The following is a 124,742-nucleotide window of genomic DNA, read 5'->3' as shown; positions in this document are numbered from 1 at the left end:
ATGCAGCCCCACTGTGTGCCCCAGGCCAGAGGACTGGACGGGTGTTGACCAGGCCAGGTGGCTGGGTGCAGAGGGCCCATGGGCTCAAAAGTCGTCAGCACATCAGAAGTGAGTTCAAATCCTAATTTTGCCACTTCATATTTCTGTGAAGAAGTTAGTCTCTCTGGTTTTCCATTTCCTTATTTGTCAGAGAGGAAAAAGCAAGATAGTTGAGGAAAAAAGAAAACAAGCTTTTCATGTACCAAATGTTCAGGAAACGGTGGTGAGCGCCCACACACACACCTCTCCTGGTGGAGGGCAGGGTGGGGGGCTTTTGATGGGGGTGTGGAAAGGGAGGTCAGAGGTTCAACCCTGGGGGATATTTAGGGGCCTGGGGGTGGGGAGGATGAGGCTGGGAAGGCTCCTAGGTGAGGGTGCCGCTGAACCAAGAGGCCCCACCCCAAGTCTGGCTCTGCCTGCCACACTGGGGAGGTGAGTTGGGAAGGCCAGCCAGGCAGGGAGCAAAGGGGTGGACACCAATCCAAACATCAAAGTCAGTCCTGAGGTTTTTGGCCAAATGAAGAGCCACAGGAAACAAACAGAGAGGCCCGAGAAACCCCATGTGTCTGAGCTCCCTGGGGTTTCAGAGACCTGAGCTGAGTGTCTGGGAGCCTTCTGGATTCTTTCCAGACCCCTGGCTAGCCCTGCTCAACAGTCTCCTTGACTCATGTCAGGAGAAGAGAAGAGAGAACCCAGAGGCAGGGAGGGGAAGCCATGCAGCTGTTCCTGAGCTGGGGCCTCGGAAATTCGAGCCGAGCCACAGGCTGCCGGCAGGCAGGAGAGGGCCTCTTGGAAGCCCACTTCTGAGGAGCTGGCCCAGTCTCGCCAGCAGCCCTGGGATTAGTTCAGCAGCCTTCTCTGAGCTCTGAACATCTGCAGCTTGGCGGCCACTTCCCTCTCTCCCAGCCCCACGGGGCAGCCCCCTGAGATGGGGGTAAGGGGAGCAGACAGCTGTGACCTGGGAGGGGAGGTGGAGTGGCCCCCGACTGGCCTGAGACTCAGGGAGCACGGCAATGGTATAGGAGCCGCCTGGGGCCTTATTCCAAAAATGCCTTCTCCTCCCCCAGCTCTGTGAGCCTGAAAGACAGGGTTTAGGAGGAAAAGGGAGGAAATGACATCTGTACAGGCCCACTAGATACCAGGGAAGAGCTGGGTGCTTGACTGATACCGCTATCTCAAGGTTGGTCTTATCATTTACATCCTTTGTTTTGAAAACAGGCTCAGAGAGGTTAAGTAACTTGCCCACAATAACTCAGTAAGTTAGTAGCAGAGCCAAGATATAAATCCAGGTCACTCTAATTCTAAATCCTAAGTTCTGTCTTTAGCCAGGGCCCAACGGCTTCCTGGGTGACACAGTGATAAAGAATCTGCCTGCCAAGCAGGAGATGTCAGTTCAATCCCTGGGTCAGGAAGATCCCCCAGAGAGGGAAATGGCAACCCACTCCAGTATTCTTGCCTGGGAAATCCCATGGACAAGGAGCCTGGTGGGCTACAGTCCATGGGGTCATAAAGAGTCAGAGACGACTTAGTGACTAAACCACTGCCACCAAAGAATTGGAAACAGGCAGCTCAGAATGGAGCCCAGGGACAAGGCGAGCCTTATTTGCCTGCCTAAAGCGCAGTATGGAGAAGGCGATGGCACCCCACTCCAGTACTCTTGCCTGGAAAATCCCATGGACAGAGGAGCCTGGAAGGCTGCAGTCCGTGGGGTCGCTGAGGGTCAGACCCAACTGAGCGACTTCACTTTCACTTTTCACTTTCATGCATTGGAGAAGGAAATGGCAACCCACTCTGGTGTTCTTGCCTGGAGAATCCTAGGGATGGCGGAGCCTGGTGGGCTGCCGTCTAAGGGGTCACACAGAGTTGGACACGACTGAAGTGACTTAGCAGCAGCAGCAAAGCTCAATATAATCACTGCAAGGCTGAGGCTGAGGGCTGAGGAGGCGGGGAGAGGTAATGGGCTTTGCCGTTTGCCCCTGGACTCGTTCTCACATTGCAGTCTGTCCAGAAGAAAAGAGCAGGTGACAAGTCAACAAACTGAGTCCCAAGAGGCTCAATTGAAAAGACTGGAGTGGGTAGCTTGGAGAAGGCTTAGAGGAGGCTGGGTTGTTGCTGGCTTGGAGCATAGTGACTTACTCTGTGGGACCAAGTAAGTTAGGACAGGCTAGGTTTGGCTGTGATGATGAACAATCCCCAAATCTCAGTGGCTTACACACACAAGGCTCATTTCTTGCTCATGTCCCAGTACGGGACAAGAGGGACTCCGCACATCCTAGTCATTTAGGAATCCAACCCAAGAGGGCTTTCCTTCAGACATGATTCCCCATCCTCCTTCCCCTACCCTCAGTTCACTTCAGTTCAGTCATTCAGTTGGGTCTAACTCTTTTCAACCCCATGGACTTCAGCATGCCAGGCTTCCCTGTCCATCACCAACTCCTAGAGCCTGCTCAAATTAAACTCGTCCATCGAGTTGGTGATGCTATCCAACCATCTAATCCTCTGTCATCCCCTTCTCCTCCTGCCTTCAATCTTTCCCAGCATCAAGGTCTTTTCAAATGAGTCAGTTCTTCACATCAGGTGGCCAGAATATTGGAGCTTCAGCTTCAGCATCATTCCTTCCGATGAATATTCAGGACTGATTTCCTTTAGGATTGACTGGTTTGATCTCCTTGCGGTCACCATCTGCAATGTATTTTGCAGCCCCCACTTTATTTTTGGGCCACAAAATCACTGCAGATGGTATTGCAGCCATGAAATTAAAAGACGCTTACTCCTTGGAAGGAAAGTTATGACCAGCCTAGATAGCATATTGAAAAGCAGAGACATTACTTTGCCAACAAAGGTCCGTCTAGTCAAGGCTATGACTTTTCAGTGGTCATGTATGTATGTGAGAGTTGGACTGTGAAGAAAGCTGAGCACCGAAGAATTGATGCTTTTGAACTGTGGTGTTGGAGAAGACTCTTGAGAGTCCCTTGGACTGCAAGGAGATCCAACCAGTCCATCCTAAAGGAGATCAGTCCTGGGTGTTCTTTGGAAGGAATGATGCTAAAGCTGAAACTCCAGTACTATGGCCACCTCATGCAAAGAGTTGACTCATTGGAAAAGATTCTGATGCTGGGAGGGATTGGGGGCAGGAGGAGAAGGGGATGACAGAGGATTAGATGGTTGGATAGCATCACCGACTCGATGGACATGAGTTTGGGTGAACTCCGGGAGTTGGTGATGGACAGGGAGGCCTGGCGTGCTGCAATTCATGGGGTCGCAAAGAGTCAGACACGACTGAGCGACTGAACTGAACTGAACTGAAAATAAAGTCTCTCACTGTTTCCATTGTTTCCTCATCTATTTGCCATGAAGTGATGGGACCAGATGCCATGATCTTAGTTTTTTGAATGTTGAGTTTTAAGTCAACTTTTTCACTCTCCTCTTTCACTTTCATCAAGAGGCTCTTTAGTTCTTTACTTTCTGCCATAAGTGTGGTGTCATCTGCATATCTGAAGCTATTAATATTTCTCCCTGCAATCCTGATTCCAGCTTGTGTTTCTTCCAACCCAGCATTTCTCATGATGTACTCTGCATGTACGTTCAATAAGCAGGGTGACTATATACAGCCTTGATGTACTCCTTTCCCGATTTGGAACCAGTTTGTTGTTCCATGTCCAGTTCTAACTGTTACTTCTTGAACTGCATGCAAATTTCTCAGAAGGCAGGTCAGGTGGTCTGGTATTCCCATCTCTTGAAGAATTTTCCAGTTTGTTGTGATCCACACAGTTAAAGGCTTTGCCATAGTCAATAAAACAGAAGTAGATGTTTTTCTGGAATTATCTTGCTTTTTCTATGACCCTACACATGTTGGCAATTTGATCTCTGGTTCCTCTGCCTTTTCTAAATTCAGCTTGAACATCTGAAAGTTCTCCACTCACCTACTCTAGAAGCCTCACTTGGAGAATTTTGAGCATTAGTTTGCTAGCATGTGAGATGAGTGCAAGTGTGCGATAGTTTGAACATTCTTTGGTATTGCCTTTCTTAGGGATCGGAATGAAAACTGACCTTTTCCAGTCCTGTGGCCACTGCTGAGTTTTCCAAATTTGCTGGCATATTGAGTGCAGCACTTTTCACAGCATCATCTTTTAGAATTTGAAACAGTTCAGGTAGAGCCCCCCTCTCCCTCCCCTACCCTCAACACTGTAGCAAGAGGTGATCTGCACACTAGCTTCTAAAACTTCTCATTTTATTGGTCGAAGGAAGTCACGTGGAAGCATGTAGTTTCAGGGGGCTAGAAATGCAAACCCACCCAGTGCCCAGGAGGTGATGGAAATGTTTGATGGGTAGCATTAAGCACTCAGGACTGGAAGGAGTAACTGGGTTATGGGTAAATGCATTGAGGTCAATTTCAAGTCCATTGTGGCGTGACCTTCCCTGGGAAATAGTGAGTACCCACTAACAGAAGTATGCCAGCCAAGGCAGGATGGACACATGGCAGGAAGGTGGCAGAAGAGACTCTGCCATCACTTGGGTGATGGGATATGGCCTGCATGGTGGTGGGTAAGGGCAAGGGCACTGGAGCCAGAGATGCCTGTGTTCAAATCCTCTTCTCTCTTTTTAGCTGTTACTTTGTGCAGACTACCTATCATCTCTGGGCTCCAGCAGTTTCCTGTGTTACATGGGGATAATAATGATGCTGGGAAAGACGGAAGGCAGGAGGAGAAGGGGGCGACAGAGGATGAAATGGTTGGATAGTGTCACCTACTCAATGAACATGAGTTTAAGCAAACTCTGGGAGATAGTGAAAGACAGGAAAGCCTGGTGTGCTGCAGTCCATGGGGTTACAAAGAGTCGGACACAACTTAGAGACAGAACAACAGCCACATGATGCCAAAACCACTTGTGAGGATTAGATGTCTATAGCACACCATGCCTGGCACATGGGAAGCTTGAATCAAGTCCTGCATGTCCAACTCTTTGCGACCCTAGGGACTGTAGTCTGCCAGGCTTCTCTGTCCATGGGATTCTCTAGGCAAGAATACTGGAGTGGGTTGCCATGCCCTCCTCCAGGGGATCTTCCTGATGCAGGGACCAAACCTGTGTCTCTTATGTCTCCTGCATTGGAAGGCAAGTTCATCTGTTGCTCTTGTTGTTGTTCTCACTCCTACGCAAGATCCTGTGACCTTCCCCTCTTGAAATCCTTGGCAGCGTCTCTTCCTGGGCCTCTCACATCCCTAAGACATTAGTTAGCTGCCAGGGCAGAGATGGGAGAGTACTGTGCATAGCCCAACAGGTTTCTCCCCCACCATTATGGCATGGCCTAAGAGGTAGAACGCTTTCTGGGACTTTCTCTAGCCTGCTTCTGCCCCCCCCCCCCAATATATTTTCCTCTCTTCCTGCCTCCAAGTCTGATTACAAAGCATTTACCTTCTCCAGCGTATCCCCAAATCTTCCCTAACAACCATTGATCCAACTTATGTCTACAGGATTTTGCCTTTTCCACACTGTCATAGAAATGGAGAGTCAGAGTATGCAACCTTTCTGCTGTATCCTAATTGATCTACTCTCTTGAGGTTCGGTTGTATTAGATGAGAGATTACTCTATCTTCCTTCTCCCTTTCTCCCTGTCCAGCTGCATCGCTGTATTTATTCCTTGGTTGCTATCTTCATAACTCTAAGTACTATATGCATATCTCCAGCTAAAAAGGTATCCCCAAGGCTTTCTGAGATAAAGCTTTTTACATCCCCACAAGCATGAAAATAACCATTTCAGAGACATCAGCAGGAGGCTTGGTAGAGAGAGGTGGTATGTTTCAGAAGTGAGGGCTTTAGGAGAACAGATGAGAGAATGAAGTTAAGAGAAGTTTTCTGGAAGAGGCAAGACTTGAGCTGAACTTTGTCCACTTACCTTTCCCAGGGCAGCTGCTCATCCATCGCTCTCTGTCTGTGAGCCTTGACTTGCAGTATCTCATTCAGACACCAGGGGGAGGACAAGGGGCTTTACTGGGATGTCCTCTCCTCTGATAGAAAGAAGACAGCTCCGCTTTCCCCGCTCCCATTCCTCCGAGCCGGGAAGGAGTTGCCGCTAGGTTCTCAGCTCCTAACCCTCAATCTGATCAGAGGTTTGAGTCTATGCATGATATCCGTAGCTTCCGGGCCTTCTGTTCGTGGACATGTCTCATCTGCACTCCACGTTCTCAAGGTGTGGTCCTTAGAGCCCTCACATGGGCACCAGTCTGTAGACACGCACATTTCTGGGCCCGCTCCAGACCTCTCATCAGGAGCTGGGGCCCAGGAATATGCATGTTTCATACTCAGCCCAGGTTCCTCTCATACACAGGCGGCACCGAAAACTAATGTTGAAGGCTTTCCATGATCTTACCCCATCAACCCCCTTCATCATTTCCTCCCCTGTTTTCCATAGTCATTTCTCTGTAATAGGTTCATGATTTGAGGAAACAGCATATTTGATTCTTGGAGGTTGAGCCTCTCACATGGAATTGATGCATCTTAAAAAAGTCTTTCAGGTGGCTCAGTAGTAAAGAATCTGCCTGCCAAACATAAGACGTGGGTCAGGAAGATCCCCTGGAGGGAGGCATAGCAACCCACTCCAGTATTCTTGCTTGGAGAATCCTCATGGACAGAGGAGCCTGGCGGGCTACAGTCCATGGGGTTGAAAAGAGTCGGACAGGACTGAACAGGGCCTGTAAGCAACATCTACCCCACGCAGTCTGCAATTTGGAAGACTACATAAGACTCCCCACATTTTAGTTTCCAAGAAGTCCATTTAAAATATGATCTGATCTGCACTTCAGTTTTCCTGAAATGTAGTTCCTGGAACCTTTGAGTGGGAATCACTCATCATTTTATAAAACAGTTTTAATACACATTTTAATATCGATACTTTTTATTTTAATACCAAAATAAGGAAGAAGAACAGAGTGTCCAAATAAAGAAAAGTCCTCTACCTTAATAAGTTTAACTTTATGGAACTTTCATTCTTTCGCCCTCTGTTTTTCTGTTTTGTGCAAACAAATGAAAAATTCAGCACAGACCAGCTTGTGTTCTTGGGCTGGAGTTTGGGGAGCAAGCTGATGTGAGGACTTTTTTGAGAACAACTCCATGCTGGGCGGCTGTGTTGTGACTGCAGTACTAAGGTAGAGTATCAATACTGGACTTTTGGTACGTATTTTGTGTATTATCAATATGTGACATTTTAAATGAAAGAGAGAGGTGGTGGTTTTCTATATTTGGTTCTCATGATGTTTTAAGGGTTGAGAGTTTAAGAAAATGATGCCATTTATATATCTACTGTCTGCTGTGAGGACTCAGCTGGGCCTAGAATCTGTGGACAGTTGTAGGTGCTGCCCTTTGGGCAGCAAGGTCAGGCAAGTGAAGGGTGGAAAGTTGTGTGGTGGGGTGACGAAGGAAGGAGCTGGGAGTATATTCTACACACGAGCACCAAGAAGGTCGTGATGTGGCTGTCCAAGGACTGGTCCATGAGGAAGTGAGCTGCCCTACACTCTGAGACACTAGAAAGAAGAGCTAGACCCAATAGCAAGAACTTTCAGAGGGGAAAATGTAAACTTGATAGAGAAAAGATGTTCTAGGAATCAGAGATGTCTAAATATGGAAAGCGAGCCTCTCGTTACCGCACACGGAGTTTGAAAAAGTCATTCATCTGGGAGGTGATGGAGAAGTTTACTGCATTTAAACATCAACAATACAATTAAATAGAAATAACGGAAATAATAGTTTTACATTGATAGTAATTGACATTTATAAAGTTGTTTGGGCACAACTGCAGTTTTAAAATAGTCTTAAGAGGTAGATTGAAAGCTATTCTGACTTCAAGTTCAAGATGGCAGATTGAGGATACACAGCAGTGCCCAAAGAGAGGAAAATAAATGCCAGCTCCTGAGGCACTTATAATCTAGAAATTCTGTAGATTCCATATTATCTTTGAGACACTGGAAAAACTTAGGGACAGGGCAAAATAAGACAATATAAGGAAAAAAGAAAGGCAGTTATAAGCTCCAAGGGAAAAAAGAAAAAAAAAATAGAGACAATGTAATTATAGTTTCCGTAGTGTAGTGGTTATCACATTTGCCTCACAGTGTAATTATAGCATCCTATTGATTACATAGGAAACCATATGTAGTCATAAGAATATAAACACTATTTTTGATTTTTAGAAACAATTTACAGACAGAGCATAGAAACTTAGTGACGACTGAAGACAGAATGCCAATGTTAAAAATTTTGACAATATAAAAATAAATGTATAGTCAGTGGAATACTTGTGTTAGAGATGGGGAAATGAAATAAAAAGTAGGTGTGTCAATAGCTTCATTCTCATTCAAGATTGTTGAGTTATTGACTAGAGTTGATAAAACAAGGGATAGAAGTGTAAGTACATTCTTTAAGTGTTCAAAGGTAAACAGAAGACGTAGACTAGATAGATTCACAGGCAGGCAAGCGAAACGGAGGAAGAGAAAAAGGAGGATGTTTTGTGAACTAAATTTTTGTTTTTCAAACCGGGGAAATCAATAGATTACCTAGAGTCTGCAAATCAATAAATGGAACCTCCCTGGTGATCCAGTGGCTAAAACTCTGCATTCCCAATGCAGAGGGCCTGGGTTCTAGGTCCCAGGTCAGGGAACATGCTGGCCAAGAGTTCGCACATTACAGCTAAAGATCCCATATGCCACAACTGCAGGTTGAAGATCCCATGTTCTTGCTGCAGGTAAGGCCCGGCACAGCCAAATAAATAAGATAAACATATATTTTAAAAAATAAATGGAACCATCAGCATTTTATTTAGTGTTTCAGAGGCTTATCACCTAAATAATACGATAAATGGTTAAAAAAGGTTTCCTTGAGGAAGTGAGTCGGGGTAGAAAGGACTGCAGCAAGAAACTTGTTTTCCATGACACACATGGGCATAACATTTTTTTAATTAAAAATCCTACAATGTATTATTTTCATGTTGTTAAAAAAAATCAAAGTATACCATCCCCGTTATAATATAGGAAGAAACTGAGGCTCAGAGAGGCAAGATGACTTTGTTTAGGTCACAGCACAAGGAAGGAGAGCGACCAGGAATGAATGCCATATCTCAGGACACCAGCTCCTCCGAGCTCCATGGGGCTGCTCCAAGGAGCCTTGCGAGCGCCTCTCACTGTGCTTCTGTGATTCAGCATCCATTCAAGCTGCTACGCTTTTGCACCTGCTCTTTTCCCGGCCTGGGGGCCCCTCCCTACTTCTTTTGCTGGCATGCGTCTGTTCATTTATCACGACCCAGCCCTATGTCAGTTCCTCCGTAACAAGGCCTCCTCTTTTGTCTTCTTCCTGTACTCTGTCCCTGTAATGTTTATTTATGATCCCACTGGATCATAAATATTTGGCTATCCATCTGTACATGTTTCTGTCTCATTTGCTAGTCTATGAACCTTTCAAGGCAGAGGTCTGTGTCTGATTCAACACCATACCCTCGCTCCCACCTCACTGCCTGCCCCTGGGTCTTCAGAAGTGTTTCCGGAATTTGTGAATGGGTGGAGCGCATGTGTCTCTAACTCTGAGACTCTGGGCTGGTGGCCGAGCCCCAAAGCCTGGCCATGGGCCTGACAGCTGTGGAGGAGCTGCTCTCTGAGGCTCACACGCATCCCTAAGTGACTGCCCTTCTCCCAGCCTTCATATTCCATCCCCTCCTATTTGCTTGTTCTCCACTCGCATCCCAAGGCTTATCTGCAAATCAGTGTTCCCAAAAGGCACGCTTTCAGAGCCAAGTGGAACCTTCCATCTGGATTGTATCAAATCACTGACACAGTTCTGTCCCCAAGTCAGCAGAGGCTGGAGGAAGGCTTTGGGGGGGAAGACCTTCTCTCCTTAGAAGAACTAACCCAGAGAAAAAGATAATGACAATAATGTGCTGGGAGGAGCTGCTCAAAGTGGTGGAAACAGAGGAATGAACGGATTGAACAGCCCTTAGACGTGTGTCCCCAGGCGGGCTCTTGGCGTCTCTGGGCCTCTGTTTCCTCCTCTGGATCATAGGGGAGTGATAGATGCCTTTGCATCAGGCAGGATTCACATGAGCCAAAGCATGAGAACAGGTCTGGAGCAACACTGACTCCGAGTTGGTGCTCATTCTATAGGTGCATCTTCCTTTCTCTACAGTCATTTTTTCTTTAATTTTTATTTTTTTAATTTTTATCACAGTGAGCCACTAACACGGCTGAAGAGGCAAATTCTTCTTTCATTACAACAAAAACTAATTTTTCACCCCATCCTCACTATTTATTTTTCCCCAGAGGCAACCACTTTCAACTCTTTAAACAATTCTTCTGGTATTTACTTGCATATTTCAAAGTAACTTGCTTGTGTTGGTATTTTTTGTGTTGTTTTCAGGTTTCATCTTTTTAATCATCCTGGTGAAGGACAGCCTAAATGTGATGTGAGACACAACAGAACATTTTTTATTTCCAATATTAAGAAAAAAATGAGGGAGTTTCCCGGCAGCCTAGGGATTACGAATTCTGTCTCTCACTGCTGTGGCCCAGGTTCAATCCCGGGTCAGGGAACTAAAATCCTGCAATCCATGCAGCACAGCCAAGCAAACAAACAAGAAAAGAAATGACATAACAAATATTTTTAGAAAACTATATAATCAGACAGAGTGCTAGAGTGAAAAAACATCTAAGTAATCATGTTCTTGGCCTTCCCTGGTAGCTCAGATGGTGAAGAATCTGCCTGCAATGAGGAGACCTAGGTTCGATCCCTGGATTGGGAAGATCCCCTGGAGAAGAGAATGGCAACCCACTCCAGTATTCTTGCCTGGAGAACTCCAAGCACAGAGGAGCCTAGCAGGCTATAGTCCATGGGGTCGCAAAGCATCTGACACAACTGAGCAACTAATACTTCACTTCCCATTTCAATCACGTTCTTGATTTCTTATAGTTAACCGTTGGAAATTATTTCCCAACCATGATTAAACATTGTGTACAGGTTTTTAAAAAAACATCCCTAGATGTACTTTATTTAAAACAATTTGTCTAGTTAAACTTTTTTTTTGGTCAGAACCAATAATCCTGGGAGCCTGAACTGAAAAACTGGTAAAAAAGGAAAAAATACTCAGACTCTACAAATGTCTCAGAATTTTTCTTTAAATGGGAGAAAAAAATTTTAAAAACACATGGAGCTTTCTGAAAGGTCTTTAACAAGCTACCTTGGGAGCTCAATTGAAAAAAAGAGGTAGATGTACTAAAAACAGATGTTTCCGTGCAGCTCCAAAAATCTTTGTAAATACAGCCATTTGGAAGGATGGTCCTGGATCAGAAGCTTTATTCCTTGTGTATCTACGTGGGACGTGCATGCATCTCAGTTGTCATAACTGTCCCTGTAATTTCCTCCTAAATAGTGGTCATAACCACCCTGACTTCTGCCACCGTAGTCTCGGGACCTTCCATGTCCATATCCATATCCTCCAGGTCGATTGTCATACCTGTCACTTCCACAGTCCCGGTCCCCACCTCTTCTAGAGTAACTGTGACCACACCCACAGGCTCAAAGTCACCTCCTCTTGTTCCCCGGGGCCGACCTGCCCAAGTGGTCTACATGGATCTGACAATTATCCAAGACTTTCCATTCAAGGCTCTCGTAGCGTCCGAGGCACACTCTGGACTGTTGAAGGCGATGAAACCAAAACCCTGGGATAGCTGTGTCTTCCAGTCTTTGACAATGACCACCCCAGAAACAGGTCAGAAGCTGCTGAAATGGTCTTCCAGAGCTCGCCCATCAGGGCTGAAGTTGAGTCCTCCCACAAAGAGCTTCCCTTCTTCAGAGGGCATGGCAGTAAAGCCAAGTCCTGGAAATGAAGACGTAAAAAGGCCAAAGAGACAGCGACTGCGAAGGAGCCAAGAGACTGGGCAGCAATGATACTTTTACATTCATCTACTGAAGGGCATCTTGGTTGATGCTGCTGCTGCTGCTGCTGCTGCTGCTGAGTTGCTTCAGTCGTGTCTGACTCTGTGAGACCCCTTTTGGCAACTCTGAATAAAGTTGCTGTAAACCTCTGTGGTAGGTTTTTGTGTGGACTTCGGTTTTCAACTCATTTAAGTGAATAGCAAGGAGCACCATCTCTGGATTGTATGGTAAATCTATACTCAGGTTTGTAAGAAATTTCAGACTGTCTTCCAAAGTGGCGGTGCCTTTATGCATTCCCACCAGCAATAAATAAGAGTTCCTGTCATTCTACGCCTTCACCAGCATTTGGTGTGATCGAGCTTTCAGATATTCTAATAGGCGTACAGTGAAAGATAAGTGAAAGTGAAGTCACTCAGTCATGTCCTACTCTTTGCAACCCCATGGACTGTAGCCCACCAGGTTCCTCCATCCATGGGATTTTCCAAGTGAGAATACTGGAGTGGGGTGCCATTGCCTTCTCCAAGGTGTATAGTGGTATCTCACTATTTTAATTTGTAAGTCACTGACATATAATTTTGAGCATCTTTTTATATGTTTATTTGCCATCAATATTATCTTCTTTGAGGACGTATCTGTTCACATCTTTTGCCTAGTTTTTAGTTGGTTGGTTTTCTTATTGTTTAGTTTTAAGAATTCTTTGTACATTTTAGACATAAGCCTCTGTCAGACTGTATTTTGCAAATATTTTCTCCCAATCTTTGGCGTGTCTTTTCATTTTATTAATGTACTGAGCTTTTATTATTATTATATGTTTAACTTCTAAGAGTTCCTTTTTGTTCTCTAGATGTTCTTTTTAATAGTTTCTTCTTTTTGTTTCATGTATAGAAAAATTCTTCTCATCTCTCTGAAGATATTCATGACAATCTTTTCCTGAAGTGTTCCTCTCCCTGCAAGCCTCTGTTTTTTTCCAAAGTGCTTTTATTTCTTAGTAGAGGCTCTCCCCTAACAACAGGGGATTCTTGTTTGCCTTCTTGTCCGAGGAAGACACCAAAATCTGACTGTACACTCTGTGTTTGTGTTTGGGGATGTGGGGGAGGGGAGGGTGTGCTTCTTTCTAGGGCAATTGGGCCAACATTTTTGAGGGGAGACTTCTTTTCCAGTCCTTGCTGGACCTCGTAAACATGGCTACTAGTAGTTTGGGGTTCGAGTGGGAGAAGAAGCCTAGAAGCTCAACATCTAATAAGTAAATTTCCATTTCATCCCTATTTTAAATACTCCATACGCATCTATGTCTGCTGTCTTCCTGTCTGGAAATCCTTATTTTATCTTCTCCAGATAGTGAAGCTTCAGGTTTCGGCTGAGGTGCAGGACAGACAGTTTACCACCTGTGTGGTGAGGGAGGGAATGGGTCTGGGATTAAACTGCTTTTTAGACTTTTGGGGGCATAAACCATTTTGAGTTTATTCCATGAGGAAATTTTCATTTTCCCCCAGTGTTTTAATACTCAACAAGAATAACATCTAATGCCTTTTCATATTATTTGTAGGCTTAAATTTTGTAACTAGAAGTGGTGATACTAGATAAGATATAATTCACACTAGTTTCTAATCATCTTCTTTTAATAAGAATTTGATGAGATTATTTTGTCACTCTAAAGATTTTACAAAAATGTGTACTTTTCTATCATCTGTTCATCCAGAGATCCAGCTTCATTACCCTCAGTCTGTATTTATGATGAATGAATTTGAATGAAAAATTCCTATCAGAAAGTATTTCTATACACTTTATTTGAACTAATTTCTATTGGAATATAGTTGATTTACAAGGTTGTGTTAGTTCCTGCTATACAGCAAAGTGAGTCAGTTATGCATATACATATATTGACCCTTTTTAAGATTCTATTCCAATGTATGTCTTTACAGAGTACTGAGTCGAGTTCCTAGTGCCTACAGTAGGTTCTTATTAGTTATCCATTTTATGGTAGTCTGTATATGTCAATCCCAATTCCCAGTTTATCCCTCCTCTCTATATGAGTAGGTTTGAGTAGATTCTTCAAGCTCTTCTGTGTTCCAGCTAGCATTATCTAACATTTATTGTTCCCATGGATTTAAAAAATAAACTTTCTATCTAGTAGTCATGTCTCCTTAGGCTCCTCTTAGCTATGACAATTTCTCGAACTTTTCGGGTGTTTTATTACTATCTTCACAATTTTGAGAAATACTTTCCAGGTATTTCGTAAAATGGCTTTCAGCTGGGATTCCTCTGGCACTTCTTTAGTGATGACACTGGGGTTACGTGTTTTGGAGAGAAAGACCACAGAAACACAGCGCCATTCTCATCATACTGTATCCGAAGGACATGATATCAACATGGCTTATCACCGACGATATTAACGTTGATTACCTGACTGAGACACCACCGATTGTCAGGTTTCTCTCTTCTAAAGTGAATCTTTCCATCCACTCCCAACCCTGTAATCTTTGTAAGGAAGTCACTACGCACAGCCCATATTTAAGGACTGGGTGTTATGCTCTACTTCTTGAGGGCAGACTATGTGCATAAATTATTTGGAATTCTTCTGTACAGGATATTTGACTAGTCTCCTCTGATTATTTATTTAATCCTTATTTGTATCAGTGTCAATTCAGGAGCATTTATTTTATACTTTGAATTTTAATCCAATGTTACTTTAGTTGCTCAAATAGTCCCAACTTCAGCTGTTAGGAGATTTCCCAGTTGCCATCTTTGCTCTTGGACATGCCCTCACCATTGCGTGTGCCTCGTGGATGTGTGAGCACTTTCCTACTTTTTGATCCCAGGCTTATTTGTATATTTCCTGCCCCAACTCTAGAACCATCCATTTTTCCAAGGAGTCCTGGTTCCTTTTGTTGGAGAGGGGTATTGGAAACCAAGATCTGGGTGCTGGATATGCTCATTGATATTGGGATGGTGTAGTTTCTAGGCCTGCTCAGCTGACAGAAGAAAAATTGTGTGTGTGTATACTAAACCACACACACACACACACACACACACACACACACACATCTATAAATAGTTCTATATGTAACCATCTATATGGTATGTATATTAAGTTAAACATAAATTCATCCCATTTCCTTCCCCTTCCACTCTATTCATTAAGAAGTGGATCGTCCTAGCCTCTTACTCATTTGTATCCTCCCACTCCAACAGTGAGAAACCATGACCATTTACCTATTCATTTACCTAATCACTCACTTCCACTACACATGCATAGATCATCAGAACCGTTCATCTGTGAAGTCATGGGAAAGAATTAGCGTACAACTAGAACATAGTGATTCTGTACAGTTTCTTTTGCCTCTACTCTTATTTCATTTCCAAAGTTACTTAGGCCAGGAACTTTTCCCCCGTCTCCTTCAATCAGGCTCATTCATACATTTGCAATAAAGTTAGATCATTTCATCATATTATACATTCCATCCTGGGGTAGATATCCCATCCTAGATAAAAATCACCTAACTGATTTTTTAAATTTGCATATGTTAAATTTCATTGTGCTATAAAGTTCTATGGATTTTGACAAATGCACCATTACAATAACATGTAGAATGGTTTCATAGTCTTTAAAAATTCCCAAATGATCTACCAATTCAGTCCCCCCTATTTCCTGGCAATCACTGGCAATTAAACTTTCTCTACAGATTTTCCTTCTCCAGAATGTCACATATTAATATTTGGAATCACACAGTATGTAGCCTTTTCAAACTGGCCTCTTTCCGTTAGCAATATGTGTTTAAGATTCATGTTTTTCCTCAGCTTCATAGCTCATTTCTTTTTATCACTGAATAATATATAATTGTATGTATATGAAATTTTGTGTGTTTGTTTATTCACCTGTTGAAGGACATCTTGGTTGCTTTGTTTGGGGGATTCATGAATGAAGCTGCTATAAATATTTGCCTGAGGGCTTTTGTGTTGGCGTAAGTGTTTAAATCAGTTGGATAATTAAACAGACTTTTGACTAATCATTCCTCATTTTGGCTTCCCCTTCATACCCACTTCCAGAGAAGGGATGTTTTTTATTTCCAAGCCTTTGAGGGGTTCTGCAATGTAGATCAGCTTGCTTCATGTCTTCCTACCTGCCCGCTTGTGGTTCAGCTCTCTCTGGTCTGCTAAATCAGTTACACTCTTCCATCAGCTTTCCAGCCTGGAAAAGTATGTCGCATAATCCCCTCTCATAGTCCAGTTAGTTCTGTGGGTTTATATCTTGACCCTTTCACGGTCATTTTGGTGGGATGGAGTGAATGCTAATGTCAGTGTTCCACCTACCAGTTTCAACCAGAAATACCAACTCCTCCAACCCTTACCCCTGCTTTTCTCAGGGATGGAGATTCAATCTCCTTGGGGATGTGAAGTCAGGGCTGCTGTGACTCCAGTCGTGTGTGAAAAGACCCTTTGCTCCCAGTCTTTCTCGCAGTGCCTGCGGGTCTGGATCTCAGTTCCAACCCCCTGACGTTAACAATCTAGACCTTAGGGCTTTGAAGGCTGGAACCTGTCAGGAAGGGAGGGGAACTGGCTCAACATTCTGAGCTGGAGGCCTCAGAGCAAGGTCATGCGTGGCTATGGCTTACCCTGGGAAAATGATGTAAATGGCGAGATAGGAGGAAGGGGCAAAGAGAGCAAGACTCCAGGAAGAGATTTGAGCCAAGTATTTCTCGAGTCCCTGTTTGGTACCTCCATGCTCACCTTCCTAACAAACAATGTCTTGTAGAAAACCTTCTGGGGGGCAGGGGCGTGATAGCGATAGAGAAACCAAGAAAGAAGGTGAAGTCAGGGATGCAATGAAGAAATTAGATAATCGGTCATTGAACAGAATCACCTCTGTCTGCCGAACCTCTGATCTCCTTTACCGTGATCTCTTTTTACTCTACCCAGAGTAAAAAGATGGGTGATTCCATCCTGAATTGCTCTCACGGTCAGTAGGGATCCGAAGGCCTCCCCAAGTCATAGCTCCAGCCCCGGTCCCCTTCCTGAACTCTAGCTGAGTTGTGATGGCTTGCTGGATGTACCATACCTATCACAGCCACCGGTACCCTGTGCCATGCTTTCCCTCCTCCCATCAGAGCCCATCATCTGTGTTGGGTTTCCTAAAGATTCTTCCAAGTTCCTGATTCACTTATATATCGTTTTATCTCTGTGAAGTGTGATGTATTTATTGCGTAGCTTTAAAATATCTTTGCAATAACTTTTAGGTCTTTGGGTGAAGGGCTATGTGACATGAAACTTGAAAGAACAGTTATCTCCTTTGCTGGGGTTCTTTTTTTTTTTTTTTGCCATGCTGCAAGGCGTGTTGGATCTTATTAATAGCTCCCCAACCAGGGATCGAACCTGCATCCCTGGCACTAGAAGAGTGGAGTCTTAACAATTGGACCTCCAGAGAAGTCCCTGCTAGGGTTCATTTTGGAAGGGTCTTGTGGTACCTCTTCAGCCCCAAAACCATCCTAAGACTGGTGAAAGTTTGCCTTCTTTGGAAAAGGATGTTTCCCAACCTCTTAGGAGAGCACAGTTTAGGGTCTCACAAGCACTTGGAAGTTTTTCTTACTTTATCTTTCATTCTTTCTCTTACATCATCTCTTATCTCCCCCTGGGGTTAAGAACAGCTTCCCAGGTCCCTGGTTTCCCTTTTGGAAAATGCACTGGAGGTTTTGTTCCCATGGGATGGATGGGATGAAAATCTGGTTCCAGGGATGACTCAGGAACTGTTTAAACAATTAGCAGGGGTTTGTGCGATGCTCTTAGTGTCCCTGGGCCTGTGCGAGTAGGGCTTTACTGCCTATGAGTAGAGCCCAGATGCCTCGTCCTGTTATCAAAGCCACTCAGCATCTGTAGCATTTCCCTTATCTTGGGGCTGAAAAGAGTCAATGGAGCATTGAGGTTAGGAGTGTGGGCTCTGTATTCAGACAACTTGGCTTCCCAACCAACTCTGCCACATACTGTGTGACCTTGGGAAAGTTACTCAACCTCTCTGTGCCTCAGTTTCCTTCTCTGTAAAGTGGTGAGTGATGGTAATAATAGTATGTGCTTCATGGAGTTTTGAATAAGGCTGAATGAATTTCTAAGTGAAAAGGGCTCAGAACAGTGCCTGATGCTGAGAAAGTGCTGTCAGCTACTCCTTGCCTCCCAAAATAGTACCTCTCCAATCAGCCTGGACCATTTCCTATTCCCCTGTCTAATTCTGAATTTCTGTTAACTAGGCACAAAATAAATTCTCTTTCTCTCTTTATCCTTCTTCTTTTCCTTCTATTATCAATGATAACTATCATTTATTGACCATTTGCTACAGGCTAGTTATTTTTCAAGTGTTTTGTTGTTTTTTTTTTTTTTTTTTTCAAAACTCACAACCCTGAGAGACTGGGAACATCACTCATTTTATGGATAAGAAAACTGTGCCTTAGAGAGGGAAAGTCAGTGTTTGATCCAGTAGAATGCTAAGTGGCAGATCTTCAAGTTTAACTATTTCCATCTCCTCTGTCTCCCATAGCAGGCTACCTCTCCCTGTCTCACTACCAAACCTTCACTGCCTATCACCCCAAATGCAAGGCTATGCTTCAGGTTCTGCACGTTGTGAATCACATCACTCTCTATGCTTTTGGTTGCAAGTAGCGGAAAATCAACTGCAGCCAATTGACTAAACTAGAAAGGGAATTTGATCACAAAAATGCAATGTCTAGAAGGAAGGCAGACTTCAAGCACTGGTGGATCCAGCAGCTTATCAATGTCCCCAAGGTCCCACTTTTCACTGTCCCGTGTTGCCTTCTCCCATGTCTTGGTCTCAGCCTAACCCTGGTTCCCATGTAGCCTTGGGATGGCTGTCAGCAACAATCTAGCTGCCTTCATCTAGAGCTCCACCTCCTGCCCCAGATCCTGGGATGAGGATGTGAGAATAAGCAATATATTTGGGACGATATCCCACAAAACACTCATAGGAAAATGGGAAACCGAGATAGAAAAGACAAACAGTCCATAAAGAGTTATTGAGAAAATTATCTTTGGAAAACTAGAGTGCAATCTCACCGAGGAATTTTGGGAAGCATGACCCTGCACCACAGTTATCCCACCAAGTGGCCCAGCTACTTCTGGACTCTCCTAGGATCAGGCAGAGTGGGCTCCAGCAGCCAGAAAAAGCCTCAGGCTGGAAAAAAAAGAAATCAAATGCTGCCAACTGGAGACGGGACAGTGAACACGGGGAGGGCACAGAATGTACCTGTTACAGTGTGTGTGCTTCCTCAGCCATGCCCACGGGGGACAGGGAGTCCTTCCCACAGCCATCATGTCACAGTCCTTGACTGCACTCCGGTTTATCCTGCTGAGGTCCCGTGCCCACCCCACACCTGAACCAAAACCTGTGTCTGGGGAATACTCTGCCCTGGTGTTTTCTTATTTGTGTCAGTTTTCCTGTTTGTCTTCAGTTCCTGCCCGCCCAGCAACCCATCCTTGTGGCAGCATGGGGTCATGCTGATTGGCTCAGGCCAACCAGGGCCTCTCCTGTGCCGGGGGTGGGGTCAGTCTCATCAGAACTGCATGGCAGCTGTTCTGGAATGCTGGGAGAGTGGGAAGGATGCTGAGAAGCAACCGGTAATATTCATCACAGAAGTATTTCCTAGAACAAAAGAAATGGAATGAAAATAAAGCTTGGAAAAGGAGGCATACAGAAACCATGAAGTCAGCCTGGAAGAGGACTTTAAAAGTCACCTAGCCTAGTCCACCAAAGCGACTGCAGTCCACTCCTGGTCTGTCCTCCACAGAGACATTCAGGCTTAACTGGCACACCTCTAACGACAGGGAGCCCACTCAATCTCAGAGTGACCCACATTTGTTCCAGAGACATCTCCAACCACTAGAAGACTCTCATCATTTCGGGTGGGAATCTTCCTTTCTCTGTCATCTCTGAGGTTTGCAGGACACATCTGCCCTAAAGCTGAGCCCTACAGGGACATGTAAACAGTGATAGCATTTCCCTCAGGACTTCCCTAGAACAAACTGACCACTTCCAGGCCTGTCACCTCAGAGCTGGTGACCACAGAAGGGCCCACATCCGGAGTCGGGGGCTAGGGGAGGCCCAGGGGGCAGGCATCTCGGAGCTGGTAGAGCATCCGCCGAGATTCTTTCCTGGAAGCATCTGCCAGTCTCCAGGTCAGCCACAGTTTACTGCTCAGAAACAAATGGCCACAGTCACAGGGAGGTGCCCCAGTTCGCTCACAGATGTGTTTATTTGGAGGATGTGACCTCCCAGACACACAAATACTCCGCCTGCCTCCCGCCCCAGCGGCTCCCACAGGGGGCTTCAAGCAGCCTAGCTATGGCTGCATGTTCTGTAATGGGAGTTCCTGAGGTCTGGGCTGCTCCCATCTGGCTGCACACATTCAGGCCCCACACCCAGCCCCAGCCGTGACCCCTCCCACCATCCCAGAGGTCTGCAAGGGGTGAGGCAGGACAGGACAATGTGCGGAGTTTCAGATGGAGTCGGAGACCCTCCAGTGAACCCTCCTCCACCGGGATGGGTAAGACTTTGCCTTTCAGAACCTTGGTTTCCCTTATCTAAAAAACAAGGAGAGGAACTCATTTGTGGAGGTGCTCTTGGATATGGAAGTACTGAGCATGTGCTAGGTTCTTACCAGGCACGTGTATTAGGGTGCTTTATTGGTGAAGGCTTCCCTAGAGGCTGCCCTGATTATCAGAATCTGTTGAGATGGTTCCTAAGGCCTTGTTCTAGTGACATCACAGCTTTCAAGGCACCTGATGGTAATCTTCCATCACGGAAAGACCCCTCAACTCCTGCCTTCCTCTAAGGTGCCCTGACATATTGATCAGATAGGCAGGAGGTCCTATCCTCTCCCCACCTCCAACTTTCACAAACCCTAAGGAAGATCCTGTAATTCTGGAGCCCACCCTCTTCCTGGAAGCCATCCCTACCCCATTCACACATCTATGGAGGGAGCACCTTGCTGAATTCTCGCCCATCCTCTGGGTCTCCACTGACCTCAGGACCCTCCCATGACCTAAACTGGACTAGACAGAAATCTTCTCTGGGATCTTCAGGTTGGAAGCAGACCAATCTTTCCTTCTCTGAGGTGTGGAGCTGCTGGCAGCCACACGGAAAACACCAGCTTGTAGCAAGGGGACAAAGCCGACCCACATAGAGAAGAGAAAAGGGAGCTGCAGACCTGCCTGTCCCACCCCCAGCAGAGGCTCTTCTGAGCTTCAAGTGATCAGACTGTGGGTGAATATGACCTGGGGGAATCAATCCAGAAGCTGGATTCGGTCCAATCATATTGTCTCCTAGAATTGGAGCATGGCGTGTCAGCCTCCGCTACTAGCTGGTGTGGAGCTCTTCAGGGATAGAGCCTTCTCCGGCAGTCATGAGGGTTCGCACAGAAATAGAGACAGAGAGCAGCGCCCCCCACTTGTGGGGCAGAGGAGCAAGGAGCAGACCGGAAGGAAGCGGGGAGAGAGGCTGCCTTGGTTCCAGACAACTTTCCCTTCCTGTTTCCACTCCTTGAGCCCTTCATTGCCTGCCCTCAGGCCTCACGAGCCAGTCCCGCATCTGCCCGGCAAACCTTCCCCTTTCGGCTCTGGCTACTTGGAGAGGGCTCCTGCTCCACGCCACCAGCTGTCCACTCTCTCGACTCAGACCAAGACGGAGGCAGCAAACCAGAGTCTGTTCACCCATAGGGGGCGCTGGAGAGCGACCCCCACCCCGCCCCCGGCAACGCCACGCCCTACCCCCAGCCCCGCAGAGCCTGGGCGTTTACACTGTCTTTTTAAAACATTGAGGTGTAATTCACATACACAAATTCATCCTTTTAAAGTATACAATTCAGTGTTTCTTAGTGTATTCATAGAGTTGTGCAACCATCACCATGCTCTATTCCAGATCATTTTCACCACCACCAACAGAAATCCCATACCCATTAGCAACCATTCTTCCTTCTTCCCTCTTTCTCCCTAGCCCTTGCTGCTGCTGGGGCTGCGAAGTCGCTTCAGTTGTGTCCGACTCTGTGCGATCCCACAGACCTTGGCAACCCCTAAACTGCTCTCTCCCTATATATAGAATTTCGTCTTCTGGACATTTCATATAAAATGGAATCTTACAAAATGAATTATTTTGTGTCTGACTTTTTTCACTTAGCAGAGTGTTTTCAAGGTTTATGTTATAGCATATATCAGTACTTCATTCTTTTTTATGGCTGAATAATACCACCTTTCATTTACCCTTTCGTCAGTGGAGGGACATTTTGGTTGTTTCCACCTTTGTTTTTTCCTGAGCCAGGAGGTATGTTAGTTCCCCCGGAAGGGATCAAACCTGTGCAGCCTGCATCGGGAGCCTGGAGTCTTAACCACCGGACCACCAGAAGTCCCTGTTGTTTCTAACTTTTGCCCCTTGCGAGTAGTGCCGCTGTTAACCTGTGTGCACAAGTATTTGTTCAAGTACCTGTTTTCAACTCTTTGGAATATATACTTAGGAGTGGAATTTCTGGGTCACGTGGTAATACATTTGATTTTTTGAGACACTGTTTTCTCCAGCAGCTGCACCATTGTATTTTCCCACCACCAATTTCTCCATATCCTCAGCAACATTTGTTATTTTCCTTTAAAAAAAAAAAAAAGTAGCCATCCTAGTGGCTATAAAATGGTATTTCCTTGTGGATTTAATTTGCATTTCCCTAATGACTTCCCTGTTGGCTCAGTAGTAAAGAATCTGCCTGCTAATGCAGGAGACGAAGTTTTGATCCCTGGGTTGGGAAGATCCCAAGAGAAGGATGTGTCCAGTATTCTTGCCTGGGAAATCCCATGAACAGAGGCGCTTAGCGGGCACGAGGTCGCAGAGTCAGACATGACTTAGCACCTAAACAACTAATGATAGTGAATGTCTTCTCATGTGCTTAATGGCCATTTGTATATCTTCTTTGGAGAAATATGTATTCAGATCCCTTGCCGAATTTCTAAAAGAATGGGTTGTCGTTTTATTAATGAGTTGTAATAGTTCTTTATATATCCTGAGTACAAATTTTTTATCAGATATATGACTTGCAAGTATTTTCTCCCATTCTGTTTTTTGCCCTTTTACTTTATTACCTATTAAAATTTTTTTATTTTGTGCCCTTTCAACCACAAAAAGATTTAATTTTGATGAAGTCCAATTTAACTATTTTTTTCCTTTGTTGCTTATATGTTTGGTGGCATATCTAAGATATACTCAGTGCCTTTATCTCAGAGTCTGTCCATCCGTGGAGTTCTGAATTCTGCATAAGACTGGTGAAGACTTTTCTATCACTCGTATCTTGAACAAGTCTATCTGTCTCAGATTACAAATTCCTGGGGTGGTGACCAACTCTGAAAAACAAGTCCACTCTGTGCAATTAATTAAAGCTTTAATGATGATCATGATAGTGACCCAGGGATTAGTGAGTCCTCCCTGGAGTCTAACCTCATATTCCAGAACAAATCCATTTCCCCTTTACAGGTTCTAAGGAGGACTAATGTGAAGGCTCCAGAGAAAGGGGAGACTCCTGGACCCAACAGACAGAACAGTCAGGAATGGCTGACCTGCTTGGAGCCTGCTCACCCGAGCCAGAGTTTCCGATAAGCCTGGCTTTCCACCAAACCAAGGGCAGGGCTTGTGCTGGGACAATGGTAGGGGCTGGGAGTTGGCTGGGCCTCTCTCGCTGCAAGAGAGAAAACTGTGCTGCCTGGACAAGATCAAGTGTCCAGCCCTGTGAGCCCTGGCTAAGGGGAGTCAAGGGTGAGACAGGCAGACGCAGGGACCCACAGAGGGTGGCGGCTCGGCCCGGGGTCTGCAGGGGCATCTCCGTGGGCTGTAGCTGCTTTAGGTCGGCCGACCTGGAGCCGACCCCGGTGGGAAGCTTGTATCTGGGAATCTTCCTAGGCTGCGCCCGGCAAGCCAGCCCTGAACACGGCATGCTCTGCCAGAGGACGGGGACTACAGCTGACCCGCCTCAGATTCTGGGTTGCGCACAGCTGTGGACTTTGGCAGAACTCACTAGCACATTGTGATCCGGAGTCATCTAGAGGGTTCCTACTGTGTGCTCAGGCCAGGACCTCAGCACGGGGCCTAGCACACTGCCTGTGGGTGTTTGAGTTGACAGTCCAATATCCCTGCTAAGCTCAGAGGCCCTAGAAAGAGCCACCATCGTCTCTTGCCTGGATCACTATGGTGGTTTCCAATCAGTGTCTCTGCTTCCATGCTCACTTGCTTCTAGTGAAAGTCAGATCTTGTCATTCCGCTTAGAACCCTCCAGTGCCTCTGCATGTCACACCCAGTAAAAGCCACAATCCTTGCAATGACCCTCAAGGCTCTGCAATGGGACCCCACTTCCTCTCTAAGCCTTATCGCTATCTATACTTCCTCTTGCTCTCTGTGTCCCTTGAATGTGGCCACCCTAGTCCCACCTTGAAGCCTTTGAACTTCGTGATTCTTCTCCCTGGAATGCATTTCCTTCTAATATCCCAAAGTTCTACCTCCGCATTTTATTCATGTCCTCACTGGTCGCCTCCTCAGAGAGGCTGACCCTGATTCCCCCCATCAAAAACAACTGCTAACTTTTCTTGTCTTTCTTCCCTGCTTTGTTTTTTTCTCCTTAGTACTTACATTTTCTAACATGCTGTTTTAGTTACCTACATATGGTGATGGTTTATTTGGTCAATTTGACTTTGTGCCCAAATACTTGAAAGTGAAAGTCTCTCAGTCTTTTCCAACTCTTTGTGACTCCATGGACTATACAGTCCATGGAATTCTCCAGGCCAGAATACTGGAGTAGGTAGCCTTTCCGTTCTCCAGGGGATCATCTTCCCAACCCAGGGATCGAACCTAGGTCTCCGGCATTGCAGGTGGACTCTTTACCAGCTGAGTCACAAGGGAAGCCCCAGAATACTGGAGTGGGTAGCCTATCCCTTCTCCAGCAGATCTTTGTGACCCAGGAATCCAACTGGGGTCTTCTGCATTGCAGGTGGAATCTTTACCAACTGAGCTATCAGGGAAGCCCACCCAGATACTTGGTCAAACAGTATTCTGGGTGTGTCGGTGAGGGTGTTTTGGATGAAATGACCGTTTGAATTAAGATTGTCCAATCCGTTGAAGGCTTCAGTAGTATAAAAGGTGGAGTTAGAAAGAATTCTCTCTCTCATCTGACCATCTTTGAGCTGGAACGTTGGTCTTTTCCTGCCTTCGGACTCAGATTGTGACCAGACCTTTAATCATAGGATCTGTTTGTTCTCAGATCTTTGTATTTAGACTAGAATTAGGCCACCAACTCTCCTGGGTTGCCATATGGATTAGGGGACTTTTCAGTCTCCGTAACCAGAGGAGTCGATTACTTACAATAAGCTTCTCTCTATATGTAAATATATATGCTATAGATACAGATCATATAGATCATATATATCTCCCATTGGTTCTGTTAGTGTAACACAGGTTAATACACTTATCTACTGTCTAAATCCTTCCACTAAACTGTTAGTTTGCTGAGAGCAAAGATTTGCGTATGTTTTGTTTACGGTTTATCTCCAGCGCCTCTCGCAGAGCAGGTGCTTAGTAAACTCTTGGTGAACGAACAGCTTCTCTCTAGTCTCCTGCTTGCTGGCACCCCCCTCCCCACCCCAGTGTAATCTGCTTGCCAAAGCGTCTTGTCAGGAGCATGTATTCAATGATGCAATATCTTTGATTGAGAATTTATGGCTTCAGATTGTGTGATCGTGTGAGGTTCTCCAGCATCTTTTGACAGTCCAGGGCAGTTCAGAGAAGGCTGATGATGGATGAATCTACCCTGGAAAATTTCTGGTGAGTGAGATACCAGGCCAATGGAACCAGTGGGAAGCTGACCTGCGGGATTGACAAGATGCACCAAGACATGTAAGGCAGATGGGGGAAAAGAGAAAAAAAGAGTAAGAGAAGCTGTGTAGAAGGAGAGGGGTTATGGTCAAAGAGAGATGCTTGCATTTTCCATGTCAGATGTAGGAAGGCTTTAGTGGCATGGCCAGAATATGGGAAAGCATGGGTACAGCAGTGCAGTGGGGTGTGACGGTCCCTGGAGATGAGGCAGACAGGGAGCTGAGAAGGCAGGGTAGGGATGGGTCACAGATCATTTATTGTCCACTTTTGAAAGTGAAAGGAGTATTATTAATTTACAGTCCCACATAGGAATGATGGATAAGAGCCTGGACTTTCATGAGCAAACCAACACATAGGGCCATCCCAGTGTTTAGCCTCTTGGGTTGATGGCAGGTCCCAGGATGGAGAAAAAAATCAGTGTCCTGGTGAGATGTCAATGGCGACTGATGGGACGTTCAGACAGATGAGGACAGAGTGGAGGCATGGTTTGTGCCAAGAAGATCCCTGAGTGGGGGCTTTACAGAGATGGGTAAGCTCAGGTGGGAAGCTTGGCTGGGGAGGGTGGAGGACACAGGCCCCACCTCCAGACCTGGTGGGGTGTTTTAAGCTTGAGAATGAGATTTTCTCAATCTTGTACACAAGTCACACTTTGGAGGGACTTTCCGAAGCATTTTTTTCTTTTAGTCTCATAACTTTCTTGAGAGCTATCTACTGTGCTTCCTGTTTTCAGAAAGTGAACCAAGGCAGAGTGTGATCTAGGTTATTGACCCAAGACAAATTGAGGAAACCCCTAAAGTGAGGTTGCCAGATAAGATACAAAAGGATGCTGTGCTGTGCTTTGCTTAGTTGCTTAGTCATGTCAGTCTTTGCAACCCCAAGGACTGTAGCTTGCCAGGTGCCTCTGTCCATAGGATTCTCCAGGCAAGAATACTGGACTGGGTTGCCATGCCCTCCTCCAGGGGATCTTCCTAACCCAGGGATCAAATCCAGGTCTCCTGCATTGTGGATGGAATTCTTTACTGTCTGAGCCACCAGGAAAGCCCAAGAATACTGGAGTGGGTAGTCTATCCCTTCTCCAGGGTATCTTCCCAACCCAGGAATCGAAGTGGGGTCACCTGCATTGCAGGCAGATTCTTTACCAGCTGAGCTACCAGGGAAGCCCAAGATACAAGAGGATACTGAGTTAAATTTGAATTTCAGATAAACAACGAATATTTCTTTGAGTTGCTTCCTTGGTGGCTCAGACGGTAAAGCATCTGCCTGCAACGTGAGAGACCTGGGTTTAGTACCTGGATCAGGAAGATTCCCCTGAAAAAGGAAATGGCAACCCGCTCCAGTACTCTTGCCTGGAAAATTCCATGTATGGAGGAGCCTGGTAGGCTACAGTCCACGGGATCGCAAAGAGTCGGACATGACTGAGCAACTTCACATACACAAAAAAGATGTCCTAAATATTGCACAGGACATACTTAGACAAAAAAAAAATTAAATTCTGGGCAACCTTGCTTGCTTGTTATTTATTTTGCTAAGTCTGGCAATCTAGGAGGAAGGAGAATAAGTCTGAGTAGCTGTATGCATCAGAGAGCCCTGTTATTGGCCCAGGAGGCTGGGAGGGCAGAGCCAGGTCTGAGCCAGGCTGAGAGAAGCATGCCAGTTAGAGGAGGCAGACAGTGTGCAGAAAGGGCCCAAAACTGGCCAAGTCAGCCTCTGAATGGAAAGGCCAATGGTCTAAGTGAGAAAGACTTCCTGCTCATAACTACAGAAACATGCTTGAGATCAGATAGAACCTTAGGGCCCAGAAAGGATGCTCACAACTTTAATTGGATCCTCTCAGCCCTGGCGCATAGGCATAGCACAGACCCTTAAGCCCAAAGCACTGATAAGGAAACTGAGGTTCAGGGAAATTTCATTAAGATTCTAGAGTCAGAGCCCACAAAGGAAGGGGCCTTAGGGAAGGGCACTAGCTCATGCAGGGTGAATGAGGCAGGCCCTAAAATCCACCCAGCAGGCCCTGGGGAGCATTGAATCTTCCTCCCAGTAAGGGGACAGGTGGGGCACAGCAGGAAGGGAATCGGCCTGCGAGAGCCAGCAGTGAGGAGGAAGGGAGAGGCAGGGAGAAGAAAAATGACCAAAGCTCAGGATCCACTAGTAAATCATTAGCCTTCACTGGAACACAAGAACTGTGGACCATTATTAGAAAGTGATGACATGAAATAAAATACCGAAAAAATAAAATAGAAGAAAGCAAGACAAAGCAATCAAACAAAAAGGAATAAAGGTGCCAAACCCTCTGGTAAAGGTCCAGAAGAGTCAGAATTACTACAGGTCCAGACCTGAGATAGGCTCTAGGACAGAGCCTTTGGCTGCAGACTGGATTGCCCAGGGCAGCAGAGGACAGTGGTGTCAGGACCCCAGGGATGCATAACCCTGCTCATTCCCTCAGTAACCTGATGGCATCTCTTATCTTTCGGGTCTCACTTTCTGCTGACGAGCTTAGGGAGAACTTCAAACTAGTTTCCAGTTGTTAGACGTGGAGTGATGACCCCATGTGCTGGCATCAGTGCATTCATTCACCAACATGAACTGGTGCCCTAATGTGTGCCAGGTAGCATGCCGTGTCGTGGGCAAAGTTCTTGTCTTATATCCTGGTGCGTGTGGGAATGGGGACAGAGCGGGTGAGACACACAATAAGTGAACAAGTAGGTGAATAGTGAGGCAGCATTTGAGTTGAAATCTGAATGGTCTGTGCAGCCAAGTAAACATTTGGAGCCGAGCAGTCCAGGCAGTGGAGACAGCTAGCACAAAGACCTTAGTGGCAAGGGAGCTGAGGGTCATGGGAGAGCAAGAAGGCCAGCGGCCAGAAGGATTGTGGGTGAAGCGAGAGAGAGGGCAGATTCTGCAGGGCTTGTGGACAGGATCAGGCCTCTGGCCTTTTTCCGAGTATGGTGGAAGCTATTGGAGGATTTTCAGCAGCAGCCTAATAGCAGCTGATAGATGTTAAACAGTGGCTTAAGAAATACATCTGAGGACATTGTGCTAAGTAAAATGACCCAAACTTGGGAGGACAGATGCTACGTGCTACCACTTACAAGAGGCAGCTAACATAGATTCATTAAAGCAGAGAGTGGAATGGTGGGTTCCAGGGGCTGGGAGGGGTATGGGTTAAAGGGTACTAAGTTTCTGGGGTACAAGATATGTCCTAGAGATGTACTGTACAGCTTAGTGCCTATAGTCAACAATACTGTATTGTTTACTCAAAAATGTGCCAAGAGAGTAGATCTTATGTGAAGTGTTCTTATTACAAAAAAAGGAAAAAGAAAAAGCTACATGTTTTATCACCATCAGGTACACCAGGTATGTATACAAGTGTATGTTTTCTGTGAATGGAACAAAAGTGTCACAAAACAGTATTTTGTGTAGTGTTTTTAATAATAGCAGAAGGTGATGAAATAATTAGGATGTGATGTCATTACCTGTGCTTTTATTATAAGTTATTTAATTGTAATACTATAGAATTTAATTTTTAATAATGACTGTGTTTAACAACAGGCTTACAGAATCTGGAAACATTGAGCAGTTTTCTCTGGTGAGCCAATGTAAGCCAATTCCTGCACGCCACTGCCTAGGAGCCTCTGGCAATCCGAAGGTCCAAGGTTAGAAGAGGTACGGAAGGTGGGCTCTGAGCCCACCCCCTGCTCATCAGCCCACAAGGCATCTTGGCTTGGATCACAGTCTCTGGGAGGAGAGAGAGGAAGGAGCACAGGAGAAAGGGCTCCAACCAGGAAGGCAAGGGGCAGGAAGGACTGGCGGCGTCAGTATCATGGGAGTTGTTTTTCTCTGTTTTATCAATGGCAGAGACCAGGGAGAACAATACCCCTGACTTAATATCACTTCATGAGCCAACAGGAAAACCCCCTAAGTGTGGGTTGGATGAGTTGGCTAATCTGGGTGGACCTGGAATCCTTTCCCAGCTCTGAGCTCTCAGGGTCTGCCCGCTCCTACTTTCCGCATCCCAGCATGCTGTGCACACGCTGAGTCTCAGCCTCTTGTATTTTGAAATGGAGAGAATGGGCAGGAGACTTGGGAGGGAGTAGCTAGCTGCCTGTCCCTCGCTGTGCAGACCACAGCAGAGCAAGGCCAGCCTTCCTGCTCCCTGGCTTCCTGTGACCTGCGTGAACAGCACCCACTTTCCCTGTCGGCTTCACTTTGGGAGCCACACGTGTGTGTGTGCGTGCTAAGTTGTTTTAGTCATGTCCAACTCTTCGTGTCCCTGTGGACTGTAGCCCACCAGGCTCCTCAGTCCATGGGATTTTCCAGGCGAGAATACTGGAGTGGGTTGCCATGCCCTCCTCCAGGGAATCTTCCCAACCCAGGGACCGAAACTGTGTCTCTTACGTCTCTTGCATTGGTAGGCGAGTTCTTTACCACTAACACCACCTGGGAAGCCCTTGGCAGCCAGCCGTATAGGCACTGAGAATATCACCTCCTTTCAGAGGATTTGGAAATTGAGGTCAGGGAGGTCAGGGAGCCTACCACAGTGTCAAGAGAACTGCACATACTTTGTAAAACTAAAAAAGTCTAAAATCAAGAGTTGGGAAGGGTGTGGACCCATGGGACCTCTTCTGCTGGACAACAGTTAGCTGTATCTTGCAAAGGTGAACATTGATGGATCTTACAGTGCAGCAAATGCAGATACTCCAGAAATACTCTTGCAAACATAGGTCAGGAAAAGCCCCAGCTGCACTGTTGCAAGAGCCATCAACAGAGCACGGCTGAGGAGGCTGTGCTGTAGTCACACAGTGAAATAGAATTACAGCCATTGGAACGAAGGGTGATGCCGGCATTTCTCAATAAGATTGCAGTTTAGCAGTACTATACAAGTGAAATAAGTCAAAGATTTCACAGTGTGATACTCTTTAAAAAGTTAAACAAGTCAAATGTATACATTTTTAGAATATGTGTACAAATATGAGACAAAACTCTAAAAATAGGAAAGCAAGGGAATGATTCTGGAGGCTGGGGAGACCTCGGAGATTGGCTAAGGGTTAGCCTCATAGGTAGATATAAGGTATTGTCAAGGTCTGAGTTTTTGCTTTGACTGACTTGTTCATAGAGACTTATATTAATAAACAAATAATAAAATAAAACTGCAGAGCGAGGATCATGGTTCATGCCTTCTGCTGCCCAGGCCGAGGAGGAGGGGGAAGGTTGGCATTGCAGATCAGAAGACTTGGCTACTTTTACCAGGTAGTCCTCAGGGCAACAGTTCAAAAATCACAGAACCAGAAGCCACGTGATTTTCCTCTTCTAGGTGGCAGTTTTCTTTTTTTTTGGCCACACTGTGTGGCATATGGGATCTTAGTACTCAGAGCAGGGATAAAACCCACGCCCCTTGCATTGGAAATGTGGTGTTTTAGCCACTGGACTAGCAGAGAAGTTCATATTTCTTGTGTGTGTGTGTGTGTGTGTGTGTGTGTGTATTTTGGCCACACATACAGCTTGTACGAGGCTTGTGGAATCTTAGTTCCTTGACCAGGGATTGAACCTGGGTCCATGGCAGTAAAGCACAAGCCCTAACCACTGGACCACACAGGAAACTCCTTAAGTGGCAGTTTTCATATCAATAAAATGAGGTTTGGGGGCCATATCATCTTTGCGCCCCCACCATTTGCTGAGTTGGCTTCCCTAGTAGCTCAGTGGTAAAGAACTCACCCTGCCAACGCAGGAGACAAGAGTTTGATCCCTGGGTCAGGAAGATCCCCTGGAGAAGGAAGTGGCTACCCACTCCAATATCCTTGCCGGGGAAATCCCATGGACAGGGGGAGCCTGGTGGGCTGCAGTCCATGGGGATGAAGGAGTCAGACACTCAGTGAGTAAAACAACAACAACAATTAGCAGGGCTAGAGCAAGTTCGGAGAAGGCAATGGCACCCCACTCCAGTACTCTTGCCTGGAAAATCCCATGGACGGAGAAGCCTAGTAGGCTGCAGTCCATGAGGTCGCTAAGAGTCGGACACGACTGAGCAGCTTCACTTTCACTTTTCACTTTCATGCATTGGAGAAGGAAATGGCAGCCCACTCCAGTGTTCTTGCCTGGAGAATCCCAGGGACGGGGAGCCTGGTGGGCTGCCATCTATGGGGTCGCACACAGTCGGACAGACATGACTGAAGTGACTTAGCAGCAGAGCAAGTTCTGTTGCTGTAACAAAGAATCCTCTCACCTCCACCTCCATCTCAGAAGCTGAACACGAGAGTTTCGTTCCAGTTCCCACTACAGTCTAAGAGGCCCTCCTTGTCAGCTCTCCTGAAATGCTGACTTAGGTATCCGGCCTTTTCTGCCTTGGAATTTTTCACTCTCCACCAGCAAAATGGGAGAGAGAAAATGTGGAGAAGCCCCAACAACGCTTGCTGCCTCACCAGAGACACACTGCTTCTTCTCACCTCCCTGTCACTGAGAACGAGTCCCATGGGCCCAGCCCAATTGCAGAGGATGCTGGGAAAAGGAGGGAGGGCATGGATGTTCAGAGAATGGGGACTCTCCCTGCCAGAGCCCCCTGCATGTCTGCAATCCTTTGAGCCTCTGAGTCGTTCCAGACCAGATTTGACAGTCTCCTGTCTCTGAGTCTACAAACCACAAAGCCTTTCTGAGTTTATTCGTTCATTCCTTAAGTAAACAGAGGACGTGCTCTGATCCAGCACTGTGTCAGGCAGAGGAGCTCATAGTCCAGTCAGCAGCGGTGCTGGGTGGAAGGGAGTGAGAAGGGGGAAATAACAGTTTTACAGATATCATGATACCATGCAAACACTGATGCGTGCATGGCCAGTCAATTCAGTCATGTGTGACTCTTTGCGATCCTATGGACTATATGTAGCCTGCCAGGCTCCTCTCTCCAGGGGATTCTCCAGGCAAGAATACTGGAGTGGATTGCCACGCCTTCCTCCAGGGCATCTTCCTGACCCAGGAATCGAGCCCGAGTCTCCTGCATTGCAGGCAGATTCTTTACCACTGAGCCACTGGAGTTAAGAGTAAAAGAAAAAATATCTACTGGGTGACAGTGGAGCTGGGGGTTGTGATTACTAAAGTCTTCTTTGGGAAAGTCATTTTTTCAGTTGGATCTTGAAGGGTAAGAGTAGCCTTCTGGGAGAACTGAAAGAGGGGGCTCTTGCTGGTAGGAGAACAGCATGTGCAAAAGCGTGGAGGCCAAGAAGGCCTCTCGTGAGTGGGGAAAGGCCAGTGTTTTCACTTTATTGGAAGGCAAGGCACATGTGGTGTAGGGGTTGAAGGGTAGACTGTAAGAGCAATTCTTTTTTTTAAATTTGGCTGTGTCAAGTCCTTGTTGCATCATACTGGCTCTCTAGTTGTGGCTCGTGGGCTTAGTTGCTCCGAGGCATGTGGGATCCTCTGGACCAGGGATCGAACCCATGTCCCCTACATTGCAAGGAGGATTTTTAACCACTGGACTATCAGAGAAGTCCCCTGTAACAGCAGTTAAAGTAGAAAGGTGGTCAACAATCAGAGATCAAAAGGGCCTTGAATGTCATGCCCAGTGGATGTTTGGACTTTATCCATTGGGCAGCCATGGAAAGATTCTGAGGAGGCAAGGAAGGCCAAGGGTCACTGGAAGGGCCATTTCAGCCACTCCCAAAGTCTCCATTAACCAGTTTCCCTTCCCTCCTTTGATTCCCCAATATATGTACACAGTTCTGCACACTCAACGCTGGGTGAGTGTCAGTCCCCATCTTCCAAACAGATGCCCCACAAGCCTAAATACACACAAATTCCGGAGCCCTTTGTGCCCCACACATTCCCATCACTGATTCACAGTCACCAAGCATCTTCTTTCCAATCCTGAAGGTCTGGGGTCTCTCCATGGGGTTGAGGTGGTTGAGACTATTGGTAAAATTTATATGGCTGTTTTGTTGAAAGAAAAGTGGATGGGAAATTAGAAGGAGGGGAGGAAAGTCGCTGCTGCCACAGTCCCTGTGTGGAAGGCCCCATCTCTGCCCCATCATTCTTTTGAAGGCCGTTCTTTGGGGAGCGCAGGGTCTGCTAGGGCTGTCCCTGTGACTTCTGGGATCAGAGGTGAAGGGGCTTTTGTCATCTTGCCCTAGGTCACGTCCGGAGGGCTGGGCTGAGAACCCTTGGAGGTATCCAAGCTGGTGCCCCTCACATCCATTTCACAGAATCTAGCCTTGAAACTGGGCAAGCACTGAGGGCCTTCCAAGGGCCAGCGCCATCAGGTGTCCAAGTCCTTCCTGTGTCTTGGAATTCAAGAAGTGGAAAGATTTTACACGTGAAGAGAGGATATTCAGCTTTCCACTGTCACACAGTGGGGAACGGGGTGGACTCCAAAGGCTCTGGCACTATTGCACAGCTCTGAACCTGTGTGCAATGGCCAGCTGAGTTTAAGGTTCACGGCTCTGCCCACTTTGTATGGTTCCCTTCTGGACAAGTTTGTAAGCAGGGCCTGGAGTGATGAGGCTGCCCCTCTGGTTTTCTCATCAGAGAAACTGCATAACCATATCTGGGATTGGTGGGCACCAAACTCTAGCTGGCATTTACCAAGTCTTGGGCCCTGGCAACAAGGGAGCTGCATCCATGGGAAGAAGGATTACCTTTTGTGTGTCTGTACAAAAGTGACTTGTATACAAGATTTGAGCCCACTGGAATTGAGGGCAGCCTCTTTCTAATTCTGCACAAAGTCCCCATATATGTCAGAGGGTTCTTTGGGATTGTGGATTTGCATCAGGGATAGCAAATAGTTTTCATCTTGTGGACCAGCTCCACTCTTGGCGGCAAATCCAGAGTGCTGTGCGGAGATGGAGCCTGGAGCCCTGTCTGGGAAGGAGTGCTGCACGAAGTAACTTCTGCCCTCAGTGGGGGATGGGGCAGTGGAGTGTGCAGGGAGAGTATTTGCCATTTTGCTATCACTGCTGTAAACTGACACCTTCTGTGTCAACACACAGCCCAAAGGAGCCCAGTGCACAGCCCCGGCCCAGAGGAAAGGCAAACGTCAGCCTTCCCGGTGTGTATCAGCTGTTTAATTCCTGACACATGGAGTGCAGGTGGGTTCAAGAGGGTTAGGGGTTTCTTTGCATTACAAATCACCACGAGATGTTTTCTACTGACATAAGCAGCATCAATTTGCACAGGACTGTGAAGTCCCTTCTTCTTCCTCTGTTCATCTCTGCCAGCCTTTCAAGCCCAAATTAAAGGCTGATTCCCATCTCTCTTCCCCTTCCCCTGCCCAAGACACCCGCCCCAGATCCTTGCTTGCTCTTCTGTCCAAAGTTTCTCCTGCTCAGAGCCCAAAGCTCTTGGTTTGAAATGCCACCAAGGACTATCAAATCTGTTGCCTGGGCAACTTTAGGGGCAGACACTTCCCTACATGGGTCCTCCTCCTCCAAACACCATGCCAGGAAAGTTGAATATCACTCTTATTGAAATTATTAATACCACACTTCCTTCCCACATGATTGCTTATTTCCAGCTAGCAAAGCACCTTCCTGTTTGCCTCTTCGTTTGACCCTGTCAAGCACTAACTGAGAAAATTGAGGTTTACAGAGTGGACAGAGACTTGCCCAAAGCCACTCAGCCAGGTTTCTTTCCTCCAAATCCTGTCTTCTCTCTGTTGTCTCATCCTGGAGACCACAGGGTGGATGGAGTCACCAGAGAGGGAATGGGACATGGATCCAACCCTCATCTGAGAGTTCCCTGTGGTCCTGAGGACAGTGTAGGGGCTAGAGCGGGCATGCAGGAGACTACCGGACCAGGGCCAAAGAAGAGAGTTAGATGTGGACTGGATTAGGAGCAGGTGGCTCAGCCCTCAGGCTTCCTGGGTGACCCTGGGCCAGTCCCTTTCCTTCTCTGGGTCAGGGTGCTTCCTTCTGTGTAACCTGAAGGCTTGAGATAGGACCTCTGACTTTTTTTTTTTAAGTTATTTATTTTAGTTTGGCTGTGCCGGGTCTTTGCTGCTTTGCGTGGGCTTTTTCTAGTCACTGCAAGCAGGGCTATTCTTCTCTGTGGTGCTCAGGCTTCTCACTGTGGTGGCCTCTCTCTGCAGAGCACAGGCTCTGAGGTGCGTGGACTTCAGTAGTCGCGGCTCACGGGTTTAGTTGCTCCTCAGCATGTGGGATCTTCCCAGACCAGGGGTCGAACCCATGTCCCCTGCACTGGCAGGCAGATTCTTATCCACCGCACCACCAGGGAAGTCCCCTCTGACATTTTGAATGCAAGGCTTCCTAATGTGTACATGATGGGGGCTGGGGAAGCACCGAGTTTGGGCTTGGACCAGTCTTCTTATCTTGGGACCTAGGCCTCTGATACTTATCTTGTCGCTCTTACCCATCACCCTCCATCCCATGGGAAGGGTTGTCTTGGGGATATGAGGGGCCCAGTCAGCTGCTATCCAGGCAAACTGCCTGTCAGTTGCTCAAATTTATTGATCACTGACTGGGTACAGAGCCCACGTGTTGAGCAGGTGTGTTGTGGGCAAGGGGAGGGAGAAAAGTACAAAGCAAAGAAGCCATTCAGGCTTCAAAGGGGAGCATAATCTGGCTCCTATAATCCCTCCATCCAACCATTGACCTAGCAAACATTTTTGGATCATCTTCTATCTACGTACAGGCCCTGGGTAGGAACTATGGAGTGGGGGGTGGTGGTGGAGAGGGCAGAGGCCCTCAGTGTGGTCACCAGGCAGGACCAGTAACCCTTGCAGCATCACATCATTCTCAGGCACAGGGGATCCCAGACCAGGTGCCTGAGACTCAAAGTCTCTCTGAGGCTGAGAACCACAGCAGTAGGGTTTTGTGTGGCTAGTACTTTGGTTCTCCACATGCCCCATCATTACCTGTTTATTGCCTGGTACCTGCCTGGTCTCTAAGGCAATTTGAATTTGCAACCCATACTAGGGAAAAAATATGCACTTCAAGATAACAGGACTATCCTTGACCAGAAGAAGAGTGGTGGGTGGAGACAGAGTTCTGGGCTAGTGCTGGGAACCCTGGGGTCTCCTTTAGGCTCCCCAACTGCCTGCTTTTGGAACTGGAAGATGTACAATTGGAAGATGTCCCCTCTCTGACTAGCAATTTTCTCTGTAAAACTTAGGGAGAGTTTAGATCGGTGGCTACAAATCCTATCCAGCCCCTCCCCTTGGAACCTTAAAGATAGTATCAGAGTTCCAGTTCAGTTCAGTTCAGTTCAGTCGCTCAGTTGTGTCCAACTCTTTGCGACCCCATGAACATCAGCACGCCAGGCCTCCCTGTCCATCACCAACTCCCGGAGTTCACTCACACTCACGTCCATCGAGTCAGTGATGCCATCCAGCCATCTCATCCTCTGTTGTCCCCTTCTCCTCCTGCCTCCAATCCCTCCTGGCATCAGAGTCTTTTCCAATGAGTCGGGTCTTCACATGAGGTGGCCAAAGTACTGGAGTTTCAGCTTTAGTATCATTCCTTCCAAAGAAATCCCAGGGCTGATCTCCTTCAGAATGGACTGGTTGGATCTCCTTGCAGTCCAAGGGACTCTCAAGAGTCTTCTCCAACACCACAGTTCCAGAGATGACCCCAAATGTTTCCAAAAGTAAGTGGTTATAACATTTATTCCCAACAAATGTGTACTTTCTCTTTCAAGGAATAGGTTTAAAATATAAAGGGTACTATATATATGTGTCTCTGATGATGAAAAATATTGATTGGCATGTGTGCTATCATTTGTATTAATAACCCCGAACTGATAGACAAAATCTTTGAAAACATAATCAAATGAGACAAAAAAAAAAAAAAAATCCAAGGGGTTCTTGGTTGGTGACATGGTTGGGAAGAGTGGCATTTGATCACCACTGAAGTCCTTTCACTTCCAAGCATCCACAGATGTGTGCCCATGCAGGTGGTGGGAGAAAACCTGTTGGAGGGGGTAGCAGAGAGCTGAGCTTCATGGAATATCTTCTGATTTTCAAGCTCAAACTGGTAAGTTCGCAAATATCCCTAGAGGTAGGACAGTGACCCTCCCCATCTTACAGAAGAGAGAGGTTCATCAGCACAGGTTAGGCGCAACGCCAAGGCCACTCATCTGGAAGGTGGCCAAGCTGACACTTGAACCCCAGGCTGAATGGCTCCAGAACCACTGGAGGTTGGAGAGGTGACTAGCGTCCCCCTCTAGGCGCCTTGTCGCTAGGTTCCTGGCGCTGGCGCAGCGCAGGCGCCGGAAGATTACCTAAATCTGAGAGGGTGAAGGCCTCGGGGCTTCAGAGTGTGTCGGGCGGGGCGAGACGAGGGATGGTTGTGGACCCACCCCCCCACCACCGCCCCTGGCCGCCACCCCGCGGCATACTTGAACTAGCTGGGCTGCCCTGGGGAGCAGAGTGACAGATGTCTTCCTCAGTTCCCCAAACTCATCTAGAGTCCTGGCGACCCACAGAGGCATTGGGGTGGGCTGGGACCGGGGGTTTGGGCGGAGGAAAAGTGCAAGAAGTGAGGCGGCCACAGAGCAGAAATAGGAGAAGAGACAGGGTTGAGGGGGAGGAGGAAGGCGAGGGAAGGGGGCGGGGAGTCCTTCCTGGGGCAGGAACCCAGGCCCCCCTTGGCTAAGCAGACCCGAAAAACGATTCTGCAGATGGAAGGAATTAAGTGGGAGGGGGAGGGTCCTTTGGTGATAGCGAGAGGAGGGAGGGAGATGTGTGTGTGAGTATGTGTGTGTCTGTGCGCGCGCACGTGTGTCTGGGTCTGAGAGGGTAAGGGGAGAGGCAGAGACACACCAGACTAGACGAAAGTAGAAAAGACGAGACTGAAACAGATCCGCCAAGAAAGACGACAGACAGACGATGGACACAGGAGATGTTAGTCTGAGAGAAAGAAGAGTATGTGGAAGCTAAGAAAATAGGGGGAAAAAACAAGTGAAAATGAAATCATTGTAAAGGAGTTGGAAAGAGAGACAGCAGTGAGCCGAAAGCAGAGAGAGCCTGGACAGATCAGGCCCGGGGAGCAGAGAGCTCCTGCGGAGCTGGGGAGCTGGGCCGGCCGCGCACAGAGGGCGGGGACTGCAAGGGGGCCGCCCATGGGCGGACCCTCCCCGTGCTACCTATGTAGATGAGCTCCCTTTCCTCTCACCCCGCCCCTGCTACTCTATATTCAATCATACAGCCAATGGAAGGCGAGGATGGTTCCACAAGGGGCGGGGCCTCATAGAACCCCACCCCAGGAGCGGCCGCTGAAGGGGTCAGCCCAGAGGCAGATAGCGGATCGCGGGGCGGGGCGGGGCGGGCGGCTCGGAGGGGGCGGGCCCAAAAGTTTCCTGCCCAACTTTCGCTGCCTCCTTCCTCCGCCCGCGCGCGTTGCTGCTGCAGTTGGGGGGAGGCGGCGGCGGCGGCTGCGGGCTGAGCGCGGGGTGCAGGCGATCGCCGTCCGGGCTCAGGCGGCGGCAGTGGGCGCAGGCTCCCCGGTGCCCGCCCCTCCGCTGGAGGGGGGGGCGCGAGCGGGCGGCCGGGGTGGGGGGCGGGGAGCCGGCACCGCCGCCGCAAAATGAGCCTGCTGTCGGCCATCGACACGAGCGCCGCCTCGGTGTACCAGCCGACCCAGCTGCTCAACTGGGTCTACCTGTCGCTGCAGGACACGCACCAGGCGAGCGCCTTCGATGCCTTCCGGCCAGAGCCGCCCGCCGGCGCCGCGCCCCCAGAGCTGGCCTTCGGCAAGGGCCGCCCAGAACAGCTGGGCTCGCCCCTGCACTCCAGCTATCTCAACAGCTTCTTCCAGCTGCAGCGCGGAGAGGTGGGTGCCCCCGCGCGCCCCCGCCCTCCGGCGACCGCGCAAGGCCTTTTCCTATCTGCCCAGCTCTTCCTGGCTTGGCCCCGGCCCGGCTCCGTATTGCCCGGCCCTGCTTGGCTTGACTTCGCTCAGCTCTGCCAAACTCGCCTCCCGAAGTCCCCGGGGCGCCGGGAGCGCGTCACCTCCCCGCTGAGCCCGGCCCGGAGTAGCTCTGGGGCGGGTGGAGCCCTCCTTCCCTCTCTCCAGCCTGGGGCGCCCTGCTCCAAGGGGGCTGGGGAGCCCGACCGGGTGGGTGGGTTCCGGATTGTCTCCAGACAGCCGGGGCGCGGCTTGTGCGGGGAGCCCCATCCAAGTGTCCTTCCCACGCCCAACCCCATCCCCCTCTTGGCCACCGCTCGCTGGGACGGAGAGTGTGGATTTGCTCCGAGTTCCTTCGGAGGGCCCTGAAATCTTTTCTCCTCCGACTTCGGTGGTTCCCGACCTGAAGGGCACTCTGGAGAGCAACTCACTCGCAGAATTTTTCTGCTGTTCTCACGCGGGGACCCCCAGATAAACTCTTCAGCCACTCGCCCTCCCCCAGCCACATAGGAAGTGGTTTTTGAGGGCTTGACCCCACAGACTGTGCTGTCCCCCGCCCTTCCAGCCTGGAAGGAAATGAAAGGGAAATCTCTTGAGCTCCTGGGAGGGGGCTCGATAGGGGGAGAGGTTCCAGCTGCCCAGTGCCTTCTCCAGAAACCTGGGCCGGCTGCCGTTGCAAAGTCTGCCTGTTGGAGGGATTCAGTTACAAAGTCAGACGGGCAGCTAGATAAATACCCAGACTGCATCTTTCCCCAGCTAGATAAATACCCAGATTGCCAGGACCTCCCAGCCCCTTGGAGAGCTCTTCAGAGCCTTCCTGGATACCATCCTCTCTCCCTTCAGCTGAATTCCTCCTGGGCCCCGCTCCCACTTACTCCTGCCTCATGTGAGAACCGCAGACACCCTCTGTGGCCTTCCCTCGCTCTGCTTCTGGCAGCTCTCTCTGCAAAAGTGCAGAGGGAGGGGCCCGGTAAGAGGACCCACGGGAGGGGCACTTGCCTTCTAGACCGGGGCACACGGGTTAGCTTCAGGAGAGTCAGAGTCCCTTACCAGTTTGCGGGAGAAGACCTGTGTATACACCAGAGTGCTGGTGATGTGGGAAAGACAGAGGGTCGCCCTTTGTGACCCCATAATGTGTTTGCCTCTGCCATTATTGACTAGGGAAGACGTGGCCATGTGAATTGCTGGCCTGAGGCCTAGAGATGGGCCAACGGCAGGCCAGCAGAAAGAAGGGATGGTTGACCTGTATTGGACTGTCAGGCATAGCTGGGGGAGATGAATCTAGAAAGCACCCTTTGGTGCCAGGCGACAGCATTCATATTCCAGAACTCTTTGTAAACTGTAAAGCACTCTCTCCACCTGAGGAATTGTTCTTGGCTGGAAATCTTTCTTTCTTACAAGGGACTTTGCCTTCTCTTCGGGGAACTGGCTTCTGTGACCAGGGGCTTTGGAGGACAGTGCCTGGGTCTTGTCAGTTGTTTGCTCTCTTACCAAACATTTCTGAGCTCCGTGTGGCCCCCTGGGGATTCCACCAGAGTCCCATGGGGGCCCCAGATTAGAAGACAGATAAGATGATATCGTGTGAATGGTGGGTGATTTCATGGGGATCCTGTAGGAGCCCAAAGGCAGAAGGGAGACCATGGTTCACAGATCAAGTGGGGGTCCCTAAGCAGCCTGTGCTAGCTGCTTACCTCGGTGTCCCCACTGAAGGGGCACATTCCTTTGCTAGGGCCAGTGTAGGAGGAACTGGTAAAAGTTATCTAGAGCAATGGTGGAAAAAACTCTCTCATGATCTGACTTTGGAAGAACCCTCATCTCTATCGGGGCCTCAGTTTACCTATCTGTAACTTGTAGTCTCTGCTGTCCTCCAGGGTGATATGTGTGGGATTTGAGAGCTGTGCAGGAGAGAATGCGCCTACAGACAGGCTGAGTTGGGAGAGTAAGGAGGGGCTTCTTCTATGCTCATGGGCCAGTGGCTTCCATGCAGGGGCTGGAAGGCTGTGCCTGCTGACTTCCGGAAGAGTCTCTTGGCTTCAGACTCACCCGCTCTCACCACCTCCCCCCTACCAGTTTCGCCTCCTAAACCCTCTTGAAGCCCCAGCTGTGCTTCTAGGGACAGGCCTTTCCTGCATCCAGGGCTTAGCTGGTGACCTAATATGGCTCCAAAATAGCAACTGGTTGAGAAGGCAAGAAAAAATACCCCCCACCTGAATGCCACCAAGGGGCTTGTCCGACAGGAAGCAAGTTGTGTGTGGGCCTGCAGGGACTCTGCGAAGGGCCCCAGGGCCCCAGGAGCGTTGCCATTCCATGCAGAGCCTGGCAGGCCCGGTGGCAGCGCCTGCGGATGTGACTTGCATGCTGACCACTGACCACGGCCTGTCTGCGCCGGTCCCTGTGCCAGGAGCCCACCCCCTCCTGCACCACCCCCAGGCTGCTCCCACCACAATAGCAGAACACCATGAATGCAGCTGGGGTTTGGGTGGGGGTGGGGGCTGAGGACATGGGGGCACAGAAGCCCATTGTGCCCCTAGAACCTCCGCTCTGGAAGCTGAAGATAAGCCAAGGGTTCTGAGTGGAACGCTGGCCCTGCGAGCAGAGAGGGAGATGGTGGAGTTCATGGGCAAGTGCAGAAACTGGCACCAGGGGGTGACTGGTCGCTTGTGGGGGTTTTCTTGGCTTCTTAGTGTGTGGTAAGCCTGCCAGGCCAAAGCACACACGGGTACTTGGTGAGGTTTTTAAAAAGGCCTCTGGGCATAGAAACTAGACCCTGTGAACGAGCCCCTGTTTCAACCCCCGATCTGTGGCAACAACTATTAATGTATGTCTTTGGAGGGAAATTTGTGAGGCCCTTGGCTATACCCTTCCTCTCTTTCTCTGGTACCCAAGGAATGCAGGTCTTAGAGGTAGTCTTAGAGGTGGCATGAGAGTGGGGGTCTTCCCTGCTATCTTGCTAGTGCTATCTTCGTAGCACTAGGTTTTGTTTGGGAATTTAAATTCACAGCAGTGTGGAGGCTGTGGGACTCCACCTCCAGACAAGTAGAGTTACCCTCATGTTGAGAATTAGTGCTCAAGCACCTCCGAGTGATGCCAAGAGCCCCTCCTGGGTAGCTCCTGCACCCCCTTAGGGAGACGGAGCTGTCCCATTCCAGGTCAGATGTTTAGGGCAGCTGTTTTCTTTTCCTCTTCCTCCAGGGCCAGATGTGGCTTGAAGATGCGGCTCTGCTGTCAACTGATGCTTTGTGGAGGTTGCGGGGGAGGGCTTTGGAGTCAAATACATTTGGGGAACACAGCCTAGTATCCTTCCCTTGGAGACACACATTGCCCACTAACACAGTAAAGGCTCTGAGAAGTCCTGCAGGACAGAACCTGCTAACCTTTCTTCAACCCGACATTCTTCTGAATACCTCAAGTTCAGGGCATGCTCCATGAAAGCAGACCTCTTCCTCGTTGGATATATTTTCAATATATTTTCAACCCGTAGGAGGCTCTGCCTGCAGCTGTTAAACCAGATGCCCTCCTGGGTCCTAGTGCTATCTTCATAGCACCAAGGTCACCCTCCTCTTTGCTTCTCTGGACTCACTGGAGATTTGAGAACAGCAGTAAGGGTCTCATGAGGCTTACCAGATAGGGCTCGAGGCTCCCACACACACCTTTTGAGGGGGTAACCGCAGTGTCCTGGTTTAAGAGGTCCTAGAGATTGGCAGTCTTCTGAAGGTTTGGATATATCACTTTTGCTCTCCGTTTGGTGCTGCTGAGCCAAGGGGCTGCCTGACTGGCATGGATGGGTAGAACAAAGCCACCTGTCTGATGAAGGTGGGAGTTTGCCTCACTGGGGTTGAATGGGCTTCAGGAGCTGAGGTTTGTTCCCAGCAGCCTTTGTGGTCTGTGTGAAGTGGTGGGGGACAGCCCCAGGACCTGGGAGGAACAACCGTTCCAGCCCAGCTGGGAGCTTGGGAAGATGCCCGGCTCCCTCTGGCCAGCCCTGGAAAGCTGAGCTCTGACTCAGGCAAGGGAGACCGTCGTTCAAGGGCCTGTTGGCTGAGGTGGCCTGACCCTCCCTCCATCAAATTCAGTTGATGGGGCGGGCCTAGACTCGGAGGGAGACCACGCCTCATGGACCTTCTGAGTCAGGTGGAAGGGAGGAAAGCAGGCAGCGTTAGTAATGGGGAATTAGCAGTGATAGAAAGTCAGGCGCTGTCAGCACCAAGAGAAAGACCCTGCGGAGAAGCGTCCCTTACTTTGGTGGTGCTTTCTTCTAGGCATCTTTTCTTCATGGCCCCAGAAGAGGAAAATAGAGGCCTGGCTAGTAACTCAGCAAGTCAGTGGCAGAGCTCGACCTAGAAGTCTCCTCCATCCCGACTACGGCTGTCCCATTGGCTCGCCCCGCTGGTGCGGGTGGCACTCACCTGGATGGTGCCCTGGGTGCCAGTGTGGCGCATGCATTAGCCAGGGTGCTCTGTCAGGCTTTAGTGCCTCACTTGATCTGTCCCCGATCCGAAACCTTCTGAGGAGTGGCAGGCATTGCTCATGGGTCCTGGGTTTTCTGTCATGTCCTTGCTCGAGCCTGGGACTCTGTGGGGCATGAGTCCAAGGGTGGCCTGGCTTGGGGGAGGCAGAGGAGACGGACACCGAGGACTTCCTAGCACTCCTGTCTCATAGCACACACTGGGTGCAGCATCCCCATTATGCGGATGGGGAAACTAAGGCTCTTCAAGAGGAGGAAGATAAAGTCAGGGAATCAGTTGAGGATCAGGGCTCCAGGGTGTGTCTCAGAGTGCTTGGTCCCTTGTGTGTATGTGTGTGGGTGGAGGTGGCTGGGATGTATGTATAATCTTTATTCTGCCCTCCTCTGGCCATATAGATTCAGTTGAGGTTTCTGAAAACACTACGCACCAACCTTTCACTCTAAGCTTCTGCACTTGCTGTTGTTTCCACTGCGTCTAATGCTGCGGACTGTCCTTGTATAACTGATAGATTCCAACTTACTTCTTTACGGCCCCAGTGGATGTCTCTTCTCTGAAGGCTTTACCTGGCTGCCATGGGGAACACACCTCCCTCCTTCCACGTCCTGTGACAGAGAAATGGTACATGCTTCTGGTAAAGCATGTCTGAACGGTCGGTATTGCTGTGAAATATTACCATATGTGTCAGTACTCTGAGAATAGGAACCCTGTCATCCTGTCACTTGGTAATCCCAGCATCCCATGCTTGGTCAGTGTCTGGGACAGACTAGGTGCTCAGTTGACATTCACTAGGTGGATGGGTGGATGGATGACTTGGACTCTCTCCTCCTCTTCCTTCCCCAGACTTGTGACTAGGGAACACTTTCCTCAGCCTCTTAGCCTTTTGTTTTATCTCACGGAAGAAGTGTTTATGAATTGCTTGATAAATTTTAAAGAGCTGATGTGGGGGTCATGAAACCCTATGCGTAGAGGTGTCCCAGCAGAAGTTTAGGTGTGTGAAGGGTTCTTGACCTTCTTTGGCTGTGGGCCTCTTTGAGAATCTGAAAGCAGCTCAAGTTCCTCTCCTCAGTGCAATGCACACAGCACGCTTGTCCATGCACACACAGAACTTGCATTTGCACATGATTTCAGGGGGATCGTGTGGACAGTGGGCCTCAAATCCAGGCCCCTTGCTGTGGAGGTTGCAAGCCTTGATGGTGCCCCAGACTGTCTTACTATTACAGACCGTCTAGTCCTCGGATTCTCAGATCCATGCTTTCTGCTTTCATTCAATGCATTTGGTCTAGAAGCAAGAGGCAGCCCACTCCCCAGTGCCTGTGCTCGAGCTGGGGAGCTGGGCAGTAGGCTCGTGGCTATGATATGTGAACCCCTGCCAGGTGAGTGGTGACCTGCAGGGGAGCAGGAGAAACTAACTGGGGAGGGGGAGCCTCCCCTGGGTCTGTTCCACTCCATCTTGCTGCCACTGTGTTCCTCCATCTCTTGGCCCTTTCTTTTCCCATTTCTCTTTCCCAACTCCCCTTACCAAGAACACAGCCTGCTTATTGAAATCTGAATCTCCCATCAAGTTCTGGCTGTGTTTTGCACACCCCCGCTGAATGGACTTCCAGGAGGCAACAGTGCCCTTGGCCCACAGGTCATCTTCAGACCTTGGAAATAGGAGCAGAACTGGGGTCTAACCACAGCTGGGGAAACCCTTGGTCTGACTTCACTTTCCCTTTGGCCCGCTCCATCCTTGGCCATGGCTGTCTCCTATCCCTGAGCCCAGCCCACATCCACCCCTGCTTTTTGTATAGAATGTATGTGTGTTTGTGCGCATGTGTATGCGTCTGACCCCAGGGGCTGGAGCCCCAGATAGACCCTAGGGGTGAAGAAGTGCAGATCTCCTTGGAGAAGGGGTGGAGTCATTTGTGAGATGAATGGTTTCTTGTTCCAAAGAGAGGAGTGTGGGCGTGCATGTGTGTGTGTGTATAGCAGTGTGGACACGGATGGCTTTTGGGGATAAGGAAGGGGTTGTTCAGCTGATGGAAGAATGGAGGAACCCCCACAGAGCTGGGAACTAGGACCAGAGGATTCCTCCTCTCAGGCCTTCTCAGGCCCCGGGGGCAGCAGACTCTGCATTTGCTCTGCACAGACCTTACCCAGGGTGCTGCGCCCACCTCTGCCAACTGCTCCCTCTTCTCTTCTTGCACCCATTTCTTCTTCTTCTTGGCTGCCCTCAGAAGCTCCTGCCCACCTGCCTGGACTCCCTCCTTCCTCTCCCACTGTTCCCTCTTTCTGTCCTGGGGACGGTGGCCAAAAGGAAGCACAGTTGGTCAGGTTGACTTGGCCTTGGAAATCTCTCCTCGTGTACCCTCAGCAGAATCACAAACCCTGGGGCCCGAGCCCCTCACACAACCCAGAGAAGGTGGTACCCTGTCTTACCAGGCCTGAGGGGCTTGGCAGTGTGGAGTCACAAGGCCTCTGTGCCAAGGAAGATGGTCCTTGCCAGGTGGCTCCCCTTCCTGTAGGGAAAGACAAGCCTTGGAGGCCATTCGGGAGCTGAAATGTAACAGACTAGCAGATCGGGCTGTGAATCTCCTCTCAGACACGTGCTGGTTGGGTTTCCTCGGGCAAGTTACTCAGCCTCTCTGAGCCTCAGTTTCCAGGTCTATAAAACCGGCCCAGCAAGGACCATCTGAACAGTGTTCTTGGCAGGTATGTGTCTCAAGAAAGGGAAAGGATCCAGTCGAGTTTGTGACACAAGTGGGCTCGGAATAAACTATAGTTCTTCCCATCTAACTTTCCCCAACAGCCGAGCCAGAACCTTGGAGAAGTTCCAGCCCTGGACAGGAATCTGCTGCTTTGTTCCCTGCATGTGGCATAAGGATCCCACGCTTCCTGCTCGCTGCTGGGGTCACCGACCCGGGGAGGAAGGAGGTGGTCTCCTCCCCAAGGCTGTTCATTTGGGCCTAGATGACCCAGAGCCATACTCTGGGGGGCTATCCTCACCCCCCAGCCAGCGCAGCAGACTCTGGGGTGAGAGCACCCTCCGAGTTAGTCCATGGGAACTCAGAGACCCTGAGCTAAATCCTTCAAGGCATTAGGGCATCTGCACCCCCATCTGTCAAGTGGAGCCCCCTTCTTGCCTGTGACTGTCTACATGCAGGACTATCATGGGCTTAAAGAGCACTGGAGTCTGGTCTCTGGGGCAGTGGAGGGTGTTAGGATCTTTGCCTTCGGGGATGTTCAGCCCTGTGGAGAGACGAAGAGGTATCTCTGTATAAAGAGATGAAAGACAGACTTCAGAGCTCCTTCAGGCCAGGGCAGGGGAGTCCCCATCCCAGCCTGCAGCACAGGGCTATGGCCAGGAGGTCTGGAAGACCTCTGGAGGGGGCTGGGGCCTCTGTAGCCAGAGGGACCTCAGGAGCACCTGAACCTATGCTTTTCACACCTTCCCTTGGAGCCCAGGCCTGAGTAAGAAGGGGTGGCTTCATGCCGTATCACTGGAGTCAGAACCAGGTCAAAAACCAGATCCTGGAGGGTTTGGATCCAGGGTGGGCATCCCAGGGGTGGACAGCAAGTGCAGGCCTGGAGGGAGAAAAGCAGTGGCCAGTAAGACGCCAAGGGGAGTAGCCTCGCTGTTGTAGAATTAGGGGCTGACTGATGAAGGGAAGCCCTGCCCAGCCTTGCCCTCCAGGCACGAGCGGCAGGACTTGGGAGAGGTGGTACCCTTGTGAATGAAGGGCCCTCTTGTGTACCATGCTCTGGGGGCATCTTTCAGTACCTGAGTGTCTGGACCTTAAAAAAGCAGGCCTGCAGAGATCATAAAGTTTGCCCTCCTTGCCTGCTCCCTGTTACATGTGGGGAATCCAAAAGCTTGGGGCCAGGCTCCATGGGCAGAGGGGAGGGAGTTCTGTGTGTCCTGGCCTCTGCTCCGGTCAGTCCCCACAGGCCGTGGAAATGGCGGAGAGACCGGCTCGCCTTTTACCTCCATGGGCTGAGCTCCTCAGGGCTTCAGAGAGGAAACAGCTTGCCGCCCCACCCGCCCATCCAGCCAGCCGGCAAGCAGAACTCCTGGCCCTTAGGCCTGGCTGCGTGCCCTGGTCTGTGCCCCTGGCCTCACTTTCTCTATCATAACTTCAGAGTGAGTTTGGGTCGGCTGACTGCCCCTTCCTTTCGTCTTTTCCTGGTGTCGTCTTGAACTGGGGCTGGGGAAGGCAGTTGGAGCAGCTGTGAGGGCCAGGCCAGTGTACACTGGGTGGGGAGAAGCGGCAGGGAGGGGAGCCCTGGCCCCGCTCCTCTGACCCACAGCTGCCTGTGTGACCCTCCTGAGGAACAAAGCCATGACCTTCCTGAGGCGGTGGGAGGGGTGTCAAGCTGCCAGGGGGAGGACAGCCTGGATGCTCGGAGGCCCCTGCCTGCCCAGGGAGACCCGCAGGGCTGCCCAGGGGCAGGGGTGTGTGGCCACAAGATGGGGGAGAGGTTTTTCAGGGTATAATTAGTGCAGTTTCTGGCACCCACCAAACTTCCCCTTCCTCTTGACAATTTGCTGCCAAAACAGCCCTGATTCCTGTGGACTTGCTTAAATCTTATCCAGAAAAAAAAAAGAAAAAAGGAAAGAAAGAAAAAAAAAAAAAGAGGGTTGTTATTTGTGAAATTGCATTTCCCAGTCATGAGAATGAGTCACACCATTTGGAACTTCAAGTTTCTTGTTTGGATGAACTTTTCTCTGGGAGGCTGGGGTGACACTGCCCTCCCCCAGACCAGTTTGGATGGGGAGAGGCCTAGGGACAAGCTAAGGAGAAACCTTGATGGTTGGAAAGTCCAGGTGCTCCCAAGGCCAGGGAGGACTAGGAAGGTTGTACCTTCCAAGGGAGATTGAAAATGCTGACTTGGGCTTAGGGGTGAAGGGGGTGTGGCGAGTTAGTGTTTAATGGGGACAGAGTTTCAATTTGGAATGATGAAAGATTCCTGGAGATGGATGGTGGTGATGTTTGCACTATAAATAATGTGAATGTGCTTAGTGCCATTGAGCTGCACGCTTAAACATCGTTAAAAAAGATAGGTTTTTACGTAACGTATTTTCTACCACAGTGAAGCAAAGCAGATTCTGGGCCCTCAGTCCCTGGTGGCTGCTTTGATAGGTCTCAAGTGGGACCCAGAAAAACTGTATTGGTTAAAAGTTTCCCGGGTCATTCAATACAAGTTTGGACACACTGATCTAATCTGTAAAATGGGGACAGTGACTCATAGAGCTGTGGTGAGCTTTAGTTATCTTAACACACATAAAGCTTCCAGCACCAGGGACACTAAAGTGCTCAGTTCGTGTTACCAACATCATCTAATCCCACTTCCGCTGGGACTCTCCCCACATCCCTTAAGGTTTTCCTGTCTTGGCTCGCATACCACTCCCCCAAGGATGGGGGACCCTGTGCCTTTCAGGATGGACCATCTGGGGCCACCTGGGAGCTGGAAAGTTGCCCTCAGACTGGATGCAGGTTTGTGCGGGATCTTCCACAGTGGCCCTGTGCAGTGGTAGAGCAGAGATTTGTGACCCCATGAATTATATAATCCACGGAATTCTCCAGGCCAGAATACTGGAGTGGGTAGCCTTTCCCTTCTCCAGGGGATCTTCCCAATCCTGGGATCGAACCCAGGTCTCCCGCATGGCAGGTGGATTCTTTCCCAGCTGAGCCACCAGGGAAGCCCAAGATGGCATCAGGAGCCTTTAAGTTTCAATGCACAGTCACTGAGGACTGACTGTGTGTTGGGCCTGAGCTGCCCTGATTGTCGTGTCTCTGTCTTTCCTTCCAGATCCCAGGCTTTGGTCCAAGCCTACACGAGAGAGAAAAGAGGCCCAGAGAGGGAAAGGGCTGGCCCAGAGTCACAGAGCAGGGTGTCCAGGGAGCCAAGAAGAGTGAGGGCTGTGTCCTCCAGGGAGGAGTGCCGGACCTCCAGAGGCATACATGTGTGAGGTGTGGGCTCTGTCCTGGTTGGAGGAGGGGTGTCTTGATTCCCTGGGACCAGCTCTCAGCTTACTACTCTCCCTTCCTACACTGAGGGGACACAGAAAAAGAACTGGTATGCCCAAGAACTGGAGCCAAGTAACCTGAGCCCCGTGCCCAGGTTTGTCATCAGCCCCTGGGAAGCTACCTCTTTCTAGCCTTGGCCTGGCCCCAGGAGAAGGGTCTCATGGCCAGCCTCACTGCAGGCCCCACCTTTGCTGAATTCCAGTGTGCCTGGCTGCCCAGAGCCCGTGACTCCTATAAATAGAGGCTGTATACACCAGGAGGGGGCCTGGGCCACGTCTGCTTTGAAGCCAGGCAAGACATCTGGTTCCTGTCAACTGGAGGTGGGAGAGGTGAGAGAGGTGGGCCGTTTCCTCCCCGGGCTTCCAGAGAGCTGGCCCAGGCTGGGCTGAGGGCTCCCCGGACCCACTGTGCACAGGCGTCGGCCTGCAGGAGGCCAGGCAAAGTGCCGAACTTCAGTGTCCTCTTCTGTACAGTGGAAACGAGGCTGCGAGCTGGTCACCCCACCAGCACACGGCAGAGATGCGGCTCTGGCAGGTGGCTTTCTGCTGCTTGTCTTACCTCCTGACAGCGTGTAAAGAACTAATGATCACCACCGTCACCATCATCATGTACTGAGCACTTCACCAGTGCCAGGCAGGAAATAAAGGGCTATGTTAGCCTCCTAGAAACCCCTGGAGGTAGCTGTCATTAATCCTGTTTACTGGATGGGGTCACTGGGGTCCCAAGTGGTTCACTGGCTTGTCCATGGATGCACAACTCGAGCTGGGATTTGAACATGGGCTCCAGGAAGCCAGAGCCCACAGGTGACTAAAGAGTCGGTATGAAACTAGGAATGAAACCACCATATGACCCAGTAATCCCACTCCTAGGCATATACCCTGAGGAAACGAAAATTGAAAAAGACACACGTATCCCATTGTTCATTGCAACACTATTTGAACTATAGAACATGGAAGCAACCTAGATGTCCGTCGACAGATGAATGAATAAAAAGTTGTGTATATATACACAATGGAATATTATCAGCCATAAAAAGAAACACATTTGAGTCAGTTCTAATGAGGTGGATGAACTTAGAACCTATTATACAGGGTGAAGTGAGTCAGAAAGAGAAAAATAAACATCATATGCTAACGCATATATACGGAATCTAGAAGAATGGTGCTGAAGAATTTATTTGCAGGGTAGCAATGGAGAAACAGACTTAGGGAATAGACTTATGGACAGGGGAGGGGGAGGAGAGGGTGAGATGTATGGAAAGAGTAACACGGAAACTTACATTACCATATGTAAAATAGATAGCCAACGGGAATTTGTTGTATGGCTCAGGAAACTCAAATGGGGTCTGTATCAACCTGGAGGGGTGGGATGGGGAGGGAGCTGGGAGGGGGGTTCAGAAGGGAGGGGATATATGTATACCTATGGCTGATTCGTGTTGAGGTTTGACAGAAAGCAACAAAATTCTGTAAAGCAATTATCCTTCAATAAAAAAGAAAAAAGAAAAGATCAGGGAAGACAAAAAACAAAGAATCGGTATGAATGTGTGTGTGTAGGAGCCCGTGGAAGCATGGCTGCACCTTTGGCCGGGCCTCCGGGCCTCACAGCCTCTGTCCCCCTCAGGCGCTGAGCAGCAGCGTGTACAAGAGTGCCTCACCCTACGGCTCCCTCAACAACATCGCCGACGGCCTCAGCTCCCTCACCGAGCACTTCTCCGACCTGACCCTCGCCTCCGAGACCCGCAAGCCCAGCAAGCGGCCCCCACCCAACTACCTGTGCCACCTGTGCTTCAACAAAGGGCACTACATCAAGGACTGCCCCCAGGTAAGGCAGCCCGGCCCCGGCGGCGGCTCGCGGCCGGGCGGGCCTGCGGACCAGCCTCTGTGCGCGGAGGAGGCGCAGCAGCTCGCCGGGGCCCCTTCCTGCAGCGCCTCGCCCCGTGGCCACTGGCCGCCACCTCTTTGTCCCCTCTGGTTTTCCTGAGGCGGGCTAGCTGGTGTGGATGGGACAGAGCCCCAGCTTGGGCCTGCACTGGCCAGTCAGCAGTCTGGGAGGGGCACCCCAGAGAGAGATTCTGAGCCTCCGAGTCTCCCCTCACCCCACCCCAGTCTTCCTGCCAAGGTGGGTCCTGTTACCATCGGGCAGGAGGGGCCAACGGCTTCCTCACGGTTCTCCTGAGAGCCCATCACCTCCCACTCACAGGGAAGGAATGTGGGCTCCAGGCCAGGAACCCAGATGTGCGCCCCCTCCCCCAGACCCCACCTCTGCCTGCTCTGCAGCCTGCAGCCTATGAGGGGGAGGGGTGCCCCCAGGATAGGTCTGGGTGAAGGCCTCAGGCAGGGGCTTCCCAGGTGGCTCAGTGGGAAAGAATCTGTCTGCATTGCAGGAGATGCAGGAGACACTGGTTCGATCCCTGGGTCAGGAAGATCCTCTGGAGGAGGAAATGGCAACCCACTCCAGTATTCTTGCCGGGAAAATCCCATGGACAGAGAATCCCATGGGACAGATGGACAAAATCCCACGGGCTACAGTCCGTGGGGTCACAAAGAGTCGGATGCAACTGAGCACGCACACACGAAAATCTCAGGCATGGGGGGCTGGGCATTGCTCCCTTGGGGTGGGAAAGGGGTGAGGAACAGCCCCCATCTCTCCCTTAGTGTTTCGCTGCAACAAGGTGGGGCTCTGGGGGCAGACCCCACTCACCGGATGACCCCTGACTCTGACCGGATGACCCCTGACTCTGACAGATGTGGTTTTGGAATCCTGGAGAGAGAGGTTAACAGTTGTGTTCCATATAGTATGAGATTATCAGCGATTTTTTTTCCTATTATTTTTTCATACTTTCCACTGTTTTTATAGCATGGTACTACTTTTATTTTATACGTGTAATGGAAATGGAATCCTGGAAACTCAGAAAATCCGTGTAGTCTTGCCCTCCAGATGTTGGCAGCTGAGGGTGTGGTCAGGCAGGGCTGGGTCCCTCCAAGACCAGTGAGGGTGCCGAGATGCCAATCACCACTCTTCTCAGGAATGGCCATGCCACGCTTTAGGTCCCTGCTCCTTCAAGTACAGCCAGCCATCTCCACATCAGAGTCGCCCCAGAGCTTGTTAGAAATGCAGAACCTCAAACCCAACCCAGAACTATGATCCCTGGTGATTCAGCCGGTGATCTCAGCCTCCCCCCGCCCCTGGCCAAGAGAGGCCCACCCACCCTGGACCCACTGCTGGCTGCCCTCCAGATCCACACCCCCTGGGCAGATGTGTGCAGTGAGCAAGGGATCCTTGGCATGAGGGCACCCTGGCAAAGGGTCAGGCCCCTAGCCCCCAGGGTTCTAGGGATGGGACAAGAGGCCACCAGGTGGCTGAGGATCTGGTTGGTGCTAAAGGATGTGCCTGGGCCTACCCAGTGAGCAGCCCCCCATGCCTTCCCTGACTGAACCCCCCACGCCGCCCCACACACAGAGCCTGTCAGGTCTCAGTCACCCTGCCTTCAGGGTGGAACAGGACTCCACCCTGTTTAAGGAGGAGATGGACACTGTGTTAAGTGCTCTCCAAGCATTTCCTTTAACACTCACATCTGCCCAGTGTGCTGAGTACTTTTAATAACCTCCTGTTACGGGTGCATGAGCGCAACTTCTCAGAGCCCCCTGAGAGTGTCTACTGGGTGGGCAGCCCAGGAAAGCTTCCAGGAGAGGGGCTTGAGTGGGGCTGGCAGGTTGATGAGTGAGGGGTGACCAGTATCCAAAGGCAACGGATGATGAATCCGAGGCAAAGGGACAGTGAAGAGGTGTGTGTGTAAGTTTTGTGCACTTGCTGCTCTTCCCCAGATGGGGCCAGAGTCGTGCCAACGTGCGGGATAGAGGGTGCCTCTCCTCAGTACCTCTTGCTTCCTAGCATGGTGCATATGTTACACAGTATGTTCACTAATCTTGTGTAGGGCTCTCAACTCTGTAGCCGAAGTAGGAATGATAGCTCCATTTTACAGCGGAAGAAGCAGAGTCTCAGGAGAGGACGGCTGCAGAGAGGGCTGAACCCTGCTCTTGGGACCTCGGTGCTCTCTGCTTCCTTGAGCATCCGTGCTGCTCCAAGCTGAGCAGCCATAGCCTGTGGAGCCTCACGTCCTCCCTAGAGGTCCTTTTCTAGCCCCATCTCAAACCTGACTCTGTGTAGGATGCCTGCAGGCCCGAGGACCTCCCTTTACACTTCACAAGGGTCACCATTTGTAAAATGAGGCTGTCGACACTAACATCGTGGATTGCCGTGGGGACTCAATGAAGTAATGCTTGAAAAGTGCTTAGCACGGTGCCTGGCGCCCAGTAAGTGCTCAGTAACTGTTGGCCAGCATTATTTTTGTCTCCCTTATGTCACAATGTGGAGTGCACATGCCTGGCTAAGGATTTTAGCAGGCTGGAAAAGGGTTGGATGCTCCCCACTTCTCTGCTGACCACAAGCCCCAGGTGCTGGACTGAATTCATCTCTGTACACCTCTGCCTGCCCAGGTACCACACAATGCAACAGGTGTTCAGTATGTCTCCCTGAATGAAGGAACAGGTGGAAACCCTTGTTTCAAATGAACTATTATGTAAGAGCTCAGCATTTTTAATATTGAAAAGTGGAATGCTTATTTTGGGGAACAGCTTTAATGAGATGTAATTCAACTGTTTATAATAGATAAGTCGATGGTTTTTAGTATATTCAGAGTTGTGCAGCCATCACCACAGTCAATTAAAGAACTTTTCTTTTCACCTTGAGAAGAAACCTCATACTCTTTAGCTATGACCTTCTGGTCCCCTATCTCCTAATAATCACTAATCTACCTTCTATGTCTGTAGATTTCCCTATTCTGGACATTTCATATAAATAGATTCATATAATATGTGGCCTTTTGTCACTGGATTCTTTTACTTAGCATATTGTTTTCAAGGTTTGTGCATGTAATAGTGTTTATTAGTTCCATGATTTGGGAAGGGTTCCATCCGCTTTTACTTTCTGGAAGAGTCTGTGGGGAATTGATATTAATTCTTCTTTAAATGGTTGGTGGAATTCACCTGTGAAGCCATCCAAGTGTGAGTCTTCTTTTGTGGGTAGATTCCTTTAAATTACCAGTTGGATCTCTTTATTTGTTATGGGTCTATTCAGCTTTTTCATTTCTTCTTGAATCAATTTCTGTAGTTTCTGTATTTCTAGAATTTTACCATGTCATCTAAGTTATCTAATTTCATGGCATGAAGTTTGTTCATAATATTCTCTTATAATCCTTTTTATTTTATTTTATAATGTCCCCCTCTACCATGTCTGATTTTTGTAATTTGAGTCTTCTCTCTGTTTTTCTTGGTCATTCTAGCTGAAGGTTTGTTAACTTTGTTGAGCTTTTCAAAGAACCAACTTTTGGTTTGGTTGATTTCTTCTATTTTTTTCCTACTCTCATTTCATTACTTTCTTTGCTAATCTTTTTTAAAAATTGTGGAAAAAATACATATAACATAAAATGTACTATTTTAACCATTTTTCAGTGCACACAGTTCAGTGGCATTAAGTCCATTCACATTATTGTGTAACATCCCCAGAACCCTTTTTATCTTGCATAACTGAAACTCTGTACCCATTAAGCAATAATTTTCTCCCCTCCCCTGACCCACCCCCTGGAAACTATTATTATACTTTCTGTCTCTAAGAATTTCACTACGCTAAGTACCACGTATCAGTGGAATCATACAGTATTTATCCTTTTGTGATTGGCTTATTTCGCTTAGTACAATGTCCTCGAGGTTCATTCGTATTATAGCATGTGTCAAAATTTCCTTCCTTTTTTTTTCTTTGCCTTGTGATATATTTTTATTAAAAACATCCTTCCCTTTTAAAGGCTAAATAATATTCCATTGTGTGTGTGTGTGTCCGTGTGCCTGTGTGTCTACCACATTTTATTTGTTCACGTATTCATCAGTGGAAAGCCGGATTGTTTCTGCCTTTTGGCTGTTGGGAATAATGCTGCTTTGAACCTGCTTTCAGTTCTTCACGCTAATCTTTATTATTTCCCTTCTTCAGCTTGCTTTATGTTTAGTTGTTCTTTTTCTCATTTCTTGAGGTTGAAGGTTAGAATACTGATTGTACATTTTTTTAAATTAAATGGAGGTGTTTTTAGCTATAAATTTTCCTCTGAGCTGCATCCCATAAGTTTCAGTATGTTGTATTTTTGTTTATCACAAGATATTTTCTCATTTCCTTTGTGATTTCTTCTTGGAGCCACCAGTTATTTAGGAGTGTGTTATTTAATATACATATATTTGTGAGTTTCTCAAGTATCCTTTTTTTTTTTTAATGATTTCTAATTTTATCCAATTGTGGTTGGAAAACATACTTTATATTATTTCAGTGCTGTTAAATTTATTGTGGTTTGTTTCATAGCCTAAAATTTGGTCTGTCCTAGAGACTCGCTCATGTGCGCCTGAGAAGTATACAGCTGGGTGGAGTATTCTGCAGATGCCTATTAGGTCTAGTAGGTTTATAGTGTTGTTCATGTCTTCTGACTCCTTGTCGACATTCAACCGAGTTGTATTGTAAATTATTGTAAATAGGGGTATTGAAATCTCGATTATTGTTGAGCTGACAATTTTTCTTCAGTTCTGTTGCTTTTCGATGCATGTATTTTGATGCTCTGCCATTAGGTACATCTGTGTTTCTGATGGGCTTTCCATGTGGTGCTGGTGGTAAAGAATCTGCCTGGCAATCCAGGAGGCACAAGACGTGGGTTTGATCTCTGGGTCAGAAAGATCCCCTGGAGGAGGGCATGGCAACCCACTCCAGTATTCTTACTTGGAGAATCTGATGGACAGAGGAGCCTGGTGGGCTATAGTCCATAGCGTTGCAAAGAGTCAGACACAAATGAAGCAATTGAGGACGAACACATGCTTGTTTATAATTGCTGTATTTTCCTGATGGAGTAATCCTTTTGTCATTAGAAAATGTCCCTCTTTATCTAGCAATATTTTTTGTTTTAAAGTCCATTTAGCCTGGTATTAGGGCTTCCCTGGGGGCTCAGAGGGTAGAGCGTCTGCCTGCAGTGCAGGAGCCCTGGGTTCGATCCCTGGGTCAGGAAGAGCCCCTGGAGAAGAAAATGGCCCCCCACCCCAGTACTCTTGCCTGGAAATCCCATGGACAGAGAAGCCTGGTAGCCTACAGTCCATGGGGTCGCAAAGAGTTGGACACAACTGAGCGACTTCACTTTCTTTCACTTAGCCTGATTGTAGTGTAGCCTGCCTTCTTATGGTTATTGTTTACCTGATATATCTTTTCCCATCCTTTCAGTTTCAATCCGTTCATATCTTTGGATCTAGAGTGTGTCTCCTGTAGACAGCATATAGTTAGATCTTGGTTTACTTTTTATTCAACCTGACAATCCTTGCTTTTTACTTGGGTTGCTTAATCCATTTACATTATTGATAATGCTATTGTTAATGCACTTTTTATATATGCTCTTATTGATCTAGTTGGACTTAGATCTGCCATTTTACTTTGTTTTTGAAATTGCTCATGTCCTTTTTGTTCCTTTGTTCCTCCTTCACTGCTTCCTTTTGCATTAAGTGATAATTTTCTAATGTAACATTCTGATTTCTTTAAGTATTTTTTCACCATTTTTTACTTATTTCCTTAGTGGTTGCTCCAGGTCGTATACCCCTTAACTCATCAAAATATGCTTCAGATTTATATTAACTTAACTCCAAAATAGAAATGTTATTCCCTTATGGTTCTATTCTTTGTTCCTTGTTCTTATGGCATTCTTGTTATACATATTACATCTATGTATATTACAAACTCAACAATACTTGATACAGTTATTACTTTATTTAACTTTATATGTTTTAGAGAGGCTGCAAGAAGAAATGAGACCAATTATATACCTATTGCTTTTTTCATGCTAGCCTTCTTATTTCACATGTTGAATTCTCATCATTTATTCCTGTGAATTCAAATTACCACTTGGTGTCATTTCCTTAGCTCAAGACACATTTTCTCCCACCCACCTTCTTTGTGCTATTATTGGAAAAGGTACTATATTTCTCTATGTTATAGGACAAATATTTTGAATTAGCTAAGAGAAAAGAAGTAAATACTTATACTGTCTTTTACAATTACATAATCACCTCAGTGCTTCTTGCTTTTTCCTGTGTCTTTTCACTAGTCTTCGGGGTCACTTGTTTTCAGCCTGAAGAACTTCCTTTAGTATTTCTTGAAAGATTGGTGTGCTAGCAATGGGGAATTATCTGGAAATGTCTTTATCTCACTTTCATTATTTTAAGGATCGCTTTGTTGGGTATAAAATTCTTGGCCGACAGATATTTTTTAATTTGAGCACTTTGAATATGTTATCCCCCACTCGCTGGCCTCCACTGTTTCTGATAAGGAGTCAGTTATTATTATTAGAAATCAGTTCTAAATGTCATGCCATTTTTCTCTCACTGCTCTCGAGATTTTTCTCTTTGGCTTTCAGCAGTTTTACTGTGATGTGTCTCTTTGTGAATCTCTTCATCTTTATGCTGCTTGGGGTCTGTTGAGCTACTTGGATGTGTTGATTAAAGTTTTAAATCAGATTCGGGAAGTTTTCAGCCATCATTTCTTTCAATGACTTTGCTACTCCTTTCTCTCCTCCCTTTTTGTGGAAAGACTTTTAAATGGTTTAAATGCTGTTAAAATCTTAAATGGTCCAACTAGAGGTGGAACGTGCAGAACCCTAGGCCAGCCCTCCCTGGGTCCTGAAGCTGCCGTGGAGCCCCAGCCTCAGAGAAAGGGAGCAGTGAAAGCGTGGTTAAAGCATTCGCTGCCAACAGCCTGGGGCGTGGGGTACAGGCGCCAGAAGATGGTGACCTGTTAATTGATTCTTTTCCACCTTAAGGGGAGAGAGAGGTGTCCAGAGTTCAGCTCCTTAGACTGGTGAGGCTTCTCATAGCTGCCAGGTGCAGTGCAAGAGGACTGGGCACTGTATGAAGAGGAACCCCAGAAGCAGAGGCAGAAAGTGCCGGAGATAAATTTCCAGTGTTGGTGGAAGGCGACCCCTCTTTGTGGGGTGAGGCTGTGCCTGGCCAGGATTTCTCTCCAGCCAACGTCAGCACTGGCCCAATGAAACTAGGATTCAAGAATGTTTATCATTGGCCTCTTTAAAAAATCTGTCCCTGTAGCTGTCCGTGTATAGTGTGCCAGGTTTCAATTCAAGGGTAATAGTAATAGTATGGGCAGCAACAATAGTGTTCTCTAAGCGTTGAGTTTACCTCTGAGCTTAGTGTGTAGTATGTGCCAGTTCCTTTAATTGTCTCAAAAACTCTATCAGGTCAATTGCCAGATGATAAAACTAAGACCCACAGAAGTTGGGTGGCTCGCCTAAGGTCATACAGCTAACGAACAGCAAAGCAGGGATTGAAACTCAGGCCTTCCTGATTCCAGAGCCCATGCTTTTTAAATTAGATCCTACCTCCCGCGTCAGCATCCAGGTTTTGATCTCCACCGTCTTTCTCAGAAAGTCAGCGTTCTTTGAAAAGATGGGTTGCTAGAAATAAAGAGGGACAAAGACAGTGTGGACAAAAACCATATCAGGCCTGGTCTGGCCAAGGCCTCGGATCTGGCAGATTCCTCCACTGGTCCAGCCCCAGGGTGTTTGCTGCCCCAGTGCGGTCAAGGAGGCCAGGGCAGGTCGGGGTGCCAGCTGTGGTGACTGCAGAAGCTCCAGGTGGCTGTAGGGGCACCATGGGTGTCTCTGTTGGGGCTGCCCTCAGGGTCACTGTGTGTCTCACGTTGGCCTCTGCACACCAGTGTGGCAGGACCTGCTCTGCGTCATCCACATTTGCCTGTATGGTATGTGTGTATGTGGTGAGGCCTTGACTAAGTGCCCCATCCATGTTCAGAACACACAATCTGTCCAGGACAGAGCCCAGCCCAGCCCTCAATACAACCGCCCAGAGCTTCCTGAGCCCCTACTGTATGGCCTGTGCTGGACAAGTGCTTGACCTTTGTCCACCGTGGCACAGTGTGGAAAACAGAAATGCTGTTGACCGTTCAGGGTGATCAGGGCTATAACGTTTGCATGAGGGACCAGCTTTGCCTGGGGCTTCATGGGAGGCCTCAGAGAGGAGGAGTCTGAGTCTGGAGTAGGGAAGGCTTCCAGGAAAGTGTGTTAATAGTAGGAATTTGCTTTCCGGGAACCACGAGCCCTTGGCGACAGCTAGCACTCTGGGGGCCTGAGGGGAGGTGCAGGAGGTGTGGCTGCAGCAGGTGGTAGAGGATCTGTGTGCCAGGCTACACAGTCTGGACTTGACCTGGAGGGCCAGGAGAAGCCATCCAGGGGTTTTAGGTGACACACTCAGATTGGCATTTTGAAAGATCATGCTGCTCGCAGTTGGGAGGCCAGGCTGGAGGAGGCAAGTCTGCAGACCAAACCAGTCCAGGCACATGGAGAGATGATAAGACCAGATACAAGGCAAGGGCAAGGAGAGCTGGAGGTGAGGGGACAAATCTTAGGCGTGATGAGAAGGTGGCAATCATGGGGCCTGGTGACCACGTGGGTAGGGGGAACAGGGGTAAGGAGTAGAGGAGATACAGCTGGATCGCTGAAGCGGCCAGTGGGGTGCCACTACCTGGGATTCAAATACACTTGCCTGAGAAGATAGGTTCCTCTTCCTTTATTCACTGAGTGACATTTATTGAACATCTGCCATGCGCCAAGCGTGTAGCAGGCATTTGAGGATGCCGTAGTGAACAAACTAGGAAAGAGTCCCACTCTCTTGGAGCTCATGTAGTATTGGGTGAAGGCAGACGATAAGCACAAATCAATAAGAAGGAGATATGAGATGACAAGAACTGCTGTGCAGAATGTGAGTGGTTTGACCAAGACTGCCAGGCCAGCTTCTCTGGGAGAAACAGCAGGCATGCTGAGGCACTGTTCTTTCAGGGGCCCACAAAAATATCATAATTTTCATTTATCTTAAAACCAGAAGGAAAAAAATGAATAATAGTAAGTGTACAATAATGAATCCAGTCTGAGTGATATTTATCTTTATACCAATAAGGTCATAAAATAGTGGCTCAGGTGGTAAAGAATCTGCCTGCAATGCAGGAGACCCAGGTTCGATCCCTGGGTCAAGAATATCCCCTGGAGAAGGGATATTCTTCAGTATTCTCCAGTATTCTTGCCTGGAGAATTCCATGGACAGAGGAGCCTGGTGGGCTACAGTCCATGGGATTGCAAAGAGTCGGACACAGTTAAGTGAGAGACACTTTCACTTTCACTGTGGAGGAGGGGATCCACTGGTGTCCTCCCTGAAGAGTGTCTGAGGCTGCTTTAGGTTGGATGGCCACTACAGCCCTCTCTGATGGATGATATGATGTGAAAACTCCAGATACTACCTTTCCTCTGAAACTCAGACAGGGTTGAGGGTCCATAGGCCACCAGGAAGGACCCTGATGTTAGTGAAGGGACATCTTGTTGAGGTCAGAGGAAACAGCTTCAAATGTATAACCTCAAAGCCAGAGTTCAAGTTCCAGCGCTGCTTTTTACCAGCTGTGCAACCTTGGATGAGTCACTCGCTGTCTGGGCCACCTTTCCTCATCTCCAGATTGTATCTCCTATTGGGGATCAGAGCAGGGCTCTTTGCCTCGATGGCCCACTCGGTGCCTCTGTAGGAATGGAGACTGGGGTACAGATGGAGGTAGTCCCTCCAGGACCTAGCGTCCTTTCCTGCAGCCTTCATGGTGGTCATGCCCAGCCACGCCCAGCTGGCAGCCACCCATCAGGCAGGCGCTGAGCTGGGAGCAGAAATTCTCTAAGTCCTCAGCCTCCACCACACCCAAGGTGTTGTTGGGGGGGCTAGTTACTCCTTTGGGGGAAGTCTGAAGGATGTTGGCACCTGTGCCTCCTGCGTCTAGCAAGGACCAGGCACCGTGAGGGGTCTGGGAAAGGTCTGAGCCCAGGGGAGCTGCCATTCCTGAGTCAGCATGCCCAGGGCTGCTAATGAAATCCAGATGTCAGACAGAAAACAATCGTCTCCCCCACCCATCTGGCAGCTCGAGTTTCTTGGAGATTGCAAAAGAAGAAGAAAAATAGAGCAGGGAGAGAATTGAATCCTAGAACAGCTGAAATCTTAGAGGTGGGATGTGAATAGTCTCAGGGTCTTGCTGGGGGAGGGGCAGGAGATAAGGGGAAAGTGAAGGCTGGCCCAGATCCCCTCCTCCCCACCCAGTCTCTGCAGTTCCTGGACCCCAGCCCTTCCATCTCTCCCTAGGCTAGAGCGGGCACCCCACGGGGATGTCCCAAGGAGGCCCGGAGGGCCATGGCCCCCAGACCATGTCTGACTTCTGCTTGGGTTTTCCAACCCCTCATTGTGGCCCTGACCTCCCTGCAGGTCTGGGTTTCCTCTGGGGCCAGAGTGGCTGAGCCTGGGGAGGGAACAGGCAGAAAGGGACAGGCAGAAGCTCAGGGCAGGGACCACTGATTAGTTCAGAGCCATCACTATATGGATGCGGAAACCGACGTTTTCTCATGGCGCTAGGCCAGGACTGTAAGGACTACAAGTTACAAAAGATCAATGGAGAGAGGAAAGGAAGGAGAGAGGGAAAAGGAAGGAAAAAAGGAAGGGCAGGAGGGGAGAGAGAAGGAAAGAGGGTGGACACACAGGTCATTTTGTGGTTCCAGTGTGGAAGGACTGGCTCAGGGAGGTGGCTTGCATTGCACGCAGCAGGCATCATTGCACGGGCTCCCTCCTAATCTTGGTGCCTGGGCTTGATACTCCAGAGCTCCGCACAGAACCTGGGATGTCGTGAGTGCTTGGAGAATGTTAGCTGGGACGGATGTTCATAGGGATGGTGTAGTGCCTGCTAATTTTGGGATGGTGCCCCTCACACCCTGTATTGTGGCCTCGAGTCTTTCCTTCCTCCCCTTCCAAAGCCCTCACCTTCTGGTGTGGTGGTTCCCAGCAGAGCCTTTAAGCCAGCCCCCGGGGTTCAACCTCCAGCAGTGCCTCGGACTAGCTGTGTGCCTTTGGGAAAATCAATTAAAGGTCTCTCCAGTACTCTTGCCTGGAAAATCCCATGGACAGAGGAGCCTGGTAGGCTGCAGTCCATGGGGTCGCTAAGAGTCAGGCACCACTGAGCGACTTCACTTTCACTTTTCACTTTCATGCATTGGAGAAGGAAATGGGAATCCACTCCAGTGTTCTTGCCTGGAGAATCCCAGGGATGGCGGAGCCTGGTGGGCTGCTGTCTATGGGGTTGCACAGAGTCGGACACGACTGAAGCGACTTAGCAGCGGTAGCAGCAGCAGCAGGCCTCAGTTTCCTCCTCAGTAAAGTGAAGATGATAGAAACCTAGCTCACAAGATGTTGTGAGAATGAATGAGTTATTTTATCTGAAGTGCTTCACTGAGAAACACTTCATATGCACCGTGTTACCTGTTGTGGCTGTGTTAATGACCATCATGATTGCTATGCCTCAATTCAGCTGCTCCAAACTAGTTTGTGAAGTCCCAGAGGTCTAAAAAGGTCTTTTAAAGCTATGAGGTCATCAGAGGGGGCTCTGGTCCTCCTAGCCCACTGTCACCGCACAGGACAGGCTGCCTCCAGGGTGGGCCGCAGGAAGGCCATGTGATGAGCCTGGCCTTTCTCAGGAGGCTTGGGAGGGTGACTGGGACAGGCTCTGGGGACTTTGGGTCTTGCAGGTTGGCTTGAGGGATGAAAGGTTATGAACTGGGCCCCAGAGGCTCCACTCTGTCCAGGGTGGGGGCTCTGGGAGGAGGGATGATGAACCATGACTAGAAGGTGCCACCTATGGGTTGTCAGCTGCCCTCTGGCCAGGCAGAAGGATGGCCCTGCCAAGTGCTTACCGTGGCAAAGACAAGTGGGAGGGATGGACGGATAGTGTTGGGGCTCACGGGACAACCACTTTTACATCCTTCCTGCTGCCCCACGCCTGGCAAGGAAGAGTCTGAGAGGGGCAGTTTCACATCCCCTGCTGCCAGTTCTTCTTTTAAATGGATCGCAGAGAGTGACTCAAGGCCCCCAGGAATCTCGCCGTGTCAGCTGGCATCACCTCAATTCTCTATCTCTGGTCTCTGAGGGACAGGGGTGATGGCAGAGCCTGGGAGCCAGAACCTGTCCCTGCTCCTTTAACCACCTTGAGGCCCAGAGGATGGAGGGCTGGAGCAGAGTGATTATAGTCTTCGGCTGATTAGCTTGCTGATGTCACCTCCTCCAGGCAGCCCTCTCTGATTTCCCCTTTCCTCTACGCTCAAAGGGCCCACCCTCTGAATTTCACTGAGCTGAGCTCAGAGCTCACTCCTGCCCTTCCCCAGCTCTGTCATTGTGTTGCACAGCATCCCCAACCATCTGTGAGATGGGCTTACCCACTGGCAAGATATTTGTGGGAAATGGGCGAGCTATTCCAGTGCTTGGCATCCCATGAGCACTCAATGGCAGCTCTCGTTAGTATTACTTGCTCGGTTGCTGGGCCTCCCTGAGCCGTATCTGCTCTTATTTGTAAGGGAGGCTCCATGAGCCTGGCTTTGTAGAGTTGATATGTAGGGGGTGAGAGGCAGCCTAGGACGCCGCGGTCCCCGAAACCTCCTCTTTTCCCTGCCCCACCCCGGCCAGGCTGCTCAGCCACACACACAGGTGAACAGTGCCCACGGAGCCCCCCAGCCTGCGGTCCTTTCCCTAAGATCTTCCCGCCCCCTTTCAGGGCCCAGCTTAAACTCACCTCCACGAAGACTCCTTCCCCAGCAACTCAGGCCCACCAGCTCTTCTCTAGAACCCCACTTTTCATGATCGCAGCCCCATCCAGAGCCTGGTTCTAAGGCCTCCCGTGGCTTCTCACCTGTCTGCCTCCCCGCCTTATCCTCGGAGTATAGATGATGCCCCCTCGTTGTGGGCTTGGTCCCCTGCCCTGGAGTGTGGCCCCAATTGGGTGCCCCAGGAGGTGGTCCTGGCTGTTTGCCACATGAATTCTGCTAACCCCCTCCCATCTCAGGCTTTGCCTGTGCTGTGCCCTCAGCTGGTACTTCGCTCTTATTTGCTCCATCCTTCCCTCCAAGCCCAGTGCAAATGTGCCCTTTCCTGTGGAGGAGCCCCTGTGCCCCTCACCCTCCCACCTTGTTCTTACTCTGTCTTGCTGAGCTCTGCCTAGCCGGGAGCCCATCCTCACACGACCGTCTCTCCTGCTTCCTGGAGGGCCCACCGCAGGTAGGGTCTGTATCTGCATGGCTGGCAAGAGGGCCTGGGCTTTGGGGTCAAAAGCCTTGAGTTCTTATCCCAAGCCTCAGTAGCTGGTCCGCTGTGGCTACTCCCCATGAGCCTTCATGACCCCTGAGTGCTTGAAGCAGGGTCGAGCCATGAAACCCGTCAATCAGGGCCTCTGTGAGTTCCAGAAACAATGAGGTAGGGGCAGACAAACCCAATTAGAAAACTATAGTCATACCATTAGCCCGACTGCCCACTGAGCAGCTGAGCACAGGTCCGGCATACAGCAGGCGCTCGCAGAGTGTGTGTTGAAATAATTAGGGGTGAATGGATCGTAGAGAGTGACTCAAGGCCCCCAGGAATCTCGCCACGTCAGCTGGCCTCACCTCAGTTCTCTATCTCTGATCCCTAAGGGACAGGGGTGATGGCAGAGCCTGGGAGCCATCAGGGACAACCTGTCCCTGGTCCTTTAACCACCTTCAAGAGTGCATATGCTCCTGGAGTGAGTGTGAGCCCAGAGGTTGCCACGGACTCTGCCTTCATCTGCTGGGGGTTCTCAGAGGCACATTTTGATAGTGGCAGTTTCCCTTCACATTGCATCTGGGTGGCCCCTCAGGATGGAGCCTGGACCCCATGGCTTTGTCTGGGGTAGGAGGTGGCTCCATTGCTGGTTTCCAGGACTTGATACCATTGACTTGGCTCGCTTTTAAGATCTGGGCTTCCTTTCTCTCACCACGCCCTCCCACATCTAAGGTTTGGGCTACAGAGAAATCAGGCAACAAACGCAGGGAAGGAGCGCCCATGGAGTGGGGTGGGAAGCCTAGAAAAATGTGCCCGCCCTCATACCCGGCCTGCAAAGCGCCGCCACCTCATGGTCTAGGAGGCTCATGCTAGCCTGGACTGTGTCTGCAGTCCATCTGGCCACCTTCTTCTCCCACTTCATCTTTCCCTCCTGTCTCCCTTCCTCCTTTTATTTTGTGACAAAGTAGCACAGAAAGGTTAGGCAACTTGTCCTTGGTTCCACAGATGATTAGGATCAAGCCAAGTCTCTCTGACCCCAGGAGCCCACCTTTCCCACTGGCCCTCTCTGCCCATGAGAATAGACCCATCCTCCAGGACACGCTGTACACTTGCTGTGCTCTGGCCCAGGCAATAATCAGGCTGCGGGAGAGAGTGTCGTTCCCTCCCACCACCACACCCCCGCCCCTTGGCTTTCTCCTTGCCTTGCATCCCAACACTTCCCTGACTTGGCCAGAGAGGGAGGCTTTGTGCAGGAGTTGAGTGTATGAGGAGGTGGTGAGAAGGGGTGTGTTCCCAAGGCAGTAAGCGTGATGACAAAGGGTAAAAGCAGACAGAAGCCCGAACTCCCCTCACTCTTTGGTATTAAGTATGACGCTTAGGCAGGGCTGTTATCTCCTCCCTTCCCAGGCCTTCTAAACCCTCTCATCCACCAGTCCTTCCCTCCTCTGTGTTCCCAAAGGACCCTTGCACAGCCACCCTAGTATCTTGGTCTTCTCTTCTGCCTGTGATCTGGGGCGGGGGCGGGGATGGGCAGGAGGCCGTGAAATCACTAATGGCAATGCTGCTTCTCACTGTGCCCCCAGCATCTGCCATGGCACCTGCCACAGGGCCAGGCCATCGTGTGGAGATGCCGTGAACAGTACGGTAGCTGACAGGGGCAGGGAGTGTTCGCTGTGTCCTAGACTCTGCTCTAAGCCCTTCACATGTATTGACCCATTTAATCCTCACACCAGCCCTCTGTGGACTCCTATCATCCCCACTGCCCAGAGGAGGAAACTGAGTCACAGAGACAGGAAGTGACTTGCTCAGGGTCACGCTGCTCAGCTCCAATCCAATCAGCAGCCTTGCTTCAGAGGCTGTGCTGTGATAAATGCGTGAGGGAGGAAGGGAGAAATGAACAAGACTCAGCTGGGAGGTGGGGAAGGAAGGGAAGGCAGGCAGCGAATGTTGGCTGAGCACCCTGCGTGTGCCAGGGAGCGTGCTGAGTCCTGGCACATCATCCATGTCCTCAGAGATGTCAAGGAATTCTCCCAGAATCACCCAGAAGCCAAGGGCAGGGTGTGGGTTTAAGCTCAGTGAGCCTGACTGATTCCTAACCCTCTGGTCCATCAGCCGAGGCCACTGGGAGCCAGACCAACAGCCAGCACAGTTCAGTGAGGGGCCCTGAAGATCCCCAGAGAGCTTCAGAGCACTGGCCTCTACCTCCAGGCCGGCACAGCTGAGTGGAAGGCAGGACAGGGAGTCGCTGGGTCAGGGCACTCGTTGCCAAGGTGTCTGTGGTTCTGAACAGCCACGGAGAAGGAGTTTAGAGGAGTCACTGAAAAAGACACAGGTTCAATCCCTGGGTCGGGAAGATCCCCTGGCGAAGGAAATGGCAACTCACTCTAGTTTTCTTGCCTGGAGGATCCCGTGGACAGAGGAGTCTGGTGGGCTACAGTCCATAGGGTTGCAAAGGGCTGGACATGACTTAGTGACTAAACAACAATGGTAACCAGATGGGTGACCTTGAACAAGCCCCACGCCCTTGCTTCACCTCGGTTTTCCCTTCTGGGCAGTGAACCCAGCGATCTGTGTCCTTTCTGCCCCTCAGGGCTGCTTTGTGGCTCTCATGAGCTGACAGAGCTGGAAATGAATTGCAAACCATGCCTGATAAAAGTAAAGAATTCTTAGGAATAGAAAGATTTTTATTTATGAACATCTAGAGGCTGGCTTCTCAAAGAGTGGTCCATGGGCCTGCAGCAGCAAGAGCTTATCAGAAATGCGGAGACTTGGGCCCCACCCCAGACCTACTGAATCAGCATGGGCATTTTCACAAGCTCCCAGGTGGCTGGTGGGGATGTTAATATTTGGGAAACACTGGTCTCCGGACTATCTGGGCTCCCACTTCCCCATTCCTGGAGACTGCCTTTTGGGCTTTCTTTCCAAGGCCTGGTGGGAAATCTCCATCTTGTTGGAGGATCCACTCCGGCCCAGCAGGATCCCTGCCCTGCTAGACGGCTTAGGAGCTGTGAGCACATGCGATTGAAACTGCAGTCATCAGACGGCTCTGGCGGCCTCTGCTGCTCTGGCGGCCCCTGAGAAGTACCGCCCCTTCATCATTTGTGTGGGAGGTTAGCTCCCACCAGAGTCAGCAAGGCCAGCCAGACCTGCAACAGGGGCGCCCTCAGGTGGGCTGCAGGATGGCTCTGGGGGTTTCCTCTGAGCAAGTAGAGGGCATCTGTGGCCAGGTAGGCTCCATCTCCATGCAGGAGGCCTAACACTGCAGCGTTTCAGAGTAGACATAAGAAAGACTGAGGACAGAGTGGCAAAGGCTGCTGAGGGCACCATTCGACTAAATGTGTGGCCATGTTGGGTGAGGTCAAAAGGCAGAGGAAGAAAGGATTTCCAGAAGTTTCCTGTCCTTGAGACCATTTTTGCTTAGAGAGGTCAAGTGACTTATCTAAGGCCACTCAGCAAGCTAATGCAGTGGGGGACCCCTGTCCTCTGACTCCCGACACCTGGGACATCCTTGCATTACAGGCCTCCTGGAGGCTGGGGATTGACCTTGATGACCTCCACAGTACTCCTCTGACTCGGGTGGATACCACCTGGAGGACTGGGATTGGGAGCAGGGAGGGAGGGGCTGGCTTAGTGAGCCTAGCAGTTTCTGTCCCGGCCTGCTTGGCCCCCAAGACTGCTGGGGACGCCCCTGGAGCAGGGGTGCTCTGAGGCAGACACCGAGGGTTGGGAACAGGGCCCCTGGAGCCAACAATGTCCAGGCAGAGTTAGAACACAACCTGAGGGGCGTGACCTTGCTGTAGAGACTAGGGACCACCGCTGAGTGCCCTGGGGCCAGCTACTTGCACTCTCTGTTACCCTGTCTGGAATAAGGCTGTGAGGCTTACCAGATCAGTGCTTCTCAACTGGAGCTTCACAGTAGAATCACGTCGGGATTTTTTTGTTTGTTTGTTTGATGCTGGACATTCTGACTCAGTAGACCCAGATCAGCCTGGCCATGGGCGTGTTTTCAGCTCTCCAGGTGATTCTGATACACTTTTGCCCAGGTCCAAAGTAGAGCTCAGGCAGGTGTGTGGGAGGGCCCTTCAGGTAAGCAAAACCATATTCGTCCTTCTGAGGTCTTGGGGAGGCAAGATTAGATGGTTCCGTGAGATGAAAATGAATATTCCAGGAGTTCCTACTTGCAACCCTGTGTGACGTTCAGTCCTGGGTTTCTGAGATCCTGCGATTCCCACATTTTATTATTCTGGAAAATGAGGCTTCCCACACGGGATGATTCTGACACTTGGTTGCTCTGAGTTTGTTAAGAGTCTGAGGTGCCTACAATCATTTCATGTCGAAGCTGTGGGATTCTGAACTCTCCAGCGGCTTCTGTTTCACCATGCTGTTATTCTTATTCTTCGAGATGAAGATTCTGCACGTCTGTGATTCTAACACATAATTCTTCTGAATTTTAGAGATTCAGAATCTAAGCTAACATTAAAAAAAAAAAATTCTAAATTCAGCAGCTCTGTGATCTGTCATTCCATCCGAGCAGTTGGCCGCCAAGGCCCAGAGCCTGGCCTTTGTCTCCGCCAGACAGGGTGCTGATTGTGTAAGCTTGGACAAGTGCCCCCTCCCCTGCTCAGCCCGGACAGCCTCTCTAGGGGAAGAGTGGGGGTGGGGAGAGAAGAGACCCCACAGAGCTCTCTCTCTGCTCTGGCTCTTGCTCCATAGCTGTCAATAGAGGAGTGGAAGGTAGAGCAGGGATGAGGGGCGTGTTTGACCTTGCAGCAGGAAGGACTGCGGGTTAGACGTGTAGCAGCATCTCCAGTTCACTCAGTGCAAAGGGGTCAGTCCCCGGGGGGGTCAGCTGTGGCTAAAACATTAGAGTCTATTGCATCTAAAGCATCTCTAGACACATGCACCCTGATTCCAGATGGGAAAACTGAGGCCCAGAAAGAGGAAGCGACTTGCCTGGTAGAGCTTGTGTCCAAACCCATTCCTCCTCACTAAGTGTCTGGCTCCTGCTTGTATTTTCCATCTAGTCCTTCCCAGACCTTGCTTTCTGCACAGAATTGTCAACCTGTCACAGCACCCAGAGGTGACAGGGACCAGTCTTGAGATTCAGGATATCATATTCACAGCCTGTAGCCTGGTGGATTTTGCCAGGCCCAAGGGTGGCTCTCCCCGTCCCCTGTAACCCCCCACCCCTGGCTGTTTTGTGCTGGCCCGACCACACCATCTTCCATTTCACTGCGCTAGGGGTGGTACCACACCCACCAGCGCAGGGCCGGCTCAGAGACCGGGAGGTCAAGGGACAGCTGCGGTTCTGGGGTGGCGGTCCTGCCACTCAGTCACTTTGTGACCTTGAGAAAGTCCCTTCTCCTCTCTGGGCCTTTCCATGCTGGGGCCCATGTATCGCAACTCCCAGGTCCTGTGAGGATGATGTGAGATCCTATGTGGGAAAACCTGATGTGATTGGAGGGGACAGAGGCCAGCCTCGCATGCTGCCAGCTCCTTATCCTCAGCAAAGAGCCCAGGTCTCACCAACAACTCGTGTTTGTTGAGGGAGACTGAGTGAATTTATTTATATTTGCTGAAAGGATGAAATTTGGGATTCCAGAGACTTTTCTGGGTTTTCAGAAAGTTGGCAAAATAGAAGGGAAAAAATATAAACGTAAATTTTGGACATGTGAAGTTTTATGTGTCCAAATAATGATGAGGAGGGTGATGAAGTCTGCCAATTACTGAGTTCCAAACATGTGCCCAGCACTCTGTCTTCCCAGGTGGCGCTAGTGGTAAAGGACCCGCATGCCAACGTGGGAGACGTAAGAGACACAGATTCGACCCTTGGGTTGGGAAGGTCCCCTGGAGGAGGGCATGGCAACCCACTCCAGTATTCTTGCCTGGAGAATATGGACAGAGGAGCCTGGCGGGCTACAGTCCACGGGGTTGCAAAGAGTCAGACATGACTGAAGTGAGTTAGCACGCACACATGCATGCCAAGCGCTCTGCATTCACGAGTTCAGGAAATCCTCTCACCTCCCCAGTGGATAGATATTATGATTCCCACTTGAACAATGGGAAACTGAGGCTCAGGGAGCTTTAGAAACCTCCCAAAGCTCCTGCTGCCAGGAATGACAGAGCCAAGATTCAACCCCAGGCCTCAGAGCTGCACAGCCAGGGCTCTGTCACTTCCGGCTCAGCTGGCTGAGAAGAAGTGGGGTCATGGGATAGACGGTGGCCAGGGACTAGCAAGACATCTTCAGGAGAGATGAGTGGTTGCAGTTCTTTCTTCCTTCAGGATAGTTCTCCCAGTTTTCCATGAGTTTATGTTGATGGTTTTGAGAAACTCTTTGAGCTGCCTCTGCTGCCCAGCCCTGGGGCCTCCCCACAGTCCACAGTAGCTTGTGGGGATGGGTCCAGAGTGGAGGGTTCTGTGCAGCCACATGCATGACACAAATACCCGGAGCTCCAAGTGTGCGTCCCGCACGCATTCCCCTCTGCAGTACCCAGTTCATATGAGCCCACTGCTGCTGCCGAGCCCCCGGGAGCTGCCCGGTTTACGGGAAACACTGTGAACTGCCTCCCTTGGGCCCCAGGCAGGTGTAAGGAGCCTCTGCTGCCGTCTAGACCACATGCTTCCCTGTCGGTGGACTTAAAATGGAGCTGGCAGCTCCCCAGGTGTGTACCCCGGAGAAACACCCACGTGTGTCGTTCTTCTGGGCGCTGCGTGTGCACCTGAGTGTCTGCAGACATGTGCCCGTCCAGGCCCAGTTCAGGACCCAAGCTCAGCGCCCTTTTGTGGGCAGAATAAGGAGGCTTTTCTCCACAGCTTCCACATGCCAGTCTTTCCCACCCTGTTCCTTTCACTCCTGTGATTCTGATCTTTGGGGATGCTGGGAGTGAGGCAGGGGCAGGAGAGATGGTCTGGGACCCGTAAGGAGCACGTGTGGGTGGGCCTCAGGGACCAGGACAAGCTCTGGGGAGCTTGCCGTGGGTTAGGGTTGCTGTGAGTGCTGCCCTGGTGCCACCCCTGGGGAGGAGATGTGTCCTCCTGGGGACGTGGTTGGTGTCAGGTGCCTTTCTGGGGCTGAGAGACCCTCTCAGGGAGCATGGCCAGGTCCCAGGGCTGAGGAGGTGCTGGAAGAGCTTCTGGAAGTGCCCACTACTCCTCATTCTCAGCCCTAGCCTCAGGCTTTCCCCCAGCACTGGACTTGGATCAGGGAGGTCTGAGCCCTGTCCTGCCCCTTATGGGCTGTGCGATGCTGGAAGTCCCCTCCCTGCCTCAGTTCAGTTCAGTTCAGTTCAGTTCATTCACTCAGTCGTGTCCAACTCTTTGCGACCCCATGAATCGCAGCACGCCAGGCCTCCCTGTCCATCACCAACTCCCGGAGTTCACTCAGACTCACGTCCATCGAGTCCGTGATGCCATCCAGCCATCTCATCCTCTGTCGTCCCCTTCTCCTCCTGCCCCCAATCCCTCCCAGCATCAGAGTCTTTTCCAATGAGTCAACCCTTTGCATGAGGTGGCCAAAGTACTGGAGTTTCAGCTTTAGCATCATTCCTTCTAAAGAAATCCCAGGGCTGATCTCCTTCAGAATGGACTGGTTGGATCTCCTTGCTGTCCAAGGGACTCTCAAGAGTCTTCTCCAACACCACAGTTCAAATGCATCAATTCTTCGGCGCTCAGCCTTCTTCACAGTCCAACTCTCACATCCATACATGACCACAGGAAAAACCGTAGCCTTGACTAGATGGACCTTAGTCAGCAAAGTAATGTCTCTGCTTTTGAATATGCTATCTAGGTTGGTCATAACTTTTCTTCCAAGGAGTAAGTGTCTTTTAATGTCATGGCTGCAGTCACCATCTGCAGTGATTTTGGAGCCCCCCAAAATAAAGTCTGACACTGTTTCCACTGTTTTCCCATCTATTTCCCGTGAAGTGATGGAACCAGATGCCATGATCTTCGTTTTCTGAATGTTGAGCTTTAAGCCAAGTTTTTCACTCTCCACTTTCACTTTCATCAAGAGGCTTTTTAGTTCCTCTTCACTTTCTGCCATAAGGGTGGTGTCATCTGCATATCTGAGGTTATTGATATTTCTCCCGGCAGTCTTGATTCCAACTTGTGCTTCTTCCAGTCCAGCATTTCTCATGATGTACTCTGCATACAAGTTCAATAAGCAGGGTGACAATATTCAGCCTTGATGCACTCCTTTTCCGATTTGAAACCTGCCCCAGAGACCCTGCTGATCCCCTGCTGTGCACACTGCGTGGCTGGACCATGGCGGGCCCCGGGCATCTTTCCCTCTGAATCCACCTTCTTCCCCTTCCTCCTGAGTTTCCTCCCTTTTTAAGACTCAACACCTCTTCCATCAACTCTTCCTTCTGGGCTCTGAAGAATTGCTCTGGGGCCTAGGAGGCAACTCAGAACTGTAGACAAGCCTTGGGATTGAGTGCTTGCGGTACTCACAGCCTGGCTGTTTCTAGCTTGGCCCTTCTTGGAATGAGAGCCTTTTGCTCACCTGCAGGAGAGTGTGTGTGTGTGCGCGCGTGCACGCACGTGTGTGTGTGTGTGTGTGTGTATAATTGCAGCATCACACCGGGGTATCTGACCCCCTCTCCACATCAGCTTTGGGGCATACCCTCCCCCCAAGGGCAGCTTGTGCAGGCTCAGGTGACAGGTTTATGGGCAACTCCTGACTCCTGAGGGCAGGCCCCTGGGCAGGAGCCCAGCAGATCATTATCACGAGGCTGTCCCAGCCATCACTGCCACCGGCTGCCCTGTGACAGCCAGTCCTCCTTCCATCTGTCACTGTCAGCCTCGAGGCACTGCCATCGTCTCCCCCTGCCCTGCCCAGCCCCAGCCAGAGTTAGCGCTGTCACCAGCCAACAGAGGGAGCCTGGCCCAAGCCCCACAGCCAGGCAGGGTGGCTGAGGCTTGATCCCTGGTTTGCCCTTCCCCAGGACTACCCCAGATCCTGACTCTGCTTCCTGTCTGTCTCTGGCATCCCTTCACCTTTCTCCTGCCTGCCGCTCCTCTCAGACCACACCACCATCGCCTCTCACCAGCCATGTGGCCGCAGCCTCCAAGGTGTCCCCTCATGTTTCCAATTCAATTCTTTTCTCTAAACCCAGCCAGACTTCCTGAAATGCCAGACTCACCTTGCCACCCCTGATTTTAAATCTTTCCCTAGCTTTCCGTGACCCCCACCTGGAATCTGGCTCTGGAGCATTGTCCCGGGGCCTGGTGTTGGCTGGCCTCCAAGCCCTAAGCCCGCTGTGCTTCCTGCCATCCCAGCCCTGTGCACATGCTATCTGGTCCACATGGATCCTTCTCTACTTTATCTTCACCTGGCTCTTCCTGTACTTTGCACAGCCTCTGCCCCAGCCACCCTGTCATATACTCCCAAAACACAGGACTCTGTTCCCCCAGAGCACATCTCTTGGTGTGTGCATTGATATCCAGGTGTGTTACTTTTATCTGTTCATTCAGCATGTTTTTATGGAGCACCTGTTATGTGCCAAGCACTGCCCCAGGCACTGAGGACAGTCCACAGTGAACAGGAGGGACTTCCCTGGCAGTCCAGTGATTAGGACTTTGTCCTTCCAGTGTGTGGGGTGTGGGTTTGATCCCTGTTCCGGGAACTAAGATCCTGCATGCTATGCAGCATGGCCCAAAAGTTTTTTAAAAAGGGAAAAGGAAAAGGAAAAAAAGGTGGTAGAATTCTCACCTGTCATAATGAACAGGAAATACAAGGAAAGAAGACAGCTCACCCTGTGCAGAATGACCTACAGTAAAGATCTAGGTGCAAACGGACCTGCTGTGGTGTTAGGTCATGTTCAGACAGGCTTGTCTGGGACAGCCTCTCTGCGGCAGCGGCAGCCTGCATAGAGACAGATGAAGCAGGAAACGGATGGTGGGGAGATGTGGGAGAGGGGCCCTCCTAGCCGAGGGAACGGTAAGAGCAGAGGCCCTGAGACAGGGCGAGGACGTGCTTGGCCCGTTCGAGGAAGAGCAAGAGGGCCAGAGTGGCTCTGCCAACAGCTCCAGCTCAGAGGGAGAGCTGGCCGGGAGGACAGAGGCGGCAGCACAGGGGTGAGCGTGTCCCAGTGCTTCTCCCGCCTCCTCCCCCAGCTGGGCAGCCCTCCCCTAGGGGACATAGATGGGTGCTTGTCTGGAGGGCCCCCCTCCCCTCTCCCTGCCCCTCGGAACACTTGTGGTGGGGACAGGAAGCGTCGGCCCTTGCCTCCCAGCTGCCCGGGTGGGACGCCACCGAGCCGGCCGGCCTGCCGGAGGAGGGACAGAGGCCCCATTGAGCCTGCTCTCTGGACCAGTGGGGACAATAGCCACACTGAGGGCCAGGAACGTCTCCGGCATGCTTGTGCAGGAAGTCGCCAGCCCGTTGCTACCCCCTCCCCACGCCTCCCAGCCCTCCTGACTTGCTCCTCTGGCTACTTGTTTCAGGATGACCGGCATTTCCAAAATGGTCACTTTGTCTTTCACCTCCTCCCCAGAGGCTCCCTGCTCTGCGCTAGGCCTGGGGATCAGAGAGGAATCGACATGGTCTCTGTCCCTGGGGAGAGGGCTGGGGAGGTGACAGCAGGCACGCAGACTAAGTGGAGCATCCTTAGTGCTGGGGGTGCGGTGGCACAGTGTCTGCCAGGAAGGCTGATCAGGAAGGCTTCCTAGAAGAGGGGTCACTGTTCTGAAGTGTTTCTGCAGCCAGAGTCACAAGACAACACAGCCATAGGCACAGGCAGGGTAAGACCAGCATCTGGCATAGGTCCAAAGCGGGGAAGAAGCAATGGCTTCTGCGTTGTGGCAAGCCAAGGCTCATGCCCTGCCAGACTCAGCCCCTGTCTGCTTCTCAGCCATGTGCTGTCTTCTTGTGGAACATTTGCACTGGAAGGATTTTCAGGGATCACCCAGGCCTAGAATGCCAACACAAGTCGCGTGTGCCTGCCACCCCCAGCCCACGGCCATGGCAAGGCAGAAGTCACCAAAATTGCACGATTTTTGCCATCAAGCTAGGATGTGCTGCAGGGCCTTTCTTAACACAGTGCACTGATGGCAAGCAACTGGACACACAAGATGAGGCATTTGCTTTCCCTGTCATGCTGTCATTGACAGAGGGGGAAACTGAGAGCCAGACAAGGGAGGGCCTTGTCCCAGGGCAGAGAGCATGTTGGGGCTGGGGTAGGGGTGGGGTGTGTTAAGAAACACCCATCTTAGAATATCAACTGGTTCAGCCACTGTGGAAAACAGTGTGGAGGTTTCTCAAAAAAACTAAAAATAGAGCTACCATATGACCCAGCAGTTCCACTCTTGGATATATATCTGAAAAACACAAAAACACTAATTCCAAAAGATATATGCATTGCAATGTTCTAGCACATTATTAACAATTCAAGGTATGAAAGCAGCCTAAATGCCCATCAACAGATGAATAGACAAAGAGAATATATATGGAATATATATGGAATATATATGTATACACCCATACACACACACTCACACACACACACACAATGGAATACCACTCAACCATTTCATAAGAATGAAAATTTGCCCTTGGTAGTGACATGGAGAGACTTAGAGAGTATGATACTAAGTGAACAAAGTTGAACAGAGAAAGACAAGTCCTGTATAATATCACTTGTGTTGTCTAAATATAAGCAGAATCTAAAAAATATGACAAATTAGTGACTATAACAAAAGGAGCAGACTCACAGATATAGAGATAAAACCAGTGCTCACCACTGGCGGGGCTGAGGGCAATACAGGGGCAGGCGTGGGAGGCATGAACTATTGGATGGCAGGCTCAAGGATGTGTTGTACGACACAGGGAATATAGCCAATATTTTGTAATAACTGTAAATGGAAAATAATCTCTAAAACTGTATGAAAATTTAGAAAAGAAACACCCACCTTGAGTTTAAGTTGCAAAACCCCAGAGGCTGGCACAGACCCCGCAGTGCTATTTCCCTCTCTGGTAGTTGCCTCTGTCGTAGCTTGCCATCCCTTCATAGCTCTCATCACAGCTGTGATTATTCGAATGAGATGCTTGTTTTTTTTCCTTCCTACCTGGCTGTAAGTTCAGGGGTCTGGGGTTACATCTGTCTTCTTAACCACTCTGCTCCGGTGCCTCGTGGACAGCAGACACTCAGTGCCCGTGTGTTGTTGACGGCGTGAGCTGACGGCTGGCGGGGTAAATGTACGCAGTCCCACATCCTTTTCCCATCCCATGGCTGGCTGCTTGGCCCCCACTGGCCTGCAGAGGACAAGCGGGCCCCTGGGGGCAACAGTGGACCCAGGCACCAGGCTGGTCACATCTATGCCAGTACATGGTAAGCAGCCAGCCCAGGTGGTACCTGAACTTCCTGTGGGGAAACTGAGGCCTCCCCCCCCACATCCCCCCAGAGCTACAGTAATACCGGAGTGTTGCTCACAAAGCTGGAGCTGAGTGGGCGGAGTCTCTGACTTCTGGCCTGGCTTCTGGGCACCCAACCTGGCCACCAGCCCCCGTGTCTATAGTTCAGGGGCTGACTTTTCCTGACAGCTGGGCCCCTTGGGAGCTGTGTGTGCCAATGCCAAAACAAACAGCGGTGATGGAGGTGGGGGCGGGAGATGGCTGCAGGGCCCCGGTTCCTTTGCTTTCCTGAACAGTCGGGGGCCGGAGCCCCCGAGCAGCCAGGCCCCCTGCTCCCTCCATTGTTCCTCGTGATGGTTTCCAGATGCCGAGGAGTCACAGGTTTGGGGCCGGGCCAGGAGAGCAGGCCAGCCCTCCCCCAGCACCCCGCCTCCACCTCCACCACCAGCCCCGCTTAAAGAGATGGCTCTTCTCCTCACCCGAGGCTCTTGTATGGTTTTGCCTAGCAGCCTCACTGTCCTGTATCCAGACCAACTGCTGGGGTGAGGAGCCCTGGGCTCCCTTCCCAGCTCTGAGCCTAACTTCCTGTGTGGCTTGGGCTAGTTACTTGCCTTCTCTGTGCCTCTTTATTCTGGGCTGTAGAATGGGCCTGAGGGAACAGGGAGGTGTGGAAAAGACAGTATCTGATCCATGCTCCTACTCTAACAGACTGTTATCAGACTCATCTGAAACAGCGGTTCCCAAAGTGGGTCCCTGGACCCACAGCGTCAGCATCACCTGGGAACGGGTTAGAGATGCGGATTCTCAGGCCCAGCCCAGACCTGTGGATTCCAAAGCTCTAAGGATGGGCAGTGGCCGGGTGATGACAGCCCCCAGGTGGCTCTGACGCAGCTGGAGGTGAATAACAACCTGTGCTCCAGAAATAAGAGCTTAGGCGTCGGGAGTCAGAAAGATGGCACACAGACTTCGCAGCTCAGTGGTTTTGGAAATAAGCCTTGGTTTCCTGGTGAGGAAAGTGGATGGATATTCCTACGCTGTGCGTGGTGGGATTACTGTGCTGATTAAATGAGATAGATACCATGCAGCCAGGTCAGCCCAGCTCCCACACCTGAGCTCCTCTGGGACAGATGCTCCATGAGGGCAGGTTCCACACCTGGCTCACACCACCATCAGCACTTTAAAGGAGCAGGTTCAGAACCCTGGTGAAGGGGCGTGTGCTTTCATAGGAGTGCAGCGGGCTCTGGTGCTGCCTGGATCTGGGCACAGAGGACACGAGATGAGCTGCAGAAGGGGTTGAGACCAGAGGGGTGCCTGGAAGAGGAGCAGTCCAGGAAGGCTTCCAGGGGGAAGTGCAGCTTCCCATGGGATTTTATTGGGAGACAAGGTATGCAGAGTGTGAACAGTGGTGGGACTGGTGTGCAGAGACGATGTGAGAATGAGTACTATCAGCCAGCCTCCTCCTGTAATGGGCACATATCACTCCCCTCCCATCTCAGCATCTCTGGCCAGTTCCCAGGTGATGCTGCAGGTCCAAGGACCCACTTTGGGAACTGCTGTTTCAGATGATTCTCATAACAGTCTGTTAGCGTAGGAGCATGGATCAGATACAGGTCTTTTCCACACCTCCCCGTTCCCTCATGCCCATTCTACAGCTCAGGATACAGAGGGCCAGAGAAGGCAAGTAACTGTTGCCTTCTTACAAGGATGAGGCTTATTGTCATGTGGGGCTGCCCCAGAAGGTCGGTGCTGGAGACCAGAGCAGAGGTCTGTGTGCTGCCGTGGGAGCCAGCCAGACCTGAGTTTGGATCCCAGCTCTGCTGCTTCCTGGCTGTGTGATCCCAGGCAAATCTCCCAACTTGTCTGTGCCTTGGATTTCTCATCTGTCAAGGTTATAGTGAGGACGGAATGGCTGCTGGAGGTAACTGCACACGGCAGGAACTATAAGGGTTTTAACAGCTGGGCCCAGGGAGGAGGATGGACCATCTGAGGCCAGACAGTATGGCTCCATCATCCTGGCCGCTACAGACCCCACTGCACTGAGCACCCTTGCTCTTGGAGACAGTGGGGGAGGCACAGTTTTGCCAGGTTTTCCTGCCCCTGGGTGAAAAAGCAATGTCAGCTGCAGCCTGGACTGTGGGGGTGGCAAATAACTCACTTCCTCCCTGTGACCACCTAGAAAAGTCACATAAGGCAGCTCTTCCTCTGCCAGGCCCCACAATGGGAAGATGTGTGCCGTGGTCTGCTGCCCCGCAGTGAGCATGAGAGATCCACGTACGCCTCTATGCACCCAGGCACATGTGCATTTACATGTCCACACACCCTCCTCTCCACGGCCCATTCTCTGATTTTAATACCAGCCATCACCGTGGAACCACAGTAAAGGCTGGCAGATGTCTGGGCTGGCTTCCAGGAACCTCTTTAACCCCTGCTCTGCCCAATGACAGTTGTCACAGATGACCCTGAAACCAGTCCCCAGCCATGTGGCCCTCGTTCGGCCATGAGGGAACTGGATGACTGCCAGAAAGACTGGGATTGAAGGCCTGCCACTTACTTGCTTTGTGACCTTGGATAGGTGACTTAACCTCTCTGGGCCTCTGTTTCCTCATCTGGAAACAAGGTCATAATGAAGCCACCTATAAGCCAAGTGTGTGGCCCATGCTGGCGCTCCATTCCTCCCTGTGGTTGTTGCCATCTCCCAAGCATCTCAAGCTCCAACACTCACCTGATGAAAGTTCTCAGAGGTAGACAGCTCTCTTCTCTTTCTGCCCCTCGGGATCAGGTCAGGAGGTGGAGACCCAGAGAGAGGAGCAGTTGATGTCAGTACGGAGCTGAGGCTGGAAGTCGGGCCTGCAGCTTCTCACCAGGCCGCCTGGGAGCCCCAGCCCTGGCTCCTGCCAGAAGGGCCCCCAACTGCTGACGTCAGCGTTTCATTGGCCAGGGCAGATCCGATTTCTTTTCTGGCACTTGGCCACCCTCCACACCCTTCCCCCACTGCTATTTTGAGCTGAGTTCCCCTGTCCTCCCCTCCCAGGGCTGTGACCCTCACACCCAAAGCACCACTGTAGGCTGAGGCCATCACCTCTTACCCACATGCCTTCCTGCCCCAGCACTGGTGCAGAGCCTCCCTCCAGCCAGGTGGAGCTGGGCTGGTTACAGCCACATCTAGACAGGTTGCGTGTGGCCAGACCTCACCAGGGGTGGCCTCAGATGCAGACCAGGGCCAGACAATCTGTAGAGATGGTGCTGGTGTCCCGAGGTGGCCCTCCAGAGAGCTCAGCACACCCCAGAAGGGGGCGTCCTGGGAGGAGGCTTCTGCCTGCGGGACCCCCACCCGGACCCACACACCTCACCCATCACCAGCACTGCCCACACCTCTGTCCCCTCCAGCTGTTGTTGTGGCCTGGCCCCACCCAGGTGCTTCAAGAGCCTCTCGTGGTCCCAGAGCACTCAGAGACTACTGGGAAACTAGATGGAAGAAACGGCAGTTTTCAAAAAGTTCTTTAAATTCAGGATGAAATCTCTGGCATGCCAGATCATCCCTGGCATGCCAGAGGCCGGGTCAGGGCGGGACATGACCCTCAGCCAAGCGAGTGGTGCAGACCACAAAGTCCCCTGGGAGTTTGGGGAGCCAGGACTTCTCTGAGGGAGGCAGCCGAAGGGCTCTGTGCTAGGGCTCGAGCCTGGGACTCGAGTGGCATGAACACCCCAAGGAGGGCAGTTAACCCTGTCTGGGAGGTGGGAGACCAGATGGAGTGGCCTTGGAGTTTGGCCTTGAGTACAGCAGCATACACCAGGTGGAGAAAGTTTGGGGGGGTAGGGGCAGGGAATAGCAAGAGCAAAGGTGTGAGGGCAGAGGGCGGTGAGTTATTTGCAGGAAATGATTTCGTTGTTGTTGGAATAGAAGTTTGGTAGGAGGGAGCAGCAGCGATAAAGGTGAGGTCAGCCGACAAAGGTGAGGTCAGCTGGGCCAGAGGGGGAGGAGTCTGAAAGTCTCGAGTGTTCTGCCTCCATCCTGCAGGTCCTGGGGCTCTGAAGCCTCACGTGGCCACCTGAGGGCGACTCTGCCTGGCTAGACCCGGGTTGCGGCCACCACAGGGGAGGGGCACAGTCCGAAGAAAGGGTTTGCCAGGCAAACGGGCCACCCAAACAGGGATGCACCGGGCTCTGGGAACCCGCTCAGGAGAACAAATGGTTTTCAGAGCAGCATCCAGCTCTTGGCCAACCACACAGTGGTTGCAGACCTTCTGTCCATCGCATCCACCCGTCAGCGGTGGCGGCAGGACGAGCAATCGCTGTCTCTGCAGTCACAGGAGGGGAGGAAAACCCAGGCCTTTTGCAATCGCTCTGATTCGGATGTTTTCTGCCCCTCTGGACTGGCCGCCCTTCCCCTCCCGCCCCTGAGCTCTGATCCGTGCGGTTTTGCTAATGGAGGAAAGCCAGAAGCAGGAAACAGATAGCTTAGGGAGTGGCTGTTCATGTGATTACAAAGTCTCTGGTTTCCCAAAAGTTTTGCCTGAGAGCAAGTCCAATTGCCTGGCCTTGGGGTGGGATTTGGAGAGAGGGGTTCCTGTGGCAGGGAGGGTAGCTCCTAGGAGTGCTGTGCCCAGAGGCGTAAGGGGGGTGGTGTCAGGGGCCTCTGCACTGCTCTGGGTCCTGGAGGGGCTTCTTGGCCTCCGTCGGGGTGCCCATCCTGTATGTTTTCTCCTTCCCTTTCGGTTCGTCTCCCCCCCTTCTCTCTGCCCTCGCCTGTCACTCCTCACCCCCGCCTCCTCCCGCAGCCCGGTCTTTGCAGTCTCCTGGCTCCCAGCCCACACCCCCTCCCCACTCCTGCCCGGCTCTGCCTCTGGCCTCTGCCTGTCAGCCGCCCCTTGTCTTCTCTGCTCCATCTCTGCCCTCTCCCTGTCTCCTCACTCCCCCTCGGTGCCCCCTCCCCAGGGTTTTCCTGAGACCTTTTCCTGGCACTGTGAAAGCGTCATTGTTCCCTTGCACTTTGACAAACCCTAGTGTTGTGGAATCAGGATGGCATTTTTGCGGTGGCTTTGGGCTGGGAACGGGGTGGGAGGGGTGGTGAGGAGGCTGGGCCTTCAGGGCTCCTGCTGGGCTGCGGCAGGAACCCAGAAAAGGGGAGGGGGCCTAGAGGAGGCAGCCAGGACGCCAGTGCTCAGACAAGGGGGCCCTTGAGTCTCGGGAGGAAACCCAGGGGGCCTCTTGCAGTGTCCTTCCTCCCTCCCGGCAGCCTGCCGGCCGCAGGGCCCAGCCCACCTGTCCCTCTGATCTCCTGCTTCCTCTGGGGCCTCCGCAGAGCCCGCAGCTGCCTCGGCCAGGCTGCAGAGGCTGAGGAAGCCCTCCTGCCAGCCTCCCCGGGCCGTGTGTGTGGACACATGAGTGTGGGGGACTTGGGAGGGTGGCTTAAGCGGAGTCACAGAGAACAGGGGAAGAAGAAGCGTGGGTCCTGGCACTGCACAGGCTTAAGCTCAGATGCTGGCCCCACTGCTTCCTAATTCTGTGACTCTGGGCACCGCTGCCCCATCTGCAGCCTCAGGTTCCTCATCCGTCGGTAGGGTTCAGAGTGCTGGTTTTATAGGGCTGTTGCATCAATTAGAGATCATTTCGCATGTCCTGCATTGGACCCGTTGCCTGTCATCTGGGAGGACTGGGTGAAGAATAGCCTCTACCCGAGGACATGGGTCTGAGAATGTTTCTGCAGGTGTGAGTCTGACTTGAGCCAGAGCCTGGAAGTGTGTGTCCGAGGGTGTCTGTGACTGGTGTAGGCCACGCTTGGTGAAAGGGTCACACAGGGTCGACTCCTTTGGAAGGCCCCAGACTGTGCAAGCATTCCTCATCTGTCCTGTTTATTTCCATATTCCTGGAATGTTCCACAGAGCCTGGTGCAGAGCAGGTAGTCAGTAAATGTTAGTTGAATGAGTGAATAATTACAGTGGTAGCCAAGGGTTGGCTCTCAGAGGTAGGGTCGTGGTCCTAGGAGCAGGCTTGTTCTCTCCTTTTCTCACAACCATTTCAGGAGCAGGTGTGCATGAGATAGGAGGTATAGCAGATCAGGTTCAAGTCTTGGCTTCAAGGCTGTGAGGCCCTGCATAGGTTGCTTGGCCTCTCTGGGCCTCCATTTGCTCTCTCATAAAATGGAAGCGCTGTGGAGTGACAAGTTGGCAAGCGGCTGGCACATGGTGGGTGCTCATGAAATCTTGGCGTCCCAGCTCCTCTACGTCAGCCCCTTCACTTGGCAGAAGAAGAAACTGAAGTTCCAAGTTGGGCCCATGAGAGCCAGGGCTGAGCCCAGGCCTCTGATCGTAGGAGTGCCAAGGGCAGGGGTGCCCCCATGGGCCTAAGGAAGGGGAGCTCAAGAGAAGAGGTTCTGGGAAAGGGGTGCTCCTCCAGGAAAGGCCCCCAGCCCTTAGAGAGGGTCCCCAGAACCCTCTTGGGCTTTCCAGGAAGAGTCAGCAAGACTGCAGCAAGAGTCCTGGGCCCTTCCGCCTCTGTGTCTTCATCTATGGAAAGGGCATCTCAAACCCAGGGCTCTTTCCCTCTCTACTCTAGGCCAGCACCACCTCAGCCACCTGGCCACAGAGCGCATGCAGACAGGGACAGGGAGCCAGCACGGAGCCCATCTGATCCTTATTTCTTCCCCTCCTCTCCCGACTCAGCCATTTCCTCTCAGCTGGATGCACTGTGGGGCCAGCCTAGTGCTCCCTGGCTGAGAGGGCCAGCGTGCGTGGGGCTGCCGGGTTGTACTATGGGCCCCAAGAAGGATAACCTGCCCAGTGGATTGCAGCACACTAGGCCTCCCTGTCCCTCACTATCTCTCAGAGTTTGCTCAAACTCATGTCCACTGAGTTGATGATGCCATCCAAGCATCTCACCCTCTGTCGTCCCCTTCTCCTGCCCTCAGTCTTTCCTGGCATCAGTCTTTTGGAATAAGGTGGCTCTTCGCATCAGGTGGCCAAAGTATTGGAGATTCAACTTCAGTGTCAGTCCTTCCAATGAATGTTCAGGATTGATTTCCTTTAGGATTGACTGGTTTGATCTCCAGGCTAACCAAGGGACTCTCAAGAGTCTTCTCCAGCACCACAGTTGGAAGGCATCAATTCTTATTCTAGAGATGGGGAATGGAGAAGGCAATGGCACCCCACTCCAGTATTCTTGCCTGGAAAATCCCATGGACAGAGGAGCCTGATGGGGCTGCAGTCCATGGGGTTGCTAAGAGTCAGACACGACTGAGCGACTTCACTTTCACGCATTGGAGAAGGAAATGGCAACCCACTCCGGTGTTCTTGCCTGGAGAATCCCAGGGATGGGGGAGCCTGGTGGGCTGCCATCTATGGGGTCGCACAGAGTCGGACACGACTGAAGCAACTTAGCAGCAGCAGAAGCAGAGATGAAGAAACTGAGGCCCAGAGAGGAGAAGGGATGCCCCAGGGGCACCTAGCATGCAGGGCCCATGGCAGTAACAGCCCTTTCTTGCCTCTTACTCTCCCGGCTGTGTGAGTCCCTCATCTTTGTGCCATCCTGGCACAGTGCAGGGCAACTGAGAGAGTGGGCTTGGGTCAGCGGTCTGGGTTTAAGTCCAGACTCCACCCCCTGCTGGCAGTATAGCTTTGGGTGAGTTACTTAACCTCCTCGTACCTGTGTTCTCATTCGAAACCTGAGACTAAGCATACTTGACTCACAGGTGATGGTACAAAGAGTGCCTGGCTCCTAAGAGACACCTCGTGAGTATAGCTGTTAGTCTGTCCCAGAGTTCACCAGGGCACAGGATGCTCTGTTGGGCAGGCAGAGGTGGTGTGACCAGAGCTGGGCTGAGACCTTGCAGCTGGGGCCCGTAGCCGAAACCGTGATCCTGAGAACAGAGGCTGTACCTCCTGGGACAGAAGCCAACGTGGAGTCGTCACGTGCAGGGCATAGCCTCAGGTCCTCATCACCCCAGCTCACTGCCTCCTCCTGAGCCAGGGTCCCTGAGATGCTCTCCTTCGAGCGACCAAAGGTGATGATGTCATCTCCCTGCAAAAAACTCAATCTAAAAAAGGCTAAGAGGAAAACAAGTTTCACCCTGAAGCCTGACTCACTCCTGGTGGGACTTCAGGAAGCAGGGGCAGGAACATGGATGGGCAGAGTGACCAGCCAGACTCTTATGTTACGTGACAGGTGTGGATGATTCTAGCTGTTCTCAGCATTGAGGGAGCAAATGGGGTAGAGGGGGTGGGAAGCCCACACCATGGCTGAGGGCAGGGCAGCTCTGCGAACACGTGTTCCAACAGACCCAGCAGCCAGAGGTTGACCATTGCCCCACACCCAGGCCCAAGAGGACAAGTACAGACAGAGCTGCCATCTCTGGTTCACCACCTTGGGAAAGTGCAGGGCGCCCCCTTGTGGGAAGGAGGGGCCTGCAAGTCAGGGCCATCGTTTTCTCTATTACAGTAATACCTACCTACTCGTTTGAGACAATTAATTAGAGCAGAGCATCCTGTCTCATAGAGGCAACCTCTGAACGTTTCTGACTGATTTCCCTCCTACCCTCTTCTTGCACACATTTTTTCTTTTCACAGTTTTACTCTGGGAGCAGACTATATTTGATTGCTTATCCTGCTTTCTTATAAAAATGGTTTCCCAAACCCTTTTTAAGAAATCCTCCGAAATGTTTTAATGGTTTTGTTGTCGTTTGTCCAGTGGGTGTGACATCACGAAGGGAACCAGGGCATTAGCTTTTTCCAACTTGTCACTATCATAAACAGTGATGTGATGGTCATCTTTGAACTTCCCTGTGGTCTGCATCTCTGATCTTTTATTTCCTTAGAATGGTCACCCAGGTATAGATTTGCTGGGGGGAAGGAATGGGCATGTTCTCTAAAACCTTGCCGCCGAGTTGCACTATGGAAATGCAGTAGGAAGTGTTCCTGCTCGGCCTCCACCCCCAGCAGTTCTGAGTGTGTTCCCTTTCCACACCTGCCTGGTTGGCCTTCACCAGCAAGAAGAGTTGGGAGGACTACAGAGTTGAAGTGTCCTCAGAGTGACCTGGTCCCACTGTCTGACCAGGGCAAAAGTCCCCTTGGCAGTATCCCTAATAGTTGTTCACCCAGTCACTGCTTGCATACCCCTAGTGACAGGGAGCTCACTACCTATTGGTCAGCCACACAGGAAATCTCATGGGCTGTTGGAAAGAAGACACTGAGCCACCCCCAAGAAGTGTCCAGGTAGCATCAGCATCATCTGCATCTCTCCCCAAGCTTCTGGCATGCCTGGATGACGCCCCACCCCCTACCCTCTGCCCAGCTTTGTCCTGGCTGCTCCCTGGCACGAGTTCTCCTTCCGACCTCCATGCCAGCCACCATCTCTCACTTCCCAGGCTGCCCTCCATGCTGATTCTAGCCTGGTCTGGAGGTCAGAGGATCTGATCTCTCGTCTCAGCTCAGTCCCTGATTGGCTGTGTGTCCTGGAGCAGGTCCCTTGGGTTCTTTGGTCCTTAAGGGGGCCTGTCTGTGCTAAGAGGGCTGGCTCCTGAGCCCCACTGAGCTTTGCCTGGGCTCCTGGCACACGTGATCTCCCAGAGGGGAACGTGGCAGGGGCCCAGGTCAGGAGAGCCCAGTCAGTCTTGGCTTCCTTCCCAGCCGGGGTGGGTGGTGGCCCCTGCGAGGCTGTCAGCAGTCACTGCTCACACTGACGTTTATGAGCAGAGGCCGTGCCTTTCTGGGAGGAGAGGCGGCGGGGGGAAGTGTTGGGGGTAGGGAAGTCTTTGTCCCATCCAAAATTCTTACTCCCTTTGGCCCTGCCCTCATCTGTAAGCACAGCCACGATGGGACGGAGTCCTTCCGGGAAGAGGCTGCTGTCTACCCAGAGCTGCCTGTTGACCTGCCTTCCCCTCCATCCCCTGCCTCCCTGTCCCTGCTCTACAGGTCATCTCTCCCCCTCTGACCCACAGGAGGGCAAAGCCACTGGGCTAGGCTGAACTGGAGGCCTGGGGGATTTTTCCTCCTGAGTGCAGGCCTCTGCTTCATGGTGTGGACGCACTTAGGAATGACAGACAGGAAGGGCGAGTTAACTGTAGGCTCGTGGGAAAGCCTCCTGAGCCTGACCTCCTGCCCTTGTACTCTGGAAACTCTTTGGCAAGTCCTTCAACATGCCTCAGTTTCACCATCTGTTAAGAGGGTCGATGATATTCCCTGCCCCATAGGATTATGGGAAGAGTTAAATGGGAGCTCAACAGGCCGTGGAACCATGAGCACAACGCCTAGCCCACAGTTGGTGCTTCGTAAAAACCCGTTCTCTTCCCTCTTCTCTTTGTCCTCTCCACAACATCCGCAGAGCTTTCACAGCCCTTCTGTACTTTTCTTGGCTCTCTCTCCGAGGATTCCAGCAGGTGAAGACACCTAATGCTGTTCATCTTTTGCTTGCGCCTTCCCTGCTCAACCGCAACTCCGGGATGGTGAGCCCAGCCTCTCCCTAGGCTTTCCTCTCATCTTTAGGACTTGCCTCTTACAGTTTGTGCTCAGTGGTCTCAGCCCCGGTCTCCACATCACCTGGAACATACCTGCTCCCTCTCCCTGTACAAGGTCCAGAAGCGAATGCTCCTGAAATCACTAATGATTACTGAGCACTTGCAATGTCCATCCGCCGAGCTAAGACCTTCATCAGTATGAATGCATCAAATTCCTCCAGTAGCCCTGGGAAGGCTGGCCCATTATCATCATCCCAGGTTTCTGGTTTTGGAAACCAAGGCACAGAGAGGTTGTATGATTTGCTGAAGGTCCCCCAGACAGTCACAGGTAGAGACAGAATATGTCATTGCTAGCATCTGGTCCTGAAATCTGAGATCTGAGCCACGTCCTGTATGGCGGGGAGTCAGAGCTGGCCCTCCTGGTGCCTGGCCTGGTGACAGTTGTTTGGGAAAGGTGTGCTGGTCTGGCAGAAGCCCCTGTCGCTGGGACCTGCCTGGCCACTCACAGTCCCTGATAGAAGGCTCTGGAATGGCTGGTTTTCTGGTTACACAGAGTGGCAATACTCCCCGCCTTACCCCTTGCTCATCTCTCATCTTCTTGCTGCTTCCTTTGGTGCACACACAGTATCTTCTTTATTTGTGTAGCTTTCCTTCTTGTTCATTTCTGAAGCAGAGACTTTGGGGGGACTGCATTGTCAGTCCTGCCCCGATCCTCACGCTCTGTGCTGCTGAGTGCCCCAGGATACCTCGACTCCCACCTCTGACACCTTGACCCCTGCCCTTGGCCCCAGATGTATGAGGTCGGGTGCCAGGTCCCATCAATCTCTGAACCAAGAGGCCTGCAGAACCAGATCTCAGGGTGGGTCTGGCTGGTGAAGAACCACATTTCCCACCTCCACCAAGGAGCCTGGAATCCTACCATTGGTGCGGCATCCCGTGCCTATCCCGGTTCCCCTGTGAAATGTAGGTGCCTTTCAAGGGCTTCCCTTGTGACTCAGCTGGTAAAGAATCAGCCTGCAGTGTGAGAGACCTGGGTTCAATCCCTGGGTTGGGAAGATCCCCTGGAGGAGGGAACGGCTACCCACTCCAGTATTCTTCCTTGGAGAATTCCATGAGCAGAGCAGGCTACAGTCCATGGGTTTGCCAAAAACTGGACACAACTGAGCGTCTTTCACTTTCACTTCTGGGCTTCCCTGATATCTCAGTTGGTGAAGAATCCGCCTGCAATGTAGGAGACCTCGGTTCAGTTCCTGGGTTGGGAAGATTCTCTGGAGAAGGCAACAGATACCCACCCCAGTTATCTGGCCTGGAGAATTCCATGGACTGTATGGTCCGTGAGGTCACAAAGAGTCAGACACGACTGAGCGACTTTCACTTTGAGAACAAGGACCACGAGGCTGAGTTCATCTAGTCTCTTATTTCAGGATTACTGGAGAAGGGAGGCTGTGGAAGTTGTGGGCACCAGGAACCAGGTAGAAAAGGTGCCCCCCAGAAGCGGTTCGAGGGCTCACTGCAGTGTCCCTATCTTGAGACCAGCACAACTCAGAGCATCTTCAGAGTCATAAGGTGGCCTCTCTACTGCACACTGACTGGACCCTGGGCCTTGACCGCACGCGAAGCGCTCCTTCTGGCATAACTGGTCTCTCCCTTGACTCTGATCAGTGCTGAGAGTCAGCGCTGCCTCGGAGCTCAGGCGGAGTCTTCTCCCCAGGATATCACGGCTGCCAGGAAGGCCAGGAAGGATCCAGACATAAGGCAGTGGGCCCAGAAGACCCGGGCTGCGTTGCTGTCACCTTCTAAGTTTAGATTTACGCATTCAGCATGTATGTCCCTTTTTAGGATTTTGTCTGTAATTCTAGTAGGCTGTCACCAAATGGTGGTAACGGTGCCTGGGCAAAAAAGACATGCTTAGTGGAGGAAGAAGTTATTATTTTATATACCGCTGTTGTTCTCCATTAGTAAATAATACTAACAAATCCTCCTCTTTTATTTGCCAGACAGTGTTCTGAGTGTTCTGCCTCACTTGATCCTCAGAACAGGCTTTTGTGGTAACTCTGTCACTAATCTTGTGAAGTAACTTGCCCAGGATCACAACCAGGGTTTGGATCCGGAGTCTGTGTTCTTGACCTTTATGCGCTACTTTGGGAACAAACAAATACCCAGGGAAACATTTCTATGGAGGCACACTGTCTCACAGCACAGGACTTCTGTCTTAAAACATTTCTTGCTGTATTTATTTGGCAGCTTCGGGTCTCAGCTGCAGCGCGCAGGATCCTCGTTGCATCGTGCGGATCCTTCTAGCTCGAGCCGAGCACGAGCTCCCTAGTTGAGCTATGCTGGCTCCAGAGTGTGTGGGCCCAGCCATTGCAGCATGCAGGCCTGGCCGCCCCGCGGCACGGGAGATCCGAGTTCCCCAACCAGGGATCGAACCTGCGCTCCCTATGTCGGACTTGCGTCTCTTGCTTGGCAGGCAGATCCTGTACAGCTGAGCCACCTGAGAAGCTCTAATGGGATATTATTTGGCACCAAAAAGGAATGAAGTCCGGATGCATGCTGAAATGTAGATGAACATCACACTGAGTGAGAGAAGCCAGACACAAGAGGGGCAATCATCTTATGATCTACTTACCTGAGATGTCAATAACAGGGAACCTATAGAGAGAAAGTTAAATTAGTGGTTTCCTGGGCCTAGGTGGGGTGAGGAAGTGGGGGTTGGACATTGAATGACTGTTAATGAATGCAGAGTTTCTGTGGGGGAATAACAAATAGTGTTCTAAAATTAGACTGTAGTGATGGTTGTATAACTGCGAATATACCAAAACCCATTGAACTGCACACATTAAATGGGTGAAATATTAGCTATATAAATAGTATCTCAGTAAAAATGCTTAAAAAAAAACAAAACACCGTGTAGGAGAGAGCTAGTTTCTTTAATAAAGTACAGTTGCAAATCAACAAGAAAAATATCAAACCCCAGCAGAAAAAAAAGAATCACAAAGGAAACACAAATGATTCTTAAATGCAAAAATTCTGTCTTGTTTGTAATACATATCATATAAGTCAAAGCTACTCTGAGAAGTCTGCCTCCTAGATTAGCAATGATGAAAAGTATTGATGAGTGGGAATGTTAAATTGATACAACTGCAGCTGGGGGTGGGGAAAGGACACTAATGGTAACTGTCATCTTTAAAAATGAAAAGGGCACATACCCATATACCCAGCAATTTCACTTTTAGGAACTTACTGGGCAAATATACTCTCATATGTGCAAAATTATATATACACACATGGAAGTGTTAGTTGCTCAGTTGCGACCAGCTCTTTGTGACCCCATGGTCTGTCCATGGAATTGAATTCTCCAGGCAGGAATACTGGAGTGGGTTGCCATTCCTTTTTCCAGGGGATTTTCCCAACCCAGGGATTGAACCTGGGTCTCCTGCACTGCAGGCAGATTCTTTACCATCTACACACACACGTTTATATATGCAAAGTTATTCGTTGCAGCGCTGCTCGTGATAGACGAGCAGAGACAATCTAGGCAGTTGCAGCGTGATGGGAAAGCACTAAAGCTTGCGCAGAGTTACATGCTATGCTGCTCTTAACAACACAATACAGCAGCTCTGATTGTACTGATTGATCTGGGGGAAATATTTTATATATGTATGTCTATGATTATTATGCAGTGAGAAAGGGAAGATGCAGAACCAAGTGTGTAATCTGTCTCCGTATGAGTGAGGGAAAAGAAAGGATGTGCATACGTATGTGCATGCTGCTCAGTTCAGCTCAGCTCAGTCGCTCAGTCGTGTCCGACTCTGCAACCCCATGAATCGCAGCACGCCAGGCCTCCCTGTCCATCACCAACTCCCGGAGTTCACTCAGACTCACGTCCATCAAGTCAGTGATGCCATCCAGCCATCTCATCCTCTGTCGTCCCCTTCTCCTCCTGCCCCCAATCCCTCCCAGCATCAGGGTCTTTTCCAATGAGTCAACTCTTCGCATGAGGTGGCCACAGTATTGGAGTTTCAGCTTTAGCATCAGTCCTTCCAGTGAACACCCAGGACTGGTCTCCTTTAGGAATGTATATGCTGTATGCCTTTGAAAATGGAGAGCTCATCTTTGGGGTGGTCTAAAAGAAATTAACACAGCTGCCGAGTAAGGGAGCAGGTGGCTGGGAGCAGGGCTGCGGAGAGACACGCTTTCACTGCTTCCGAGGTTGTGTTCTGCCCACGTTGCCCCTTCAGGGGCCATTTAAACCACTCCACCCTGGGCCATGTGTCGGTAGGTATGTGCCCGCCAGCTGCCCCTTCATGACAGCGGCATTAAAGGAGTCATTCCTTGCTGCCAGCAACTACTTTCTTTCTTAACTCTAAAAACCCACCCCCAGCTCCGTTCCTCATCCCCGTGCGAGTCTCCCAGCCTTGGGATTCCCACGTGAGCTCTGGGCTGACTGGTGTCCTCTGGACCTGGGACAAAAAGGTGTCCTCGTGTCCGCACCTGGGGACACAGGGCATGAAGGCTGAAGGGAGAGGCCGTGGGGACCCGGTGGGGCATTGTTTTGGCCGGGTGGACCCCAATCCCTTGTGTTTGCTTCCTGTCCTCTAGGCACGCCCCAAAGGTGAGGGTCTGACCCCGTACCAGGGCAAAAAGCGCTGCTTCGGCGAATACAAGTGTCCCAAGTGCAAGAGAAAATGGATGAGCGGCAACTCCTGGGCCAACATGGGGCAGGAGTGCATCAAGTGCCACATTAACGTGTACCCGCACAAGCAGGTGAGGGGCAGGGGCAGGGAGCAGGCGGGGGTGCAGGGAGCAGGCAGGGGCAGGTGAGGGGCGGGGGTGCAGGGAGCAGGCGGGGGCAGGTGAGGGGCGGGGTGCAAGGGAATGTTCGGAGTGGGAGGAGGAACAGGGGAGCAGGTGGGGTGTATTCAAGGGTCTTTATCTAGAACAGATAGAGGAGGGTTACCTTTTCTCTTACTGAGCTTCAGTTTGCTCCTTCATACCCTGCCGGCCACATCTATCCAAGTGAGCCCTTTCCTTTCCTTGTCTCGTCGGAAATGAGGGGTGGGGGCGGTTGGAGAGAGAGAGGGCCTGTTTTCCCAGGCAGGGAAGGGGAATAAAGGGGCAAATGGTACCAAGACCCTGAGACCACAGACCCACGTGAATTTTGAAAGGAATGAACTGGAGGTGCGACTGTGACACAAAGAGGGATGAGAGGGTGGCGGAGTGCTGTAGAAAAGCGCCCTTCATCGGTTCATTTGCCCAGTTGGCGCCTGTATACAAGGCAGCTGCTGGGTGCCTGGGACTGTGCAACAGGGCTGGTGGCCAAGGGCCTGCTGCCCTACGGGGAGGGGATTGAGGTGGATCACCCCAGGGAGGCCCCACTCACTGCAGGCTGCAGAGAGGAGGAGGCATTTACTCTGGGAAACTACACCTGTCACGAGAGGGTGGATGACCATCCCAGGAAGAGGGTAGAGCAGGTGCAAATGCCCTGAGGCTGTTGGACTTGGGCTACTCAAGGCTCAGAGCTCAGTGAAGGAGCAGGAGGGTGGAGTGGGAGGATTAGGAGTTGATGGGACAGTCCCCAGAGGAATTTGGGGGGCCCCACAGGGTAACTAAGAGTCAGACACGACTGAGCGACTTCACTTTCTCTTTTCACCTTCATGCATTGGAGAAGGAAATGGCAACCCACTCCAGTGTTCTTGCCTGGAGAATCCCAGGGACGGGGGAGCCTGGTGGGCTGCCGTCTATGGGGTCGCACAGAGTCAGACACGACTGAAGCGACTTAGCAGCAGCAGCAGCAGCAGCAGGGTAGGGTAACACCAAGAAACAGCTTCATTTACAGGTGACTACTCTGGTTGTGTGTAGAGACTGGTCTAGAAGGGCTGGGAGGCGCGGGGAGACCAGTAGGCAATGAAACGGCAGTGATGCCAGGCAAGCCACAGGAAGTCTGTGGGCCTGCACCTGGGCCTGCCACAGAGCGGCATGGGACTGGATGTGGACAGCGAGGTGAGGCCAGGAACCCAGGAAGACAGTCACACTCTGGCTCGAGCTCCTGAGTGGATGGAGGTGGTCATGACCACGGTGGGCAGGCTGGGCTGGGGGCAGCTTGGGGTGGGGCATAGGTGTTCTAGATAAAGGCAAGAGACCTCTGTTACATGTTACATTTGAAGTGTTCCTGAAAATTCAGGTCAAGATGTCAAGAAGGCAGCTGGGTTTGTTTCTCTGAAGTTCATGTAAGAATTCAAGGTGGTTTATCGATACGTGGGTACCACTGGCCTAAAGATATTTAGGGAATGATGAGAGTCCCTGCAGAATATGGACAAAGTAGAGAAGGGATTCCCCAGACCATGTGCTGTGGAGTCCCAGCGTCCAGAGGTCAGATGAAGGAGGGGCATCCAGTGAGAAAGGCCACAATGCAGGGAGTCCCCGAGGCGGGAGGGGGCACCGTCCCGGGCTCAGACAGTGGCTGCTGCTGAGCTGTCAGCTGTCATGACCATGGAGAAGGGCCTTGAGGTTTGGTAACAAGGAGATGGTCCCGAAGCTTTTACTTTTACTGGAGGATTTTTTGAGCTGCAACCCAGGTCTGAAGAACCACTGAAGCCAACACCCTGCAGGTCAGGCATAAGCGGAGTGAAGATATTGATTCACAAGGGGATCTGTTGGCCAGGGTGGTGGTCCTGGTGGCAGAGGTTCCCTGGGCCAGGCTGCAGAGGAAATACCTTCACTGTCCACTTTTTCAAAGGGCATTGATTGTGGAGAGAAGCAGAGAGATGGGACCATAGCTGGAGTAGAGACAGGCCATTGAGATGGATGTTGTAAGGTGAGAGAGCCCGGAGCATGTTGTGGGTGAATGAGGGTGGCCCAGAAGAAAGTAAAAGCCTGGTGATACCGGGACAAGAGGCATGCGGCATGGTCAGCCCAGGAGGGAGGGGGGTGGGGGATGCCTGGGGAGGGACTTGGAGCAGAGAAGGGGAACCTCACTTCCAAGGCTTCTGTGTCTTCAGTGAAATGGGATGCGAAGTTTTCAGCTAAAAGCCAGGGTGAGGAGGGGTATGGTGAGCTTGCTGAAGGATGAGGGAGGAAGCGGGTCTCCCAGGAAAACATTACCAGACTGGCCAGCAGCATCCAAGCCCAGGGGAGCTTCAAGACTGTAACTGTCACCAAAGCCATCAGCTCGCTTCTGCGCCTTGCCCAGCCATGTTCATTGCACACGGGTGTGAGCCAGACAGCGCACGGGCTGAGGGCCGAGGTGCGCCAGGAGAGTGTTTCACAGGGAAGAGGGCCGAGTTTGGGGCATATTTGGAAAAGTGTGCTGTTGGGAATGCCTGGTCCGGGGGCATCAGCTAGTTGGTCAGGAAAGGAAGCCAGAGCAGCACTGACTGAAAGGTGGGGCCAGGACTGGGTTCAGGAGAGGAGCTGAGAGCTGCCACGAGAGCGGGTTTCTGAAGACCAAGTCCAGGGTGTGGCCAAGGAGTGTCGGGAGAGAAGGTTAGGGTTGGTGAGGGAGTCGGGTACTGAGGAGCTGGGGGTAGGGCAAGTCTCCCCTGAGGATGGCAGGAGCAGGGGGTGGAGGAGGGCACAGGGAAAGGGAAGCCAGAGGGTGGGGGAGGCTCCCCGAGGCAGTAGTGTCAGGCTGAGCTCTGAAGGGGCTGTGGAGGGTCGGCAGACCAAGGGGACTAGACTGGCATTGGGGTGGCAGACAGCAGCGTGCGCGTCTGGTGAGGGAAGAGCATGCGCAAAGTGGAGAGGATAGGAGAGCCGAGGAGGGAAGCTGGAGGGAGTTTGGAGGGAGGGGCGGGCTCAGAGACCGTGACCCAGAATTTGGTCTTTGTCCTACTAGGAGGTCTGGGAGTTGTCCAGGAGCGCTCTCGTGGCTGAACTATTTTGTGATTTTGTGACTCTTGTGCAGGCCTCCATTGTCGCTGGGTTTCCATGGTTCCCAGCACCCACCCCGTGGCTCCCAGGCAAATAGATGGGAAGCTGGCCGCACAGCCCAGTGGATGAGGGACTCCTTAGTGCAGGGGCCTGGTCCACTGCCTAATGACACTGAGGGAGACACTGAGGCCCTGGGGCGCCAACGCAGGCTCGGTGACCCGGTAGCTGGGGCACAGGACACGTGGCATGCACGTTTTGGAGCACATCAAGGATGGGGCTGAAGGCAAGCAGGGTACAGAAGCCTCAGCATCCAGGCTCCCGAGGTCTTCCTGGCAATTCCTAAGCAGGTCTAGGACCCCAGTCCAGAAGCACTTCCCGTAACGTCGGACCATCAGCACACGCGCCCAGGGCCCTGGGGCGGCCAGTGCTGCCAGAGGGGTCCCTTCTTTCCCTCGCTGGACACACTCTGTTGAGGACTGCTTGACTGGTCTGTGTAGGTTCTAAAGGAAGACGAAGGTCAGGGCGCTGCCAGGAGCTTCCTCTCCAACCCAAGGGATGGGATTCCATTAGACAGGGTTACCTACTACTGTTCAGAGAATTCCTGGCCTGAGTCACAGGTGTGGCCGTACTCTGGGTGCCATTTGCTGAGCCCCTGTACACCCTTCCTGTGTGCTCTGCCTGCAGACCAGGTGTCCTGTTCATCCTGCTTCACTGGGAGTGAACGTGCAATCTTGAGAAGTCATGCGGCCTTGCCAAGGTCCCCACATAGACGTGGGGCCTTGGAATTGAATTTGCACCTGTCTTTGGAGCCTGGTCCTGAGGCCAGGCAGGCCTAGCACTGCCCTCCTTGAACTAGGTGGGCTGGAGCACACCCCTGGGCTCCCAGCGCAGGAGGGAGGAGGCCAGGCTGCAGGTGAGCCTCAGCCTCTGGAGACTCGGGAAGATCCTGACAGCAGTGTGCAGTGGCCAGGCACTCCTCTGCGTGTTTTATCCCTTTATCCTCTCAGCCAGCCCAGGAGGTCAGCTCTATTGTTTCCCCATCTTACAGAGCAGGAAACTGAGGCAAAGGGCATAAGTGACTCACCCAAGCTCAGTAGAGAAGCTGAAACTCATGAATGGCAGGGCTAGCCCAGAACACCTGCAGGGGACAGGTGGAGGGGAGGGGTAGGGGAGCAGCAAGTGCTGGTCAGGCTGGCTGGCTGGGGCAGGAGTTGGGGATAGGCCAGTTCCTGCCAGAACTCAGATGTATGGTGCCGGAGTCTGTGCTGGCGGTCTGGGAGGCTCAGGCCCAGTGACTCTCACGGCCCGTGACTGTGAGAGGGGTCCGGTCCATGCACCCAAGTCCACCAGGCCCCAACTCCCTGCAGTGGCTCCAGCCTCCTTGACCCCGCCCCTGTATTGCCTTAGCACCCCTTCCAAGAGGCCAGGGCTGTACCGCCACTCCCCCAGGCTGGCAGCAGCCTCATCCGTTTCATCGTCTCCAACCTGAAAGCTCAGTACAAGCACCGCCTCCCTGATCACCGTCTGCGGACCAGTCTCCGGACCAAACGCAGGAGAATCTTCTGAGCGTGTGTGGCTCTGCTCTTCCCTCTCCCAGTCATTCTGTGCTTGTTTGTTGAGCACCTACTGTGTGCAACAGGGAGACTGAGACCCAGAGAGAAGAAGGGACTTGAGTGAGGTCATTCAGCCAGTCAAGGGGGCCTGGGACCCCAGTCTGCCCTTGCTTTACTCCCCAATCTCCGGTCACAGGGCTCTTCTTCCTCAGGGAAGTGGCAAGCTGGGGGCAGGACAGAGGGGGTGATGGCCCTGCCAGGCCCCTCAGCAGTCAGGAGCCTTTGAAGAACTGAGAGGAGGGGCTCGGAGCATCTGTCCCCCCACCCTCGACTGCCCCCGCCCCCTGCAGTGGAGAGGGGCTGCTTTATTTCCCCTGCTCCCTGAGCTCTGACCTGTCGGTGTCCATCTCTTGAGAACTCTCCACTTCCCCTCTCCCTGCTCCCCGCTACATCTGTTTCCCGTCAGACTCCAGCTGTGGCTTCCCCCTACCGGCCCTGCCCTCCAGGAGAAGAAAACAAGAATGGGCTTTGCCTCCCTGCGGGGGGTGGGGGTGGCCCTGGGGTGATCAGTCCCAGCTGCTGACTGTTTTCCCTCTGCAGAGGGGAGTTGCCTTGACAGCTTCCCCACCTCCTCCACCCAGCGCCTCGGCAGGACTGAGCCCAGGACCCATGGAGGGAAGGGGCACTGACAGGTCACAGCCAAGGAGCAGGAATGGCCAGGATGTTGCAAGTGGGTTTCCCCAGGGGTTCAGCTGGTTCCCCTGTTCTCAGCCTGCCCCCTTCTACATAACAATAGCAATGATACACGGTATTAATACTAATAGACAGTTTGCTCTTTATGTACTATAGGCACTGTTCTAGTAACCTTGCATATATTAACTTATTTACTCCTCACAACAACCCTATCAAGTAGGTACCCTTATTGAAAGTGAAAGTGAAGTCACTCAGTTGTGTCCAACCCTTTGCGACCCCATGGACTGTAGCCTACCAGGCTCCTCTGTCCATGGGATTTTCCAGGCAATAGTACTGGAGTGGATTGCCATTTCCTTCTCCAAGGGATCTTCCCAACCCAGGGATTGAACCCAGGTCGCCCGCATTATACACAGACCCTTTACCGTCTGAGCCACCAGGGAAGTCAGGCACCCTTATTAGCCTATTGTATAGGTGAGAAAGGGGACTTCCTGGTGGCTCAGTGGTAAAGAACCCACCTGCCAATGCAGGAGATGTGGGTTCAGTCCCTGGATCAGGAAGATCCCCTGGAGAAGGAAATGGTGACCCACTCCAGTGTTCTTGCCTGGGAAATCCCGTGGACAGAGGAGCCTGCTGGGCTACAGTCCATGGGTCACAAAAGAATCAGACACAACTTAGAGATTAAACAACAAAAGCAATGGAAAAAATTGAGGCACAGAGAGGTTAAGTGACTTTTGAGAGGTCACACAGCTCATAGGTAGTGTGAGCCCAAGTCTGACATGAAGATAAACTTTTTCTCCTCTCCCCTGGGCAAGAAAGCTGGTCATCTAAAAGTTTCTTGAGGTGAAGCCAAGGCTCCTGGCCTGTTTCTATGTCTTCCCGATGTGGCTGTAGGCCTAGAAGCACGGAAATGGCTTTTTATGACCCTGCATCAGGACCCTGCCCACCCACAGTCCGTCACCTCCCAGAGCCCTCTGACTTGTCCGCTCCCCACCTGCTCTGAGTGTCAGCTGCAGGCCAGGCACTGCATAATTGTCCAGACAAGCTGATGTGCTCATTTTGAGCAGTCTGCAGCCTGCCCGGGGGCAGCGCTCACACTCAGCTTCCCTCCAGGACCATCCTGGGTCCTGGTCACGGGCACCAAGGCTCCCTGGGCCCACACCAGCCTACAGTTCCTGCCCCTCTCTTTGGCATGTGGCTGCCGTCTGGCCCTGACCAGCTTCCTTTGAGTCCCCTCCGAGTCCTGTACAGGGGACCTCGCTACAGGTAGGGGTTCTGGGCTGGGGCTACAGCTGCCAGCCAAGAAAACGTCTGCTTAATAGCCTCCATATGTTTTCCAGAGAAACAAGCTAGCTTTTGAGAATACCAGAGGGAGCAAGGAAGCGCCCCGTGTAACAGAAATGTCCTCTTACATGCTGAACACCCCTCAGTTTACAAACATCTAGACTCCTGACTCCTCCCTGTAAACAAGCTGCAAAAGTGGCCCATTTAACAGATGTGGAAACTGAGGTTCTGTGAGGTCACACTGTGAGTGAGCAGCATCAGAGGTCTGACAAGTCACCTCCTCTCTCTGGACATCAGTCTTCCATAAACAGGGCAGGCCCTGGGGTACGGGATGAATAAGAACACTGGCTACTGACCTCATAGAGCTAAGGGCTTGCTTGCCCCAAGCCTGAAATGCCATGACCCCATCCAGGTTAAACTCCATGTTTAAATTTACCTTAAATTGGAGGGCGGTTGCTTTGCAATGTCGTGTTGATTTCCGCTGTGCAGCAGCAGGAATCAGCTGTGTGTATACACAGACCCACGCCCTCTGGGGCCTCCCTCCCACGGCCTGCTGCCCCGCTTCTCTAGCTCATCACAGAGCACCAGGCTGAGCTCCCGGTGCTGTGCAGCAGCTTCCCACTAGCTGACTGTTCTACACTCGGCCGTGCATATATGTTAGCACCACGCTCAGTTCACCCTACCCTCCTGTGTTCACAAGCCCATTCTCTGTGTCTGCATCTCTATTCCTTTCCTGCAAATAGGTGCATTTTTCTAGATTCCATATACATGTGTTAACACATGATACTTGTTTTTCTCTTTCCGACTTGCTTCACTCTGTATAACAGGCTCTAGGTTCATCCACCTCACTTCAGCTGACTCAGACTTATTCCTTTTCGTGGCTGAACTCTTGAGTCTTTTTTTCTTTTTTTTTCGCTGCACCACATGGTTTGCAGGATCTTAATTCCCCGACCAGACATTGACCCTGGGCCCCCTTAGGGAAAGCGCCGAATCCTAACCCCTGGACCACCAGAGAATGCCCTAAACTCCCCTTGAGTCTTGAGGCCACAGGAGCAGGTGTGGGGTGACAAGTGGCTTGGGAAGAAGCAGTGTGTGCTGGGAAGCAGGGGATGTAGCTTGGGTCTCCCTGGAGCTGGGCCTCCATTTCTTCAGCTGGATCACGTCTGTGCACCATCTGTGAGCTTCAGATGGTGGCGGCTCAGAGAGTGCTGGCTGGGGGTGGGGTGCTGGGAGGTGGTGGGCAAAGTGGCGTCTAGACTGGGGCTCTGGGTACAAGACACCCTCCCACAGACCTGCTCCCAGCTCAAGGCCTCGGCCTGTGCCCTTCAGTTCACAGGACACGTGTGTTACCTGCAGCAGGCGAGAGGCAGGAAGGGTCCTGGGCGCTTTGGGAAGCAACCTCTGATTGCAGGCTCATGTGCCCTCTCTCTGCGCCCTCCCTGTCCCTGTCACCCTCCTCCTGTCTGCCTGCCCTCTCTCCATATCTGTCTCACTCCCCTACTTTGGTGTTTCTTTCTCCCCACCCCCTTCTCCCTACCCTTGGGCTCGCGTCCTCCTTCCTCTCTGCAGAGACCCCTGGAGAAGCCAGACGGCCTGGATGTGTCCGACCAGAGCAAGGAGCACCCCCAGCATCTGTGTGAGAAGTGCAAGGTGTTGGGCTACTACTGCCGGCGCGTGCAGTGACCTGGCGGCCGGCCTTGCCGCCCACCCGCCCGCCCGCCAGAGAAGACGCCACCCCCGCGTGTCCCCTGCGCGTGTGCGGGGGTGTCCTCGCAGGCTGAGCGGTCTAGGGGGGTGGCCTCTTAGATTCTCGGCTCGTGTATGTTGACAGTGTTACTGATGTCGCTGTGTGCCCCCAGAAGGCTGAGTCTCTGAGACTCCCTACAGTGGATGTGGGTCTGTGTGAAGGGGTCGGGGCGAGCAGAGGTCGGCACACAGGACCCCACAGAGTCCTTAGTGTCCCCCGCAGGCTCTCCTCTGAGACTCCCTTTGGGCTGAGCAGCCTTGTATTGGCCACGAGTGCACTAAATTTACTGTGAATCCTGGAGCCTGCAGGGGACTGTCTCCCCGAGACCAGCCAGGCCGCCTTCTCCCACCCAGAACCTTCCAGTTCGCCCTGTGTGAAAAGCCACTCTCGCAAAGCCCGTTTTCCAAGTCAGCACTCATGGTGAGCTGACACCTGTTCCAGCAGCTGCTGGGGAGTGGGCACTTCTGCCCCCTGCCACTTTGAGCCCTAAATCTGACCGCCTCTAATGTCACTGGCTTGGCACCTGGGTGCTGCACCCCACCCCCCACAAGCCCAGGGGTCAGGGACAGGGAGGCGCCGAATGTTGCAGAGTGTTCCCAGGTGTGACCTGGTGCATGTCAGGCCACGCCTCCACCCCTCACCCACGCCACATACTTCCCCTATTGCTTAGATTTTGTTTGTCCCGTTCCCTTCCCTCCCTCTTCCCCTCCCACCCTTGCTGGGGGGCCACCCTCGGATGGAGGTTGTAGAACCCAGCAGTGAAGCCACTCTGGCAGGAAGTACACAGGCCTGGAAGACCCAAGTCCCAGGTTCTAATACGGGCCCCGCCAGTGATGCCCTATGGAGTCTTGGGAAGGATTCTCATCTCTCCGTTTCCCCACTCATCCCGTGAGAGGATGACAGCAGAGAGGTGTTCTGAGGCCCTGGGGTTCGTCCTGGCTGCACACCGTCTCCTAGAGCAGAGAGCTTTATTTGGAGAGGGTTTCCAGGTCCTGTAAACCCACTATCCTGTATGCCCCGGGAGCCATTCAGTCACTTAATAAGTCATGTGGAAGGACCTCGGTCCTTCCCTGTTTGCCCCTGAAACCCCAGCTCTTCCTGTAGTCCCCTGCCTTGCAAACATGAAGAAGTGTCCCCCCCTTACATAGGCAACCCCAGCACAAGCTACAGAATCTCTCATTTACAAAGCCGGGTTGATGATTCCTACCTCCCCAGGGGACGGGGAGGCTTCTTGGCGCTCACACTGGCCAGGGCCATGCTGTCCCAGCTAGCGGGAGGGATCACCTTCCCAGTGAGAAGCCCTATTTTTATTGTTATGTTACCCTTCCTTTCTCCCGGGGGGTAGCTGGCTTGTCAGAGCTGAGTCACTTGATTTTTGCCCCAACATTATGCCTCTGTGGGGGGAAAAAAAAAAATCAGACCATGAAATGGGCCTGAAATTCAGTGTTTACCACAGCTCAAGGACACCCAACCTGTGTCCGGTTGCCTTTTGTTCTCAAATGAAAATGCTTTGTACAACTGAGGAGTTACAGCGAAGTGTTTATCAGGGGTCCAGGGAGTGAGACGAAGAGAGGGAGTGAGTGTGTGTGCAGCCAGAGGGCTGCAGGGCAGGTTTGTGGGGGAGGCCATGCCCTCTGAGCACTTAAGAAGAGAGTATTTGCTCCAGCCTGAGCCCCATAGCCGCCTCCTTCCGGCCGCAGGGATAGAGTGCAGGTCCCTGGCTGTGAACATGCGCAGCGCCCGCCCCTGAGGAGGCCCTCCCGGCTGCTCCCTGCCTGCTCCATGGTGTCAAGGTGAGCCAGTCACCCCGGCCCAGGGCTCTCCTTCCCAGAGGGGAAGCTGTTACTGTCAGTCAGACTAGTACCCTGCTAACGAGAACATTTATTTCTGTGGACGTTGCGCTGGTCTCTGCTGTGTGGACCGGGCTCAACACTTCCAGGGACCTGGCCCCATGGGGGGACCTTGGTCTCAGAGTGCCTGGGCTGCAGCTGTGGGGGAAGCCCACACCCTAGAAAGAACCCAGGCTCCAGACCCCTGGAGGCCAGGGCGTTCCACAGGTCAAGAGGGGAAGGGATATCACCCCAAACTGACCTTTCCAGTGGGCTTGTCCAGCTGGCAGCCGCTGCACCCCACCATCTGTACAGAGCCGGCCAGCGGGGGCTGGGCTCCCCTTGAGGCTGCCCTTCTGCACCACCCCCTCCGGTACTGTTTGGCTGAATTGGAGAGCTCTCTGGGCTCAGCGAGACCCACTGCTGTCCAGGCTGGTGCTGTAAGAATTAAGTGCTCAGAGGGCCTGGGTGCCCAGGAGACAAGAAAGTGTGTGGTTGTAGTACATTCAAAAGGGACAATCGCTTGCAGTTAGTAGGTCTAGCGATCCAGTTGGGAGATAACCGTGTTTACCCAATATGAAGTATTCAATAGTTCTACTTGTGAATTTGTATTTATTTTGAGTTATACTTGACACAGAATTCCTTTTCTTTTTTAAAGAAAAAAATAGTATGTGTGTATTTTGAAATGAAAATTCATGGATGTTAAAATTTCTGCATGGTTTCCAATTTTTCTCACAACACTGAATTTGTTACCTTCTCCCGAAAACTTCACAGTGATTTTTGTCTGTATATATTTGAGGGCTTTTTTTAAGAAAAAAAAAGAAAAAGAAAAATATGATTGCTTGATTTTTGAGGTTAAACAAAAAGAGGCATTTTCAAAACTTCAGAGCTTTCAGGAGGGCAATAGAATATCAAAGGAAGATTTCTGGAAGTATTTTTTGCAAACCTTCTGGTTGAGCTGCAAGAAAATATTTATGGTGAGAACTTTTCTCTTTTTCCTGTTTTTTTTTTTTTTTTTTGGTTTGGTTTTTTTTTTTGTTTTGTTTTTTTTTTACTATGCTTTGGTCTGTAAAAAGTCTGCAACTGAATTACATTAAGAAGGAAATATTGTCTACATAGAATATTATATGAAGTTGGTACATAATTCTGATGAGGAAAAAAAAATCTTTGCAATTCTTTAAGCCATATTATTGTTATTCTCTGTTGTTTTCCTTGGATGAAAATATCAGTATTAGGTAGCCAGCATATTATTCAAGTGCTTAGACTTATTCATGTGTTCCTGTCCTGTATTTATACATATGTGTATTTGGGAAAGTATTACTTTTTGTAAGGGAAGCTATTATTAGATACTTAGTGAAAAAGGGAATGGTGAACCCTTTGAGCCTCTTCAGCTGAGGATAGCACAGCATTAGAATCCATTCTCTTGCACCTTCTTAGTATTATCTTGTTATCATGGTTATTAATCTTGTGGGGGGTGGAAGCGAGCCAGGTTAGGAGGAGGTGACGTGTGACTACGTAGCCTCTCCATATGCCGGCCAGCTCCAAAGATGGCCTCCTTGGCCTGGTCCAGGGCTCCCAGTCAGCAGGGCCCAGGGAGGGAAGAGGAAGCAGGAGGGGGATTTCTCCGACCTCCCTCTTTGGAGCTTTGCCGTCTGAGCCATCCCTCAGGGCCCTGCGCTCTTTGAGCTTGGATTTGCCACCCAGAGCCCTGAGACCTGCCCTCCAGCATCTAACGGACTTGAATCTACTTGGAACAAATATTAAATCCAGCATCACTACACCATAGCCCAGAGTGACAACTAACCCTGACGTTTGGGAGGCGTCCGGTCTTAGGGAGCTCACCGCTCTCTGTTGTCAACGTCACCGTTCAACCTCCTCCACTCCTGTGTGGTGCCCCTGTCGGTGTCTGTATCTGTTAATATGTGTGTGTCCAGCTAAAAAGACAAACAGAACCCGCGGGCCAGCTCGGAGGGTGCGTGGAGAAGCCTCCCAACCTCTCCTGAGGGCTGCCCTTGGGATGGCATTCCGTCGTGTGCCTTATTCCTGGAGAATCTGTATACGGCCTGCCTATAGAGATATAGCCTTTTCATGCTCTATTAAAAGAACTTTGAAAAGCAAGAGAGGCTCCTGGGTTTCCTTGTCTACACAGAGCATCAGTGGGGAGCTGGACATTTTCACAGACACAGGAGGCCATGGGGGCGGGGGCCTTGGGGCTGCCCCTCTGGTCTCTGGGTGTCTGGGATGTCTTGTCTCACCTTGGCTCTACCCCGAGCATTCGCCTTCTCCCAGCCCCTCTGTCCCCAAGCAGACATTCTCCGGGGCGAGGGCCCTTCCCAGGCAGGGCCCCAGACTGGGCGAGATTGTCGGCACATTAGGTCACGGCTCGCTCTGCAGCGGGACTCCCGGTGACCATATATAGGAGTGAATCTTCCTTAGAGACGGCAGCCCCGGGCCTCCGCTGCAGCTCCCATTTGGCCTTCTCTCCAAGCGCAGGACTGGGGCCTCAGATGCCGAGTATCCCACAGTGAGCAGACTCAAGTGTCCGGGACCTCCTGGAAAGTCCCTGGGAGGGGAAACAGAGGGCCCTTCTTCTGAGCAAGGACCAGGCTGGGCTGTCTCGACGTGGGGCTCTCACCGAGGGCCACGGCTCACAGAGCCTGGAGCCACAGCCGAGTGAGCCTTAAGGAGCCCCCTGCATACGGAGCCCCTCCGCTCGGGGTCAGCGGCTTGTGGTTCTCAGCCTGACTGCTCACCAGCATCACCTGCGGAAGGCTTGATCCCACCCCATGGATGCTGAGACACGGACTTGGGTTCCCTGACGTTCTTAGAGTCCCTCATCAGTCCCACATGCACGCTTGAGAAGCACCAGGCTTGGAAATGGGCATTATGGTCCTGTGGGGCTGACAGGGATGGGAATGAGGAGACCATGGGCAAGGAGCTACACCTCCCCACAGGCCACCACATCCTCAGCTCTGTGCACTTGCTGCTAAGAATACACCGCCTGGGGTGTGGTGGGAAGTGGGTGGTAGGGGAGACTAGAAGTCCAGGTTGTTATGTGGAATTTTTAAATTTTGGCAACTAGTTTCCGACATGCAGTCCATGCCTCCAGACTGCAGCCTCTGAGATGGGGCAGAGAAAACAAGATGTAACTCCTTGGGATCAGGAAACACAGATGGGGAAGTGTGGGGAACAGGCAGGAACAGAGGTCCCTGACTCCAGAAACAGGATCCCTTGCCTTCTTTGGGGTGCACAGTGAATCCTGAAATCTATCAAGCCCTTTCCCCTTTTTGGCGCAAAGAAAGAATTCACTTTTGGGTGCCTGGCCTCAGGCTTCGTGAAATGGCAGCAGGGCAGATGGGCGTCATTGCAGCCCAGCAGTGAGCGGAGAGGGGATCCAGTCCGGAAAAGTGGGCAGGGAAGAGAATAAACCCCCAAATGAGGGCCTCTCCACCTGCAGCCCAGGGAGGGCTGCGCTCCCGGTGCAGGTCTAAGGACTCGGGGCCTGTCCATCTCAGTGGCCCTGTGCCCCGTGTCGTCGTGCTGGCTTCCAGATCAGTCCTGTCTCCCACAGCTGGGTGACCCTGAGCAGCTGCCCTGGCCTCTCTGAGCCGTGGCTTCCATGGGGATGTGCGGATAAGTCAGCCCAGCTTGGCAGCAGGGTGGTGGGTAGGAGGCCAGCACTGTGGATCACCTGCTCACACTGTCTGTGTGGCTCAGGCCAAAGGTCACACAGGGTGTCCACGGGGACACCAGGCCTCCAACCCAGGAAGCTGGTTCTCTTGTTCACTCGCCGAGCGACCCCGTCCTGGGCCTGAGGAGTCAAGTCTAAAACTCAATTTTCTGCCCTGTGTGTCCTGTGCACGCGCCCGTTGTTTTGCTTTGTTTTCTGTGGAAAGAAAACATCCAAGGCAAGCACAGCCTGCATTTCGACATCTCCTGGAGCCGTGGAAACCAGTAATTCCCCTGGACAGGAAGGATTTCCGGTTAGACTTAATGTCCACGTCCAGAAGCAGCTGGCGGCTGAGAGTAGAGAGAGCGGAGTCCATAGCAGAAAGGGGCGTCAGTGGACCCAGATGGGAGGGCCCAGCTCTGACCCACCCCTGCCTCTCTCCCCTTGGCGTCCCCCGCCACCCTCACACCCCTAGTTGAGGCCTCCAGAGAAAAGGGCTCGCTCGAGATCACTTGGGCGACAGAGCAGGATTTGAACCCTGAGGTATCACCGCCTGGTGCAGTGTTTCAGAGGCAGAGCCGGGGCTCAGCCCCGAGCAGCGTGCTGTGCCCACAGCTGCAGAGGACGAGGAGGGCTCCAGGGCAGAGGTGGTTTGGGGAGCGGGCAGCTCCAGCCTATGAAGGCCTTGGTGTAAGACACCAGACACAGGGAAGGGAAACCAGCCAGTTCCCCAGCGTGGAGCTGATGGAGACTATGTGCTCAACCGCCCCACCACCACCACCTCAGCACCAAAGGCCTTGGGGGCTCAGGGGACCCTCGTGGGGCCCAGACAAGGCTCCTAGCACCACCCTCTTCTTGAAACACATGCGTGGAGCCCCCGTGTCTTCATCTACGAGCTGGGGCACGTGGGACCGACCGCAGGCTTCAGAGGGCGCTCTGTGCCGAGGGCCCCTCCCCTCGCTGGCTCCCGCTGCCCTGGGCCCTGGCCTTAGGCACACGCCTCTCCTGTCCCTCGGGGCTCATATGTGCTCCTAACGGTCAAGGCAGGAGCCAGGGCAGAGAACAGTACAGCAGATGGGGAAACTGAGGCCTGGGGAAGGCCGCGATGCCCTAGACTGGCAGACGGGTCCTTCCATCTCCATGCCGTGTGCTTTTTCTGATTCCAGCCAGAGACTCCAGGTGCCTTTCCCCCAGCGTGCTCAGGCCTTCAGCAAACGACTAGGGGTGAGCCAGGGCTGGGCCCCGTGATGACCTGGGTGGGGAGTCAGGTCCTGCCTGCTCCCAGACAACTGGACCCCAGCTCCCCACAACCTAAGGTCGGGCATCCAGAGGCCACCCCAGCTGCTCCCTGGCCCGCCTCCCGCCTAGTGTTTGGAGGGGAGACGGGGCAAGAGAAGCTGACATGGAGGCGGTGACGACTGGGGAAGGGCTCCCGCAGCCAGAGGCAGGCGTTTGGTTGTTCCTGGAACTCTGGCTGGAGCCAGGAACAGCCTGTCCTCGGGCACAAAGGCCCCTCCTCACACCTCTCCACATTTCTGCAGAACGGTTAGAGGCTTGGGCTCGTGGTTTCCCATCTCTCTGTCACACACACACGTTCACATACCTCTTTGTACTTGCTTGCACTAACACATATCCACACACTGACACATGTGCACTCACACACTCTCAGACACACTTACACACACATACCACAAACATGCACGGCTGCAGCCCATTGGGAGTACTGAGGGGGTAGGGAGCCCCGAGGGCAGCCCCTCTCCCTGACTCCTGTTAGCCAAGGGTCACTTTTAGAGCGGAGGAAACTCCCGGCCAGAGGGCCATGGGCTTCATGTGACTCTGCCACCTTCCCCACAGGCTGTACCTCCCTGCCATGAGCCAGAGGGTCTCTGGAACCACCCCGTGGGTGAGAGAAGTCAAGCTCCAAATACAGGTCCAACACACTGACCGTAGCCTGTCCTCGTATTGCGAACAGTGGAGCGAAGTCATGTCTTGTCAGGTGTGACGAGGGCCCTGTGAAAAGTGGCCTGTGATGAGGGTTGTGCAAAAAGTGACCTCATCTGTTAGACACGCGTGTTGAAGGTGAAGCGAGACAGAGCCCAGGCTTTGGCTTTGTTCTCAAATAATCCAGAATATAGATGGGGGCTGCTGAAGCGAGACCGACAAAATGGTGACCACGTCTGAAGTGGGGATCCGGGACCCTGGGGATTCACTGCCCTACACGCTCTACTTTGTGTTCCACTCCTGGGCAGGAGATGAGCTCAAGGCAGCTGGACCAAGGAGGTGCGTGGGCCTCGTGGGGGCAGGGCCTCCAGACCTGTCCCTGCCCTCATGCAGCACCATCCCCCCACAGTCTGTGCAGCTGCAGCGCTGGTGTGGCCTGGCTCACCACAGGGTTAAGTGTGGAAGGAATGAGTGAGGTCTGCCCAACATCCACGTGCCAGCTGCTGGGCTGCGTGATCAGCACATGCATCGTCAGTCTTGGTCTTTCCCACGGCTCTGTGAGCTCGGTGCTAGCATGAGCCCCAGTTCACAGAAGAGGAAGCCAAGGTCCAGACAGGTTGACAGACTTGTCCAAGATCATATGGCTGATGACAGCGGAGCCTCTGCCTGTGCCCCTTCCCAGGCCCTCCTCCCATCTCTCAGCCCAGGGCTATGTCAGGTCCAGGGTTTAGTCCCTGCCTCTGGCAGCTGTGCCACCACCCAAGACAGCCAGGCGTGGGGCCGACCTGCCTCAGCCCCCAGGTCTCTGGGCCCCTCACACCTCACATGAGCCCGTCAGCTTTTCTGGGGTAGTCTGGAGCCAATAACCAGCTGGTGCAGCTGCTGCGGTGGTTACTGCACACCTGGGCAGAAGCTGGAACTCAAGCCAAGCCACGCAACACAGAACACAACCCCCAAGAGGTCTCTACCCCCTTCCAACCCTCTTGAAAACTTCCCTGGGGGCCTCTTTCCCAGTTGCAAGGGGAGCCCTGCTGCTACCTCCACTACCTCCAGGAGAGCCAGGCCGGCAACCTGTCCCTTCTCTCCTTGCACGATCATCCATCTGGCCCTCCCCTGCACCCCCTTCTCAGCCCTCCCCTGCCCCCACCTCAACCCTCCCCCCGCTGGAGCCCTGTCTTCATGCCCATTCCCCTCCCACAAGCTCCCTCTTAGTCCTGGAAGTGAAGGTCCACGCCAAGCCCTCCATGCTGGGAGCTGAGTAGCATCCTCCTCGCCCACCTGCTCAACAGCCCCCTTCCTCTGGTCACCCCCAGAGGTCAGGGCCCAGCCACCGCCGCCACTCTGCACCCAGCTACTGCAGCCTGTGGGGCAATTTGGGATCCAGATCCTGCCTTGTATGTCCGGGACTGTGGTACCTGCTGTGGCCTCCATTTCAGCACCCCTCAGTTCATCCTGGCAAGGACTCTGGGGTCAGATGACCAGACGCAGAACTGCGGCTTCACTATTCATCAGCTGTCGTCCGGAGCTGAGCGAGTTGCCTCCCCCACCCCAAACCCCAGGTTCCTCTCTTGTAAAATGGAACTGATACTGCCTGTCCCCTAGCTGAGGGTCACTGTCATGATTAAACACCTGGGATGTGCTTAAGCATTTTTAAGCTACTGCGGGGGTGACAGTTCCCTCGGTCTGTGCTGCCCTTGAAATGCCATCCTCCCCCCCCACCTCATGATTCCCTCTCTGTCTTTTGCCTCCTATTATACCTCTCAGCACCTTGAGCCAGGCCTTCTGAAAATTTTATACCAACCAGGCGGCAGATGAGGCTTTGCCCCAGGACAGGATGTGAGTCTGTCTGGTCCTTGGACTGTGGCCCCTTCCCGCACCCTCCCCAGACACCCACACCCCGTTCAGCTCTGACTGGGCTTCTGCCTGAGTTTCCCCCTTGTGCTGCAGCAAGTGACTTTGCCTAGCACAGAACTGGTCTTCCTCTCTCTGGAAACCCGACCCATCCCGACCCCACAGTGGACACTGCTTCAAACAGCTTGGCCCAGATCTCTTTCCCTCAATATCCTTGGCAGCTCAAAATTCGCCCCTTTCCTCTTGCAGGAATCGGCTGGTCCCCTGCTGCCTCCTGGTGGTTACGTCTGAGAACTGCGACTTCCTGCAAGCGGCAAGCCTGCACAGGGGTCAAAAGGGGATTTATCATTTTGCTCTCAAATCCGAGATGAGTCCTGACCACTACAGCACAGTTCTACCCAGGCCTCATGCAACTTTGCTTCAGTAAAACTGTCAGGTGGTAATATCTGAGTTTTCCTTCTTGATTATAAAAATAATAGATGCACAATGTGAAGTGGAAAGAACACAAAAATAGGAGGATGTGAAATTCTTAGCAGCCTAATTTCCTCCAGAGACACCACTGTCGAGTTTGGCCCTAACCTTCCCCAGACTTTTTGCTTGTAAAAATATTTGTATCTGTAATGTACACACACACACACACACACACACACACACTGGGTTATATTTGATATGCTGTCCCATAACCTGCCTTGTTCTCACCATCACCTTTCCCTGCTAGCACAGAAATCTGCTTTGTTTGACTGACAGCTGATTGCACTCTTTTGTTAGGTGATGTGTTTATCTATTCCCTATTGAACAGCATGGGCATTCTTGTTTTTAAAAGTCAATTTTTTTCTTAATTACCTTTCTGTTTGGTACAGTAGGAGGATCTAGGGTCAGGACTTTTATCTAAAATAAATAAAGAGCTCTTACAACTCAATGGTAAAAAGACAAATAATCCAACTTAAAAATCAACAAATATCTGACTAGACATTTCTTCAAAGAAGATGTCCAAAGGGTCCATAAACACATGAGAAGATGCTCAACATCATTAGTCATTCAGTTCAGTTCAGTCGCTCAGCCGTGTCTGACTCTCTGTGACCACATGAATCGCAGCATGCCAGGCCTCCCTGTCCATCACCAACTCCCAGAGTTCACCCAAACCCATGTCCATCGAGTCGGTGATGCCATCCAGCCATCTCATCCTCTGTCGTCCCCTTCTCCTCCTGCCCCTAATCCCTCCTGGCATCAGAGTCTTTTCCAATGAGTCAACTCTTCGCATGAGGTGGCCAAAGTATTGGAGTTTCAGCTTTAGCATCAGTCCTTCCAATGATCACCCAGGACTGATCTCCTTCAGAATGGACTGGTTGGATCTCCTTGCAGTCCAAGGGACTCTCAAGAGTCTTCTCCAAAACCACAGTTCAAAAGCATCAATTTTTTGGCACTCAGCTTTCTTCACGGTCCAACTCTCACATCCATACATGACCACTGGAAAAACCATAGCCTTGATTAGATGGACCTTTTTGGCAAAGTAACGTCTCTGCTTTTGAATATGCTATCTAGGTTGGTCATAGCTTTCCTTCCAAGGAGTAAGCATCTTTTAATTTCATGGCTGCAATCACCATCTGCAGTGATTTTGGAGCCCCAAAATATTAGTCATTGGGAGTATGCAAATCAAAACCTCAATGAAATACTACTTTGACGTCAAGACTCAGAAAGATGAATAATAAAAATGCTGGTGAGGCCATGGAGAAATCAAAATGCTTATGCATTGCTTGTGAGAATATAAAATTTTCTAGCCACTCTGGAAAACAGTTTGATGTTCCTCAAAATCTTAAACATGAAGTTGCCATTAAGGCTAGCAATTCTGACACATATATAAAGTAGTACAATATTATTTACAGGTAATCTGTGATAAATTAAGCTACATATTGTAAATCCTAGAGAAACCACTGAAAATGCAGTGAAGAATTAAGTCTAATCCGTCCATAGTGGAGGTAGAGTGAAATCATTTGGGAGGAAAAACTCAATCCAAAAGGAGGTGAGGAGGGGACGAAGGTGAAACAAATAGAAAGGAGGTCAATGTAAATCTAACTATATCAATAATCAAGCTGAATATAAGTGGCCTAAACTTTTAATTGAATGGCAGAGTTTGTCAGATTAGATAAGAGAGCAATGCCACCACTTACAAGTTCCTTGTCTTTTAACTCTTCCCTCCATTACCCTGTTTGTGACACTGTAACCATTGTTTCTTGCCACCTGAAGTTATATTAACCTTTATTAGCCGAGGGGCTCCCCTGGTGGGTTAGACATTAAAGAATCTGCCTTCAATGCAGGAGACCCGGGTTCTATCCTGGGTCGGGAAGATACCCTGGAGAAGGAAATGGCAACTCATTCCAGTATTCTTGCCTGGAGAATCTCACGGGAATGAGGAGCCTGGCGGGCTACAGTCCACTGGGTGGGAAAGAGTAGAACATGACTGAGCAACACACACACACACACACACACACACACACACACACACACACACAATCAGTAGAGGGCACTAGAGAGACACTTTGTTAGGTAAACCCATGTGTGGTTAACACCTTTTTGTATTAAACTTTCCGTGTTAGAATCACTGTGTTGTTCCTGTATTCTGTCTGGGCCCTGACCAACGCGTTGACACTGGCGGTGATCCTAGGAGATAACCCTACAAAGATGGTAGTTAGAGATGTGCTTGGCTGTGCCCCTGGGCTTGAAGGCATGGCTGAACAATAGGAAGTGGGATGATGGTGGCGTATGGCATGCAGTGACACCACAGAGCTGTCACCTGCAGTTGAGTGACGAGAGAGGCACGTGCCTTGGGGAGCCAGGTGGCTGCACACACGATGGTTATGGCAGTATCCATGACCATAAGGACCACACTGTGCAGAGAATTATTCTGAGCACGCTCGATTGTTTACCAAAAGAAAATGACAAACAGGTCCTTTAATTCTCGGCTTATGTTAAGGTCTGAGGACCAGAAAGCTTCCATCACAACTCGAAAACATCTTTCATTTCTCATAGAAGTGGACTGACATCACTTAAAATCTAACAAAAATTTAATTGTGTAATCAGCTGAATTACAGTATCGTCTGAATTCACTGTCTCGCTAAGGCTTTCACATGAAGGGCATCAGTGGAAAGGAACTGGATCCTGAAGTCCGTGATAGGGACATCTGTTTGGGCCCAAATGAAACTAACAACTTGAACCCTCCAGTCACTCCATTCCTCCCTTGCCTGTGCAAGTAGCCCGCCCTTCTGTGTCTGAGACCAGACTTCACCACGGATGGGTGCTTTGAAAGGTAATACCCAAGACCAACCAAGACTTCCATCACCAGGTCAAATCTCAGCATTTTCCAGAAGGACAGGACTTCAGAGAAACAGCTTGCACACCCAAAGAATTCTGAGACTTTATATCACACATTTTTAAGCAGATTTATTGTGATATTGTTCATGTGTCATACAATTCATCCACCTAAAGTATATAATTCAGTGTTTTTCCAGTATATCCGCAGATATATGGAGCCATCGGAACACTCAGCATGGAACCAAGACTTTCTCTAATCACCCTATTCCAGTGGACTTCAGACACAGATCTGACTCATGGCCTCCAGAAGCTGTTCACTGAGAAATTTTCTCCTGTCTGGGCCCACCCAAACCACCAGTCCCCACAAAACTTGGCTGAACAGGTTGACCTACCCATCACCCAAGAGTGTCCACCTAGAAACTCAAGTGAAGCATCTTTTACAGGCGGAGGGTCTTACTCCAGCTTCCCAGAGACACAGTGAATAGTGTTTCGCAAGTTAACCATGACTCCAGTGGTCTGGTGGCCTCCCTTTTCAGCCTTGCCCCCTCTCGCCTACACTCAAATTCTCAAACTTTAGTTGAATTGTTATCTGAAAATTCAGAGACCTAGATTCCACCCTCAGAGACTGTTATTCCACAGGTCTCAGCCATGGCCTGGGAATCTGCATGTTTTCTCAGCACCTCATGATTCCTAGGAGAAGCATTGCTTTAGACCTTACCAGACCTTGGGAGCACTGACCGACATTCCATTTCACGGAGCAACATTCTATAAAGCCCAGCAGTGTGTTAAATTCTACATCCTCATACTTGCTACATGAAAGAAGTCAGACACAAAAAGTAAATCTTGTAGGATTCCGTTTCTGCCAAGTTCTAGAGCAGGTAAAAGGTAACCACAGAGACAGAATCACTGGGTTCCTGGGAGCAGGCACAGAGGTAGCTTTCTGGAAAGATGGAAGCTTTCCATCTCTTCATGGAGATATGTTCTTTAATTTAATTTGGTGGCGATTACTCAGTGTATGAATTTGTCAAGTCATTGATCCGTACATTTAAAATGTATGAATTTTATTGCAGGTAAATTATACTTCAATGAAGTCAATTTTTTTAGCTTTGATAATTTTTTAGTTTTTAAATTATGAAAGCATTATAACATATTTACAAGACACTTGGAGAATACAAAGTTACATATAGTTCCACTATATATTACAATATTTTTAAGTAGATAAATCAAGATTATTTTTTAGTTGGAGTTTCAATATCAAACTCTCAAAAATTAAAGAATAAATAGAAAAGTAGGAGGATATAGTAGACCTGAAAAGCACTATGAACCAATCCAACCTAAGTAAGATTTATACAATTTTCACACAACAGCCGAATACTAATTCTATTCAAGTTCCCATAGACTATAAGCCAGGAGGCACTGGAACATATCCAGGGATGTAAAACAAGGCACAAAAATTTCATGGTTTAAAGGTTCAATGAAGTCAGTGTGAAAAGCTCTCCTGTGTTGTCTCAGAAAACTGCTATTTCAGATATTTAAACACATTGTGTTTACATGACGTCCACGTATGATTCCATCTGTGAGAGCACGTGTATGACTCACTGTTCCCTTCATGCATTAGGCACTGTGCGTCAGCAACAAGTCAGCGTCTTAATTTGTCTGTTGCGCAGGCTCTGCTTTGTATAGTAAGACCAATTCGGGCCCTTGTGCAAGAGTTCTAGGAAAAGAAATATAGGGAACAGTCCCACCTTTGGGAAATTCTGTTTTTAGGAAGTTCCTGAATACTTTCTTCCCCTACAGCACACTCGACTCCTCTGCATGGGAGGGACAGGCACGCACACATATGCTTCCTCCTTGTCAAAAAGGAAATGCCCTGTGAACTGAACACATGCCCCACAGGCTCTGTGACCCTGCGACCCTCAGAAGTCACCAGGGGTCCAGTGGTCACACCTCAAGGGGCTGGCCCTCACCCTTGCCAACAGCACCACTGCCTCCCAGAATCCCCAGAGGCCAAGAGGAAACCACCGGGACGGAGATCATGGCTTTGACCTAAGAAATTCAAAGAGCTCTGAATGTGTGTGATCTGAAGACAAAGGAGTCCGTGGAAACGCCTCCCATGGAAAGCCCTCTGGTCTGTCAGGTCCAGGATTCGAGCCTCTGCTCTACCAACTGACTCAGGAAGTCACCTTAGCAGCCGTGACCCCTCTGGCAGCCTCAGTTTACCCATCTGTAAAATGCTGGATGGACTGACCAATAACTGTTATTGACACTTGGCTCAAGATCCCACTCTTCAAATGAGATCCCTGTTAGAAAACATAAGAGGGTATCTATGGTTGAAAGACCACCTGACGTGAAGAGCCCACTCACTGGATAAGACCCTGATGCTGGGAAAGATTGAGGGCAGGAGGAGAAGGGGTTGACAGAAGATGAAATGGTTGGATGGTATCACCAACTCAATGGACATGAGTGTGAGTAAACTCCAGGAGAAAGTGAAGGACAGGGAAGCTTGGCATGCTGCAGTCCATGGGGTTGCAGAGTCGGACACGACCTAGCAACTGAACGATTGAAGGGAGGTTCAGGGGCCGTGCTCATGTCAGAGGACGCTTCAAGGCTCTTTGAGAGCTGTTTGAGAGCTATTAGATAAGCTGAGTTCCCAACCCATGTAGCTGAACTGACTTCATAGAAACTCTCCATGACTCTAATGACCCAAACCCTCTACTTATTTTTGCTTTTAGTTGCTAAGTCATGCCCACCAGGCTCCTCTGTCCATGCGATTATCCTAGCAAGAATACTGGAATGGGTTGCCATTTCCTTCTGCAGAGGATCTTCCCAGACCAGGAATTAAACCCAAGTCTCCTGCATTGCCAGGTGGATTATTTGCCGCTGAGCCACTATAGAAAGTCCAGTCACAGTGAGCTGAGAATGACTACAAGGACCTGGGACCACACACCATCACACTCAGGGAACTCCAAGGGGAGGCCATGCTAATCATCTTGTGATTCTTCTATTATTCAGACGGTCCTCCCTTGGCTGTTTAAGGAAGTTCTTACTCTCCTCCCACCCCTCAATCTGGCCCCCATGCCAATTTAGAAACCCCTTGTAACTCCAAATTTAACTCCAAATTTAAATGGCACAGAGGGAAGTAAAGCCCACATCTAGCCCGACATAATCAGAGCTCCTTCTTTTCTAAGACCCAGACACACCAGAAATGGTGCCCTTGCCCCTCCAGACCATGTGCCAGGGCCTGGGCTGTGTACTCTCCACAGATCATGTCCAGCCTTCACCACCCTGTGCGCTGGGCACTGTTATCCCATTACTCTGCTGAGCAGAACTGAGGCTCAGTTACCCAGAGGCACACCAGGGCGCTCGGGTGGGCTGTGGGTGCTGAGACAGTTTGTTTGAGCCTGTTTCCTCTCCTGTTGAACAGGATGACAAGAATACCCTCAGAGGTTGCTGGTGGACTGCAAGTCCACAAAAAGGCCCTGCTCAGAGCACGGAGTGACAGCAGTTAACAATAAACACTTGTGTTATAGACACAAACAGTTGTGTTATAGACAGTGCTTGCTAAAGGCATGGACACCAGACAGTCTTTTATAGAAAATAGGATTTATTTTCACATCTAAGGCGAACATAAAGAAATTTTCCAAAAGTATATTGTGTACATAATCAATAGATTTAATTTATTAAACACACAGGAAAAACAAATCAAAGCCCACCAGGAAAACACACCTTGACTTCCTTCCAGAGCACATAGCACTTACAGGTTATTTGTATTTTCAACCTGGGAATTCACATTGACAAGGCACAGCTTGCAGTGGGTCTGTCCCCCGGTTCAGCTGCTTCCACCCCCACGGGCTCTCCCCAAATACAAGAGCAGCAAACCAAGGGGATTCACAGTGGCTGGGATTAAAGGCCTCGGCTATGGGACCGTCACAAAGGCCTGGAGTGCGCTCCGAAGGCCAAGCTCTGTAGGTCTGTGGCCCGTGCCTCCAACTCAGGTCACACCACAGCCTGGAGTAGTTAGTGTCACAGCTTCAGCTCCAGGGAGTCTAGTGAAATTATTCCGATCAGAAAGACAGTATTAAACAGATATGACAGCCCTTTACAGCAACTGGCTTTCCCCTGTGGTCAGAGAAAAGGCAGAAACCGCCTTCAAAGCTAACTCATCATCTGTGCCCGAGGCACGGGTGAACTTGAGCCGGGCGGTCACAGGCAATGACTACAAGGAGCGGCGACACTGTATCCACGATGGGTGTCCAGAAACGGGGTGCTGGGGTAGGGAGGGCACTGGGGAAGCTGCCCGGTGGGTCCTGTGGGGTCTGACATTCCTGAGAGGCCTCCTGGAAGCACACAGGGTCTCCTGGAAGCACACAGGGTCAGCTCAACTGGCCGCAGTCTGTGATGACGATCTTCTTGGATGTCTTCCCACTCTTGGAGCCGAAAGATTCTATTTTCTTCACGACGTCCATGCCCTCTTTCACATGGCCAAACACAACATGTTTGCCGTCCAGCCTGGGAGGAGAGGTGAGCCAGGTAAGCAGAAACGAGAGTGCTGCGATGTCACCCGGGGTCACAGTCCCCTGGTCATGGAACTATTTACTGAAAACAGCAGTTCTGAAAGGAACTCAGACCGAAAAGCTGGCCCAACCTCTCACAGGTCCCGTATGGAGCCTTGCGGAGTCCCCCAGCACACACCAGAGGACGGCTCCCTCCCAGGCTGTGTTCTGCCTCACCTGCTGTGTGACCTCGGCCCAGGCCACTCAACCTGAATCCTGGGAACCTCACCTACAAAGAGTGACTTGTCCTAACTCTGCTCAGGGAGATGATGGGATATTGAACTACTCTGAAGAAATAAGTCTGTGTAAATGGAGTCATTTTAAGTGTGTGTGGTTTTTTTTTTTTTTTTTTTTTGATGTGGACCATTTTTGAAGTCTTTATTGAATTTGTTACAATATTGTTTCTAGGGTTTATTTAAGGGTTTTTTGTGTTTTTTTTGGACACGAGGCATGCGGGATATGAACTCCCTGACCAGGGATCAAACCCGTACCCCCTGCATCAGAAGGTGCACTGTTAGCCACTGGAGCACCAGGAAAGGCCTCATGGAACCGCCTTAACTGTCAGGAGCTCCGAGGTGAGAGCCAAGGCGATATGTATGGTGAACCCACTCTAGTCCCAAGCAGCTCTCAGCCTGAGAGAGTCCCGAGAATCTAGAAGGCAGCTCAGTTCAGGGCCACCAACCAAGACGGGTTACACTTGGGGTTCCACCAGGGGTTTTCACAGAAGGAGGGCAGGCAGGGCCAGCAACAACCTGCCCACTCCAACATCCGTGTCCCTTCTGGCTCAGAGGCTACAGACCACTAGTATCCGCCACCTCCTGGGTCTCCCTAAAGTCCTTGGAAATGGGCTTTATTAAGTTTTAGCTCCAGGCCAGCTGTTGTCCCCTCACCCCGCTGAGATGCCTCAGGGTGAGGACATAGGGGACTCTGGGAAGCGAAAACTGATTAGGTAGTGGGAAACTGACCTGGGAAGACATCCCTAAAATACAAGGGCAATGGGAAAGAGGGTTCCAGCAGGGCTGGTGGCTGCAACAGGCTGGTGCTAATGCCTGATGAGAAATCCGGTATGATATCCAAATGTTGTCTACTGCAGCATTTTCCAAGGTGCAGCCCAAAGTTAAATAAGCTGGGAAACGGCAGGTTAAACCGAGTGAGCAAGCTTCTGCCACAAGCCATCCCGAGGCCTGATAAGTTCTGCAGCATCTCCCCAATGTATTTGGTAAGAGAATTCTTTCCTGTGTGTACGTGTGCATGCTCAGAACACTGAGAAATTCCAGCTACAGCAACAATGGGAAGCCTGATAAAAGACAAGAGTTGCAAAATAACCCAAATTCTTCCTCAATGCTTTTGGGGCCTTTCTCCTCTTACACACTCAGCCGGGTGAGGGCTACTGCCCCAGAGCAGAGAGTTTGGCCTCAAACTATCCTCCCGCTCCAGCTCAAGGCCACCCCTGCTACCCTGAGGGCCTGGACCAGGAGCTGGCAACTCACCAGTCTGTCTTTATGGTGCAAATGAAGAACTGGGAGCCGTTGGTGTTGGGGCCTGCATTGGCCATGGACAGAACACCTGCGAAAACAAGCGGGATGAGCAGGCTGCCCCAGGAGGCATCTCACCTGGGAACTGTTCAAGAGCAGATGATGCACACCACAGGAAGGATGCTTGCGGCTGAAGATACTTGGGGCTCAGAAAAGGAGAGCCAAGCCCAGAGCACACAGCCACCCAGGGCCTGTCCGCCTTGATGACACAGGAGGGAAGGGCCTCCTGGAGGCTCTCAGTGGTAGAGCAGGGGCAGGACCTCCAGCCCTGAACTCTAGCTTTTTCCACATTTCACGTTGGGTCCTAAAGGTAACATAAAGCTAGGGCTTTGCTTAACGGCTCTCAGAGCATGGTGGTCAAAGAAAGATTTGTTTTTGAAACTGAGAGCTCAGGATGAAAAAGCCTCTGGGACAATCCAGTAAGCCCACCCATCACCCTGAAGGAGGGAGGATGTGTCCCTAGATGTGGAGCCATCCGGTTGCAGCCTGCAGGCCTGCTGGGGTGGCAGCGCCAGGCTCACAGCTCAGGGCACATGCCCAGGTGGGGACTGACAGCCTTACTCACCCGGCCCCTCGTGCTTCAGCTTGAAGTTCTCGTCAGGAAAGCGGCTTCCATAGATGGACTTTCCCCCCGTGCCGTTGTGGTTGGTGAAGTCACCAGCCTGCGAACACGGAGCGCTAGCTGAGTGTCGCCACTAGAGCTGGCAGAGGGGTGCTATTCCCATGCTGGGACACAGCGCCCAGCCCCCCAGGGCCTACCCAGCTGGGAGCCCTCAGCCAAAGGGGTCAGAAAACACCCAGTGATAGAAGGGCTAATATAATGCTAAGGAACGTAAGCAACAACAAAATAAAGGTTTAATACTTTCTGCCCCAATAACTACCCTGGTTTCCGAATGATTCATTTTTGTCTGAGTGAGATTTTAAATGATCCTTAAAAATTCTCAGCCATTTCGAGCTGCTTCTTAAGAGACCTAGAATTTTCTACCCACAACTCTTGAAGGGTAAACAAGGAGGAGGCCAGGAGTCCCTGCTCCCCAGTGTGGTCTGCGGGTAGCTGGCACAGAGGCAGGTCCCTCTGCTGAGCCCCAGTTCCTGTCCCAGCATCTCCCTTTCACCCGGCCTAGGACAAAGTCCACCCAGGGCTGGTGGTCTTCCTCACGGCTTGCCCAAGGCTTCCACAAGGAGCCACAGACAGAAGAGCCCAGGGTCTGCCAGCCCCAGGCCCCAGCCCCCATCATATTGCTCTTTTCCTGAGATGACCTCCTCGGGTAACAGGGATGACCTGACTAGCCCTGCTTTTGAAGCATCCACAAATGCCAATAAGGTGTCCCCAGAGAGGACCAGGCCTCCCCGTGCCTGGTCCCACCATCCCATGCCTCCAAGAGCCCACCAGCTTTGGAGTCCCTGCCCTTGCCTACTGTGGTAAGAGTAAGATCCTAGCCCAGCTTGGACATCCGCTTCGGCTTCTGCTCAATCTACAGCCTCAGGCAGAGCTGGGGGCCTCTGCAGCTGAAAGCCACGGGCTGTGGCCAGGCCTGTCCCACAGCCACAACCCCCTCCAGTCGCTGCATTCCTCATGTTCAACACATCAGCACGCCCAGCCCCAACCCATGCCACTCACCATGATGTGACGACAGCCACCAGGTGACGGTAGAGGGAACTGGGGGCCAGAAATCCCAGCTGAAAGGACTTCAAAGAGGTCATGGCAGCCATGCTCCTGCCTCCAGGCCTGCTGGCCTCAGACATGAGCCCCTATCTTAGCAGGGTCTGACTTAACACAGGACAACCCTCAGCATGGCTCAGGCCCTGGCACCGGCGGAAATTCTCGGCTGCCACACCTACCCACAAAACTTCTAACACAGCAAAACTAATGCTCCTGAAAAGAGGCCGAACATATGACTAAAGAGCAAATGCATTTAACCGAGAAAGATGCCCTATGCTGGAGAGAGGCTCCAAGTCTGGACCTGCGTGTTCCTGTCTGTGCCTGGCCTCCCTCCTCCTCCCCTTCCTCCTCATCTCCTATGCCGAGTGCTCAGTGGGACACACTGGGGGCTGCGGGCAGAGACTGAATACGCTGTTACTCCAAAGCCTCCAGCACATCCACACCCCGATGCCATTCTCCCTCCACCGCTCCACTCTCCCAGCCCTGCCAAGCAGGGCCGACCTGCCACTTGTCCTGTTGCTTAGCTCCTGGGGCAGGGAAGGCATTATGGCTGCCAGGACAAGCTCCAGACTCTCAGGAGAGGACAGGCTGAGCGAATGGCCGCGGATGCCCTCCATCCAGTACTCTCCAGGCACAAACACACTGGCTAATCCCCGTGACATTCTCCAACGTGGCCCTGTCACTATGCCACTTACAGAAGAAGTCGAGGCAGGAAGAGGCCCACCATACCTGGCACATGAAGGACGGAATCACTCTGTGGAATGTGGACCCTTTGTATCCAAAGCCCTTCTCCCCGGTGCACAGGGCTCTGAAGTTCTCTGGGGTGGCGGGGGGAGCAGGAGGTGAAGGAAAAAAGCAGGTCAGCAGGGCCAGGCCTCAGTGCAGGGGCCACAGCTGGTTCCAGCCGGCGCCCTCTCTACCCACCCACCCCCCGGACATGGAAAGAGCCCTGCCCTGGACTGTGTGACCTGGGACAAATCATCCTGTGCCCTGACCTCAGCATCTGAGCACTGCGGCAGGAGTAGCACCGGGTCAGTGGGGCAAGGAGTCCAAGTAAGTCCACCCTCCACCAGGAGGCTCAGAGAGGGTCAGAGGCTGCTCCCGAGGTCCCCAGCAGCTGAGCACATGTGGTGGTGTACTCCCATCTGGCCATAGGTCTCCGCCCTGACTCCTCTCACCATCCCACCCACCTCGCCATGCCCCTCTCTCTTCCATGTGGCCCAGACTCAGAAGGCCCCGGTCCCCGTCTTACCTGCTGTCTTTGGGACGACATCTGCCTTCAGCTGCGGGCAAAGGAGAGGGAAGACAGGCTCAGTCCAGAGGCAGGAGAAGGAAGGACCCAACCCCCTACACGGTCCAGGAGCCAGGGAAAGCACCATTCCTGTCATTCTCAATCCTCCGTGGGAGGCCACCTAAGCAATCATTTCTGCCAGCTGCTTCCTGAACTGCAGGTTGGGAGGGGCAGCCTCGATTTCCCAATCTGTCAGAAGAGATGACAACACCACCCTGGCCTTCTTCTGGGGGCAGAACTGGCAGAGCGGCTTCAGCTGGGCTCAAAGCATCAGAGACCCAGGGCCTGGAGAGGGTGGCCCCGGGGGGAGCCAGTCCAAGCTCCCCAGTGGGCAGGTGGGAAACTGAGGCTCAGAGAGAGGCAGGAGGATCGGGGAAAGGGAAGGCTGGAGCCCCATCCAAGCCTGCCTCTTGCCTCCCAGTTATAAGAGCCACTCTGGTGCCGAACCTTTAAAATAAATGGGTGCTCTCCATTTTCCAGAAAAGGAAACCGAGGTTTAACTGAGACACCTTTGTTTAAAATGGGCTTGAAGGCTACACCCAAGCTTCCCCTCTGTTACTTTCTGGACTGTGTAGGTTTCTTGCTTTGTCTTTCAAAAAGGCCCACAGAGCTAGGGCAGGCACTGTGTCACCTTGGGAGGGTGGCTGGGGTTGGAGTTGGGGTGAAGAGCTCTGAGCACAGCGCCCTGACCCCAAGAGGTCTATGCCACGTCTGTCTGGTGGCTGGAGCTTGCAGCCACGCCAGCCCGAACTGCTGGGGGAGGAGGCGGCCCCAAACCACCTTAGCTCTCCCGACAGCCCGATAGCAGGGGGCGGGCCTGGGGCCGGCTCCGCCTTCTGCAAGGGCCACCACGTGAGCTTCCCGCCCGCCCGCCGCCCCGACCCCCGAGCCCCCTGACACCCACCTCGAAGCTTGGGCCTAGGCGCCCACCCTGTTAAGTCTCGGAGCCCCTCCGCGGCCGGCCAGCGGGGCGGACCCTCCTAGCCTACGATCTGACCTTGAGCTTTCTCCTCCACACGCGCCTTCCCTCCCGCCTCCACTAGTCCAAAGATCCGAAGGGGAGGCCTGGAGAGACCAGTCCGATGGTCCTTCTTAAGAGATGGGGAAACTGAGGCCCAGAGCCCGGGGGCAGGAAGCAAGGTCACCCAGTGAACCAGGCACAGCGCCGGCCTGGAGTCCAAGGCTCTTCCGGGACCATCCCCCACGCCCAGTCCAGCGCGGTCCGGTCCGGTGGTCTCACCTCCAGCACCACGCGGCCGAGCGGCTGCCCGTCAGCGCCCACGTCCAGGTACACGAGCGGGTTCCCGGAGGAAGAGGAGGGGCCGCGGGAGCCGCTGCCGCTGCTGCAAGCGCGGACCGCGGGGAGGCGCAGGTGCGCTGAGCGCGGGCTGGACAGCAGGCCGAGCAGGCGGGGGCCGCAGCGGAGCGCCAGCATCATGGGCGCGCGGGTCCGAGCTAGAGATCAACCGGCGAACGGAGAGGACGGAAGGCAGGGTCACTGGTGCCCAGAGGGCAGAGTCAGCGGCGGCCGCGCACCTCCGCCTTTATTGGCCCAGCCGGCCTCGCGGCCCCGCCTCCATCCCGCCTCCTCCAACCTGTTCGCGGGCTCCCCCTGCTGGTCCCAGCTGGCAGCGCACCCCGGCTGGTGGGGCGGTGGGGCGTGAAGTCTGAACACACCCCAACCAGGGCTGGAGACCTGAGGGACAGATGCGACTTCGCCAAGGGAGGCCGGTTCTATTTTGTGAGGGTCCCAACAGATGAAAAGAGGGGTAAAT

The 124,742-nt window shown here is 51.4% G+C and overlaps 2 protein-coding genes and 1 pseudogene across 5 annotated transcripts; 1 reads left to right on the top strand and 2 right to left on the bottom strand.

The window, feature by feature from the left end:
- Positions 1–11,400: 11,400 nt before the first annotated feature.
- LOC101105719 (RNA-binding protein 3-like) lies at positions 11,401–11,870 on the bottom strand (annotated as a pseudogene).
- A 27,263-nt stretch (positions 11,871–39,133) lies between these two features.
- ZCCHC24 (zinc finger CCHC-type containing 24) lies at positions 39,134–113,215 on the top strand. Of its 4 annotated transcripts, XM_027962299.3 has the most exons (5): positions 39,134–39,600; positions 51,770–51,970; positions 92,782–92,946; positions 94,919–94,996; positions 101,148–101,247. In XM_027962299.3, the coding sequence occupies exons 1-4, from the start codon at positions 39,355–39,357 to the stop codon at positions 94,979–94,981; spliced, it is 675 nt and encodes a 224-aa protein (XP_027818100.1). In that variant the 5' UTR covers positions 39,134–39,354; the 3' UTR covers positions 94,982–94,996; positions 101,148–101,247. The 4 variants fall into 4 exon arrangements, with proteins under 4 accessions (XP_027818100.1, XP_027818101.1, XP_014959787.2 ...); XM_027962300.3 differs by lacking the exons at positions 94,919–94,996; positions 101,148–101,247 and adding an exon at positions 110,866–113,215; XM_015104301.4 differs by lacking the exon at positions 94,919–94,996 and having other exon boundaries at positions 101,148–105,272.
- A 4,296-nt stretch (positions 113,216–117,511) lies between these two features.
- On the bottom strand, positions 117,512–124,487 carry PPIF (peptidylprolyl isomerase F). The gene is made up of 6 exons (XM_027962222.2): positions 124,208–124,487; positions 122,929–122,959; positions 122,406–122,494; positions 120,579–120,675; positions 119,969–120,044; positions 117,512–118,434 (listed from the first exon to the last, which is right to left on the bottom strand). The coding sequence occupies exons 1-6, from the start codon at positions 124,403–124,405 to the stop codon at positions 118,299–118,301; spliced, it is 627 nt and encodes a 208-aa protein (XP_027818023.1). The 5' UTR covers positions 124,406–124,487; the 3' UTR covers positions 117,512–118,298.
- Between the last annotated feature and the right edge of the window lie 255 nt (positions 124,488–124,742).

Source organism: Ovis aries, chromosome 25 (genome assembly GCF_016772045.2).
Source record: "Ovis aries strain OAR_USU_Benz2616 breed Rambouillet chromosome 25, ARS-UI_Ramb_v3.0, whole genome shotgun sequence".
In the NCBI taxonomy this organism is placed as follows: domain Eukaryota; kingdom Metazoa; phylum Chordata; class Mammalia; order Artiodactyla; family Bovidae; genus Ovis; species Ovis aries.
This window is presented reverse-complemented; position numbering and strand designations above follow the sequence as displayed.

Bases quoted from the DNA above. Each gene is read 5' to 3' on its own strand.
- ZCCHC24 (XM_015104301.4), top strand. From the start codon at position 39,355: ATGAGCCTGCTGTCGGCCATCGACACGAGCGCCGCCTCGGTGTACCAG. The intron at 51,971-92,781 runs GTAAGGCAGCCC...CCTGTCCTCTAG, and splicing joins ACATCAAGGACTGCCCCCAG to GCACGCCCCAAAGGTGAGGG. The intron at 92,947-101,147 runs GTGAGGGGCAGG...TCCTCTCTGCAG, and splicing joins ACGTGTACCCGCACAAGCAG to AGACCCCTGGAGAAGCCAGA.
- PPIF (XM_027962222.2), bottom strand. From the start codon at position 124,405: ATGATGCTGGCGCTCCGCTGCGGCCCCCGCCTGCTCGGCCTGCTGTCC. The intron at 122,495-122,928 runs GTAAGACGGGGA...CCGCCACCCCAG, and splicing joins TGTCGTCCCAAAGACAGCAG to AGAACTTCAGAGCCCTGTGC. The intron at 120,045-120,578 runs GTGAGTAAGGCT...TTGTTTTCGCAG, and splicing joins GCTGAAGCACGAGGGGCCGG to GTGTTCTGTCCATGGCCAAT.